This window comes from Gymnodraco acuticeps, unplaced genomic scaffold, assembly GCF_902827175.1.
Source record: "Gymnodraco acuticeps unplaced genomic scaffold, fGymAcu1.1, whole genome shotgun sequence".
Lineage (NCBI taxonomy): Eukaryota > Metazoa > Chordata > Actinopteri > Perciformes > Bathydraconidae > Gymnodraco > Gymnodraco acuticeps.
In genome coordinates this window covers 1048700-1172666 of record NW_022989750.1, presented here as the reverse complement: position 1 = coordinate 1172666, position 123967 = coordinate 1048700, and the positions used below count along the sequence as shown (strand labels likewise).

Genomic DNA, 123967 nt, shown 5'->3' with positions numbered 1-123967 from the left:
TACCTGCTGAAACCCAGAGCAACAGTTACATTTTGTCATCATGTCAAATTCTATACGTTCTTTGATTACTTTTTTTTTGACATACCATACTATGACTTTTTTTTCTTTTTCTATATTTTATGAATATGAAACGTTTAGACTAATTGACCCAGTGCCTACAAATCTAAGTAGATTGTTAAAACTACACTTGACATGTAGGGAAGACATCTTTGAATGTTCCTTCTTCTTTGAATTTCCAAATTATATAAATACTCTTTTGAAAATTCAGCTGTGTTCTTATTGAAAGTCAATCATTTATTTTCAATAATTGTCCTACTCAAAGCTGGATGATTAGGACAAACCTATTTTAATAGAATTTCAGAGGTTTTGTTATTTAATAGGAATATATCGTTGAAAATGTATATATTTTCCATTGAAAAGGCAAATCTTTTAAAAATAGCTTTCACATCATGTGAACAAGTGACTCCAAATCAATGCATCACATCGCTGGACGGGTTAGACACACCATTTTAATTGAATTTGGTTCTTTTTTTTCTTCATCATTTTGAACAAATATTTTACACACTATGAAATGTGATGACTCATTTCTATACTTTCTTTCGATATGAAATGTGATTAGAATGGAGGTTGTGAATACATTGACAAAAAAAAAAGACGTATACATTTTAAATAACAGAATCTATAACTTTCATGAAGCGATTCATTTGCAATTGTTATATTTAAAAATCGTTATTGAATTTTGTTACTCATAAGGCATTTCATAATTCCTTGCTGTTCTCTTTCTGGCAAGCTTAAATCGCTCAGTGAGACTGACTGCGCTGATGGATGAGAGTGTTACAGGTGAGTCAGTCTGCCTCTTGTTCTCAGGAAATCCTTTGTTTAACAAGTGTTTTGCCATGTATAGACCTGAACACACAGACACAGTGACTCTACGTCAAATGGGTCCAGGGTGGACCTGACTGTACACGACATTGCTACGTCAACCTCACTTCTCAGGACAGCCATTCATCATAACTACAGGAAGCTGACAGACAGAAAGCTTACAGTACCGCTGCTGAGTGGGCTGTGAACCAGGTCATGACATAAATATTTCCACAATAAGAAAAGAGTGGAATAAGTGATTAGCGTCAATACAAATGTTGTCCAATTATTTAACTCACTTCAGTTGCATTATATAATTAACCAATTTACACTGTCATTTTTTACTTTTGCCTGTGGTCTGTCTATTCACCATTAGTCTAGACCTGAAATATCCCAACAACTATTACAAGGAATTCTATGTAATGGTGGTTTTAAGTTAAAGGTTTTAACAACTAATGCATGAAATTTGTTACAAACATGAATCCTAATCACTCTTCTGATTTCTCCTTTAGCGCCATCCAGTATCCAGTAAAGAATATTAATATGTATTAGATGTTAAATCTTACTCAAGGTATGTTTTCATTTGAATTATCTTAATTCTTTTAATTATGTGTTTTATATTGCTTTGTGTTTATATTTTCTTCCCTCAACATCTTTTTACATATGGTAAGCCAAATGGCTGATTATGTTAAGATGATTCTTACATGCTGATGTTAAGCAGGTTTAATATTTATATCCATATGTTAACTTAGGGGACCTATCATGCAAAATGCACTTTTGTACGTCTTTTATAATTGAATATGTGTCTCCGTTGTGTCAAGGAACTCACCAAGTGTCAGAAAACACAACCGTCTCTCTTTTCCTCCATACCCAAATCTCTAAAAATGGGGCTGCAACGGATCTGATACAGATTTGAAAATAGTCTGACATCAGTGACGAGGAGCTCCGCCTATATGGCCAACTCTACACCTATCAGGGGAATGAGAGGTTGCCGTGGCATGGTAACAGCATGGTAACATGACGCTCATAACTCGACCCCCTCCTTTGCAGGGGGGCGTGGTCAGCTGCAGCGCATGCAAAGACAAGGTGGAGGAGAGGAAAATAGAGCGAAATGAGGCATGGCTAAAATGCATGATCTGTTTGGTATTTTGAAAAAAAACGTATAAATATACCTTATATATGTATGGCCCTACAATATATTATTCAAATATAGCATGATAGGTCTCCTTTAACTGTGTTTTGTTAGGCAAATAACATTTTCTGAGTAGCTCTATACACAAAGTAGAGTTGAGGCGGGTCCTTATTGTCGGAGTGTCATTAGGTTTGTAGTATTGGACAACTGGACGGTTGTGATGTGCATATCATCATCCGTAGTAAATATAATGGCAACCCGTTCAATACTTATAAATCATAAATTTGACTCACCAAAGCCTTTAGGAGACATCCTCTGGGGACCATGACTGTTAAAAAAAACTTCCTGGCAGTCCATATAATATTGTTAATACATTTCAAAACTTAAAGTTGTAGACCAATCACAATCATTTTCTGAAAATAAGGTATCAAAATAAGTATTGTTTTGGTATGAAAATACAGTAGAAACCCAAGGCATTGGTAAACAAATTTTTTCACATCTGTGGTAAAGAAATGTCACACAGGCACGACTTCAAAGACAAACCAGGCTCCACAATTTACTGCCTCTAATTTGTACGACAGCAAGTCCTGCTTTTAGCTTCAACTCCCCCGGTGTGGTGATTAATCAGGGGGAACATGAAAGAGGACCAAAAGGCTGACAGGACAGTGCGGAAAGAGGAAAGGTCAGGTAGCCGAGACAAAGTGGAGAGAGACAAAAAAGTAGCAAGACGGGCAGCCATGCTGAAGTACAGCAGGGCAACTGTCGTCAGAGAAGAAACCGCCTGGGGAAGAAGGGTGGGAAGTTCAACGAGGAAACATAAATATTTGATGGGGCTCAGATTGACAGGGGAACAAAGGGCACCAAAAGCATTGCCTCCAAAAACGTCCCCTTCCCACAGAGCAGAGAGGGGAGCGGGCGGGGCCACACCGACCCAAATGCTGTATACATTATGATGTGCTTTATGTAGGATTTAGAACTCACCAAATCAATCAGTTGTTACACTACATGTGTCAACATTCTGAAATGAATGCAGGTTTAAAGATAATCTTATGTATTTATTATAAGATTTTTTCTGTTTCTCTTTTTGATTTATGAAATAAAATTTGATTTATTATTATCCCCCTACTACACATCAAGACCCAATGTGACACGTGTTTATTTTGTATGAAATAACTGCTGTCCAAATCTTAAATAGCCTTACTAATTTCTTTGAAAATGAAATAAACTTTAAAATGTAAATAAATAACAAACAGTACATTTTAATTGTTAGAATGCCTCCCCCCCCACCCCACCCAAAAGAAAAATAAATGCATTGTCTTGCAGTTCAAGTAAACATCCACAGTTTGAGTCCATGACCTCTCACAGGTCTGCAGCGGGCTTGTTTTACTGAAAGAATCTTGGCTGTAATGTTGCGGCCCAAGAGCCCAATGTTCACCTATCAAAAGCTTTCAAGAACTAATTTTACATTATGACTCAAGACTTGCCAAACACTTGGCCAGCACATGGGGCCTCAGAGGCACCTGTCATCACGTTAAAACTATTTCAGTCTTTTGCAGAGCATTAACATAAAACAAAGATTTCTGTGTCTTGGGAGCAAAATGACCCTGCTCTTTTTTTATCTTGTTTTCTTTACTGTTACTCTGGGACTAGGCAAGAATGCAGCCTTCCTCTCTGAGCAGAGTCATACTTCATGTTTTCGCTGACACTCGTCTGCTCATTTTCCAATGCAGAAGTCTTTGAAGATGATATCTAGGATCTCCTCTGCCCCGACACGTCCAGTGATCCGGCCCAGGCTGGTGAGAGCCAGGCGGACACCTTCGGCTGCTAGAGCCAGGTCCAGGTCCCGGTACCGCTGGTACTGAGCCATGGCCGAAAAACACTGCTGCAGGTGGGCCCTGTGGCGGGCCTGGGTCAGGGTGGGGGCACCAGACAGAGGGTCGCCACACCTACAGAGGAAGTCAGAATCAAAATGATACAGACACTTATTTTTTTGTATTTCAGAAAGGAAGTAAACCATTTGCAGCACAAATATTCCGCATTTTTTGACTTGTCTGACTGAATGTCTGACAAGAGCCTAGGGACCCTTGTGGTAGTTTCAAGATACACTGCAGCTGAAGCAGTTTAAACCTATATTCTTCACAAAACTATAGGTTACTTACGTAACCCCAGTTCTCAGAGTAACATGAAGTGAGATGTCTCACTATGGGATGCGCCTCAACGTGTATGCAAACAGAAGCATCAATCTCATTACCCCAATCCTGATTGGCTGGTGATCTTGACGTCAACGTCAGGGAATCCACCCACCCTTTAAGTAGCTTGCGCTATGACGCAGCGTCATTCAAAATAAGCACCTCTTCTCGCTTCGCCTTAGCAAGAAGGGCCGTCTGGTGAGACATCTCACTTCATGTTACTCTATAGTTCTCATTCATAACACTCCGTTCGATGTCTCACTATGAGATATTGAAACTCCCGTATTGCTAGACATGCTTATCTCGAAAATCACCAAAACAACCAGAACTTAACAGGTAGAACCCTGTCTCAACACGGGACCCAGCACTGCGCGGGCCACACTTGGAGCAGAGACATCTAGCCTGTAAAAGCAGACAAAAGTGAGCGGCGAGGACCAGCTCGCTGCTGCACAAATGTCTTGGATGGAAACACCCTTGAACAAAGCCCAGGATGTAGCCAGTCCACGAGTAGAATGAGCACGCAGGCCCGTTGGTGCCTGCAAACCCTGACTCGTATAAGCCAGAGCAATCGCTTCCACAATCCAGTGGGAGAGCCGTTGCCTGGTAACGGGCTTGCCCTTCTGAGGGTTAGCCCAGGATATAAAGAGTTGGTCATTACAACGAAACTCTTTTGACCTGTCCATATAGATGCGTAAAGCACAAACTGGACACAGCAAATTCGCCGCTGTTCCTCAGAGGAACACAGCGGCGGAGGAAATGCCACAATGTCAATGGGGGTACATGAGCCAACCACCTTAGGTATAAAGGCAGGGTTGAGCTTCAGCAACACTCTCGTTTGCCCCGGGGCAAACTGAGTGCATGAAGGATGTACAGAGAGCGCATGAATGTCACTGACTCGCTTGGCAGATACCAGAGCCAGTAACAGCACTGTCTTCAGTGACAGGTGTTTCATGTCAGCTTCTTCCAGGGGTTCAAATGGAGGTCGAGTGAGCCCATCTAAAACCACTGCCAAGTCCCATAATGGCACCAGTGACCTGGAAACAGGGAGGAGCCTGCGAGCCCCTTTCATAAAACGGCAGACCAAAGGATGTTGGCTAGCCGTCTTTCCCTCAAAGCCCACATGGCATGCAGCAATAGAAGCCAGGTACACTTTGATCGTAGAGAAAGCTCTGTGTTTATCAATTAAGTCCTGTAGAAATGATAAAATCACCCCGACAGGACATTGAAAAGAGATGTGTCCTTTTTGAAGGCACCACTCCTCAAACACCCTCCACTTACAGTCATAGAGAGACCTGGTGGAGGAAGCTCTTGCACTCTGAATAGTGTTTATCACCTTCTGAGGGAGCCCCACTGTATTCAGATTGTACCACTCACGGGCCAGGCCCATAGTGCCAAGCGCTCTGGGTGTGGGTGAAAGATCGTCCCCCCCCGCCTGAGACAGTATGTCCCTGCGTAGTGGGAGCTGCCACGGCTGCCCGCACAGCAGCTGATATATCTCCGCCAGCCAGTACATTGCAGGCCAGTGCGAAGCTATCAGGATAAGTGTGTGGCGTTGTTCTCTCACTCTGGCCAGAGTTGGGGGTATCAGAGCCAGGGGTGGGAACGCGTACAGAAGGACCGGAGGCCAAACGTGCGTGAGCGCGTCCACGCCTAACGGTGCGTTTAAATCACGCATTGAAAAGAACAGCTGACATTGAGCATTTTCTTTTGATGCGAACAGATCTACCGCGGCTCGGCCGTAACGCACCCACAGCTGACTCACAATCATTGGATGTCCAGTCTGCATATAGTGGTGCACCTCTGGACAGCAGATCTGCCCCGAGGTTCATCACTCCTGGTACGTGCGTCGCTCTCAGAGAGAGGAGACGTCCGCAGCTCCATAAGATCAGTTTGCGTGCCAGCATGTGTAACTGGAGAGAACGCAAACCCCCTTGGCGGTTTATATACAATATTGTGGTCGTGTTGTCTGTCCTCACGAGGACATGATGTCCTCTGAGAAAAGGCAGAAAGCGTTTCAGGGTGAGGAACACCGCTAAAAGCTCCAGATAATTTATGTGTGACCGTTGGAGGTCTCTGCTCCAGAGACCCCTCACAGGTCGACCTTCGTATATACCCCCCCAGCCCGTCAGACATGCGTCTGTGGTGACCACCTTCCGCGATAGGACAGCACCCATAGGCACGCCCCGTACTAGAAAAGTCAGGTGTAGCCAGTGGCGCAGTGCCATTACGCATTTCATAGTGACCATCACTCTCCGCGCGCCATGACGCGCGGGGTCCAATCTGAGGGCAGCTACCCAGCGCTGAAACTCCCTCATGTGTAAGCCCAGTCCCAGTCGTACCACCAGAATGGCTGACGCCATGAGCCCCAGCAACCGCAGACATGACCTGAAGAGAACATATTTGCGTGGCTGGAAATGAGTGAGGCAAGCCCTAAAGGCTTTCACTCTCTCTGCTGACAAGCGGGCTGTAAAGGACACCGAATTCAGACTGGAACCGGTCTGCCTTTGCCGGTAGCATGGGGTTCCTGCTCGGTGTCGAAGCCAGCCTCGGTTGGAGGTGGGCTGCCACCAGCGGTTCCATGGGCGGCATGCGGAGCAGGCCGAGCCTCTCCATACCGTCACAGTCCAGGGAGGAGGCACCCTGGATTGGGGCCTTGTTGCTAAAGGGACGGTCTCTCCACGAGACCGACACCTCGTCCAGCATCTCCGGAAAGACTGGAAGGAGCTGCCTCTTCGTCCTCGCTGCTTGGGGCAAGTTCTTCGCCTCGTAGCGAGATCTGGAGGCCACTTCAAGCCATGGGATGTCCAGCCTGGATGCAGCGCGTTGACACACGGCCTGCAAGTCCATGCTTAGGACGGGCGAAGCTGGTGTGCTCTCGCCCGGGGGAGCGGACATCGCTCCCGGCTTTGCAGCCTGAGCCGATGAAACGAAGATGTCATCCGAGTCAGACAGGAGGAACTCAGAGGTATCCTCTTCGTCCTCCATATAGTCCAACTCCAGGACATCCTCCGCAGGTGGAACCATGGTGAGGTCCAATTGGGAGCCCCAGCTTGACACAGCGCGGGGCTCCGCTCTCGCGGCTCTTGCCGCCACCGGGTCCCAGCCTGAAACGGCTCCGGTTCAGCGGCTGTCGCTGTTGTTGAGCCCCAGTCTGAGACAGCACGGGGCTCAATCTCTGCGGCGGACGCCACCATGTCTTGATTGCCGGCCGGCGAATCAGCGGACATGAGGGGGTCCTGTCCCGACAAGCTAGCTTGGCGTGCTAACCGTCGGCGGAGGCTCTTCATGGTGAAGCGGGTACAATGCCCGCACGAGCCGGGGTTATCGATAGCCTCCCGGGCGTGTTCCAGCCCGAGGCAGGACGAGCAGACCTGGTGTGAGTCTGTGCCTGAAATCTTAAACCCGCAGCCGCATAGCCGAGCCTCCGAGTCCCTGACTCCTCTGGTATGAGGGAGAGAAGGGTCCATCTTCGATCGCCGGGGTGTCGGCGTGGAGTGGACACGCTAGTAACAGGTACGTTACTGAGAAAAAAAATCCAACCTTGCCGTTAGTCCGAAAGGAAAAAAGGCGACGGTGTAGATTTTATTCTTTAAAGAATATTAACTGGTGTGTTAATACCTTTTTTTTTTATCTCTGTCTCCTCTGGTGTGAGAGAGAAAAGAGAACGTCCTCTTTACCGTGGTGTCGGTGTGGAGGGAAAAAAAAATTAGCAACAGGTATGTTACTAGCTTGAAGAAAAAATCAAACCTTACCGTTATTTCGACAGAAAGAAACGGCGAGGCAGATTCCAATATTAACTGGTGTGTTAATATTGCTCAGTCTTCTTGCAAAGCAAAAAAGTAACCGGCAAGCGCCCGTCGACCGAATGTTAGCTTTGGGTTCAGTCTGTGGACCGTTAAGCTATCCCGGTTACTGATAAATCGAGATGTGCTCTGAAGCGAGAAGAGGTGTTTGAATGACGCTGCGTCGTAGCGCAAGCTGCTTAAAGGGTGGGTGGATTCCCTGACGTTGACGTCAAGATCACCAGCCAATCAGGATTGGCGTAATGAGATTGATGCTTCTGTTTGCATACGCGTTGAGGCGCATCCCATAGTGAGACATCGAACGGAGTGTTATGAATGAGAACTAGTTGTTGCTCGCAATTAAACCTTTAAAACTGTAAACAATCAATGCTTAAAACATACATACATACATACATACATTGTCTTGGTGGTGCCCAGCAAACAATGTGGGCTTCGTAAATAATTGGACAGCCTTCTGGGGAAAACCTGGTCTGATTAAGAGAGACGGCATTCATCCTACTTTGGAAGGTGCAAATCTCATTTCGGCAAACATTTCAGGGCTTTGTGGACTTAATCCATGACAAACTGGAGTTGAGACCAGGAGGCGGAGTCGCAGTCTTACACGCTTCTCTGCGCTCTCTCCTAGGCAGTCATCCATAGGAATCCCGAACCCAATAAAATACCCAATATTAACGGTGTGTGTGTCTGCCCAAGGACAATTTAAGGTAAAACCTAATAGTGGTGTCATACATAATAACCTAATAAAAGTAAAAGTAACAACTACTACAGTGCAACAAAACAGGAAGATTAAATGTGGTCTCTTAAACATAAGATCTCTAGCATCTAAAGCAATATTGGTAAATGATTTAATATCAGATTATAATATTGATATATGCTGTCTCACTGAAACTTGGTTGAGACATGAAGAATATGTCAGCATAAATGAGGCCACTCCACCCAGCCATATCAATACTCATATTGCCCGAGGCACGGACCGAGGAGGTGGAGTTGCAGCAATCTTTGACTCAAGTTTACTTATCAATACTAAACCAAAATGTAATTATACCTCCTTTGAAAGTCTCGTTTTTAGTCTTACGCATCCGACCTGGAAAACTTTGCAGCCAATCTTATTTGTTACAGTGTACCGTGCACCAGGTCCTTATTCAGAATTCTTATCAGAATTCTCTGAGTTTTTATCAACTTTGGTTCTTAAAACAGATAAAGTAATTATTGTAGGTGACTTTAATATTCATGTTGACGATGATAAAAATAGCCTTACTGTTGCATTTAACTCTATATTAGATTCTGTTGGTTTTTGTCAGAGTGTAAATAAACCAACCCACTGCTATAATCACACTCTCGACCTTGTTCTGACTTATGGTATTGAAATTGAGCAACTATTAGTCGAACCGCATAATCCTGCTTTATCCGACCATTTCTTAGTAACTTTTGAAGTACTGTTACTAGACTACAAAGCATTAGTCAAAAGCTCCTGCAGCAGAAACCTATCTGTTAGTGCTATAGCCAAATTTAAGGAAGAGATTCCACCAATACGTAACTCGATAGCATGTCTGCATGTAGGGGAGGAAACTTATACAAAATGTACACCACCCCAAATTGATCATGTTGTTGATAGTGCTATAGATGCGCTGCAAATAAAATTAGACTCTGTTGCTCCTTTGAAAAAGAAGAAAATAAAACAACATAGATTAGCTCCATGGCATAATGCCGAAACCCGCAAAATAAAGCAAAAGTCGAGACAACTTGAAAGGATATGGCGTTCCACTAAACTTGAAGAATCTCGTTTAATTTGGCATATTACTCTCAATGAATATAAGAAAGCACTGCGTAAAGCGAGAGCAGCCTACTACTCTTCATTAATAGATGAGAATAAGAATAATGCAAGATTTATTTTCAGCACTGTAGCCAGGCTGACAGAGAGCCACAGCTCGATTGAGCCTTCTATTCCCATAGCACTCAGTAGTAATGATTTTATGTGCTTTTTTAATGATAAAATTGTTACTCTTAGAAACAAAATTAATGACCTCTTGCCTTTGACCAGTATAGTGTTATCAACAGCTCCCGGAAACGTAAGTTCTAATATTACACTAGATAGTAAACTAGAATACTTTTCAGCCATAAACCTTGAACAATTAAATTCAATGATTCTCTCTTCTAAACCATCAACGTGTATGTTAGACCCAATTCCAACTAAGCTGTTGAAGGAAGTTTTTCCATTAATTAGCACTTCTTTATTAAATATTATGAATATGTCTTTATTATCAGGCTATGTTCAACAATCATTCAAAGTAGCAGTGATAAAACTGCTTCTTAAAAAGCACAACCTCGATCCAGAGGTTTTAGCCAACTATAGACCTATTTCTAATCTTCCGTTCCTCTCAAAAATTCTTGAGAAAGCGGTCGCAAAACAGCTGTGTGATTACTTAAAAAACAATGATTTATTTGAAGATTTTCAGTCTGGCTTTAGAACACATCATAGCACAGAGACAGCTCTGGTTAAAGTCACAAATGACATTCTAATAGGGACTTGTCTCTATTCTTGTTTTGCTCAATCTCAGTGCTGCATTTGATACTATCGACCATGATATCCTATTGCAAAGACTATAGCACTTAGTTGGCATACAGGGAACTGCTTTAGACTGGTTTAGGTCCTATCTATCTGAACGCTCTCAGTTTGTACGTGTCAACGATGAATCTTCCACGCAAACCAAAGTTAGCCATGGAGTGCCACAGGGATCATTGCTCGGACCTATTTTGTTCACATTATATATGTTTCTGTTAGGCAATATTATAAGGAATCATTCTGTAAACTTTCATTGTTATGCGGATGATACTCAACTATATTTATCAATCAAGCCTGATGAAAATAATCATCTAAATAAAATTCAAGACTGCCTCAAGGACTTAAAAACGTGGATGACCTTACATTTTTTGATGTTAAACACGACCCAAACTGAAGTTATTGTACTTGGCCCGAAGAATCTACGAAACAAATTATCTAAAGATATACTAACTATGGATGGCATTAATTTGGCCTCCAGTGAGACTGTAAGGAATCTTGGTGTTATATTTGATCAGGATTTATCCTTTAACGCCCACATAAAATCAATTTCAAGGACCGCCTACTTCCATCTACGTAACATTGCAAAAATCAGGCATATCTTGCCTCAAAACGATGCAGAGAAACTAGTCCATGCATTTGTTACTTCAAGGCTGGATTATTGTAACTCTTTATTATCAGGGTGTACCAAGAAGTCAGTTAAGTCGCTTCAGCTGATTCAAAATGCTGCAGCTCGTGTACTAACCAGAGTTAGGAAAAGGGACCACATTACTCCTGTTCTGGCTGCCTTACACTGGCTCCCTATAGAAAATTCTTCTTCTCGCCTACAAAGCCCTTAATGGGCAGGCGCCATCTTACCTTAAATAACTCATTATACCCTACCGTCCTACTAGGGCATTGCGTTCCAAGAATGCAGGGTTGTTGGTTGTTCCTAGAGTCTCTAAAAGTACAATGGGAGCCAGAGCCTTTTCTTATCAAGCTCCACATTTGTGGAATCAGCTTCCAGTTTGTGTTCGGGCGTCAGACACCCTATCCGTTTATAAGAGTGCGCTTAAGACCTTCCTTTTTGATATAGCTTATAGTTAGGGCTGATTAGATTCAGCCCCTAGTTTTGCTGATATAGGCTTAGTTTGTCAGGGGACATCTTACTTCTTCCTTCTCTCTGTCTATACCTGTGTACTCTCATGTTCCGATTAACCCAGCTTCCCCAAATGTCTTTCTTTTTGGTGTCTATATACACCGGGATCCAGAGTCATGGATGATCCTGCGCTCCTCTGTCCTGGATCTTGAGTCGTGGCTGTGGTCCTGGATCATAAGTCCTGGATGGATATCCTCGTGGATTCATCTTCCTATTATACACACATGCATTTCCAAATATTTGGACTACCTATGTTGCAAATGTATTATCTTTTCAATTTACACACGGCATCTATTGCACGTCTGTCCGTCCTGGGAGAGGGATCCCTCCTCTGTTGCTCTCCCTGAGGTTTCTCCCATTTTTCCCTTTAAACTGTGGGTTTTCTCCGGAAGTTTTTCCTTGTACGATGTGAGGGTCTAAGGACAGAGGGTGTCGTATTGTCATACTGATATTCTGTACAAACTGTGAAGTCCACTGAGACAAATGTAACATTTGTGATATTGGGCTATATAAATAAACATTGATTGATTGATACAAACTGTGCAAAACACATGTGAGTTAGATGCAATCCTTTTCACAACTGGACAAAAGTAATTTGAGGTTGAATAAAGATAGTTTTGGAAGCTTGTCAAAATCAATAACATGTACAAGTTCTGTACAATACAGTACATTTTGATATGCATAAGATAAAACAATATTAAAACGAGACATCCTGACTTTGCTCTGCCAACATATTATAAATTGAAGCTACTCACAGAGTTTTAACACTGCTGTGCAGCACTGTGAGGAAGTCGTGCACTCCTTCCTTAGTGTGGCAGGAGATCAGACAGACAGGAGGGAATCCAGAGACTCGTCTCAGCTCCCCGTCGAGCTCAAGCCTCTGCTCCTCAGGCAGCAGGTCCATTTTGTTCAGCACCAGGAGCAACCTGTCTGCAGGAAACACTGTGGCAAGAAAGGAAGGAAGAAAAAATGTTGATCAATCACCATTGACTCAAGGCATAGAGACTTATATTTGATCACTCTTGATGACACAAAACTCTCCTTCCTGCCAGTACTCCCTGGAATACTGTAAGTCGTCCATGAATCAACCGCTAGTATCATTTAATAATGCAAGATGGACCTGTTAGCGAGCAACTTGTGTCACAATACATTACATTCTGTACAATACTGATTTGAAGAGCAAACACCCTATGATGTTTGATGGGGAACATTTGTGTTCCAGATATCTTACCCGTCTCAGGCTGCTCCTGGGGGGGCAGGACACTCCTGAGGTGCTCCTGGAGGAAGGCTGCAGCCTGCTGGGCATCAGAGGGGAGATCAGCACAGTCCGCTACCACCAGCGTCAGATCGGCCTGCTCCACTCTGGTGGAAAGAAAGCAACCTCAACATTTGACCTTGAAACATTACTAGTAACTGCACTTTTCCAGAGACTGAAATGATAAGATAAGATATTAGACCAAATAACTTAAATACTTATTACTGTCTATATGATGACACACTTGTTGTGTATATGAACTTTTCTTATATATGATTAGTAACAGTTTCCTAAACTCGTTTGACTCTTCTGGGTGGACCACATGGTAAATTAACTTTTTTATTGACTAAATGGACTTGGAAATGGATTTTAAATAGTGCTTTATCCAGTCTTTATGACTCCTTAAAGCGCTTTAAGCACTTTGAATTGCCTTGTGTTGAAAAGTGCTATATAAATAAACTTGCCTTGCCTTGCCTTTAACATAAACAGCCTTCACCCATTTACACACATTCATACAGAGGCAGGGACTAGCATGTAAGGTGCAAGCTGCTCAAGGAAGCTAACCAGCGTTGGCAATGCCATCAGGAGCAACTTGGGGATAGGGTGGATGTGGCTCAGTGGTTTACATGCGCTGATCTTCGGAGCACAGGTTCAATTCCCCCTGCAGTCAGCATGCCGTTGTGTCCCTGGGCAAGACACTTCACCCCAAATCGCTCCTGTGGGGATTGCCCATAGTATTGAGTGTAAGTAAGTCACTTTGGGTAAAAGTCATGTAATGTAAAAAGTGTCTTGCCCGAGGATACATCAACATGTTGACTGCAGGGTCTGGGATCGAACCCGTAACCCTCTGATTGGAAGAAGATTGCATTGCCTCACAGCCACAGTTATGTAATGGTATTTGGTTGACCCTCCTGCACTTGGTCCCACTGTGAGGTCAGCAGCACCAGCGGATGCTGTTCTTACCCCTTCCTTCCTGTAGTGACCCAGGTCCCGAGCCTCTGACCTGCTCCTTACACCAGAAGTTCCCCGTAGAACACAAACTGCCCACCCTTCCTACCGAGCCACCAGCTCGCCCAAATAACTTGACAAACAGTCAAGTGATTACGCAATATTTGACCTGAATATTTTTTGTTATGCAGTCACATCAGAATTTTCTTTGGATATGAGTCCCCAAACAATCTTTGGATTTGGAAAATACATTATTTGATGGAATGTATGTTTAAGAGTATTTTCTTATGTTGAAAAGGTGTGGCAAATCCCATTAAAATTAGCAACATACTTAATTGATATTCGTCACATGAGGTGATATGACATCGTATTGATATATTGTTCATCCCCTGCCAAGAACACAAGTACATTAGAAACTATTTCACATTTGTCTTTTTTTTGGTATTGCCATATTTTATTCTGAATATTTGCTTTCTATAGTTCTTTATATTTAAATCAACTGTCAGGAGTGACAGCAACACGCTGTATTGTTGTAATACAAACAAGTATTTAAAGCAATTCTTTTTCTAATTTAGGTTATACAGAATCTCTAAACTTTACTTTTAAATATTAATTAATTGATAAATAATGTGGGAGTGTGTTGTAACACGCTTTTTCCTCTTGCTCTTTGACACCAAAATCATACTATAAAGTCTGTGAATAAAAGCTGAATTATTAATATTTGTTGGTGCCAGTGTTCACGTTTGTGTGCGTGTCTGTTTGCATGTTTGTATTTGATGAAGCAGTGATGACGAGTGTTATACAGTAAGTACTGCTATTCTTCGCTGGTGTAAACAGTGGAAGCGGCCGTTAGCAAAATGCCATATATGTTCATTCTCTACACCGTGCATAAAGAACCTGTTGATGGTGAATACTCCTAGAAAAGGAAAGGAGCCTCTTCATTACGCAACCTCCTGAGAGTGTTTTTCCTATGTATTTATATCTGTGGCTCTGCAATAATATAAACTATGGATGTGACAAATGTAGACAAAAGGTACACATTACGAAAATATAGCATGATGTACAGAGGAAAAGCAATGACTTATTTCTTCCTCTCTTTGTTTTCAAGGACATATTCCATTGGTCCTCAGGCCAATCTTGATTGAGTATTATGCAAACATGAGCAGTTGCTGAAGCAGCAATCTACTGTACGATTACACCCGACATACTCTGAGTTAAATCACTTTTTGGGATATTTAAAATAAAAGGGCTTTGTCCTCTAACTGCTCCTGGTACTAGGATGGGTTAAAAGCAGAGAACACATTTCACTGTGTGTACTGTGTGCTCTGCATGTGTGACCATTAAAGAGGGTTTTATCCCTCCAATTATATTCTATATACCTCTCTCGAGCTCGGCGGACCCCCTCCCTCTCCACCAGGTCGGGACTCTCCCTGAGGCCGGCGGTGTCACTCAAGAGGACCGGGAATCCCCCGATGTCCAGGGCCGTCTCCACTATGTCCCTGGTGGTGCCAGCGATGGGAGATACAATTGCTGCAGGTCTCTGGCCTGGATAAAAGAAGATTAAAGGATAAGGTTGGCAATGTTATATATGTATCATATTGTCAACAAATCCCATGAAAAAACACCAAAAATAACAATGTGATTATCAAAACTGTCTGATTTCCTAACAACCCCAAGTCAATTTTGTGATGCTAAAAAATTATAAATAATTCCCTTAAACAGCTGGCCACTGTCACCTCTTATAATCAATATGTAATCTGGAGTATATAATGGTTGGCCTTTTGCCCATGTATTGTTCATTTTGTGAGGCTTTTTGACAAATCTCTATATAGTCTATTCACAAGTTCTGTGCAAACAAGAATATATGTTGTCATCCTTTCTTTATTCGTCATTCAAGAACTTGGCTAGCATCAGCCACGTCAAATTACGCTGCCAGCTCATCAATATTTGTCTGTGCTGACTGGGTGTAAGTCTAGGTCACAGGAAGACTAATTAGAAGAGGAAATGATAACAGGAATGTATCTGAAGTTTGATAAATACGTCTATTATTCTGGTAGGAAGCTGTGAGGAGACCCTGCCAAGCCTCCTCTCTGGATAGTGTATGATTGTGATTTAAAATGATTTAAGGATACAATATCATAAACAAACATAACCTTAGACTATATACAAGGGGCTCATTAGGTTGAAAACAAATGAGGATAAACAACCAAAGACCTGATCTAGAATGAGAAAACTGACATACTACTAATTACGTTTGCTTTTATATTATTTTCCATATTCCTTTATGAGCATTGCAACACAATCTGTTGCAATTGAAAGCAGACTTTGACTGATAACACATGACGCACGGCCAGAATCTAATGTTTTCCGAAAAGTCATACTGTAATTAATTTTGCAAAGAGCAAGGTCTACTGTTCACAGATGGTGTGGTCTTTAAAAGTAAGTCCACGCTGCTTATGGTATGACAGATGTTGCCTTCTTTCCCTCTCAAATCATGGCTGACCGCAGTGTGATTAATAAGTTAGGTTAGTATTTCTAAGATAGTGAGACATATTTAATGGTAATCCAACCACAAGTTGTGTTTGTTTGTGTGTGTGCACTGATTTTCTTACAGAGTGTGTTCAGAAGGCTACTTTTCCCTGCATTGGTGGCTCCTGCGATGACCACCTGGACTCCGCTGCGTAACCGCTCGCCCCTCCTCTCGTCCTTTAAGTGGCGCTCCATCTCTGCCTGCAGATCACACACCCATCGGTCCACTGTGGGGTTGACAGTGAGATAAAAACAAATGAGGGAACGGCCAGTGACGAAGGCTTCTCTACAATTTCACTTTCATGGCCTTGTGGTGAGAACTTCTGTCCTTTGAAGGAAAAAAGGCTGTCCGGTGTCTGACACCGTTTGTCTGGACGATAAAAATGGGTCATGGACCGATCCCTTTCCGCCTGTGACTAAGGCGGAAAAATGCTTTTGACAAACCAATCTATCAACAACAGCTGCTCCTAAACAGGAAAATCTAGACTGACCACACATTAATTCATCCAACTTGGCATTTCAATAAAATGTAAAAAAACATCAGATATAACATTAAATGGGATGTGAATGAGAGTGTTTTCTATGTTTTCTATTTTTGGGGAAAGAGTCTATTAGTTTTAGGCGTGAAGTGAACCCACATTCCTTTCCTCCAGAATAAACAATCATTCCCAGGCTTTGTAACTTCACAACATCTGAGGCTTCTGAAGAGCCCTGTCAGTGCTAGACGGCAGGCGACAGACTCAGGGGGAACATCCCTTCCACACACACACACAACACACACACACACACACACACACACACACACACACACACACACACACACACACACACACACACACACACACACACACACACACACACACACACACACACACACACATACACACACACACACACACACACACACACACACACACACACACACACACACACACACACACACACACACACACACACACACACACACACACACAATAAGCATGGGAAACCTGGGCACAGAGAGAACAGTACTTTGCTGTCTGCATTATTCCTGTGAGCAACATGTCAGGTTAGCTTTGAAGGCAAGACTAATGCCTCTACTGTCCCCCCTGGCCTTCTCTCCACACTTCCTCAAAGGAAATCGTCTTCTAAACAGTTTGATGTCTATGGCTTCTCCCCACAGTGCAGCAAACACCCACGATGGCCAGCTGAAGATCCAAACAGGAAAGCCAGTCAAACTCCAATCTCCTTAGAGAGAAACAGAGCCCTCTAAAAGCCTAAGGAAATGATTGTTCTGTCATGTTTTTCCAGTAAAGAGCACAAAGTGTACACATACCTTGGTTTAAGACCCCGTCCTCAATTAGCTCGTCTTCACTGAAGTCTATGAAGGCCTCAACGTGAGCCAGACACTGGGTGACACACAAAGCAGACAAGAGAGAGAGGAAGAGGATTGAATCAGATTATAGAATTAACACATTCAACTCTAAAACAGTTATATCATTATTTTCATACTTTAACTGCATGTTGAAATGTTGAAGCAGAGAAAATGTGAGTGACAGGTAACGAGCAGTACAGTTTATCAGCAGTAGGCAGCAGCTCCCACCCAGGCTCTTAATGCAGAGCTGTTCACTGCTATCAAGGTTGGTTAAATGCAAAGTCTGAATTTCACTGTGTGTTCTGTGTACATTCATGACAATGAAAAGTTGATTCGATTAATCCTGCTGGTGCCACAGCTCACATCTACTCCTGGGGCACCTGTGATACAAGGACAGTGATGAAGAAAAGCTACTTTGATTAGGGTATCGTTACATCTAACAATTAAGTTCAATAATGGTTGACCTTTTGTCCATTTTTTTGATTATTGTTTAATTATTCATTCATTAACATTTGTAAAAAATGGCAACCATTTATATCCCAGAATCTTAGGTGACAATATACCTAAATGCAAAGTGCTCCCATACATTCATACTTTGCATGTAAACAAACATTTGAAATTCCTTTAAAATACTAAGAATACAAACAAGGGAAAGTTCCAGTTTTTCCTCCACAGCACAGATCACTATCTTGATTGACATGCGGAACCTAAAGACAATAGCAGTATAGCTGCACAAAACAGGAAGCATCATATTCCCATACTTTAATACATTTAAAAAGTGGGAAGCCAACGGTTTGAAAAAAAACTACATTGTTTGGGGGGTTTGAACCCGCACCCTACAGATGGTATAAGTCTCATTACCAAGATTCCCAGAAATGTGAGCCCAAAATACAGGGACGTTCAAATAGCTTTTAGGGAACATCCTGAGATAAGGAACTTTACAGAGTTTCTCAAGGGAGACCACCTGGACCGGTTATTCAGATCTGGTGCCAAATCGTTGAAAGATCCCTGGTCTGATTCTTCCAAACAGTTCACACAAGAAAGAGGGTTTGGCCTGCATCCACTGTGTTGAAATGTTCATCAGCAGTCAGTGACCTGCTGCTCTGAACCGCCTCAAAGGACGTATGAGGAAAACTGATACTCTGATTAGAAGTAAACAAGACAGACATAAGAATATATGCCACATTATCAGGGGAACAGGCTTTTTGGAAAAAAACAACAATACAAGTGTTGTTACAAACAAGTAAAGAGGTCTAAGGTTTTAGACAACTGCAAAGCAAAAATGTTGCTATATTCTCCCACAGAAAAGTGAAGTTTCAACTGCACAAAGTTTCTTAACTTTTTGGAAAGTTGGCTTGAATATAAATTGGTGTAGGGCAACCATGTGTAATAGTGGGACTCACAAAACACTTTACTGACACATCACTTACCTACTCACTAACATTGTACTAAAAATCCCCAAAACATAAACCTAGGCACAAAAAAAACAACTGAATATTGTTAGGTACATTTAAAGATTTATGAATAGGATTCATTTAAATGTGTACTGAACACCTCTAACCATGTCTTCATATCTGATTAAAAATAATTAGACAAAAGCTGTATAGATTATTCTCCATCCGCTAGGTCACTAACCCCTAATGTGAATTGTACATCCACCTTAATTTCTCCACTCTAATCATACTGTAATTTATCTTAACTTCCAGACTGACTCAGCCTTCTGACCCTTATCTATACTAACAGTATACACTTCAGGATACTGCATTGATAAGAAACACATACTGCTGCTCAGAATATATAAATGTTTGGATTGTGTGCCTGTCCTAAAACACACAGCTGCGTTGTCTGGAATAATTCATCTTTAATCCATCCAAAACAAAACCAGTTATCCTGCAATGGAAACTATGGGAAATGGGTAGCACTTAAGGGAAGATGGATCTGCACCATATCACAATAAATAAGGTTCTTTGAAAAGTTCCGTTCTTAGAAAGTCAACATTGAAAAGTAGGTATCTGGACTTGAACTCTTATTAGTGGCTGTCGACGGGAAACAACGTAATGAGATCTGAGTCAGTTCTGGTGCCAAAACAGAGCGGAGGACCTGCTCCCTTCAGGCCCTTTGGCCACCATAAAGTAAGAATAACAATAACAACGGAATATGAGTTGTGTTTATACAATGGGGAATGGATCCTTCAGTAAACTATTCCTACTTTTCTGTTAATCAGATATTATGGTCTTAGAAAAACGAAATATACTTTTCTTAGGTTTGCTAAGAAGGGTGATGGATATTATAGTATTATTATTAATTATATTACAATTTCAACTGATTTCCTTATTACATAGGGTAATGTTCTTTACACATTATACTTTAATATTATTATCTTTTCTATTTCTCAAATATTTTAATAATAACTATCATTAATTGCTATACCTGCTTAAAAATGTATTGCTTTTCTTGCATAAAAAAAGTGTAAATTATTAAGCAATGTGTTGTCTTAACTCCACGGATTGCTCCCCCCTCCCTGAAGTTACACTTAACCCAATCCATCCTATTTAATTAATTCACATATTTTTCCTGTTTATTCGCAATCCTGTTTTAAATGAAAAATACATTTATACATGTACTAGTACAAATAGTGCTTTTGGTTTTCAATAATGTCCTGCAGCAACATGGAAACAGGAAGAGTGAGAGCCAATGAATGAATCCATCAACACTGTGTTGGAAAAGCAGCTGTTTGGGTGTGTAACTACTGAGGCCTGACCTGCAGCACGGTACACAGGTTCTTTCCTCAAAACTGTTTTGAAAGAAATGTAAGACATGAACATGGACACAATCTCTCCAGGGAGAACTCCAGCAGGACGGCTTGTCCCTGCTACCAAAACGTCTCAGCATTGGATACAACAACAGCATGTCCAAAGAGGCTATGTTCATTTGTCATTTAAAAACAAGGTACTGTTGGGTTTGAGTCAACATGAAGCACAGCACATAAGCACAGCACATCAAGTCAACATTCAGGCCAAGAGACAAAAAGAAAGCACTTGGTGTGAGAAACAGAGATTTTAAGACTTTTCCAACATCCAAACTGATCTTTCTTTCGAAAATGGAGTGTATAGTTTCTGTAGTAAAGATGAATTCAGTTCATATAACACTCCAAACATCTAGAAATCTATATTTTTGTTTTAAACAGTATGTACGTAATAGGAAGAAAACCTCAACTTCAGGCCTTGTAGCATTGGAGACTAAGATTAATCCAAAATGTTACAATATTGTTCAAGTCGGATTAAAAGCAAACTGCAACTGCAGTTACTGCCACAAATGCTACACCTACACCCTCAAGCCCAGAGATCCAGACATTTTGCACACCACCCTGCCTCAGTGGGATGTTGGAAACCACTGTCTAACCCACCACCGTTGTTCATCGGACCACCTACCCGTTTCAGTCTGTGGGTCCAGTCCTGATAGAGGTGTCCCAGCTCTCCTGACATCTGCCTCAGAGCCTGTCGTCTCTGAGCCTCCGTCTCAGCATGGATCAGATCGCCGAGCCCCTCCACCTGCACATAGCATTATAATAGTTATAACTGCTATACATTTTTCATTTATCTATAGCACGACTGTTTTAACTGTTTAATGTTTCCATGACTTATTTTGAAGGAAGAGATTCATTTGATTATATAAGTCAGTCTTTTTATTAAATCAACTTTACAGTCTTGGCTAGAACTTGTAATTCTTAACTTTCTGTGCGGCAAGCACATCATTTTTTTACTACAGTACAGTTGTTGAAAGGCCTGTGTCAATAAATAAATATAGATTGAATAAATAATAAACTGTATTAAAAAGTTAAAAACTGTAAACATATTGTCCAGAGCTCACAGTATAGCTGTATACTTAGAGAATAGAACATCACCATCTACAGAATCCATTATTAGATAGCCAATTGAAAAACTGAATATTTTCATTGTTGATATGCTTACACTTGAAATCCCTGTTCATTGTTTACCCTCTTTCTTCCACATTCATTTACCTTTTAAAATACTCTGAAAGGCTCTTGGTATGCCATCTGCAGAGACCTGTCTCTTTGTTTTTACATTCTCTTCTTGACCTACCTCTGTTAAATCCAGTTTCCCTGCTTGAAAGGCCCTCCGTGTGAACTCACCAGCTTCAGCAGGCCTCATGCCAGGCACGCTTCCTGAGAAACACACACACACACGCACACAAACAAACACACAAACACAGCAAACAGAAATGGAGAAATGCATGAGGCACGGGTCGGGCATGAATGATGCACACAACACACACACATGCCCAAACAGGGGGGGATTAACTGCAGGGTCTATGTGTCACTCAGGGTTCACTTGGAATGAAAACAGGCACAACTGTGCAGGTTAAAAAGGTTACGTTTTCATTGTTTTCACAACCATTGTTCAAACCTCATCAGGAGGAGACTGCGTAGAACCCAAATCCTTTGGCAAAGTCAAGGTCATCATGGCCAACATTGTCACTACCTTTTTTTTTAATGGTTATGATATCAACTTCAAGTAAACACTAATGTATTCCTGATAATTGAAAATCTTGCAAGGTAAGAATATTTCATTTAAATGTCTAATTTATACAATACTGCCACCTTTAAGGCCATTTGGAGAACTGCAGTAAAATATTACTTTTCAGTCATAGAGGGATTGTCACGCTTGTCAAGTCACATATTATAAGTATCTTAGAAATAGGAAATCATGTTTCAGTTTTCCCTTTTAAGTCAAAGTGATGGACAGTCACATGAGTCAACCAGTTATTGGGTTAATACTTCTTGTAAAACTCACAGCTTGGAAAGTCAGGACTGTGAGGACAACCATACCTTTTACACATTGCTAAGAAACAGTGCATCATATGGCGCTGTACGTGTTATAAAGCATTATATGAAGTTGAATAATATTATGTTATACTCATAAGGGTTACCTAGAGCCTGTAGGACAGCAGTAATCACAGCAGGGCCGCCATGGATGTGGAACTCCACACTGTCCTCTCCTGTAAAACTATGAGGACCTGATGACATAAAAAGAGGGAGAAAACAACAGTCTTTGGTCATTTAAAAAAACAAGATGAGCAAATGTTATGAACACTTTCTTTAAACTCAGGCTGCTACAAGTGGGTGATATGACTGATATTCTGACTCAATACTGCTCTGAGGTTATAACAAGGGATCAGACTTGACATCAATACTTAGCAATCAAGCTGGTCTGTCATCACTTTGCACCAAAAGATACTTCATTCAATAAAAGACAGACAAAATATCTCACCAATATTTTTAATTGACCAGTCAGTCACACAGTGCTGTTGAACATAATTAAAATAATATTTTGCCGAATTTGTTTTTCTATTTTTTAGCCCATTTTTAAGTCATTATTTTTCCATTACTGTTACATTTAAAGACCACTCTGCATTAGCATTACCATACATTGTACTGTATTATATGTATTTGATGGGAAAGCAATCCATGGTGTGTAAAGTAGACTATATCCAAAATACAAATAGCAGAAATGTAGTTAAAAGTAATTAAATGTGTGTTTTATCATACCTGGGAACCAGAAGACAAGTCCACGGTCCAGAACTTCTTTTGATATGGGGTCTCTGATGCTGCGTAACAGAGCGGTGCGTGGAGGAGGAGGGCTGCGTGAGACCCCCGCCATACATCTCAGAGCTGTGGCTGAGGCGGGACCACTGGCTCGAACCACAGCCACCCCACACCTGCCATGGCCCGATGATAAGGCAAAGATGCTCTCAGCATCTGCCAGTCCAAACGGGACTCCCTCGCAGGTGGATAAGAATCTGCAAGGTGGAGTTCCTCTGCTGTAGATAAGTAGATGGTACACACTGTACATTTAGATTAAAGAGTGTGGTCTAATCTGCTTTTTATGTCTAGACGGAACAGAAAGGTTTAGTTTGCATTATGTAGAGAAAAAAACGTGTATATTCTGAAGCCCAATAACTGACATACAGTAAAATAAATAAACAACTTTAAACTTGACAGCAAAAAACTGAATTAAGAGACAAAAATATTCATTTGAAAAATGTAAGGAGTTGAAGAATAATATGAGTTAATAAAATATAAATATAGAAGAACAACATTTATTATATCTGGATGCATTTAATCAAGAGGTAAAGGGAATAATAAAAAGCATACTATCTTATTTACCAACTGATTTAAAGATGTGGAAAAAGTTTAATATGTGCTTTGAGTATAGATCTGATCTGAAAATCTATTGTTTTACTTAGGTTGTATAATCACTGGGCTGAGTGGGCTCTAGTGGGTACGGAATGAATTATATTTAAAGCAAATAATATATCAATATTTAAGGAAAAAACATGCAGTATGTCAACTTCTGTAAAAGTGGCAAGAATACAAAAATGGAAGGTGCATTTTGGTAACAAACCTTGTCCTTAGTGTGTGGACAGCAGCTCCCCATATCCCACGATAAATGGATGGAAGCATAACTTTAAGATGCTGATAATAAACGTTTCATGTGCTGTTTCATGAGGCTGGTTTAAGAATCTGACAGCATAACATGCTCTGCCCTTGACAAAATCATTGTGTTTACCTTTATGCTATTCACATAAAATGTCGGTGTATCCTGTACATTTAACGTTAGCTAGTAAATGAAAACAATGCAATACATTTGCTGTGAAAGGCTCACTTACAAACTCTAACCTACAAACTCAACCGTTTACATTTACCACGATGAGTCTTGCGCCCTCTGTTGATTGTGATTGGTCGATGTTTTCCATAACATCACCAGATTCTAACGTCCTATTCGTTCAGCACCTGTCAATCATCAAAGAGCCCCGCCTACTGTGCGCCATTCAATTTGGTCCGTGTAGCTGCAGGTGCTCGTCAATGGATATCGCTAACAGTCCTACTGCTGTGTATCTGCTTGTGGAAAAGGGTGTTATTTGTTCATCTCAAACTTTCACAGTAATTGGCAAAGTTGAAGTATGTAGCTGTTTGGTATAATTTAATATACCTTTACATACATTTATTTTGACTATAAACTAAAAATGTGTGCATACATCCTAACGTATTATGAAGAGTTGTTTGGTAAGTCCCCTATTTTTTTTATTTTTTTTTATTGACTTTAAATCCACATTTTTTTGTTTAATTTGTTCTTTTTATTTAAGCTTATATACTGCGACTGTCACTGACTCTTTGGTGTTTCTGACTTTTTCCACAACATGGTTTGATAACATTACATTGATAAGGTGAATTTATTATTACGAAAACACTTCACAGTTTACTGAAAATTCAGAAATGGCCATAAGAGACCCAAAGCCTTTTTAAAACTGTTTCAACAGAAACTCAACATTGTCACCTTTATGTTTTTGAAGGTACAATTAATTGCAGGGCTGTTGTAATAGGTTGCATTCGTTTTCTAACAATTTAACTCATATTCTCTGTCATCGTATGCCATTTTCAGAGTCCATTATCAAACAGTGTTGCTGTGTTTTGGATATAATCCGTTGTTGTGTTATGTACTAAAATCGTTGGTGTACATTGTGTATATCACAGAATATAAACACAGAATAAAAGCGTTATGTCAGTGCGCTGTGCTTGTGTGTGTGGTGGTGTGTGTGTGTGTGTGTGTGTGTGTGTGTGTGTGTGTGTGTGTGTGTGTGTGTGTGTGTGTGTGTGTGTGTGTGTGTGTGTGTGTGTGTGTGTGTGTGTGTCACTGCAGCTCCTTGCAGCTGTCAGCTCCAGAGGGTGGTGAGTAAGCAGAATTTCTGCTCGAAGAGGAGGTACTTCTGAGCTCTGAGCCATACTGTATGAGGGGGAGGGCTGCCTATCGGCCTGCATGCTCAAAACAGAGCATCCAGGAGGGCTGGCCAAGGAGATATATGTGTACACACCGAAAAGTCTTGATCTGAGGCACGGGGAGCATCTTTAAAGTGAGGTCTCAATCATTTATAGGCTGCTCTATAGTGCACAAAGCATGACAGCTAGCCACCCCATCTGTTTTGCAGGATCAATACAGTACAAACATCTCTGACCAAGAAAATAATGTAAATAGACCTTGGATCTTATAAAGACACAATTGACTTCCACCTTCATTAAACATACACACAAACATGCAGTCTAACAACTCCTTTACTGGTTATAAAACTGTGCACACTGATGCCTTTAAGGAAAGAAATATAGTGCCAGTACCAACTGATTGACTCCCTCAGTGTTTGGGTGTGCTTGCTTTGGCATAGGCTGACTATTGATTATCAATTTTATAAGACATCTGCAAGCAGACCTGACAACACAACATGCTTTGTAAAATAGGATGTGATGCTTTTCAATTAGCTTGAGGTCATAAACATGACATACAGCTGACACTAAAGTACTGAAGTGAAGAGATGTTACTTGTCCCTACACCTGAGTGTTAGTTTATTCTATAAAGATGTGTTTTGCATAAATAAGTAATTGAATAAACTTACAGGACAGGGAAGTGCATTCACGGTAACAAAGGAGCAATAGTGCTGGACTGCAGAAACTACACTGAACACAAATATAAATGCAACACTTTTGTTTTTGCTCCCATTTTTCAAGATCTAAAACATTTTTTATATACACAAAATAACCATTTCTCTCAAATATTGTTCTCAAATCTGAAAAAATCTGTGATAGTGAGCACTTCTCCTTTCCCGAGATAATCCATCCCACCTCACAGGTGTGGCATATCAAGATGCTGATTAGACAGCATGATTATTGCACAGGTGTGCCTTAGGCTGGCCACAATAAAAGGCCACTCTAAAAATGTTCAGTTTTATCACACAGCACAATGCCACAGATGTCGCAAGTTTTGAGGGAGCGTGCAATTGGCATGCTGACAGCAGGAATGTCCACCAGAGCTGTTGCCCGTGAATTGAATGTTCATTTCTCTACCATAAGCCGTCTCCAAAGGCGTTTCAGAGAATTTGGCAGTACATCCAACCGGCCTCACAACCGCAGACCACGTGTAACCACACCAGCCCAGGACCTCCACATCCAGCATGTTCACCTCCAAGATCGTCTGAGACCAGCCACTCGGACAGCTGCTGCAACAATCGGTTTGCATAACCAAAGAATCTCTGCACAAACTGTCAGAAACCGTCTCAGGGAAGCTCATCTGCATGCTCGTCGTCCTCATCGGGGTCTCGACCTGACTCCGGTTCGTCGTCGTAACCGACTTAAGTGGGAAAATGCTCACATTCGATGGCGTCTGGCACGTTGGAGAGGTGTTCTCTTCACGGATGAATCCCGGTTTTCACTGTTCAGGGCAGATGGCAGACAGCGTGTGTGGCGTCGTGTGGGTGAGCGGTTTTCTGATGTCAATGTTGTGAATCGAGTGGCCCATGGTGGTGGTGGGGTTATGGTATGGGCAGGCGTATGTTGTGGACGACGAACACAGGTGCATTTTATTGATGGCATTGTGAATGCACAGATATACCGTCACGAGATCCTGAGGCCCATTGTTGTGCCATTCATCCACGACCATCACCTCATGTTGCAGCAGGATAATGCACGGCCCCATGTTGCAAGGATCTGTACACAATTCCTGGAGGCTGAAAACATCCCAGTTCTTGCATGGCCAGCATACTCACCGGACATGTCACCCATTGAGCATGTTTGGGATGCTCTGGATTGGCGTATACGACAGCGTGTTCCAGTTCCTGCCAATATCCAGCAACTTCGCACAGCCATTGAAGAGGAGTGGACCAACATTCCACAGGCCACAATCAACAACCTGATCAACTCTATGCGAAGGAGATGTGTTACACTGCGTGAGGCAAATGGTGGTCACACCAGATACTGACTGGTTTTCGGACCCCCCCAGACCCCCCAATAAAGCAAAACTGCACGTTTCAGAGTGGCCTTTTATTGTGGCCAGCCTAAGGCACACCTGTGCAATAATCATGCTGTCTAATCAGCATCTTGATATGCCACACCTGTGAGGTGGGATGGATTATCTCGGCAAAGGAGAAGTGCTCACTATCACAGATTTTTTCAGATTTGTGAACAATATTTGAGAGAAATGGTTATTTTGTGTATATAGAAAATGTTTTAGATCTTTGAGTTCATCTCATGAAAAATGGGAGCAAAAACAAAAGTGTTGCATTTATATTTGTGTTCAGTGTACCTGCTGAGGGACAGTCTGCTGCTGAAAGAATTATTATGTTTAACTTTAAAGGTGATACATCTCCAAAAATAACAGAAATGTCGTGATCAAATAAGAAATGTTATCCGCATCAGCATGTATTTTGTTTGTCTGAGTTGTGCCTTGATGAAGCCAAGCATATTCTATTTCTGGCACCAAATGAAAGTCTGGCTGCTGGCAGGGGTCACTATAGGCCAGGGGTGGGGAACCTTTTTCCTCTCAAGGGCCATTTCAATTTTTTCAACATCCTCCGAGGGCCGTACAAATTATTGACCTCTGCTTAAAAAAAACTAAAATCACGGCCCATTCATTTGGCCTTTCTTTCATGCTGTGCAAAGAAAAAGCAACCTTTTAATCCAGATATCTCACCATGACTCACGCATGCATGCACGTGCACGGTTGTGGCATGACCACCAAAACAGAAAGATATGGACACAATATGTGTGCAAATTCAATGCAAAGGACTTCGAATCAGGGTAAGTTTGAGTCCCACTGCAGTCAGCATCTCGTTGTGTCCCTGGGCAAGACACTTCACCCCAAATTGCTCCTTTGGGGATGGTCCACAGTACTGCATGTAAGTCGCTTTGGATAAAAGCGTCTGACAAATGACATGTAATGTAATGTATTTAGTGTCCTAACCATGTGAACATGATTTAAGGGGTGGGGGGGGACCTAACCTCCTCTAGCGGGGTCCGTGGGCATGCTCCCCCAGGAAGATTTTTTTTTTAAATGTTGAAGTTAAAAGCATCAATCTGGTGCACTTTGAGAGCAACATGAAGAGATCTATGGATACATCTCTCAACACCCATATGAAACAGAACTGGAAGCATATTTTCTTTTTCTTTATGGATATTTTACAAATCACTCCCCTTTCAAATTGTATTCTTGTTTATTGATAACAACTTTTTTTTTTACTGTCATATAGTATTTTATACCCGTTTACTTTATTCTCTTATTTTTTGATAACTATAATGATCATATAAAGATGTGCCTTTACCTCACTGGTTGGAGAAAAAGCTTCTCATATTCGTTAGCATAGCTAGCTAACCAGATGCTAATAACAACAAAGTTATTGACTGTATGACAGAGAAACAGATCGCCACTGGGCTTTCAACTAAAGACACAGCCACGCAAAAACTGCGGCATGTGTACGGCTCCTTATCTGAAGTGCCGGAGCAGCCCACGTGATGACACGTTAGGCTCGTGTTGTGTTCAATGATCCTGATTTTAGCAAGGAAAAACAGGCACTCGCTTGTTTAATTATTTTGCGGTCTATATTTCTTTAATTTCTTTCTTTTTTGCGTGTATTTATAAATTACCTCGAGGGCCGTATCAAATGGTCTCTGTATACGGCCCGGAGGCCGGAGATTCCCCACCCCTGCTATAGGCGATAAATATAAATGTCTCTTGGAGACGGTAAGAATACATGAACATTATAGGCTACAGAAAAAAAAAACTATCATGCTCCCAAATTATTTCTGTAAAATCTTAAAATCTGGATGGATAGATATTCATCCCAAATTGGAAAAGTATTTGGTCACAGCAGCAGTGTTGTCAAGCATTACACATGAGTAAAACATTTTAAAAGATACAATGAGATATGATAGAAAGAAACATTTATATTAAAAGCAAATGTAAATCTCGCTCACGCAATCTGGGACAATATACATGAAATCATGAGACTACCAAATTGTTTCAAGGTGTGTGTCACCCAGCCCCCTCCCCCCGCCCCCCTCTCTTTGTCCCTCCTCTAGTCGTCGGAGGAGCGCTCTCCATCTAGCCGCGCATCCTGCTCCAGAGTACCACCGGGATGACCGGCTGCTGCACCGACAACCTTCACTTCACTTTCACACTCCTTTAACCCTTCATTCGGACACCAACCGGCCGCCGCGCTACACCCATGCTTTGCCTTCCTCCTGAGATGCGATACCATTGTACAATTTCCCGGAGAATATCTTCCTCTTCCGTCGCTCCTCGCTGATAGAGAGCATGCCCGACGCGGGGACGGCGGCGTCAGGCGCTGCAGCCGCGGCGGCCGCCAGTGGTGCAGCCGCCGCGGGCGAAGGCACCGAGAGCTCCCGGCACCGACACCGAGCGCAGCAGGGAGAAGCGGAGAGGCCGGACCCGGGCGCTGCCCCGTCACAAAGCTCCTCCGGAGTGCTGGGTGAGTCCGGTGTGCGTGTTGCTTTGAATGATGCGGTTTTAGAAGCGCATAAAGGAACGACAGGTGGACGTGATATTTGGAAACGAGACGAGCACCGCACCAACACCTCGAGGCACCGTTCTTTTGTCTCGGCGAGGGCGTCCCAAAATGACTAGCCTACTTTATTTTACTGCAGGCCTATACATACTGTCTTTAACTTGTTTTAGGAGAGACTTTTCAAATAAGCCATTGATATGTTATCTTCTCCTGAGGAAAATGGCTACATGCTCGCACATCCTGTCTGTTTTGACCTTATTCTAGGTTACCTCCTGTCATGTCAAGCCTTGTGCTTAAGTTATTTACCCACAGTATATGTAGGCTACTTAGGCTATTATTTGCAGCTAGTTGTTTTTTATTTATTGGATTTCTGATCAGTTATGTATAATCTGCCAGGTAACCAAAGGTTTATTAACTTAATGATGTCATCCAGGGATTTATAGTAGCCTGACTAGACCACCAATGTCTATTTCCACGTTATTGCCTCAGTGTCAGTTGCCATGCTATTGGATGGGGCAGGTGTATTTTGACATTTTAATGAGGGTTCAGCCATACAAGCTACCATTATTATAAGAATATTCCCAAAATGTGGTACCATTATATGTTTGGTTGTGCTCTCCCTAAATTAGCTTATGTTATTTTTAGGAAGTCGTATTACATTTAAAACAAAAGCTTAAAATATATAGCTTTCTGTTTACTTGACACTGATAGCGGATCTAAAGGCCAGATCATAGCCTAACTGTCTGGTTGCAAGAATTGTAAACAATGTTATTTTTGGAACGGAGCACAACATTAGCCTGGCTAGAGAGCCTCACTGCCCAGCCAGGGTGCAGAGTCTCCTCTGTGCGCCCAGCGAGTATACTGCTGCAGAGTGATGCAGTGTAGCAGTGGGCTGTCAGCCGATGAGCGCTGCTTTCCACGCTTGGTAGAGGTAACCTGAGCTGCTGACTGGAGCAGCCCGATGCACCCAGCAGTGCCACTTCTGGTTCTTGAATGGGTTATATAGAGGGTCAGAAATGTGATGATTAGTTACCTCATTAAATTGAAGCAGTATTTGATGAAAAGAGGCTGACTAGTCTAAACAAGTAGAGACAAAAAGCAAACATCTGCTCATGTAAGAGTTAAGAATGGTTCTTGAATCTGGCATCGGATGGCTTGTCATTTTGGTCATCTTGTCTACATTTTTAATCATGCTAATGCTCCTGATTTGAAATCAAAGGTTTGTGAACATTATGAGAAATGTTAAATTATATTCAAACCTACAGAGACTGTGCTTGAGCCCACTAAGCACTAAGGAGTATTATGTCCACAAGAGAGGGAATTAATTCCCCATGACAAATAAAGGCATTTGTACTGTGTTAAAGAACAACAGTGGCAACAACCTCTGTTATAGTGGCTTATTAAAAAAAGACTAATGCACTTTGACTGCAGAGTCTAACAATCAAACACAAGTGAATAGTGTAATGCATACGCTTCAAACACTCTTACAGCTAACACTTTTACAGCTACCTGCTGCTCCCTTATTACATATGTAATCATGCCATGAATAAGTGCTAATAGTTCACAGATAACATTGTGAATACAAATAGGTTTTCAGTACAGAACTAATGCAACTAACAAAACAATAACTTATATTTAATATATATATATCAGGATTAACAAAATGATGTAACCCACTTTGGGAACACCTTTCTTGTTTGGTGGACAGAATGTTCCTTCCAGTTCAGTAGGACCACCTGCTTTGTGTTAAATACTGTCAAATACAACTAAAGCCTCCACTCGTTTTGTTTTGTTTTTGGGGAATATTATGTCTGACCATGAAATCATAAATGACAGCTTTAGGGAGGGTTACATGTATAAACAATACTGACATGAATCTCAGACAATGCAAAAAATACTCTCAATAGATCACAATAAATCACATTTTGCTGTTGATAAGTATCAAAGGTTGAATGTTAATCAGAAAGGTTGACTTTTTTTATCTTAAAACCTATTGCCCCCACTTTCCTGTATCTCCTCGCATGGGTCATGAGGCTGATGGAATGGGTTATGGATCTGCAATGGGATTACCATGATATCACATAACCGCCCTCACACGTGTCTGTGTCAGTCAGCTAGCACAGTGGCAAGTCAGGCTGATTTCTCCAGTTGAGATTTCGGTTTCTGCCTGGAAGGATTGTCCTCACTGGAGGCTTGGATGCTCGATTGTCTCCATGCCCCCACCACATTTTCCTAATCCCTCCTCAGTAGACTGGAATGACTTTGATCCTGTCAGCCATCTCCCTTTGTAGCTCAAACACGCACAAGCCGGCATTTCAAGGATTAATCAAGCGACCATCATTAGAAAATGCGAAGTAAAAGTCGCGCCAATTAGTTTGTGTTCCCTCTGAGGCCAGTGTTGATAAGATTCTGTGTTATGGAAATCAGGTCATGTAATTTGTGGTCTTCCAATCAGAGAGCGCGGTAGTTCAGGATTTAGGACATTTGTTAGGATATATTCTCATTTAGGAAAAAGTGAGAATTTAGTGATGATGAGGATGAGTTTCATCTTGAAATTCCATATCTCGAATACCCCAACAAATTTGATTTGAACTCACTTTAGTGTACTATAAATACTTAGTTTTTAACTATTCATTTTCTATTTTATCTTTTACTCACACTAAGTGACTGTTGTCGGCCGTTTTTATTTAATAAGCGTATTGGAGATAATAACTGACTAGTTATTTTCACCAGGACAACAATACCCTAGTGATTTAATTGAAGACGCATGCATGGGTATCTTTCACAACCACTGTGACACCCTGAATTGCCCATTAGAAAATACGTAGGAATTGTTACACAATAACAGGACATTCTTAACCAGTAACATATTTTTATTTCCCAAGTGCTACACTATACAAAATATGTTTTACTGTACGTATTTAAAAAAACATTGTGCATGTTCAGCAAATAAAGTTGTTCTAAAATAGTTTCAAAACCCTTTTTTCACCCGGGTTCTAGTATGATAGCGGTCTTCTCTGAGGCAGTGGTGAGATCTGAAGGGTCCATTTTCTTCCATGTTAACCTGTTTAACACCGTCCTTGATGCTTGGCATTAATATGCACACTTTCAGTCTGCAAAATATATGAGAAAAATGTATTAAGCATGGATCTGCACTCATCTATACTCTTAGTCAGGGCTGTGCTCTCTCCCCCTCACTGCAGAGAGAAGAATACTTCAGCTTTTCCTCAGACAGATTTAGTCAGGTTCAGTGTCACACAGGTAGCTTTAAATACATCAGTGCAGGGCAGTGTTGAGAGGAAAAAGCCTCATGCTGAATTTCCCAAAAGAAGCTCTGTTTTCCACAGCCGCAGACAGACTGAGCCATTGGATTTTCTCCCACAGCTTCATTAATGGAGAAGCTGAGGAATGTAATGCAGTATGATATAATGACAGCAGTGTGTTGTGCCTAATGACTCTGAACTTAATGCCTCTCTCTCTGCCCATCTCACTCTCACTCATTGCTCCACGGAGATATATTTCCTGTTCTCCTTCTCCTCTCCTCTTGGAGAATAAGCACTGAGCTGCACATTAGCTGCATTATCCAGTGTGGTAAATGACCTTGCTGCTACTATATTTCCAGCTTTATATCATGTCGATCAATCAATCACACAACTAAAAGATTACTTTGGGAGACCATCTCTTGATGTGCAGGAAACATCTCATTAAGAGTTAAGCAGACCATCAGACATACTGTAAAAATAAATTTGCTGGCTTTTAGCGATAACACATTATATTTATTATGAGCAGTTGCCTTATAATTAAGATCATTACAGAATAAGGTGCCGGTTAAAAGAAGATAAACACTGCAGTTAGTGCCTCTATTATTTCAATTGATGATCATTTGTATGGCTGTTAATTGTTTCATTGGCTATTTCCAGGCTCACAAGATTCAGCACCTCATGTTCTTGTAACGTTTAGGGATGCACCAATCCAACACTGACATTATTAAGCAGATCATGGATAAGTCATGAAGTAATAATTCCACATTTAAGAGTTTCTTCATCAATGTCAAATGTCACCGCTATTAGTTAAAATAATCCGTCTTGCTGGGCATCTAACTCAGTTTATACCAGGGGCGGACTGGGGGGAAAAAGTGGCCCGGGGATTAATTGACAGACAGGCCCACTTAATGCGCGGCATGTATCGGCCGGCCGGCGACGAAAGTATGTTACTTAACAAAAAACCCTATGCATTTTATGTTATTTTGGACCATTATTCATATAGTCATCACATTACCTGAGCCCTTGAGTTGCCTAGAGCAAAATAGTTACAGCATATATTTAGTGATTTTAATGTTAACAGATCATTGATGCAATAACATTTGGACCCAATTTGCCTGACTTGACGCATGGAATAAAACATGGGGGTAGGAAGCATCCTCAATGTGGGTGAAACAATTTGACAGGGGGTGTGGGCAGGTGGTGGACCTCACCTCCTCTAGGGGGGTCCGGGGGCAAGCTCCCCCGGGAAGATTTGTTTTAAAATGTTGAAGTTAAATGCATCAATCTGGTGCATTTGGAGAGCAAAATTAGGGACTAAAGCTATGGATACATCTCTCAACACCAATATGAAACAGAACTGTAAACAGATTTACTTTTTCTTTCAACATTTATTTGAACAGCAAGTGGAGGCAAAAGTGACTGCACCCAGAACAATAAACCTGCTCGCTAACTAGCCTAAACTCAGTAACAGAATGTGGGTTCTGAATGAACGTTCTTCTCCACAGCCGTGCGACCTCTGAGTCAGACGTCACTTCCCCCTTTTCTATCCTACGGGTGCAGCCACTCCACCTGAACCCCTCTCTGTACAGAGAGTGAGGTGTTCCTTGAGACACACATCATATTTTCCCAGCAAAACAATCATCTCTAAAAAGTTACCATGATCAATGGTGTCATCATCTTGTGTATATAATGCCTCCGCCTGCGTGCCCCTGTAGCTCAAACCACTTTGACCAATGAGCTTCAATACATCTATGATGCGCTCCAACACTTGACGCTTCCTGCGGACTTCCTCTCTGTGACGTGACATCTGAGGTCCCATGAGAAGGTCCTGAATTGTGTTTTTTGAGAATCTGAGGAAATATGCCTCAGCGCAACCTCTGTGAGCATGGCTCTGATCATGCTCCTCGACTCTCTGATGTATGTGTGTGAAGTTGGTCATGCCAGTGATGAAGGAGTTGCTATCTCTAGGATTAGCAAAAGCCATACAAAGGGAGCAGAAGAGTACTTCTCTGGCTTCACTGTATGATAGCTATTTCCTGTTTGTGCCGTCTTTGCAAAAAAAAGCCCTCTGCACTACAGCCTTGTCTGCCTTCTGCTGGGGGTGAAAACGGAAGAATAGGTCTAATGTGCCTGACATCGGCCTGGTGAAATAATCAACTGGGGTGGCACTGACATCCTGGCCTTGACTAACTCTGTCAGTGTCAGCAGCAGGATCATCTTCAGCCTACATAAATGATTAGTATTGATTAGTATGTTACGTTATTATGTTACCACCATGTTATTATTATGTATGTAAACCAAGTAAAGTCTTAAAGACAGTAACAGGCTAATTTCCACCAGACAGTAACTTTAGTTGCAGGTTGACAAATAATGGACCCTTTATTATTTGTAGTATTAATAAGGTAACCTAACGTCTAAGCTAATCAAACAAAAGACAGTATAAGCAATCATAGTAGTCTCATTGATTCACCAGCCCAAGTCAAGTGGCTATAATGTTCAAATAGATTACCGTTGTCAATGAGTGAAGCAAATCTACCAGCAGCTTGCATATTTCACCAGAATTTGGTCAGTGAATGTTGTTAATTTTACCCTGTCCCTGTGAACACACAATGTACTGTAGGCAATAGCCTAGCTAGCTAGAAATAGGCTAGCTAGCTAATATTACCTCATCTGCTACATTAAAAAGCAAGCTAGCATTAGCCAAATGAGGATTTTTACTTTCAGCATCAATCATAACATTAACTTACCATCATATCACTGCTGGTACTGGGCTCTAGATGCCGCTGTACTGTGTCAGTTTCATTGCTGGACTCACTGCCACTGGGAATGGCCGCTGTGTCGGCTAACGTTACATCAGCTTCTCCGGTGGTGGTTGTACTACAACTACAACCAGCTGCAGGACCAAACGAAAAGTCTGTAATTTATTTTTATTTTGCTGAACCTTCCTCAAGTGCTTTCATTTTTTTTATCCCTAAGTTTTTGTGCACCTCCTTTACGCTTTGGAGCTTGTTTATCCATCAGTAACTCACTCCTGATCTTTCACTGCGCAGTGACAGCTGCTACGGGCCTGATGGGGAGTGGCCGGCCCGGAACGCTTACAAATGTGGGCACTTACAAATGTGGGCCGGTAGGATTTAGTTAAGCAAAAAAAAAAAGGGAGTGGCCGGTATACTCAGAAATATGGGCCGGTAGGATTTAGGCAAAAAAAAATATTTTTTTAAAAAAATATTTTTAAAAAAATGTATTTATTGTTTTGGCCCTCCGGCCCATGCACAGCACCGGCCCACCGGGGAAACTCCCGGTATTCCCGATGGCCAGTCCGCCCCTGGTTTATACTATAGGGTCACATACAAATGAGTCCAATGAGTACCAAGTTGTTTGGTTTTTCAAATGAATTGTTGTTTAACTATTTTTTAAAAGACCGAATAGTATCACTGCATATACTCTGAGTTAAAGTATCAGACTCAATATCTGTTGATTTCTGCCCATGTTGAGGGACTTCCTGTTTTGGAGATGATTGCTGTATTTCACAGTTGCCATCATGTGTTAAAACAATAAAGTAGTTATTGCATCAAATTAATTCTTAAACAAACCAAGAGCATCGCACTCTGTTGACTTTATATCCGTCTAGAAGCGGATCTGTGTGGCCGCACCCTCTGACCAACAGCTCAGTGATCCTTGTGTTACCTGACTCTGATAGGCTTGGTTTTCATTTAGTGATGATAGTACCACCTCAACTATCAGACACCTTCAGGTTACAGCTTCCCCCTGTTACTGCTATGTATGCACCTGTATCCAGAGCCATTTAATGTGGTGTGTTTGAGGAAGTTTCTGTCCCATAGTGGGGAGAAATAATTTGTCTTGCCAGTGGTGATTCGCTTGCCCTAGATTCTAAAGTATTAAATGGCTTAATCATATCACCCATAATGCATCTTTGCTTCTAGCCAACCAACTTCTAAATCCCCATTCATGCTCTCCGGAAATGTATACTTTTCCATTTATAGCCATGAAGAATATCAAACTGTAAGCGGAAAATGATAATGCACACTCCAGAGCTTAATGCTGCTGGTGTCGCCTGTCTCCTGCGTTGTGTGAAGCAGTGATACATCACAGAGACCTTATCTGTGATTTTACGCTCCCTTCTGATCAAAGTCAATAAACAGACCCTCCTGAGTGTAACTGATATTACATTCCTGAGGGCAAAATAATTGAGTTGGTCACCCTGTCCTTTATGCTCATTGACTGTACTGATAGGTGTGGATTCTATTCCTTTTTTGGGAAGTAGATATGATGACCATATTGAAGAATGCTACCTTATTCAAGGGGAATTGCTCTACATGAGCCACCCTGCAGCCTCTAGGGAAAGATGGTGATAGTATAAACTACAACACATGGGGGAAAGGTGTCTAACTAGAAATATTATCCATATCAGAGTTAGCGCTTAGTCATTCAATGGCTTAGTTAGTCTGTATTCTAGGGTTTTGTCCTCTCTATTATTTGTAAGTCCCTCCTGTGACTTCTTTTATTTAGCAGGTATATTTTGTCTATGTCAGTAGGTTGAGATGTGCAATCAATCTTCATCATCTGAACCTCACCCTCATGAAATGTTTGCTCCAAATGAATGCACACACTGGTTTACTCTGAAGCCACTCTCCCATTGCATTTTTTTTTGCTGCTAATATCCATCCTTTTTCCCTCTGTGGCTCTGTGGTTTTATCTTGTTTGGCAATTGTGTAAGACAGGAAGCGAGCTTGATAATATGATTAACAGAATCAGTGCCCTTCATTCTCTTCTTTGTTTTCGTCCCTACCATTTCCAGTATCTCCTACTGAAGTGTACAGAGACAGTACCTTATGCACAGCTCTGTAAATGGAGACGCAACACTTTTCGCTCAGACATTAGCATAGAGCACAGCTGTAGACTACAGATACAGTATGATCTTGGCACAGAGCTCTTCCCTGAGATTTCACCTCGATAAATCTCCTTTTTAATCCATTTTCTTTGTTGATGTATAGGTTCCTACAATGTTCATTTGTATGCCTGCCACAAGCAACATCTGTCATCAAGGCACTGCATTGTTTTTGTAAGCCCTTGTTGAACTTTCCGTAATAATGCCAGTGCCATTAACCTTCAAAATGGCTTTGACGCCAAGGACCAAGTTTCCTTTAGTTTGAGATTAATTGTCAAATACAACCTAGAATAAAGTACCATACAAATGCAAGTCTAATATTCACCTCCCTTTAAATTATGTTTTTGATCATCTCCTGATGAAATGCAGGAATCTCAAGCTTCTAAATGCCAACTTATTTTTGCAGTATTGGTTGTGTACAATGAGTTTTATTTTTTGCCCCAAAAAAGCCTGATGCAGCTGAAAACTAGACAATTAGAGGGTGGAGTGTAAAGCAACCAGTAAAGTTGCAGCCATACGCTAAACAAGGAGCTGAAACAAGCTATTGCTCAGTACAGCCGAAAGGAGCTGCAGATTTAGGGATCATTCTTTTTAGATTCATCACTACGAGTGACCCCTTTCACGTTGTCAAGTTTTACATATTACATTTTTATTAAATTGACCTTCTTGCTAAAAGATTAAAGAAACATCTTAAACAAGATGACTTTCAGATTTTCTTTTACATTAAGTAGCTTTCAGGTTGTCCACTTGAAAGTCACACTTAATGAAGTATTTATATTATTATATACACAGTTAACAATAATTATGTAGGAGCTTTGGGAGCTCAGCTAGTGTTTAATAATAAAGTTGTATTGGTTGAGTTTGTGCTGATCGGGCCTCTGAAGTGGGGTTGAAGGAAAGTCTTGGTTTTCACTCGTCCCCCTTTTGTTTAGTTTGGATCTTTTGTCCTTGTCTGAAAAGTCCCGTCACATTCTGGCCCCTGCCTTTTAATACAAATCTGAATGTGGTCTTTCCACAACTAATGGGGGAACATGCTGTTCCAGCTCATCTATTTGCACACTGTCAATATTGACTAGGAAAAACCTTATACAGTAAAGTGCAGGATGTTTTGCAGCTTCTTTCTCATCTATTTTCTTGGCCTTTACCTTTTTCTGTTCTCCTTGTTTTCTATTCAGTCCACAACATCACGCATACAATAATAAACATTCTGTGCCAACTGCAAAAACATACCTGTGTTGTTGGGTTAAAACCTTTTTGTTATGTGGTCGCAGAACCATGATTCTGGTGCAGTGTTGTGCTTGCTGCATCTTTTACTCCTATAATTTCCCTTGGAGGCTGCGATTGTGCCGTGTCTCTCATCATTCCAGAATAAAAGGGCTGTCAATAAAATTAAACTGCACTGCCACTGCCGTATACGTTTTTTTATTTGAGAGGGAAATATATCCAGCTTTTCATTTCTTTCGGACCATTGTGTAAGCATATGAGACCAAAGCATTGTTTGTGTGAAGTTATTTGAGCCTGACTGTCTTCATTCACATAGAGAAGATTACTTATTTTAGAAAACTGAAGAGGCTTGATCAACTTAAAGAAAACCTATAAAATCAGTTGCTCCAATCCATTCAATCAGTTGAATAAGTGCAATCTATTCAATCATACATTTTTATGAAACAACCATGTCACACAGTATGCTGCTTCTATACAGTTCTAGTTTGCTAGATGAGTCAAAACTGAAATGCTGCATTGATCTTCCTCAGGCTCCTTTTCGAAAGGCACGAGAAATCAAAGCCTGCAAAGTCATTAAAGATGTCTTCCTGCTTGTCATTGAGTGAGAAAGGAAATGGGAGGATTGGTGTAGTCATGTACAATAATCACTGGTTCCTCTATTGATCGCACTCGGAGCCTCCCTCACATCTTTCCTGTCCAATAGATACTTGTACCATCCTACCGATCAGTTAACCCACCAGTATCAGACTGACTGACTAAATACTACGGTATTTCTTCTCTTAATTCCTTATTTTATTACCCTTCCTTCTTCAATTTTGACAGTCCCAAAAAAATACCCAGTCTGCCCAACATCCATTGGACAGTTTCACTGCACTAAGTGCTTAATTATCTAATGATTATAATTATGAATGACCTCCTGAGATACTTGCACAAACTGAATCCCCTCAATTTTGATATCTTGCCATAATTCAATTAAACTCCACTAAAAACTCTTGAAAAAAAGGTTGCTAGGTTTGAGTTTGGCACAGTTAGTCAGGTGTACAGTACCTGGCCTACATTAGACACTCATGCCCTCTGTTACAGATTTAAAAAATGTATGAGTCTGTTTTCTATGAACGCCTGAGTTGTTAAGTCCTCCATATGACCCTCTGTGTGCTGAAAAATAAATGTTTGTGTCATAGTGACTCGATTGCTTCCCTCTTTGCCTTCTAGGTAAACCTATAGCATATAAAGGAATAGTAGCACATGTAGCGTATTTATTTGTTTTCTTGTCCTAAATTAGATGAAGAGGTCAGTGCCGCGCTCAATTATGTTTTTTAACATGAAGCTACAGACAGCCAATTTTAGCATAAAGAACAAAAACAGGGATACATGCTAACATGGCTCCATCTTAAGGTGACAAAGTCCGCCTGGCAATACATTTGAGGCCAATTTTACTCGTTATATTTGGCTTGTTTTATCTATGCCTATGCCAAGCCTTTATACTAAGCTAAGCCCTGCTGCTAGATCCAACTTCATATTGAATTCACAGATATCAAGAGCAATTCAGATGTTTTGATCTTGGCAAGTGACATAAGCATATATTTTTTTTACATTATCAATACCATCTCCATTTGACTTTTTTCAAAGTACTGTGCCACGCTGTATCTGGGTATCTAACCTGGTATCATCCAAAATGCCACAGTGCTGCCTTGACTCTTAGCTTGCTCTACGCAACACAGAAATGACCAAAAGCATGTGTTTGCATTGTGTGTCTTTGTTCTGTGTGTTTATCAGAAACCCCTCCTCCACTTTGGCAGTTGCCTACCGATTCTCAACAAGGAGGTCTGTTTGCTCCACAAAGGCTGCCATTCACACGACTATATTCATCATCACCACTCGCTTATTCATAATTCGTAATCCTCCTCTTGACAATGCTCAATTCTGCCAGTTAGATATCCAGTCGGTGGTTGTCTGCAGTAGTCTGGGCCTGAAAAAGATGAAGCAGTGGCTCCTGTTCATGATTGTTACCTGACTGAATAGTAGACTGCATCATTTCCTCATTTAACCCTACAGCACAATCGTCTTTGCTTTTTCGCTGAGGAACATTAGCTCGCCTAAATTACCCAGCTAACTCCTAATGACCATCTGATTAGCCGACTTGGCAGAAAGAGAGAAACAAAAAACCAGTACAAAATAAAGGAGTTGTTGAAGTTAGAGGCTGAGACAAAAAGTGATTGAGAGAAATAAGGTTGGATGGTGGAAAAGTGATACTTTTAACCATTCTCCTGTGAGCACTGTGGCTCTATTCTTCCTACATGGTCTTGCCTTGTCCTTCTCTTGGCAGACAGCCACAGGGGGCTCCAGTATCACATGTATCATTGTTATTTTGAGGCCAAGGACGAGTCCCTATTATCCTCTGTGCGCCTGTTAATGAGGATACCAGAGTTCTGACATCCACCAGCACTGACATTTTCATCACAAAGGTGGAACAGACACCTTTATATCCCTCCTGAACAAAGACGGTGCTAATCTCAATAACATCATATACAAATACTTTTATCCCTCTTGTGAATTACGAGAATTTAGGGCATAAAACATCCATACCAGGCATCACATTTCTGACCTCTGCAACATATCCAATGTGGCGACAAGAATTTCAAAAACGTTGACAAATCCCTGGTGACGTGGCTTCATTCAGATAATTCAGCTGAAGATCTAAAGATTATGGGTTGAATTTTGTTTCACTTGTTAACAAAACACTACAAACATGTACAAATCTCACAGTTCATTTAGTATATTCATTTAGTATGTCTCCAAGGCGAGTAGTAGGGGTACAGTGTTTCCCACAGATATGAAATATACTTGGGGGGGGGGGGGGGTGCGCGAAAAAAAAAAAAAAAAAAAAGTTTTAACAACATTATTTATTGACTTTTCATTCCGGTATAATCATTTTGCGCAAAGATGGCACTGTTTGTCAGAGCACTTCATCCTTCTGGGATTTCATGAAGAACAGCTCCAACGCCTGTGTGTATGGGAATGCCTCTGGTGCTGGTCCATTAACTGCCAGTGTTTCCCACAGATCTGAAATATACTTTGGGGGGTGGTGGTAGCGGGGGGGGGGTTGAGGTGACGTGCAACAACATGAACCTTTCTGTTGGTCGCTTGTTAGCAGACACGCGATGGCAGAGCGAACAGGTACAGGTACAGGCAGGGTCCATAGTGATAGCCCTATAGTTTAAATCTACTACCCACACATGAACATATGGAAATGGGTTACTATTTAAAAAAATAAATGTATTTATTAATGTATTTAGGAACCTATCCATGTGATTTTTAGTGGGGGTCGACCTCAAATCCTCTAGGGGGGTCCAGGGGCATGCCCCCCCCGGTAAGATTTTATTTTTTATTTTGGAGTTAAATGCATCAATCTGGTGCATTTTGAGGGGAAAATAAAGAGACTAGATCTATGGAAACACCTATATTTAACAGAACTGTATACATTTCAATAATCATAAAATCAAGGCCATAACCAATAACATACCATTTCCAATATGAAAAAAACACTGAAACTTGTTTATTAATTTAGTTTTGGTTCATTTATAGTTGTGAGTGTGTCTGTGCTCCTGAATCAGCCTCTCCTGTCTCCCTCCTCCCCCCCTCTCCATCCTCTCCCCCTGCTCCTCTTTGAGGCAGCAGCAAAGACTAGTTTTCTCTCAACAAGTTTTAAAAGTGTATCTTGCCTTTTTTCACCTAGTTAACTTTTTATTTATTTATTCATGCATATTTTACTAATCACATTACATTTCATTTAGCTGACGCTTTTATCCAAAGCGACTTATAATGACCGATTACAGGGACATTCTCCCTGGAGTAACTAAGGGCTAAGTGCCTTACTCAAGGGCACACTAGTGGTGGTGTTCCTGGCGGGATTTGAACTCACAGCCTTCCGATCTTCAGCCCACCTCACTATCCATTAGACCAATCACTACCCTCTCAAATGGAAATATGTGTTTACATAAATGGTGACCACACCGTTTGAGACCCACTGAGAACTTAGACTAAGTGAACTATCTAAACACTCAGCTTTGATTTATGATCTGTATGACAGTGGCCATGTCGGCAGGCCACATCATGTGGACAGCCAGTCACCCTGTGTGAGGCAGGCCACTTAACAGGCCAGAAGGAGGCGAGATCAGAGCAAGGGAGCGAGGGATCATTGTCTACAAGTTAATCGATCGCAGATGGCGTCGTGGTCACGGACGAATAAAAAAAAATATATATAAAAAAAATGTTTTATAAAAAAAACTAAATGGGTCGCGAAATATACTTGGGCGGCCGTTAATATACCTGGGCGGCCCGCCCAAGTATAGTCTATGTGTGGGAAACCCTGGGGTAACCAGATTTAAATAGTATATGGATTAGTGGAAATATTTCCTGTTCTTCCTGTTGTGCCAATACTGCACCAATACGACATTTGTGCTAACCAGCCAATATTAGATGCTAACATGTAAATATATATACCTGCTAAATATTGTTGATTTAAATTGTGGTTCTTTTACAGTTTTAAAAATATAAAATATAGTTCATTTGTAATATTACATTGCAGATGTCTGTTGTAAGGCTGCGGTAATTATTCTATGTCAGCATGCATTATTGCAGGCAAATCAAATCAGAAAAACAAATAAAAGATGCATTACACTGCTGATGTTGGCCTAGCTGGTTGTTGCTTGTCTTTGTATGGAAACATTTAATGATTTTCTTAATGTACCTTCATTCAGTAATGACAGATGGGTGTAATGCTACTGCAAATGTCAGAATTAAAGCTTCTCCAAAAACACTTATGTTTGCCACTTAAGCATCTGCACTTTGTCAATTCAGGTTTATTTGTATCACTATCAAGTCTTGCCCCTCTTCTTTCCCTCTGCCTCCTTTGAAGGCATCATCTGTGGGAGCTCTGTCTACACGATGATGACAAATACCTCTTGAGACAGCATGAGTGAGAGGGAAGGCAGGAGAGCTGAGAGAGCTAGAGATTTAAAGAAAAAAAAGCACAGAGAGAAGGAAGGACTGAGAGAATCTGCCCAGGGGGGCTAAGAGAGAGGTTTTGGATGAGAGAAAGAGCCAGGGATGGTAGCAACACAAATATATAACCAGGAGTGAGAGAGACTGAGCTGAAAGACTAAGGTGAAAGAAAGCGAAAAGGAGAAATGTGGAGTGCTCTGCTGCAACGGGAAGAAGGGGCTTTCATATCATCCAAAACACATCTGTGTGTGCAGCTGCCAGTGGAAAAAGAGAGATTCAATATGGAACTGGGACTGTTTGTTGATTTGATGCCAAAATGTATGCAGACTGTGTACCTTGCACTGAGAGGGTGCAGTGAGGCAGCCATTGCGACAACCAATAAAGTGAGTTTGAGAGTAGAAGAATGAAGGAGGGAGGGAGGGAGAAGTGGGAGGAAAAGAAAGAGACAGATAAGAGGAGAGGTGGGTTATGGTTCGTTTTTTCCCCTCAAGGCATGTAGGCTGCATTTGCAGAATCCGCAGCTTGATTCCCATAATCTTCACAGGTGGAACGGTCTGATTTGGTATTTAATTCAGACATTTCAGCTGCATGATGTGATGACTCAGTATGCATGCCCTTGGTGCACCTCTCTATGTACATGTGCAGTCATGTGATGTTGTTAATCCTTTCTGCATGTCTGTGTGTGAGTTTAGGGACTTAGGAACAGGTTATAATAGGTGCTGTCTGTCAGTACGGTTGCTGTGGCTGTGTGTAAACTCGACTGTTTGCAGGGACGTACATAGTTGGGAATAGAAATTGTTGTGTGTTTGAACCTGATTAGTCTCTCTGTCCCACTTTCTGCAGTAATCGTTCTAATAGGGTAATTTGTTCCATTCACAAACTCAGTGGATGTGACATTTGAAATGTTTTTTTTTTTCCTATTTTGTTTGCTACTCTCTCTCATTGTCTCTCGGGAGTTATGTCAGTGTCTGTACCTTTCATTACATTATGTCTATGTGTTTAACTGCCTGTCTTAGACTGGCTAAATAAGAGACAAACTTCAAAATGACTTGCTGCTGAGAAGATAAATCCCGCTTTATGTCTCAGGCATCTTAGGAAATACACACTGTTGCCAGGCATATTTAAAAAAAAAGGCATATTTTTCTAGAGGTGCTTTTGAAAGTATAAATCCTCAGCATCAAACCAGTGTGCTAAATCTGCACTGCAGGCCTCATAAAGTTAGGAAAGGAGAACATTTTGTCTCCTAAATAATGCTAACTTTTTAAAGGCATTAAGGTGCCAATGTTAAGAAAAGCATTTTAGCATTTTGTTTATTTGTATGCGTTTTAAACTGTAAAAATGAATTCCATATTTGCTGTTATACACATACTGCCTTTGTGTTATCCTTGTGTTTCCTTATATATATAGGGTTATATATTAGGGCTGTGTATACAAAAAAAAGGCTATCAACTGGTAAAGTGATCCCCTGATCACACATCTAATTATAGACCATTGGCGGTCACTCAGCAAACATGTTGCCGTCTCATAATTGCATTCTTGGTTAAACAAACAAGGGACAATATGAAAAAAGGGTTCCTTCAACATCATTTAATACCATTTGTTGTTCCAGGGACATTTATTTTCTTAAAAGTTTTACATCTACTGAAGCAAAACAGCTGCTTGTTCAAAGAATAACGCACATTAGAAAGCTACAGTGAGTGTCAATATATGCAAAACCCTAAAAGCAATTACTGGTAATCGCCTAAGTGATTCCCAGGAAAAAACACTTCTTCTTACTGATCACATTTTCTCTCTGTTAGCCACTTTATTTTATAGTCTACCTGTGTTGCCTCCACTTTCTTCAGAAATTAGATTTGAATTTATGAACTGAATTTAGAAAATAGTCTATTTAGTTAATTATTGTATGTTTGCAGTACAAAGTAAATGTTATAATCTACTTGCAGACATTTTTCATTAAGTTGTTTTGTATATTTCTGCTGCCCTCTACCAAAGAAATAGCTGCATTATACAAAGGAAGTGGGAAGTTTATATTTATAATGGAAAGGAAAAGTCAATGCCTAATTTCTTGCTTTATGGCAGAATCAAATTAATCGTTTCATCTTTAACGTTTCTATCCAAGTTATTGCTCAAATACCTGATTCTTTAATCATAGATGCCTTACTAATCACACATTAAAATCCGTTTACAGTTCATCATTTGATTTAGGTTTACATTACAGGATAAAATATGTTAACTGCAATGATTTCATAAATTATCTCAATGACTCAGAAACCTGTGTTCTCTATATATCAAGCTAAATTAGCAAATCTCTCTCGTTCCAAACTATAATATATTCTTTTGACCCGATCCAAACTTTGTTCCAGCTGCTTAAACATGGACCCCAACATTTAAAATAACCCCTACTTGACTGACTAAAGTCTTAAAAGTTGACCTCCAGCCAAGGCAGTAAATGCATCATATTTTCTTTAGTGGCTGTGACCTTCATCTCAGTGCTTCGCGTGAGTTTCATAACAGATTTACACCCTATTAATCTTGGCACTTTATATTTCAAGAGCGCACACACACACACACACACACACACACACCGAAGACACGCTTAATAGAGCAACTCACAGAAAGACACTCTGCTTGTTGCGCCTGCCTGGCTGCTGTCTGATAAGCGTTGCCCTGAAACAGTTGTCTCAGTGTGAAGGCCGTGAGTAATACAGCTTTATCTGTATCATTGATCGTCCTGGGCCAACCTGCTCCACGGTGCCCTGGTTTCTGATACAGGGCCAAATGGGTCTCTACAACTCAGAACATTTCTCTTATTTTGCCAGTATAAATTACATTTTGGAAGAGTTTTCTATGTAATTGCAAACATTTATTTTTAAAGAGATTAACTAACTGGGCTGTACTTACATGAGATATTCCTAAAATCATGTTTAAGCATTTAAAAGCTTCTTCTTAACTTCTCTAACCATTACAATTTAAAATATTAAGTATGTTTTTTATTGAGAAATTAGTCATACATTCCATATACATTCAGGAAGGGGGGATAATAATCAAATACGTAAAATAATAATGGGCTGTGACAATCAAAAACGTGAGTGCCGTGATATATTTTTATAATCAATGTCCTTTGTGTAGGTCAGCTCTATGGAGCTATTTAACTCATTGTTTTGGTGTTTGGGGGCACAACTTGCAGTTTTGGTTTAATGTTATCTCACTTGCATCATTTTTAGTAATAGCAGGCTTCTTTTTTAACCAGAAAATCTTTGTAAACTACATACCCAGCACCAAACAGCCTTTAGCAACTAGCTAATGGAGCATTTCACATCTAAAGAATGCGATATATTCTTTCAAGACTTGATTGAGACCAAAAATAGAGCTAAATGAATTGTATACATTAAAGATTTGTGATAAAAAAACAGAAAAATCAGCTGTGCCTCATTTAACTTATTAAATCTTATCGGTTATGGGTTGTTGAGTTGTTACTTAATGGTGACGCTGAAAAGCTTCGATGATGTTCTGCTGATAAACAGACTTATACTGTTTATCAGCTTTATCAGCTGGCCGTGGTCTCAGGTGTGCTGCTTTGAGGGAACTACGTCATTGATAGGTTGTGTGATTGTGTAGTGTGAAAACACACTCTTACGCATGCAGACTGGCCCAGTCCGTGCAGTGAACCCTTGACGTGTGTATGAATCAGTCCTCGTTCAACCAAGTAATTACTACACAAATAAATGCAAACCATCAGAAATACATGCTCAGTATTGGGGCTTTTGAACTGAAGCATTGTTGAATGGTAAAACCAATTGTGTGTGTGTGTGTGTGGTGTGTGTGTGTGTGTGTGTGTGTGTGTGTGTGTGTGTGTGTGTGTGTGTGTGTGTGTGTGTGGTGGTGTGTGTGTGTGTGTGTGTGTGGTGTGTGTGTGTGTGTGTGTGTGTGTGTGTGTGTGTGTGTGTGTGTGTGTGTGTGTGTGTGTGTGTGTGTGTGTGTGTGTGTGTGTGTGTGTGTGTGTGTGTGTGTGTGTGTGTGTGTGTGTGTGTGTGTGTGTGTGTGTGTGTGTGTGTGTGTGTGGTGTGTGTGTGTGTGTGTGTGTGTGTGTGTGTGTGTGTGTGTGTGTGTGGTGTGTGTGTGTGTGTGTGTGTGTGTGTGTGTGTGTGTGTGTGTGCTGTGTGTGTGTGTGTGTGTGTGTGTGTGTGTGTGTGTGTGTGTGTGTGTGTGTGTGTGTGTGTGTGTGTGTGTGTGTGTGTGTGTGTGTGTGTGTGTGTTGCCCTCAGCGATGAATACAGGACTCATTAGAATTGCTGTCATGTCGCAGCACTGCCTGCAGCCTTTTTTCTTAAACCCAGTGGAGCGGTTGGAGCAGATTTTACTATCCCGGAGTACCACTCGAGATTAAAACATCTAAAATACCTCGCTCTGTTTCCTGTTCGGCCCGTTTCAATGTTTGAAACTGTTCTTCAGAGGGGAAGAGATGTGTGGAAACACATTACGTTTTCAGAACCTCTTTGTAAGTACTTGGGAAGGATCCTTTAAATAGTAATGCTACTCTAATTCAAGATCTGTTTGCAGGTACAATTATGGAATAACACTGTTTTGATTTATCTTTACAAGGATTACCATCCCTAAATATGTTTTGAGGAATTTTAAGAAAAGGTTAACCTTGGATTAACTCAACATTTGTGTCTATAATGGCTCTATTTATTTATTTTTTGCCAGTTTACTCATCAAACAGGCATAGAGAAACATAAGTATTTTTTGCGAGACCTGCTTCTTGCCAATGTTCAATTTCACTTTTGTGTAGCTCTGGTTTGATCACCAATATATGCTGAGGAACATATCTGTATTTTAAACTGCTAGATGCTCCACTGTATTCACCAGCTATCACTTAATTTGTCAGTCTGTTGTTGGTGATCAATGGGTAGCATACTGTCTTGTAGCTTATTGGCAAAGAAATCTACAAACAGCGGGTTTGTCAGAGCTTTTTCTATAGATCATTTTCGTAAAGTAGTACAGCAGTGAAAATGCAGCAAAGCCACAAGTCAGAGACGAACACAGGCCAAGTGCTCAATGTATACTAAGTACCCTAGTCCATTGAAAGTAGAGATTATATAAAAAACACGATAAAAGTTTTTGTATACCTGAATGTTACTGCAGTGTTGTGTGATTATTGTTATACTCTACACCAGGGGTGGGGAACCTGCGGCCGTATACGGCCCGCGAGACAATTTGGTACGGCCCTCGAGGTAATTTATAAACACACGCAAAAAAGAAAAAAATTAAAGAAATCTAGACCGCAAAAAATTAAACAAGCGAGTGCCTGTTTTTCCTGGCCAAGGTCAGGGTCCTTGAACACAACACGAGCCTAACGTGTCATCACGTGGTATATGTCTCGTCTGACAGGGTTGTAGTTCTGACGGAGAGCAACAGAACGCCGCTCCGCTCCGGCACTTCCAAAAATTGCAGTACCCATAAGGAGCCGTACACATGCTGCAGTTCTCATTCATAACACTCCGTTCGATGTCTCACTATGGGATGCGCCTCATCGCGGAGCAAACAGAAGCATCAATCTCATTACGCCAATCCTGATTGGCTGGAGATCTTGACGTCAGCGTCAGGGAAATCACCCCCTATAAGTAGCTTGCGCCACAACGCATGCGCCATTCAAACACCTCTTCTCGCTTCAGAGCACATCTCTATGGTAGCCGGACAAGCTTCACGGTCCACAGACTGAACCCAAATATCCATTTCGGTCGACGGGCGCTTGCCGGCTACTCCTTCTGCTTCGCAGGAAGACGGTAATTACTAACGCTAGTTATTGTTGAAATCGACCTCGCCGCTCTCTTTCCCCGGAAAGTAAGCTAGGTCTGACTTTTTCAAGCTAGCGTTAGCTTGCTCCCTCACTACCGACACCACGGTAGCGAGGAAGTATTTTCTTTTCTCTTCCCCACGGAGGAGGAAAGGATTAAAAGGAGCATACTGCCACACCAGTCAGTATTCTCCGAGAATAAAAGACCCACACCGTCCTTTTCTCCGGATTAAGGACAGGGTGGTTACCTCTTTTTCTCCCAACCTACCTGTTGAGAGCGGGTCCTCTCCACGCCACGAGGCGAACAAGATGGACGCCCCTCTCCCTCACACCAGAGGAGTCAGGGACTCGGTGGCTCGACTCTGCGGCTGCGGGTTGAAGATCTCGGGCACAGACACACACCAGGTCTGCTCGTCCTGCCTCGGGCTGGAACACGCCAGAGGCGCTATCGACAACCCCGGCTCGTGCGGACATTGTGTCCGCTTCACCGTAAAGAGCCTCCGCCGACGGCTAGCACGCCAAGCTAGCCTGTCGGAGCAGGAACCCCCCATGTCCTCTGACCTGCCGGCCGGCAGTCAAGACGCGGGGACATCTGCCACAGAGAGTGAACCCCTCTCCATGTCGGTCTGGGGCTCAGTATCTGCGATGGCCGCAGAACCGGATTCCCGCGCCCTGGCAGGCCGGCGGCAAGACACGCGGGAATGGGACCCCACGCTTTACCGAGCTGGGGCTCCCGGTTAGACCTCACCATGGTCTCACCCGCGGAGGATGTCCTCGAGCTTCACTACGACGAGGACGAAGAGGACGCCTCGGTGTTCCTCCTGTCCGAGTCGGATGAACATGAAGAGGACATCTTCATGTCATCGGCTGGGACGCTTACACATGAGGGAGTTTCAGCGCTGGGTGGCCGCCCTAAAACTAAACCCCGCGCGCCATGGCGCGGAGAGTGATGGTTACTGTGAAATGCGTAATGGCACTGCGCCACTGGCTGCACCCGACTTTTCTAGTACGAGGTGTGCCTATGGGTGCTGTCCTTTCACGGAAAGTGGTCACCACGGACGCATGTCTGACAGGTTGGGGAGGTATTTATGAAGGTCGCCCGGTGAGGGGTCTCTGGAGCAGAGACCTCCAGCGGGCGCACATAAATTACCTGGAGCTTTTAGCGGTGTTTCTCACCCTAAAACGCTTTCTGCTTTTCCTCAGGGGACATCACGTCCTCGTGAGGACAGACAATACGACCACAATATCGTATATTAACCGCCAAGGGGGTTTGCGTTCTCTCCAGTTACACACACTGTCGCGCAAACTTATCCTATGGAGCGGTAGGCGTCTCCTCTCTCTGAGAGTGACGCACCTACCGGGAGTGAGGAACCTCGGGGCAGATCTACTGTCCAGAGGTATACCACTTTATGCAGACTGGACTCTACATCCAAGGATTGTGAGCCAGCTGTGGGTGCGTTACGGCAGAGCCGCGGTGGATCTGTTCGCATCGAAAGACAACGCTCAGTGTCAGCTGTTCTTTTCGATGCGCGATCTAAATGCACCGTTAGGCGTGGATGCACTCGCGCATAATTGGCCCCCGGGCCTTCTGTACGCGTTCCCACCCCTGGCTCTGATACCCCCAACTCTGGCCAGAGTGAGAGAGCAACGCCACACACTTATCCTGATAGCTCCGCACTGGTCAGCTATGTACTGGCTAGCGGAGATATATCAGCTGCTGTGCGGGCAGCCATGGCAGCTCCCACTACGCAGGGACATACTGTCCCAAGCGGGGGGGGCGATCTTTCACCCACACCCAGAGCGCTTGGCTCTATGGGCCTGGCCCGTGAGTGGTACAATCTAAATACAGTGTGACATGACGCTGACCCTGGCAGCTGCCAAGCGAGCCAGTGGCACTCATGCACTATCTGTACAGTTTTCATGCACTCAGTTTGCCCCAGGGCAAACAGAGTGTGGTTGAAGCCTGACCCTGCCTTTATCTTAAGGCGGTCGGTTCGGGTACCACATTTGACATTAAGGCATCCTCCCCGCCACTGTATTCCTCCGGGGAACAGCGGCCGGATTTGCCGTGTCCAGCCCGTGCTTCACGCACGTACAGGGACAGATCAAGGGTGCTTTGTCATAATGACCAACCCCTTGTGTCCTGGGCTAACCCTTATAAGGGCAAGCCTGTTACTAAGCAACGGCTCTCCCACTGGTCTGTGGAAGCAATTGCTTTGGGGCTCATACGAGTCAGAGTTCACAGGCACCCTCGGGTCCGCGAGCGCTTTCGACTCAGAGTCTGGCTGCATTCTGGACTCTGTCCAAGATGTCTCCCATCAAGGACATTGGTGCAGCGGCGAGCTGGTCCTCGCCGCTCACTTTTGTCTGCCTCCTAACAGGCTGGACGTTCTGCTCCCAGTGTGACTCAAGCAGTGCTGGGCACCTGGTTGAGTCAGAGCTCTACCTGTTAAGTTCTGGTTGGTTTGGTGATTTTCGAGATAAGCTCGTCTGGCAATACGGGAGCTACAATTTCCCATAGTGAGACATTTAACGGAGTGTTATGAATGAGAACTATAGGTTACTTACGTAACCCCAGTTCTCAGAGTAACATGAAGTGAGATGTCTCACCAGACGGCCCTCCTTGCTATGGTGAAGCGAGAAGAGGTGCTTATTTTGAATGGCGCATGCGTTGTGGCGCAAGCTACTTATAGGGGGTGATTTCCCTGACGCTGACGTCAAGATCTCCAGCCAATCAGGATTGGCGTAATGAGATTGATGCTTCTGTTTGCTCCGCGATGAGGCGCATCCCATAGTGAGACATCTCACTTCATGTTACTCTGAGAACTGGGGTTACGTAAGTAACCTATAGTTTTTGCGTGGCTGTGTCTTAGTTGTAAGCCCAGTGGCGATCTGTTCATCTGACATACTGATCATACAGACAGTCAATAACTTTGTTGTTATTAGCATCTGGTTAGCTAGCTATGCTAACAAATATAAGAAGCTTTTTCTACAACCAGTGAGGTAAAGGCACATCTTTACATGATCATTATAGTTGTAAAAAATTAAGAGAATAAAGTAAACAGGTATAAAATTCTATATGACAGTAAAAAAAAGTTGTTATTAATAAAACAAGAATACAGTTTGAAAGGGGAGTGATTTGTAAAATATCCATAAAGAAAAATAAATCTGCTTACAGTTCTGTTTCATATGGGTGTTGAGAGATGTATCCATATAGCTCCTAATTTTGCTCTCAAAGTGCACCAGATTGATGCTTTTAACTTCAACATTTAAAAAATAATCTTCCCGGGGGAGCATGCCCCCAGAGCCCCCTAGAGGAGGTTAGGTCCCCCCCCCACTTAAATCATGTCCACATGGATAGGAAACTAAATACATTTGCACACATCTTGTGTCCATATCTTTCTGTTTTGGTGGTCATGGCACAACCGTGCACGTGAATGCATGCGCGAGTCATGGTAAAATATCTGGATTAAGAGGTTGCTTTTTCTTTGCACACCATGAAAGAAAGGTGAAATTAATGGGCTGTGATTTTAGTATTTTTAAGCAGAGGTCAATAATTTGTACGGCCCTCGGAGGATGTCGGCAAAATTGAAATGGCCCTTGAGAGGAAAAAGGTTCCCCACCCCTGCTCTACACTGTATACTACTAACCCTTTTCAATGACACCTTCTGCTTCATGATGTCAAAAATGATTGATTAGTGCATCTTTAAAAACCGGTCATCTGCCTACAGACCAATTTTCTGAAGTGCTCAAGCGAAAAAACATTTAACCTACTCCAAGCTGTTAGAAATGGCATGACTCTGTTTGTCCAGCAGCTTTGTATTGCATGTTGGTGCAGTGCTTGTGCAAATACATACCGTACAGTACTATATACATGGAGAACAAATTATCCGGAAAGACCATCCGGTTTATTTCTGGGAAGCCCTGGCCTCTCTGTCGCCCCTCTCTTCCAGGAAGTAGAGGGACACACTTAGCAGCAGCACAATTATGTTTTTATGTGACAGGTGTTTATGGGATCCACAGAACACGCAGAAATACTGTGTGATTAATTGCATCATGCTAGTGGTGGTGAGATCTTGGTTCAATTTATAGCCTGCCATGAGAAATGACCTTGGCCTTTTTTGAGTGTACACTCACTTTCAAAAGCAAACGTAAACCAGTTATATGATGTACATTAACTTCATGTGGAGGATGACATGGTGCTTTTAATTTTAAGGTATATTTTTCCTTTACTGCATAAACAAATAGTATACTCTGGGATGAATTCTGAGATACTAAATGTGCTTGTGTGTGTGATCTCTGGAAAGTGCCCCACTTTCCGCCTCCTCTGATGCTCCATGCCTCAGTGATCACAGAGCTGTTGTGGGACGGGCATTCTCTCCAGGCGGCTGTCATTATTATTCAGGACCCGGGAAATGATTTTCACAAACTGTCCTCTGACAGCTGAGCAGAGGCTGGGGTTAAATTGGCTACAGACCCACATGGCTCTGCTGCCCTTCTGAAGAACATATCAGTAAGAGAAACTAGTAGGTCAATGACAGATAAATGAGGTGTCAAAGAAAAAGTTAATTTTAGCCCGCACACTGTACAACAATTTCCAATGACGTAACAGCATATCCACCCAGGAAGAAATATATACCATGCTTTATTTTCTTTCAGACTGCTGCATTACGATTGCCTATGTTATAATGTGACATTACTGTGGCTACATTAGAGCTGCTATTGGTGTGCTGTTGACTTCGGGAATAGAGCCAAGTTAATTTTACACATGAGGATGAGGTTACTTATAGCGCTATATTTGGCATAGACAAAATGTTACATATACATACAGTATGTTTGCATATTAGCATATGCCAAACTGAAAAATAGCTGCATTTAGATGTGTTGATTTGATTGAGCTGAGAACGTTTGTGACAATTCAGAGACTGTGGACAATGTGTGGCCCCTGGTCTTGGCAGGGCAGGATAAGCTCTGTCAGTCTCATGTTGTGAGGCGAAGGGCTGTGACATTTAAATCTGTCCCGCTGAGAAGGATGAGTTTGTGTGTGTCTTGCCGTGTGGGTCACTGTTTTTCTTTTTTAGGGCAGCAGGGGTAAGAGTTTTGGAGAGGGGCTTGTAGAAAATGTTCAAAATGTCATGGCTTTTTACACTGTTTCACTCTGAAAAGGTGACTCTCTCTTTCTCTCCCCCCTGTGTCTCTACTGGCTCTGTCTATCTTCCTGTCCGTCTCTCTGTCTCTGTCTCTCAGATAAGTTGTTTGGAAAGCGGCTGCTGCAGGCTGGGAGACACATCATGTCTCATAAGTCTTGGATGAAGACGGTGCCCACGGAGAATTGTGATGTCCTCATGACATTTGCAGGTCAGGCACTTATAAATGTTCACAAATTTGTATTTCTATATACTAATTTCATATCCTGTTAACCCTGGCCGAAATTATTTTGTGATTACGACTTTATGGCCCAATTCCAAACCAATTCCCTACACCCTACCCCTACATACTACCCCTCCGTTCGTGGGAGGGTCCGCCACATTAAGTGCTGTTCCAAACCAACGAGTGTGGAGCGGTGTGGAGGGGGAGTGGGCTATCAAGCCCTCAAACAGCGAGTCTGCATCGGTGTTGATTTGCTGACCGGTCTCTACCTGACTGGTCTCGACGCTGTGTGTGTCCGTCAGGAAACACGCTGTGTACAAGTAGTTCCAGCAAACATCCACTGATAAACTGCGATGTTAACAACCTCATGATAACCTCGTATTTTTTAACTTAGGATCATACCTGTGTTTAGTCTAGAAAAAGGTAAATGTGTGCATTTTATTATAAAGTTGTGTGTATTTACAGACTGTTGCAAAAACTACATGTAAGAAGCTTATAAAAATCAGGTTTAAAACTAAAAGAGCTTTACAAAAAAGTTTACATTTTTTGTCTAAGAGATGCTGATTTGAAACCGTTGCTACATACAGTTACGGCATTTCCTGTTTCTGCCGGAGAGGGGAGTTTGTCCCAAAGCTTGCCGCTGTATTTACTCCCTCCATCTGACAGGAGGGAGCCTCGTTGAGCTGCGAGTGTCACTCCACGGAGTTCACTCCATCACGGAGGGGGAGTGTGTAGGGGTAGGGTGAAGGGCGTGGTTTGGGATTGGACCGATATTACTCAAGATATGCTAAATAATTACTTTACCCTGAATGTTGTTCAGAAACAGACAATGTATTGTATCACAGAAAGCACACACATTGTTCAGTAAACATATTTTTTGTGAAAAATAATAATAAAACTCAAAATAAGGTAGACATTTATCACAAGGTCCTTACAGATCTTTCTCACATGATAATTTCAGTATTTTGAAATAAATTGGGCTCTAATTCTCGTTTCTCTACCAAAAGAGCAAGCTAGGCAGCTTTTTCAAATCACTCGCGAGGATGTTCGTGATAATTGGATATTTTCATTATTTTCTAGAACCCCAATTAATAATTTCTAATTGTTGCTGAAAACTTAATTTAAGCTCAAATGTATATTAGGTTTTTATTTTTCCACTAAAGAACAGCCTGAACGCTGAACATAACGTTATATAATGTGGATAATAAAGATAAGGATCATGACAGTATTGATCGTACTTCTTCATTTCATTTCCTTCGCCATAGCATGAAGGTTGCAGAAGCTTTTTATGGCCAGATTGAATCTCTGCAGCAGCTAAGAAAGCAGAGAAGAAGTCATTCTATATTGTTTGTTATTACGACTCTTAACCTCCAGCTGCTGCTCAGCAATAAATGGTACAGGACTGTGGGAGTACTCCCTGCAGCTCGTGTTTACGATGATGCGTGGGCCTAATCATTTTTTATTTCCTGCCACAGACTCTATAGATGACCACACGTTGCTATGGCTACTGAACCACATCCGGCTGGGAATCCCAGAGCTCATCATCCAAATCCGACATCACAAGCACACGCGAGTCTATGCGTTCTTCGTCACCGCTACGTATGAAAAGTAAGCACTCTCTTCAAATGTTGGCTATTGTGAGCCACACATTTTTCAAGGTTGTTTTTAGTCATTAATATCTTATGGCTTAATCTTGACAGTATAACTGCAACTAAGTGAACATTTATTAATCCCCCTTTTTATTGAGTACTTTTTTGAAAACAAAATATATAGCCATCTAATAGGGAAAATCAACCAGCTTCTGAAAACGGTATAGTTTATAAGAGTACATACAGTAGAGTCGAGATTGAAACGTTTAACCTTCTCATCTTTTTCCCTTTGTGTATTTATATGTCATCTTGATCTAAGCAAGAAAGTAGATAGATATCGAAACCATTCATTACAAATGTATTAAACACAAAACATACTGTAAAGATACTTTTTTAAGCTTCAGCTGAAAAATATTAACTACTGTCTGGTTGCAGGTATAATGTTGATATTGCTGGTTAAACTGTAGTTGTCTATTAAATACCCTATCAGCCTGAAATACAGGCAAGAAGCCACAGCAGTAGCTTTTGAAAATGAAATGGTAGTTTGTTGTTTAGTTATGTTTTAGCTACCACTGGAGTCGGGATGTCAAAGCCAAAGATATGCGTAATGTTTAAGACCTTTATCAAATTGGCATTATATTTGGCTGCAGCTATCATATAGCATGCAGAGTTGTTAAGCTCATACACAGTGTATAACTAGTCAGGCTCCCTCAATGGGATGCCTGATTTTTACTGTATAAGCACCACCGCTAATAGCTGCAGGTTATTTAAACTGTGCAGAAGGTTAGTCAGCCTGAACAGTGTAGATTGCATTTTATTTGATTACAGTGCCCACACACTCACTCACTCTTGTTTTGAAAATATCTCCAGGGGAATTGGGGATGAGCCCAGGGTCATTTTAATCTCAGCATTGACTTTGATATATAAATACTGAGAAATACAATCCAGGGGATCAGGGTGGCACTTACTGTGCTATACTGCGTTTCATCTCTTGGTGAATGTAGAGTCCTCTCTGCTGACTGTGCATTTAACAATGGGCCACTTGAAAAAAACAGAATGCCTCAAACAAACCTATTACCAATGAATGTAATAGGAATAGACAGATGGCTGGAAGAAATGAAGAAAGAAAGGCAGATAGAGGCAGATGCTAAGAGAACAAGAGAGAAAGAGATCGGAGTAAACCAGAAAGACAAAGGGAAAAACAACAGGGAGGGTAATGTGGTAGGAGGGTGGAGAGAGTGCTTTTGGAAAGTGTGCCAGTGAGTTTTTAGATGAAATCCTCAAGTAAAATCATTTCTGTGTGACAAAAAGCACAGCCTCCTCTTTTGCAAACAAAGACACCTGCTGTTGGAAAAGTTGACCTACATTTCATGAGATAGAAGAGATAAAGTATTTCATCCTTCCAATTTCATCTTGAATAGTCATTTTCTAAGCATTCTAGAGAAGTGAGAATTTTCCTTTCAACCCCTACAATGTGAGGATACCAGCTTTTCTTTGCCGTTAACTGTGGGCTTTGTTTGTATAATGCGGACAACTTTAATGTCTTTATTTTCCTTTGTGTTTTTAAAGGAAGAGGGTATAAGTATAAAAAAACAAGGTAAAAAAACAAGGTATTAGCTAAAAAGCTGTGTTATTGCTCTGAAAACAGTATACAAGTATATTGTATAATTTCATTGTAGCAATTACCATACTCTATGCAAATATAAAATATGAAAATAGCTCCTCTTCATTTTTTCCTAGCTGATATACCATACATTAGTCCTTCCGCAGCTCTGACTGGGCAGCATCCTGTTTCTGCTGATGCTCCACATTATGTCTGAGAGATATTTGCTATATTAGCATAACCTTACGTGCAGTGCCTAAACAATATTCTGCTCTTTTACAAGGTTAGTTTTGTCCACACATGCCCTTTGACTGTGTCTCCAAGTTAAGACTCCTAGTATTTGGGGAAATGTAATTGGGGAGTTTTTAATGAAATAACAAAAAGGTGGAAACTCATCAAGATTTCTGGCACCTCTGAAAGCCTTGCAGTTATTGGCTTGAATGGCTAAACAGTTGGTTTAAATAGATACAGCCTTTTTTCTCCCCTCAGTCAAGGACCTCTGTAGAGATGCTGCGCACTAAGCAGTATTCAGCGGTGATACAAAAGCTTACACCTCACATTTCTGCTGTAATCAATCATGGTGCTGGACGTACTTCACTGTGCGGCCTGAAGCTGCATGATGGATGGATGTTACAGGCCCACCTGGGCTTTGCTCCTGCATGTGTGTGTATAAACTATATATACATGAACATGTGACAGAGAAAGGTGAGCAGTTTGCCTGGAGGGAACTGTGGGCGTGGTGCTGCATTATTAGTGCGATTTCAGCACAAAGCCTGTGGCAAGGACAGAAGGAGAGGAGAAAGGGCTGATGGGATAAAGAAAGAGGAGGGGGAGAAGGAGACAAAGGACGGGACTCTGAGAAATAACAGGGTAAAGAGAAGGGGAGAGTAGACAGAGGGGCTGTATAAGGGAGGAGGAGGGAGGGAGGGAGGGAGGGAGGGAGGGAGAGAGAGATGAGAAACATAGAGGAAGGGCTGATGGGTATCCAGATGATGAGAGAGAGTGATGAGGTTGAAGCATTAAGAGGAGGAGAGTTCAAATGACTTTAACACTATGAAGGTCTCCGCTAATGGTATTGTTTGCTGTTGGTTTTGATAATTCCATAAAAAACGGACCCAGTACACTGTGGTCATTTCCAGTATACTGTTTGCTACGCATCTAGAATTTGATTTCTATAATCTATTCATCCACTTGACTGCAACTGTTTTCATTATTGATAAATCAGATTTTTGACAAATGTATTGCAAATATAAAAAAAATGCTCAGAGCTCAAAGCAAGAGCTTCAAATTGCAGAACACCTACAGTATTTCTGTAAAAGTATAAAAACTAGTAAATAATTCTCTCCATGTTGTCCTGCAGTTTGTTGCGAGGTGCTGAGGAGATGGGACTGAGGAAAGCTGTGAAGCACGAGTTTGGAGGAGGAACCCGAAACTTTTCCTGTGAGGAGGACTACATCTACGAGAACATCGAGAGTGAGCTGTGTTTCTTTACCTCACAAGTAAGTGTCAGCGCACACACACCCAAATCACACACACACACACACACACACACACACACACACACACACCCATACCCTGTTTTTCAATCTTACCTTGTTGCTGTTAAACTACTGAATTTCCCCACGGGGATTAATAAAGGTCCATCTCATCTCATCTCATCTTAAGTTAATATGCTGATATGTCAAGACATCACCTGATTTGACTCTCTCCTTGTCTTGGTTGCTGCAGGAGAGGCAGAGCATCATTAAATATTGGATGGACAATTTACGTGCCAAACATGGGGAGGTGCTGCATAATATCAACTTCCTGGAGGGTCAGCCAATCAGTAAGTGTTATTCCTTTATAGTAAAGCTCTGTGATACATGTGTTTACTATCAATATCGATTATAAATCCCTCAGTTGGTTTTAAAAATAGTTTGAGGCATCATTTTTGATTGATTTCATATTATATTTTAGCTGATAGTTTTATCTTTATATATCGAATCATATCTACTCTTCTTTTGTTAATGCATCTATCTCTAGAAAATTAAATGCACAGTCATTTCTAACTTACTTTATTATTCCCGACAGTACCGGAGCTGAGTGCACGAGGTGTGATCCAGCAGGTGTTTCCTCTTCATGAGCAGAGGATCCTCAGTCAGCTGATGAAGTCCTGGGTCCAGGCTGTTTGTGAGAAACAGCCTTTAGGTCAGTAGAACAAATGGACAAATGCACTCTTACATATACAGTTCATAACACTTAGTACAACCACAACACTTGAGAAACCAAGCTCATGCTTCCCTGTTATATATTTTAGCAGTCACGTCGTGTCATACTGTAGCATCCTTTGCAATATGTACTTTTACATTTGTTTTTACAGATGATATCTGTGACTATTTTGGGGTGAAGATTGCCATGTATTTTGCCTGGCTGGGATTTTACACCACTTCCATGTTGTATCCTGCTGTGATCGGATTTGTGTTGTGGATGCTCACTGAGTCTGATCAGGTGAGAAGAGAAGCTATAATAGCCTTAAAAAACTGAAATCACCAAACAAAAAAGGTCACCTGAGCGTTTGTGTTGTTTCAGACGAGTCGTGATATCTGCTGCGTGGTGTTTGCACTGTTCAACGTGGTGTGGGCCACTCTGTTTCTGGAGCGGTGGAAGAGGAGGGGGGCTGAGCTGGCATTCAAGTGGGGAACACTGGATACGCCGTCCGAATCGCTGGAGGAACCACGGCCTCAGTTCCGGGTGAGAGAAACAAAACCTCTGACTCCTTCTTCCATCTTCATATCCTCTTCGCTCTCAGGCCCAATCTAAATTCTCTCTCTCCTTATTTCTGTCAGGGAGTCAAGCGCTGCAGTCCCATAACAGGATGTGAGGAGTTCTACTATCCTCCATGGCGGAGGCGTGTGTTCAGGTGGCTGGTCAGCCTGCCCATCTGTATCCTCTGTCTCTGCTTTGTCTTCCTGGTCATGCTCATCTGCTTTGAGCTGCAGGTCGGTCATGCTGCTGTCAGCATCTGTTTTTTACGTGTCCTGCTTGTTAAAATGTAGCATACATGTCTTAGCTTAAGCCTGCATCTGTCCTTGTTTATGTTTGGTAAGATTATTTGCATGGGTGAATGTAATGAAGCCTGTTGAACACCTATATTTTAGTTTTTCTCGGATGTGATGGGTAAAAAGCTGTAATTGTGTCTCTGCAGGAGTTTGTGATGGGGATCAAGGAAATGCCCCGGCTAGCTCGCTTTATCCCAAAAATCATGCTAGCTATCACTGTGACTGCATGTGACGAGGTGTACAGGAAAATCGCCTGCTGGCTCAATGACATGGGTGAGAGAAAAGTTATCAGATTCCTCCAGATCTACATACACGTCAGAGCAGATCATTTCTTATAGAAGTTCATCTTAATAAAATTGCTTTCATCTGAGATTCATTGATTTTATTTTATATTTTCCCAGAAAACTATAGACTCCAGAGTGCCTATGAGAAAAATCTCATCATCAAAATGGTTCTTGTGAGTAGCTTTGATCTAATATCTAAAACTACCCATGAGATTAAGAAACATGTTTATTTTCAAATTCCTTTTCACATAACGCTCTTCTTAATGACACCTGATATTTCTTTCTCTTGCAGTTTCAGTTTGTAAATTCTTATCTCAGCCTTTTTTACATTGGATTCTACCTCAAAGACATGGAGCGCCTGAAAGAGGTAAGAAACATCCAAAGCTCAAATGTTCCTCTGTCGCACATTAGCTTCAGGGAATTCATTTGGCCTCAACATCTGTCATTCTCCCATCCTTAAATGCTTTGCTTTCTCTGCTTACATCCATTTATTTCCATAACCTTCCATCCCCATTTCCTATCCCTTTTCCCATCTGTGGAAGATGCTGGTGGTGTTGTCTCTGATAAAGAGTCTGCAGCGGCAGATCTACGACAATATGCTGCCTTTCATATTCTTCAAGATCCAGATGCTTATGATTTCTGATCCCTGGTTCTTCAGCTCTTTTATCAAGTCCAAAGTATGCTCCCTGTACATCCTCTGTCTGGTCTAGAGGTCTATGGTCCCTCTCTGACCACCTCGCCCCCCACCTTGCATGCTCTATGTCGATCTGGACTTGAACTTGAAGCACAAACCTGCTTTTCATAAAGTTATAAAGTGTGTGTTCTGTCTGTATCTGTCTTGTGAAACCTTGCTAGATTCAAAAAAAGATTTATCAATACAAAATGTCTTGCGTCTGAAAATGATCCAATTTTTTGTAAACACACTTTTACCAGACAGAATGATGATGGATGAGTGGTTTGATGAGGGAGAGAATTTAATATGTAGCTGTCAGAGATAGTGTCTGATTTCTACCGATGATTCGTTTTGTTTTTTACTGGTCTTGTCACAAATTGTCTCCTCATCTGCATATATAAGCAACAGCAGTTTTTTAAGAAACAACACCCAGCCTTCATACTAACATCATTTCTAAGTCTGAGTGTCTGTTTTAGATACACCCTCAGAGGGCCACCTCATTTAGCTTATTCTAACAAGTACAGCCCAGTTTCTATTATTTGTCAAAGTATATTTACTTTGTATAAACAGGATTTAATATTGTAGTTAAATCAATAGAAAGCAATAGCTGTCCAGTACCAGTACAGTAGGAAAACACAGTGTAGTCCTTAAAGTATCTGAAATGGAAAACATCTGTTGTTCATGTTTTATTCTCAGGAAGACGTTGTGTTTTTTGTTTGCATTTTGTGCTTTTAACTTGGAAACAATTACTTTGTGATGCTGCAATTCGTAGTATTTGTATTTTTAGCTGTATATTCAAGGACTGAAGACATAATCACTGCTCGGTTTTGAGTGTTAGAAAAGCATAACTCTGGGTTATAACAACATGGCTTCTGGCAGAGGTTATAAACATCAATAGGTTTAACACAAATTAACTTTATTTCAAGGTAAAAAAAAAAACCCTGTATGAAGGTCTGATGACTTGTGTTACTTTCTTTTGTCAGACTTCTCTTTTTAATGTCAATATGATCTGCAATCAACTTTTTTATTCGTACACTTTTAATACACATAGCACTGAAGCTTTAACTCTTTAAATATACTCAAGTTGTTGTAAGCCTGAATTATCCTAAAAGTTAAGATTTGTTTTACATCCTGTTGTGTGTGATTTGGATTTGGATTTGTTCAGCAAGGAATATGTATTGAATGTCCATGTTCATGTCCTCGGCCTCAATGCACCATATGCCAATGAAATGTTTGCTTGTGGATAATCTCTGCATACATATTTGTCTTTAGGTTTATTTGTTAGCAACTCATTTTGTGTATGTTTCTCACTGTCTTTGTCAGATGCTGGCCACTCTGCTCATAATACGGCAGTTTCTCCAAAATGTGAAGGAGGTGCTGCAGCCTTACCTGTATGAGCGCCACAAGCTGGGCGAGCTCACACTGCGAGCGCTGTGGGACCTGCTGATCTCAGTGCTGCTGAAATACGCCCGCCTAGCAGCTGGAAAAGCCCAGGTCTCTCCCACCGACCACGCCATGCCAGGACCTGGACTGAGGGGCACCAGGCCTGGGTTTAGGCATCTAGATAGAAGGTGAAACACAATATTTGATATCTTATTAGATTAATAAATCCATACACTTCAATAAAATGCACATGTCAAATTTGGGGTCAAACCTTTTTAAGCAAATCCATCCATCCATCAGTATGATTACAATGAAGCGTTTACAGTCATTCACACCAACACTCAAAGTATTAGTCCCAACAAACAGACCTGCTCTGCCACTTTATCTACTCTTGACATTGTATGTGCGCTGCCTGCAGTTATGAGTCACTCCAGTTGCACACTGAGGAAATGGACAGCGCTGTGAGTGGTTAAAACACACACTCATTTTTTCTGATGTGTCTCTTCAATTTCTCTCAGGGAAAAGAAGTGTTTAAATGGAGGATGCGGGGTGCCTGATGAAGAAGAGGGAGGTGAGAAGGACGAGGCCGACAGCGGGAGGTTCAGTGAGGGAGAGACGGAGGAAGAAAATCTGCTCGACTGCGGTTTGAAGCTGAGGAAAGTCAGCTTCATAGAGAAGGTATACTATTTGTGATAAAATCGATTTAGGAAGTGTTGATGTTTTTATGCTCTGGCAATTTTCCCAACTGTTAAGAAATGTGCAAAGTAAATATAGTACATGTGTTGTTGTTGTTAAGGTGGACAGAAGGCCAGTCTGCAGTGGGCCCCCCATAGACCACAGTTACATGGACGAGGGGAGCCCCACTATGGTGGAGAAAGGAATGGACCCTTCCTCTGTATTTGAGATGTGTGACGATGACGATGATAATGGCATCCACGATGTGAAGGAGTCGGGTGGCAGAGCTAGAGGTGTGGCTGAGAGAAATAATGCTGCTGCTGCCAGCGCCGCCCCGCTGCATTCTGGGTCTGAGAGCAGCACATCAGTGCGACATAGAAGAAGAGGCAGGAGCATAGAGAGACTTGAGCCTAAGACAAAAAGGGAATCATGGATCGACCCCCCTGAAATGAGAGAGAGCAACACGCTTACTCAGGCTGAAATGGAGAGCTGCATGCAGAACTATTCTGTAAGGACTTCACACTGACCTTATGTTTTAAACTTTGCTCAGAGTTTTAAAGTATGTCAATCTTATTTTTTTGTAATTGTTATTATTCTCACTACGACCAATTGTCAAGATAGAGGTTTACACACCACCTCTGTTTTAGATATTTGGGAAGCACACATTCTTAGGGTTAAGGTTTAGGATGCTTTTACAGCTTTCCAAAGAAAACTTCAGTGAACAAAAAACTCTTGCATGTCTCTGCAGGAATCGTTCTTTCCCAAAAATCTACAACGGATGACGATTAGTTACCAATAGTCATCATAGACAAAAAAAGAAAAATTGCACTAATTTCTCTAGAAGTCTTTACATTAAACTCACATAAATGAACCCATCCTTATTTACAGTTTGAATTGGTTTATTTTAAGTTAGAAAAGATTGAGAAAGACTGCAACATGTTGTGCAATAGTAAACAAGTCAGCCATATAATTTATGTTGCCAGCTGGGTCAACACTTCACTGTCATTCTCCTTATGATTACTGTAGCTTAGTTCAGGTTTCATACATGTTGTAAACCAGCACTGCAACGTGAATCCAGCAGTCACAACACACCTCAGACATGTCTTGAGTGTGATGTGAATAACATTTGGTTGTATGCCAAAATATCATTGCTGACGATATTACAGCTAAATAAAGGGTTAACACATTTGGTACCACAGCACAACGATTTAATTTGTCATCTTTTTGCTAAATAGTAGCTTTGAGATTGTACTAACTTGTAGAGCTGTGATTTAATGGTCCACTCTGCCCCTCTCAGGACACCTTTCAGGACTACCAAGAGATGTTTGTCCAGTTTGGCTACGTGGTGCTCTTCTCATCGGCTTTCCCTCTGGCTGCCATGTGCGCTCTCATCAACAACATCATTGAGATCCGAAGTGATGCCTTTAAGCTCTGCACCGGTCTGCAGCGGCCGTTTGGACTCAGAGTGGAGAGCATCGGCCAGTGGCAGGTCAGAAACTCACTCTCTGAGAGTTAACAGTCAAAAGGTTTTTACTGTCACCCAAAGACAGGAACAGTTCGATTTCTTATAGTAATGCCGTCTTATTTAAAAAATCAACTGAAATGATAACCATCATGAAATTATCATAACATAACAGTTGATGATCATGTACCTGTGTGACTGTGTAGCAGTCATTACGTTATCATAATTGTCAATAATTGTCTGGAATTACTGAATAGAACTAAACTGAGATATAGGGGTAAACTGTCCCTTTAAGAAAACCGAATTGTTAAACTTCTTTTTTTCCTTCACAGACTGTGATGGAAGCCATGGGCTTGATTGCCATCATAGTGAACTGTTACTTGATTGGTCAGTGTGGTCAGCTACAGCGTCTGTTTCCATGGCTCAGCCCCGAGATGGCCATAATCTCCATCGTCATCCTCGAGGTACCGCAGCTTGTTCTTGAAAGTCTGGATGAAATGCTTAGGGCAGTGCTTTTACAAACTTTTATTTGAAGGTGCGAGCATTTTGTAAGCCAGCACAAAATGTATAGCTATCAGAAAATGTTCCAGGTATTAAACGTGCAAAGTTTTACTACTTTTTGTATTTCCACCTTCCTCTACTGGCTTCATTAGAAAACTACAGATGTTTTCTTTCACTGAAACAGGTTTATCTCTGATAACTACACATTGTCATCATCTAGCGACCCAGGAGATATACCAATTCGATATCAAGTTTTAGCTTCAATAACTATTTATTTTTCTATCCAAGGTACTGACAGAGTACCACATAAATTCTGTTCACACTTATGAATAGTAATGCATGAATTGGGTTTCCAATGTTCCAATCTTTATATAAAGCATGAACACATGAACTTAAGATGTCTTCATGTTTCTCCTCTTACTTGTAACATATTTAGACACAGGTTCTGTTAGCGCTGCACTCTGTGCCTGCCTATATTTGGAAAAAGGTAAACAGCCTGCAGCTCTGTCTTGTCCTGATAAAGAAGTCAGGCCTATCAGGAGGAAGATTTCACGGCCTAGTTGATGATGTGCAAAAATGTGTTCAAGTAACATACCCTTGAAGGCTTTTCTGAAGCACTGTGGCCTACATTTGATTTGTGATTGTGCTTTCAATAATTGTTTTTGTTATGTCCCAAACCTCCTCTTTCTACCTGCCTGTTTAACTGCAGCACTTTGCCATCCTCCTGAAGTATGTCATCCATGTGGCCATCCCTGACATTCCTACATGGGTCACAGAAGAGATGGCTAAACTGGATTATCAGCGCAGGGAAGCCTTCAAGGTAAATATGTGACAGCATTAGAACCAAAAATGTTAATTTGTCGTGAAAAAGTTGCAAGAAATGGAAGAAATCCACTAATAATACAGGCTGTTTGAATAAATGCTCAAAGTTTACTTTATTATGTGCAGAGTTCTGTAATGTAATAGAATATATTGCAGTAAACACCAGAGGTGCCCACCTTTCTGCTGCATACCAGCTGTACTGCAACACTGCAGCTTTTTTTGGACATATTTGTTTACTTTAAACTGATATTTTAGCAATGATATTTTAGAGAAAAACAATGTGTAGAACAATGAGAAGAGATTAGGATATAGTGGAGCTATACAGTAGTAATGCAGAATTCTTAGTAAGGGATTTGTTCTAATGGTAGCACTGCAGTATTGTAATGTGTCGCTAGATTAGTGCTGAATCTGGTAAATACATTATGGGACTGTTTCCCTTCCTCTGCAGAAGCATGAGCGACAGGCGCAGCAGCATTACCAGCAGCTGCAGAGGAGGAAGAGGGAGGAGGAGGAGAGGCAAAGGCAGGCAGAACATATGGCCCGCAGGGAAAAGGAGAGGGATGAGAGCAAGGGCGACTCCTCTGGGGATCACCACCACGATAAAAGTCACAGCAGTAAATCACGTTCTGGAGGAGGGTCCGGCAGCGGCTCGGACAAACCCAAGAGGCCCAGCTCTCTGTTGGCCAACAACAACGTGATGAAGCTGAAACAGATCATCCCGCTGCAGAGCAAGTTCTCCTCGAGTGGCGCCCGCTCACCTCAGTCACCCACTGGAACTGAGCCCAAGCTGCCCGGGTTCCTGAGTTTCAAATTCCTCAAATCACCTGAGAGTAAGAAGGAAGTCGCCGCTGCTTCTGCCGCTGCAACCACAGCAGCAAATGCCACAGCATCATCTTCATCATCAGGTAGCAGCTCTCAGGAGCGTTCTCAGTCACCCAGCAAAGCCTTCAACCCTGGGAAACTGTTTAACTTTGGGAAATCTGAGGGGGGGACCTGTGTGAACGGGGCTGTGCTGCTCAGACCCGGGGAAGGATCATCCTCACAGGCGTCAGACAGACAGCCATCCAGGTCTGACTTGAACGGTGTTCCAGACGAGATCCCCTCGCCTGGGGGGGAAGGGTCAGAGAACGGACATGCAACAGACTTGGACCCGAGCAGCTCTAAAGTCTAGTAGCTCCGGAGAGAACAGACCTGGTCGCTGGTTACATCTCCACAGCAGAAGTGATGGGTTCACTGTGAGGAGACGCCTGACCTACCTTCTATGCTATCACACACTATGTGTAGAGGTACTTGAAGCAGAGAGAGGACACAATGAAACGGATGATAGGTGACTTGTTTAGGTTTCCTTTTTTGAGGAGGAAAAAAAGACAGGCTTTATAGAAAGACATAAGCCCTCTTATCATGATTAAATAAACACACACAAACACACACACCCTACACAGACATACAAATCCTTCCTTGTCTGCAATACATAAAGAAATGCATGTGCTGCGTTTCTAATATTTTTAAGCCTTTAAAGCGAGGAGCTGTGTTTCTTGATTTCTTCTAGTCATGAATTGTAAGGATCTCGTTGACCTCTCACTAGGACATAATAGCCCGTTGAAGGAAAAAAGATATAAAAATATCAACAGTGGTACGAAAGGATTACAGATTGTACTTCAAATAACTTCTGAGAGTGTTTGTAGCCGTCACAACACAAGTGACCATTAGCTTTTGTCTGATTTTTAACTGTGAGGAATTCTTGGGCCCTTCACTTTTATATTGAAGTGAAAAAAATGGAAAAGCAATATTGGTCAGTTATAAATATTATCATCAATTATCACGCGACTCCTCCATTAATTACATCCCTGATGCATCACCAGCTTTATTTTCAAAGCAGAGGTGATGTCTGAGCTCTGAACATTTCTTCCCATCCTGTGACAGTGAGCTGATTTTTTCATAAAAAGAAAAAACTTTGTCAATCTGTCACATTCCAGTATTTTACCATGAGACCATTGGGAAAAGAGAAAAAAAGCAAAAAAAGAATGTGCAAAATGGCTGTTGAGGGCTGTTCTCCATCCAAGCCCATGGAGAGTGTTGTAAACACAGATGGGGCTCCATTGCAATCAGTCTACCCCAAACTTGGCTAGCGAGCGTAGAGGTAAATAAGTCACTTTTGCACTGAACCTGCATTAAAACAACTCGTTCTGCAGGAGAGAGGACTGACACCAGCCTGCCTCATAACATTATGCAAAAGCTGGATTTTTTTTAAATTCCTCCTTTCACACGGTACATGTTATCTAAATCACCTGGCCCTGGTTTTTTTCTACAGATGTTAATATTATTTATGTTGAGCTCCATATCTCTTTTTATACACACCATTTGCTGGATTCTTTCAGCATTGCAGTGCTGACGATGGGAGTTTTTATTTTTGAACAAAGGCGGTATTTTTCAGTCTATACTGTTAACCCAAGCTGTATGCGTGCTGTATGTTCTGTTAAACATGTACTTCAACACTGTTCCATCATCTACCATTAACAGGTATTTCACTTCTGCTGGGTCAACAGAAGGTGGCGCCAGAGCTTATTTGTATAGCAACATTTTTTTGTTAGGCAGCTTCTGATGTACTATTGAACCCTAACACCAGTGTCTAGTCATCAGTATACATCGGTCAACAACATTAGGCTGCAGATTAGGGAAGTCTTTGCAAGGAAGATGTATCATGGTTACATTTGATTAGGTACGCACTGATACACGTTTAGAGGCCATCAGACTCTAGGTTGAGACAGAAACATTAACTATGCATTTCCACACCATCACCTCTGGCTAGGATTTTGGCAATAACACTGAGTTGTAAGAGACTTACTTGTACTCCAAGTCTAGACTCCCTCACCTGCAGCACATATCCTGCAGCACTCATCCTCTACCAGACTCTATGCATTATTTCTTTCTGTCCCTGCAATGTCCACTGTCAACTCTCTCAGTTTTGCTCTTTCTCAGATTTTATAAGAAATCTTCCATGACTCAAAATGAGGTAATAAGCATAATCTCATCCTTCGTTTTCAGTATCTGTCTAGTCTAGGAGCAAAGTTGACATTGAGCATCAAACAGTTTGTGTATATTTTTATGTTGATGCTTTTCATGCGTCTGTAATTTCTCGAGGAGTATAGTCCAGCTTTAAGTCAAATGCCTAAAGAAAACACAAAAAGTACTTCCACATAGCTTACTGACTTGCAATGCAATAAGGAAATAGAAAGGGCATCCATTTTGTGTTCACAGTATCACTTCACTGTCAATCTACAGCATGTTCCTTTTTTATATTTGGAAGTCATGGCTCATTATAGATGTAACATGAGAGGTGCAAGGCTGAGAGATATGATATCTTCTATCAAAGACAGGCTGGTCATTGTTAAAGGGACGCATGGGAGAGAACAGGATGGGGTAGTAGTCTCATCCAAACCTTTATTCCTGCAGCATTTGGATTTCAGGGCTGAGTGACATTATGATGCAGTAGAGTCCATTTATTGTTGTTTCAAAGTTTGTGAACTTCTGTATTGAAAATAAGAAGACAATTTATAAGCAGAGGTGACTCAAATGAGAAAGCGGAGAAAAGAGCAACAGTTTAGGTCCTTCCTCGATGTTTGTAGTTCCTCCTTATTCAGGGAAATCTTACAATTCAACTTCATACACTACATACTTCCTCCAGGTCGGTTAATGCTATCTATTCATATCTGATTTCACCTTTGCATTCTTAACAGCAGCAACTGCAAATTGTTAACATGGAGGTTCTTAAATACGCATTGAAAGCTTGACAGACAGCACTGGGCCAAGCACAGGCTTCTCTTACATAAAGACACTAGCTCAGACAGGCCAAACTTATAAACTGTCTGTAATTCACTTTCAATGCAACAGCGTTTTTTGTAGGATTTCGGTTTATGTAGACAGTCTAATGTGAAACCAGTAGGAAAAGACTGAATGTAGTCATTGTACTTCTTGTGCTTGGGAACGGATGGGTTTCTCATTAAAAACATTAAAAACCTGACCCGAACATCTTCATGAAAGCCTCACTTACTGAACACCGTTTATTCTTCCAATGAACCACTGTAAAATAAATATCTTTTAAGAAAAATACTGGGAAATGGGATTATTTATTTCTTTTAATTTATTTTGTCATATTTTTGTAAGACCTGAACAATAGTTAATAAAACTATTTCAAATGCATTTCATGTGTGTTGTGACCAAGTTATTTCAAAATCCCAACTGCACATTCTTCATTCACAACATATTTTAGGTATCAGAACATCCTTTAAAACCAGCATTTAAGACGTGTGATCACATAAAGTACCACATGACGAGAAAAACCCAATTTCAATCCAGTTTTATTTCAGCAAGGTTTAAAGAACATATCTGATCTAACACACGAGAATGGGGCAATGTCAGGGTTTTAGACAGTCTATTTGAGTACAAGCATAATGTGGGTTTGCTTCAGAAACGGACTGCTGTGGGTAGAAAGATGACTGACCATACTGTTAAACCAACATTGCAACACTGACTGATAGAAGGACAGGAAGGACAGGAGGCTTTGATACGAGTCTGCCAGGCAGTGATGTGTTTTTGTTCAGTGTTGTATAGTATATGATACCAATACAAACTGAAGCTCGGGAACAAGGCAGGATGGCGACTGCACTTTGCTGTGCATGCTTTTTGTGCATTCTATGGCTGAAAATATAATCCACCCCCTGGTTTCATCTAAGCAAGCTCTCAGACAAAAAAACATCCAGGGCTGTCACAAAGACAGGGCGACGAGTACAGCTATCCCATGTTGAAATGTTGTAAGGCCTCTAGGCTAACACCTTATACAGTCACGCACGATAACACCACAGCCCCTTTTATTACTGATCCAGAAGTATAATACCCAGCTGTGAAAACATCAACATGCAAGACCAGGTAACATCCATTGGGCACCGGGGCGCTTTACTTTCAAATCGGTAATTTTCTATTGTGTCCGTGAGCATGTTTTATTTTACAAAAAGGCCAACACATACATATTTCATTGGATACTGTCAACTGGAACTGACACTTATTTACACACATCATTTTTATTATTTTATCCCTTTTCCAGACATTGCTTTCCATAGTTTTTAAATCACTGTCTGAGCCGTTACCTCGTTGTGCAACTAAGAAAAACAAACATTAGAAATTGTACAACTATATATTTAAGATCGTTTTAAGGTTTTTCTTCTTCTTTTGATGAAAGAGAAGCTGAAACTCACAGAAAAACCTATTCCTACTCGGCTCGAATAGCCAGAAGGTGGTGCTAGATGTAAACATATTTCACCAACACAACATTTACTCTACGAGCACGTCCCGGAATAGAATGAAGATATGAATGTTTCACCATGAACACACGTGTACAGGGATTCTGGAAGAGTTGCTTCTACTTTGTGCTGATCTTCACAGTGAAGTCTTGGTTCTGTTGAATCAAACAGTGTGGAGAAACCTCGCAATGCCCCCATGTGGTCGCAGAGTGGGCAGTGAAACTGAGAGGGTGGGCACTGTGGCTGGCAGGAAGCTCATTGCCATACATAAACAATTATAGGTATAACAGATTAAAACGTTTTCTTTGCACAAATCAGGACTCTTCAGGTGACAGAAGGCTACACAAGTCATGTACCAGTTTTGAGACTGTTTTTAAGGGTAGTGTCTGACTTGATCTGTCCAGTCCCTCTCTGATCTTAAATCTACTCGGATACTTTTCATTCACTTCACACATACTGTACACACTCACAGCTCAGCATGCATACAAACATTTCATAACCTACACAGAGAATAGCCAACATAAATAAAAGAAATGCCAGTATTTAGTTTCCAACTGACAGACGCTTTCCAATCTTTTCTGGTTACATCGTTTTCACACATGCAATCTTTACACCATAAATGGCTCCTTTGTTGAAAGATAGGAGATTCGAATTCAGGCAAGGAAAGAAATCCTACCATAATGCAGAACGACTAGAAGTATTTCATTCACTGGGAACACTGTTTGGTTGGTTTATACTGGCTATACTCTGTGTATGCAAACACACACACACACACACAGTCTTATGAGTCTTCGTTCATCTCTTGACTATCTGTCCTGGCGATTTTCCTTGGGGGTGCCGGACTGTCCCCCTCACCTTGTTCCTGTTCCCTTTTCTTTGCTGCATTCTGTGTGACACAAAGGATTACACAGCAGTCAATAAAACCATTCAAAAAAATGTTTACCTGTCAACAAGCTACCCGACTAGACTAAAGACCAAACATGACGAGGCTCTTGATGAACTGAGTTCTAAAAGAGACTGTTAGTGAGTGAAGCTACTTTCATAACATGAACTCCAAGGGACTACACATGCTCACCTTTTTGTCCCACTGCTGATGGAGGTAACGCAGGAGAATGTTGGTTTTCTCTGTTACAATAACTGTAGAACAAACAAAGTCAGCATGTTACCGAAAGAGGAAAAGCTATTTTAGATTGCAGCTTCCACAAATATTGCATGTAATGAAACAACATCACTGATCAACTACTGATAAACAAACAGCCTTAATGTGAAAAGAGACCCAGACTTTTCCTCACAGTTTTGACTTAGCTGCGAGTTTGGTACTTACTCTGCTCAGAGGGGTATTCTCGTGTTGGGAGGTACACAGAGGGCCTTCGATTCTGTGAAACAAAACAGAAAAAGGTTATAGATTACAGTTGTGGGGTCAAATTATAAATGTTTGTGTATTATTTAGTTAAGGTGTTTTGACAGTGTATGGGCTCACTTTTAGACAATTCCTAGCTTGTTATCCATACAAAACATTCATAGCATTACTATTGACAGTCTGAGGATATACATATTACCACAGGCTACTTACAGATGCTTTACAAACAGAGTCTGCATGAAACCTGCTGAAGTTGCTCTTATTGTAGACCGGAAGTCCTTTCAAGAAATCAGCCTGTGGGAAGAGGGTGAGGTGATGATTATACCCTGTGTTTCCATCATCTTGAATTTCATTTAACCTTAAAGACTGCTTGCCTCAGTTTTGAGGACACATATTCTACATTTAGAAAACAGGCTGTGGCCATTCATAACAACAATCCAAATGATCGATTGACATTAGTGGCAAGAGTTTGCTAATACAAGTGTGAGAAAGGCGGAGGGTGGTAAGAAACACAGATGAGGAGCACATGAATGTAGACAGAGGATTACTATCAGTGAGTCGGGGTTGGGCGTTCCCTCATCTGAGGAGCCCATGCACGCTCAATGGCCTACTGCCCTCACTGTGCCCAGCAGGAGGTGGTGATATCAGAGAGTACATGCAGCAAGTGGTTTCAAATGAGCAAGTCAGAGCTTAGCCGCTCAGGGAACAACAAGAAGCCGGCTTGTCCTCGGTGAATGAATGCCAACAGTAGAAGCAGGTGTAGTTAGCAGCTATCTGTTACCTACAGTTAGCTAGCTCGATATTACCATATAGCCTTTGAGAGCTGTACGCTTAAGATAATGTAACAAGGCTGGCGTATGTGGACAAAATACCTTCTCCATGATGATGGTAGAAATTTCCAACGTCGAAACGCCGACTTTTGGTCTTGAGTGGCTGTCTGATGGCTAGGCAGTGTGAGTGTGTTACGATTAGCCGCGCTAGCTTACAGGCTAGTTATCCGAGACAGCTGTCCAGATAGGGTGCTCCCGGCAAAGAAAACAACAACCTTCACACACCAGTGGTTGTTTCCATCTTAAATCATAGTGTCCATGAAAAACTTAAACAACACACAGAGAACGTAACCCGGAATGTAATTTCATGAGTTAGCAAAGCTTAATGCAAAGGACTTCTTCAGCTAACATGATGGCTGGATGGTAGCGATGGTCACGCCCTGAAAGTTCCGATTGGTCTATCCCAATATATCCCACGTGGTAAGAGCTTGACCTGACAGCCAATCATTGAACACAATAGATTTGAGCCCCTCCCTAAAACATTTACTCGGAAATACTGGTTCCCCACATGATAAGCTTTATTATAAAAAAAAATACAAGAACTATTACTTCAGTGCTGTACTCAAATGTGAGGTACTTACTGGAGTGTTTCCATGTCATGTTACTTATACTTCAACTCCACTACATTAACAGTAAATCCTCTAGCATACTTATGCAGCATTAGTTACCATATCTTTGTTTTCCAGTGATCTGCAAATTACTTCATTTTGACTTTGAATATTTCTGATAAACTGAAGGATGACATGTTCCTTTTAAGGATTACATTTCCCTCTTGATTAGATGCAAAATGCTTTGATCTTTCTCTCTGCAAAACCCTTGGCAAAGTTAACACGGTTCTAAAACTGCAATTTGGCTTATATCCTTTTTATTTTAAGCAATATGTTTTTTATTCCTTTTTTTATGTACATTGTGGCATAGGCTATTTTTAGCCATCTCTCTCAAAACTACAGTATTACAGTGTCAATGTCAACGGATACTGTTTTTACGGCCATCACATTATACAAAAGGTACACTTTAAATTGACCTAAGTTTTTGCTGCTGGAGAAACACTTAACATTGTAACTAGTTAAGTGGTTTGCTGGCTCCTGCCTCCTGGACTCCTTGCAAATAATTCCCTAGCAACAACAGCCATGGCAACAGCCTCAACAATAGCTCCCATGATGCTGGAGAATAGGTTGCTGATAAGATGGAGGGAAGTATTCAATGAGGAGATTGATGATTCATGTTAAACAGACATGAAAATAGTATAACAATAACTTACTAGAAGATGATAGATGCATTTCCTTCCTTTGTCTTTCTGACTTCATACAATTCCAAAACACATCTTGCAAAATGCTTCAAACTAAATTAAAAGTTAAAATGAACTTTTTTGTAGCACATCTAGCCGGACTCAAGAATGAACAACCACATTTAAAGGGAGAAGTGGCTCATCAAGCTAGTTTTGGACTGATGGAGATCTTCTGTGAGTTTAGCATCCCATAAACTCTGCTCCCATCACAGCGTATTCGGTATTACACCAATTGTATTGTAAAGAAAAACTTTACAGAGAAAACACAGAGAACACAGAGAAAGATTATTGATTGATTTTTGATAGGGCAACATTTTGGTCCACAATATAGAAACAAAGTTATTGTAAAGTTATATGGCTAAATGTTAAATAAACTAATGTATTACACATTATCATTATCATGATATTATTATTATTATTACGATTATTACGATTATTATTATTATTATTATTATTATTATTATTATAAACATACCATTACTACTTTTTAAGAACGTAGCCTAATATAAATGTGTTTTTTTTCAAATAGTGAAGGTACTGGTTCTCTGCCGTCTCATAGCAGCAGGGGGCAGCTCTTCACATCCACAAAGTAAGCCTGGAGGTTGCAATGGTTCAGTCGCACCGAAAGTTGATAGATTGATACAAACCCTCTCCGGTTCTGGAGCTTCTCCTAGCGTCCTGATTTGACGTGGAAGTGCTGCTGAAACAGAGATGGGTTGTAGTGCCTCTGAACCCATGCTGTCAGTAGGCTAACACTGTCCGCCAGGTGGAGGCTGCCGACAGGACAGCAGATAAATTAGATTATTGGATTGACTGCAACAGATTATAGCTTTCTACATCCTCGATGCTTCATAAGAAAACCACATCAATCGGATTATATTTCTCGCGGAGTTGTTGGAAATACAAAGGTAAGCATTTTCTTTCTGGCCACGTATTTCTCTTTTCACTTGTCTGTGTTTTTGTTCAAGTGTACTTTCTACTTTAGATTAGGCCTACTGGCAACAAACCAGAGGTCGATATCATGTTAGGTTTCAGTTAACCGAGGCTATTATTGAATATTCTAAACATTTTTAAATGAAGTGTATAAATAAACATAACAAGGAAAAGTTTATGTTCTGGCCTGGCTTTCACTATTCAACTCGCTTCATTATAATTAGTGAATAGAAGGGGACCATCTCCCCAGACATACAGGAGATTAATCCTCCCGAAATGGCCAAATAATCTATTTCAGAATGCAATGAAGAGTTTATTGATCGTATTTTATTTTTGCTCAAACTGGTATGAAATTATGTCCTATTAAACTAATATGCCAGCATGACGTGTTTACTGAATCAATAATTCATTTCAACAACTGTATTCGCCACAATTAAGTAAAATAAAAAACAGGCTACTTTAATTCAGTTGTTTTTTTTACGATGAAACTGTCTTCCATGAAATATTAAAAAAATCAGAAATTTGATGAAATTGTGCCATACAACATGGAACAAGTGCAAGTTCAGGAATCAATGTTATGTGATTCCTGCAGATTATTATTTATCATCAATGAACTGCCTGGTTGTTTTCAATCCCCATGATGATAGTCTGCTCTTTTCTGGGCATCAGTGCACACTGATGGTGTCTGACCTGCGTGAATCGTTACATAACAGCCTCTTGCAGACACTGCCAACAGAAGCCATGTACAGTCGTCAACACAAGAGGAATACAAAAATATGTCCAAACGGAAGACTTTAAGAACAGGGAGGCAAACGGATAGTATAATGACGCAGTAAGTTAATATTAAATAAAGTTTACATATACATAACATCGTTTCTATTATTTAGGTAAGCAGTGACTATAGGGTTGTCAGAATAATCTTGATTGATAATTGGGGCGTTAAAGTGAAAGTGTAGCCCTTGCCCTTTCCTTATTATCATTATGATTTGGCCTTTAATAAAAGTAAACACCTGACTGCTCCACTATAGCAGTACTTTAGTGAATGGATTCCCAGATCATTTTGTGTAACTTTACTCAAGGAAAGCCGAAGCAGTGTCCTCCTTTCTAGGGACCCCATCTCCCATTTAATATGTGTTTACACAGGTTCAGTCCAACAAACTCAATAAATTAGGATATGTTATGAAAGTGAGAACTGAAACATGCATTTGCATTCTGCACAACGCTTTTCTCACATCCTCTCTCACAGGATTCTTTTGCATATGTATTTTTCATTCAATGATATTGTCATTTAAGCTCTTCTTTTAATGCGAACACATCAACACCATCTATTCTCTGACATTTAATAACACATTGATGAATTAATATATATGCTGGACTAGAAGGGAGACTGCAATGAAAAAAACGCAAAGACAATGCATGGCAGGATGGATTGTTTTAATGTTATTGCAAGTGTGTGAGTGGAAAATTGCAACTTCAAAGTTTGTCACGATGGATAAATAGGAGTTTTTATGTCCAAAAGGGGTGAAAGTCTATTCTAGTATCAGTATTTAATGTAAATAGAAACTTAAAAATCAGAACAGAATCTGTAGAACAGAATTAACATGCTCGGTCCACAGCAGTGTACAATACTGCTGTTTGTGTAAAGGATGTGCAAGTGTAAGCAGAAAGTCCATGAGAATAGCCAGCAAAGCAGGAATGCTGCATTACAATGTGTCAATAATCCACTTGTGAAAGCAGCAGCTGATGGGTTGCAAGTGCAAAAAAGATCCAACAAGTCACTCAGAGGGAAAAAGGTTGACTTACAGTGTCACTGATTTCATGGAGAGAGGAGATTGACAGATTGTGTTGTGTGGATTTAGACAGAGAGAGAGAGCGTATAATCCTCTCGAGCAGGGAGGAGAGCAACAGGAAGGTTGGATAATGCAACCGGCAGAGACTTGCAGACCCTGCTCAGCTCCTTTTCTGTTGCCAGGGTTGATAATTAACTGACAACACAAACCCATGCAGAGTCTCATCCATTCTTTAGATGTTTGCTCCTCTGATGATTGAAGAGTTAGTTGTTTTAGATGGTTGCAATATGGAGTAAACAATAGAACTTTAACTTCTAATTTGCTAAATATAAATGTGTATCCACATGTCATGATTTCGGAAACATACTTACCAGGCCTTACTCTAAAAAAGGACCTTTATTACTGAACATGTAGGTTGTTTAGTGTTTTGACAGACATTATAGCAGTGTGCGCCGGTGCAGTAATCACATGACAGGCTGCTTTAACTCAGGGAGCTATAACTGGTCCCGTCTATTTATACCCTGCAGTCTGCACTGTAGGAAGATGCTGCTCAGTTATGTCTGTGAGAAAGTCTCAAAGGTGTGAGTTGTAGGTAAAAGCAATATTGTAAAAGCACAATAACTTTTTGAATGGTTCATTTCATGTTTCCAGATGCTCGTTTAATGTAAAGATTTAAAGACTGAAGATATACAGGAAGAGGTTATCTTAAAAATGGCATGACTTTTAATCAAACTACTAGTTGATAGAACAATTTTCAACCGATGCTTGTACTGTAAGCAATACAAATAAATGAGAATGTAGCATACAAATCTTGTTAGATATCTAATCAAATAATTACAAGAGAGATGTGTGCTTTAACTTAAAAATATTTGAGCCAGATGTAATCATCTGCTAAATCTTTTACATCTCAATTACCACACACATTGTTAAACATCTTGTTGATGTGTTTTTATTGTGATTGTCTTTTACACATTTTGCTCTTGGTTTTCTTCTCTTTATTTTCATCTAAAGTTGATTTCTTTCGATATAATGTACTCATTTTGAAATGTACAATGGCCAATAATAGCAGACATTACCTATTCAGTGGGGCTCCAATAAACAGTAAATACACATCACCACAGAATGACGTTGCTGGGTTGAGGGTGTATATCTATTACAACCTGATTTCACTTAGTAATACAAAGTAATAGAGTTGATTTTTATAGTCAATATAAGAAGCTAGGTTTCACCTTACTGTTTACTGACCTTATAATGTATTTATTGTTGCTTAGTTATATTGAAAACTGGCTTGTTGACATGGTTCATTTTATAATGTTTGTGCCTTTGGTTTTCTGTGACTTGTTTCATTCATGTTTGCATTTGTGTGGTGACTTATGTGTGTTTTTATATGATTGTATTCCCTACAGACCGACAGCCATGCTGACCAGCTTTATAGAGGGTCTTCTCTGCTGCCTGTCCTCAAAGTCAACAAACGTTGTTGGTCCTGTAGAAACCTCAGAACTAGCTGATGGCTATGAGTTTGTGGAGGTTAAACCAGGCCGTGTCCTTCGGGTTCGACATATTATCCCTGACCGGCCGGTGGTGGAGGAACCCACTGGGACAGGAGGGACGGTCAGCTGCAAGCGGAAGATCACAGTGTATCGTAATGGACAGCTGTTTATTGAGAACTTGGGTGCAGAGCAGAAGAGCTCCCAGAATGGAGAGACAGAACCAAACAACCCAGTTGAGGTTGAAAAAGAGGGGACAGCTGAAACTGGAGCAAGAGAAGAAGCACCGGCTGCTGGAACGACTGACCAGCAGCAGCAACCCAGGAAGAGAAGATGGAAGCCCAAGCGCACTGTGATGATCGACTGTGAGAGGAAGATATCAGCCTGTAAAGGGACACATGCAGACGTGGCTCTGTTCTTTATCCATGGAGTGGGAGGCTCACTGGATATCTGGGGAAACCAGTTGGACTTCTTCTCTAAACTGGGATACGAGGTGATCACCCCGGACCTGGCAGGTCACGGGGCCAGCTCAGCACCAAAGATAGCAGCTGCATACACTTTCTATGCCCTGGCTGAGGACATGAGACTCATATTCAAGAGATATGCACGCAAGAGGAATATTCTAATAGGACATTCTTATGGGTACATTTACGATCACAACATTGATGTCACACACATTTGAATTGAAAGATTTCCAATAAATAATAATCATGTATCTCATTTAAAAATAGTGTAATACATTGAGTATATTATCAGTGAACTGAACATTGACATAATGTGATAAAGTGTTTAATCAATTAGTCGATAGTTTGATTAGTCAAGTGCTAATGTGTTTTTTACAAATGTGTATTAAGTTCATGCAAAATGCCCAACATTTAATAAGATAAAGATAAGATATATATATATATATACATAATACATATGTGCTTTTATCAGTTTAATAATTGTGTACAAGCTGCATGTCTTACAGTAAGTCTATTTAAGATTTAAAAAGAGAAATAACACAATTTCCTTCTTATAAATGAACATTTTAATTCATAAGCAATAAGATGCACTATTGCTCAATGCAAGTCATTCAGGCTTTAGCCATTACAGCTGTTCTTCTTATTTCTTATGATGAACAAGTGAATGCTTTTTATTCCCAAATGCTTAAATGATACATTTCCACTACCACAATACAAACAGAATACCCTGATTATTCTGGCCTGTCCTGTAACCATCCTTTTGCTCTGCTCCCCCAGCGTGTCCTTCTGTACCTTCCTGGCCCATGAGTATCCGGACCAGATCCACAAGATGGTGATGATCAATGGAGGTGGTCCCACAGCGCTGGAGCCCAGCCTCTGCTCCATCTTCAACCTGCCCACCTGTGTGCTTCACTGCCTCTCCCCGCTGCTAGCCTGGAGCTTTCTCAAGTAAGACAGACAGCAACACAATAGACTGTTTTACCACGAACAGTGCGTTTCTTATGCTATTTTGCTGTAAGTAAACAATGATCCAGCTTGTATAACTTTTTTGTATAGGGTGTTATGAAATACAATGTAGCTTAAAGTTGCTGCAGGCCAATCTGTAATGACTTAACATTCATTTAGAATAATGGGAAACAAAAAGTAATTTAGAAAAAAAGCTTTTGGACTTCAAAAAATAATAGAAACATTGATCATTGTAAACATGTTCTTGGCCAAGTGTGATATATATGTTGTGTTCCCTAATGTTATCAGAATCCTGTAGTTTTTTAAGCTGCTTGTTAATCTGCTCTTCCGCCTACAGGGCTGGCTTTGCTCGGCAGGGTGCCAAGGAGAAGCAGCTTCTGAAAGACAACAATGCCTTCAACGTGTCGTCCTTTGTGCTGCGCGCCATGATGAGCGGGCAGTACTGGCCTGAGGGGGACGAGGTCTACCATGCTGAAATCACAGTCCCTGTCCTGCTGGTTCACGGCATGCATGACAAGTTTGTCCCCATCGAAGAAGACCAGCGCATGGCGGAGGTGAGTGGGCCTCATCAACCAAACAATCATAAAGTGGCAGTGCTTTGTTGATGATTCCAAAATGTAATTTCTTGTTATGCTGTCAGATCCTCCTAATGGCCTTCCTGAAAGTCCTGGAGGACGGCAGTCACATGATCATGATGGAGTGTCCTCAGGCTGTCAACACACTCCTGCACGAGTTCATCCTGTGGGAGCCGGCCACACCTGCCCCTCCAAAGAAAGACTCTAAAGCACGTCCAGAAACTGCCAAAGCCCGAACTGAAAACACAAAGTCTTTATCTGAACCTTCTAATGCTCGACCTGCAACTGCAAGGGAAACGTCATCCAACAGCGGCACAGCGGAGAAACCAGACAGCAAGACCAAGAAATGACTGAAACATTAAGCTGAAGCTACCAGTGGTTGTTATACAATGTCATGGCTGGCCATGCACTATTCGAATCCTGAATATCTTAGACTGTTTAGGCTGTTGCAACTGAATGTTGGACATCTGAAAATGTGACCGAATGAAGGGATTCAAGTCTGATCAGTTATGTCAGCTGATGGGCTGAGGGACAGAGAAAAGAGGAGCTGTGCCTTGAAGAGACGGAGGGGCATTTTTGACAAATTGTCACATGCCTTGCTGAAAGTTATAATATTAGAAAGGATAACACCTGATTGCCTGCTCTGACTTTTCCATTACTGAACTGTGGAGAATAAAAGAAAAATCAAAGTTTTGTATGTAACATTCTCCTGGTTGACTTCTTCTTACGCTGCCCTACGTAAACCAGCAGCTAAGCCAGTAAGCCTTATTGAAACTAGTTAGATAGAAAATCCTAACGTATTAGTCTACTTAAGGTTGAAAGCTAAGGTAGGAAATTCGTTTTAGAAGCACTTATTCATTTAAATTGTTTTTGCATCTCAACAGCCATCGATAAAGCAAATGCTCTGACAATAGAAAAAAATAGAAAAACATTAGGCAGACAACCTTTCCCAAAACTAACCTGGTAGTACCAAAAAAAGCCATGTTTGTACGGTAATTTTTAGAATGTTAGGTTTTTACTTGTGTGTCAGGGCGGTGGCTTTGCTTGCTTTACTCTTGCTCCAAAGTTGCCTACCCAGTTTCAATTTCAAATTGTGACATGCTGAGCTAGCTTTGTCTTGAAATGCCATACCGCAAAATGATACATTTAAATCTCTCACCTTTTGTAGAGGTGAGAGTATTAACAAAGGGAACAGAGGGTTTCATGATACACAAAATGGAACATCAAACAAATGGGAAGGCATTTTGATTTCGTACTTTGGCAATTGCATCTCTAAGAGGTGAACCAGGATATTACGCCTGCATTTGCATTAGAAGTACCCTGACCCAATACTCACCCTAGTAATGATTACACTATTTGCTTCTTGATTCAACAGACACACAAGATGATTTGTGACTGTTTCAGTTGTGAATTTGAAGTGTAACATTATCAAGTACTGATAAAGACAGAAGTGAAAGTACTGTATATTTGCTGCCCCCCATAGAATTCAGTAAAATGTGTGTTCAGTCGAGTGTATCCTGTTACTAGGTAGCAATAGTTGAGGCTCAGCAATGAATCATAACTTTATATGTAGAAAAAGGGCACATTTCTTAACACTGATCATTTGTACATGATGGGGATGTTAATCAATAATAAGAAGGCTTGTATTGAGATGCTTCAATGAAGTGCAACATCTCACCAAAACGGCATTTATGTTTTTCATACATAGATTCGTCTTTTTATACTTTGTTTTCTAATCGTGATGAATGTTTAGAGCTCTAAAAGACATTGTAGCAAGGAATTCACTCGATCAATTGAAGACACAGCTCTGATCACATTTGTTTTGAGACTCAAGCTTGCGTCAGCTTATCATTAATAAAATCATGTTGTAAAAAATTGGAAATTATCCGTGATTTGTTTCAAAGACAATCAGCTGGCAACCATCAGCCAGAAGCCTTCCAGGCCACTGTTGCATCTTTTGATGAACACGGGTCAAGTTCAACTTTTTTGCCATGTGTATTAAAAGACAATGAAATGTGTGTGTGACACTCTGCGCCTAAAACAGGGGCACACATTCCCAGAAAGCAAAAGCAAAACAAAAAATAATCTTGGCTAACAGCCCGACAACTGTCAACAGACTTTGATTGAGATATGACAAGTAAACATCAAAATGTGATGTGTGTTTTTTTCAACAGAGAAATGCCGACTTCAAACCACTGACAACATGACATCTCTCATGTGAACTAATGAAAACTGTTTGAAATCAAGCAAATGATCACTTAGAAACCATGGATCAAAATAAGAAGCGGATTAATACAATATTTTTTGGAGGCCTGTAAAGATGTTATTCACATTTTGTAAATCCAGCATGATATAGTAGGCTATAGTGTGAAAAAGAATGGGCTTGAGTCTTGACAAAAGTCCTGGTAGAAATACTATTTTTCTTAAAGTCTCCTTTAATGAAATGACACAATGTCACATAAAACATTTTGAAATGAACAACTCAATTATTCAAACATGCCATATATATATATAAATGCAGACTCAAGCAATTGTTTTTGTTGAGGGGAAATAAAGTGCATGGTGGTTTTAAAATGAATGTCAATGGAATAAAGTATTATATTAAAGTTAATAAACGCACCATGCACTTTTAAAGAGGGTTATAAAGCAAAAACTTAAGGCATCTAGTATTTATTCTCTTACCAAGGCCCCTAGTTTGACAACAGCATTTCCACTCACAGTACCTATTATTTGCATTCTTACAGCTTTTCTAAGAAAATATTTATAACTTAATTTAAATCATATTTTTGCAAATTGACAATACAATATTTGATCAAATTCTGTAACAAATCTTAACAAAAACATCACTTTGTAAAAGCTTTACAATGTTTATACATTCATAACATAATTAAAAGAAAGCATTCAGATGAAGCACTTATTTCCTAAAAGTAAAAGTCACAGCATCCACCTGCGACCCCTCAGACCTCCACAGTAACCGTGGCTCCGTTGCTGGTGTCCTGCAGAGGGGTGGTCTCTATGGGGACACTGGAAACCTCTTCAGGCTCCTCTTTTTTGTCTTCCTTCCCACCATCAGCCACAAGAGGAGAGCTCTCTGCTGCCCCCTGCTGGTCATTGCTGATAGTGCCGGCAGCCTTCTCCCCTTCTGGCTTCTCTGCTGCTTTGGTTTCATTCACAACCTGGACGGAGTCGACTGAAGAGGCCTGTACTGCTTTCAGTTCCCCGTTCTGCACAGGGAAAACCCCCTCCAGGGCCTCGTACAAGAACTGGTACTGCTCCTGTGAGACACGCAGGCAGAGAGGAAACACATCAAGATATGTTGCTGTGATGTAGAGGAAAACATTTGATTGTGGACTTTTAGGTGACCCTTTGAACAGCACACAAAAAAGAGCACCAGAAAACAGCTTTTTGCCATATTGTTACTGTGTCAACAAAAGAGTAAAAGTATCATTCTAGAAAGCATGGTATACTACAGGTGATTTTCAATCTACTCTATTAAAAACATATTAATGAGCCACTCACTCCCACTGCTGGGCATGTTCCTTTATTGTGATGAACATGGCCACTGTAGTTTTATTTTTGAGTCATCTCACATACGCCTTTCCTGCTGTTGTAGTCACTAAAGCTCACTTCTCAATACACTTTTTAAATACATTTAAGCTTTATATCTATATTTCTTTAGGTCTTTATTTCTAAAACCTAGCACAGTAGACTGCAAATAGATATAAGGGTTTTTTTTATGTCCATAATGGACAGTAATATTATGTAATACTTTTCACACTCAAAGCTGTAGAAGTTCAAGCGTGTGAAACTTTGGGCTGACAGATATTTGGTTCCGTCTTTCTTACCAGGTTGGACAGCATGCCTTGTCTCTCCTTGCGCAGGGTTTTGGCCACCTGGAAAACATCCATCAACTTCTCAGTCTCAGCGCTGTCCAGCAGGTTCCACAGAGCACAGAAAATCCCTGACCGGGATGAGCCATTACTGGGGAGAGACACACACACACACACACACACACACACACACCACACACACACACACATCACACACACACACACACACCACATCACACACACACACACACACACACACAACACACACACACACACACACACACAACATCACACACACGACACACACACAACACACACACACACACACACACATAACACACTACAACACCACACACACACACACACACACACACACCACACATACACACACACACACACACACCACACACACACACACACACACTACACACACACACACACACACACACACACACAACACACCCACACACACACACACACACACACACACCACACCACACACACACACACACACACACACACACACACCACACACACACACACACACCACACACACACACACACACACACACACACACACACACACACCACACACACACACACACCCCACACCACACACACACACACACCACACACACACACACACACAACACACACACCACACACAACACCACACACACACACACACACACACACACACACACACACACACACCACACACACACACCACACACACACACACCACACACACACACACACACACACACACCACACACACACACACACAGTTAGATTGAGATTCCGCCATGATACGTTTTTACAAACTCTCCCAGAAGGACATATGTGTTTTTCTGTTATGTTCATGAATGTTATTTACTATGAAAACACAACATCTTAAAATGGGTAACAAGTAACAACTTCAACTCGTTTCCCTTTTTAAAGCGCCTTAATCTTAAACTTAAATCAGTAGGGTGTTTTTTTCTCCAAGAGAGTTTAAAGGTCTAAAATGTATATTTTAAAGCTCCTTATGAGAACATTTGGATATGTTCTGATTATATACCACCCCTTTAAAATTCAAGAGGACATTTTCTGAGGTTGTCTTACTTGCAGTGGACCACAACGGGTGAGTTCCTCTGTGATTTTACTCCTCCACAGCTCTGCTTGATGTCCTTGATCATGTCCGTGAGCTCCTGAGCTTTCTCCGGCAGCTCGTTGTTGGACCACGTCAGGAATTGGAACTGTTTCACCGACCGAGTCTCTTTCCTCTGTGGACAGGAGTTGTGTGGGGGGTTAAAACAGCTTGTTGAAAGGACCCATCTCATCTTAAGCTGATAGATGATAAACATCGGAAAATAACAGACTTTATTCAGTAGGCATCTGTCGTGTTACCTTGACGTGATGGAGCAGCATGTTGCGGGTGATGAAAGTTGGGGAGGTGTCTGTGCTTTCCACTTCCACCTCGAAGTCCCCAAACGTTTTCTTATCTTTGTCCCAGTAGATAGAGTTAGACTCCTGTTCACAAGAAAACACACACACAACGTTTATTTACCATATATGTACTAAGAGCATGTGGTTTATTCTCTATGCGAGGTACATACAGAACATCATTAATACCTCACTGCTCTCTGAGAGCATGACGATTGCAGATGTTTTCTTTTGGTAAACCATCAACCAGAAGTCAGCCACGGTGTCCGGCAGGGGGGTCTGCGCTGCGATGAAGTTTTGTGGACCCCAGTACCCCTGTGTGGGCAAGAAAAATCACATCACACATCTATTGTTGCACACAATTCTAACCAACAGGATGTGGTACATTCAAATTAGATTTAAAAATTCAACTGTCTGTGTGAAAGAGATAAAACCTGCTTCAACCTGCTTCAACAGGGAAGACAATGTTTCAGTTAAAACAAATCTCAATTAGACGAAAGTATATGTAAATCGTACATCTATGTGGGAGGCATTGATGTACATAGATGAATCCTCTTCCTCCTCATCTGATGATTCTTCCTCTTCCTCATCATCAGGGTCACTGTCACGACTGCGGCCTTCATCTAATTTCAGCAACACTCGGTTGTAGTCATCTGAGGCAGAAGTGAAATGAAATGTACTTTGGTAAATGATTGTACACTGTACACTTTATACAAATAATGCATACACTCAGACGTATTATAGATGTTATTCTATTGTGTCAAATGTAATGCCCCTTTGCTGAGCTGAAACCTACATGGGATGACAGAAGTAAAGCGATTCTTCTTCTTGTTCTCTTCTGTGAGCCCCTTGTTGAATGTCCTCCAGTTTTTATAGATGGGGAGTCTCTGAATTGCAAGACAAAGACTTTTCATCATAGTGCTAAAGAAAGGTCTACAGTTCCTTCCATTTACACTAATAAGATGTAAGCAGGGGGAAAAGGATAGGACTACATTTGAAAGGGACCACTAATGCTGTGCCATACCTCAAACTCATCCTCCAATAAGGTGGGTTCACTGCTGGAGTTTTTCTGTTTGAGCGTGCTCAGGGTGCTGTGGAGCTCGGACACAGTGGTCTCAGTCTCTCCAAACTGATTGTGCTCCAGCAGCGCCTGGTGTATCAAGATGTACTGGGCCTGCGTGAGGACAACATCACTTCATAAAAAAAGGATATACAGTTTGGGGATGGAGCCATTATTCACAAGACAGACAGCAATCATCCACAACCTGTTAACGCTTTCTCCTTCTCTGTGAATGGTTTGGATTTAATAAACACAATTCTGCTTCTGTAATGTTTGATCTTTACCTGTGTTCATTTCTCAAATAAGTTATTTCAGCTTCTGCCCTCTGGTGGGCGTCAGAAAGTAGACAGCTTCAGTCCACACAACATTACGCACACAATACACACATTAAACTAGCAATGTACATTTTATATTTATACTATATCATAGTGTAACTCAATCCTGTATATTCATTATAAGATAGCAGCAAATAACCAAAAGATAAAGTCAAGATGAGACCTGAAAATGATTTTAGACTTTCAAGGTCTGTTGTCATAATCAATCAATATATTGAATATTAAAAACATATTATTTATTGATTAATGTTTTCTTTTAAATTATGCATTATTAAACTTGAATTTATTGATTGATTTGAATGATTATTTAATTTATGAATTGATTATTTGATGAATAATAATGTATTTTTAACCATAATATTGTAAAAGTAACCTCTATTTAAAGGTTTTCTCTGTTTGTCTTTATGTTGCGTGTGTATCCTTGTCTCTCTTATCATCTTTGTTTAGCTGTATGTTCCTGTTGCTTCACTTCCTATGGTTGATCTTGCACGGTGAGTATTCATACTGAGAACTGAAGTCACATTATTTGTATGTGTTAATAAACTCAACCGATTAGCTAAACTCTCATGAGACACACAGACGCACACACAAAATATGACCATAGTTGATATTTTACCTCTACTTGAACCATTAGACATCTCTGTCTGCGGAGTCTGACCACGTAACCGTAGATGTCGACTCTGCCCTCCGCCTCCAGACACTCCATCATGGCATCAATGCCAATGTATGTGCCTGTCCTGCCGACCCCCGCGCTGCACATGAGATAATAACATTAGGCTGATACACATCTATACATGTCTAACAGTCACAAGGAAAGGTGAAGTCGAGCATTAGTTTAGAAACAAATAAAGGGGGGAAATGGTTGATGAGTCCCCCTGATTCAAAATGTCATCCCTTTTTGTCTTAACTCATAAGTAATTGAAACATGAAAGATCATGTCTGTCTGAAAATCTCTTTAAAAAATGTACTTAGTGCATTAGATTGTCTATGGTCGTTGGTCATTAGTAGAAATAAATGTGATTTCACCAGACTTTTTCCAATTAGAAGAGTAGTTTGGCATTACTCAAGCATCCCATGTATTGTACACTTTGTGGAGAACTGGGATATTCTGTAAGGGATGTGACTGTGATATATATAGAAAATGAACAAAACAATATGCAGCATAAACAGTATAACTGATTGCAAGTATGGCATATAAGTAATGAACTAAATATTGGGAAATAAGCACAGAATATATTAGATATGGCCTGATCATGCCAAAGACAAATGGAAACAATGGGGAATGGAATCACACCCAATCACAACTAGAAGTAGATTAAAAATGTTGTTTACTCTGATTATTAGAACAATGTGTAGTATTTGTTAGCTGAAGCTTGTAGGCTACTAACCTGCAGTGAACAACGATGGGGCCGCTGAAGAAATTCTTGAACGCATTGACACGCCGCCTCAGTTTCAGGAGCAGATGTGGTTCTCCGGGGACGCCGTGGTCCGGCCAGCTCATGAACTGGATGTGAGTCACTTCCCTCTCTGAGTTCTTCTCCCTCTTCTGCAGACACACAGGAAGGTAATGCATACATGCACAAAGACATATATAAAACAGATTCATTCACATTTCATATTTATAGAGATAAAGACTGACAGATATACTGGCTTTCACTTACACACAGACACACATGTATACACACACAGGCTAAAAGTAACAATATATATTTCCACTAGTTTATCCAGTGAACTCACATTAGTAAGGCTGAGATGGCGGATGGTGTAATCTGGGCAGTGGTCCTCTGAGTTCAGCTTCACAATAAACTCCTCAAAGATCTCTGCCTCGCGGTCTCGAGACGGCCAGTACTGCGCACATTTGACCTGATTTGGCAAATCAGTAAGACATGAGTAACATATTGGTACATTTTCACTATCAGCAGTATTCTCCAAGAAACAAGACCACAGTGTGGGCATGAGTGTGAATGAATATATCTGATAAAGTGTATGTGGCAGAGAAGCAGTGATCAAGTCTTACCCGGTTTCCTTCTTCACAACGCGTTACCATAACGATGATAGAGGACTGCTGCTCCCACACCATCCTCCAAAAGTCACTGACAGTCTCTTCCTTTGGCCCTACAACACACACAATATATACATAAATACTGTATATAAATGGGCAAGTGCAGAAGTGTTTGTGTGATTAATTGCTTTACCTTGTGCTGCGATGTATTTTTTGGATTCCTTGTACCCCTGCAGCAGGAACAAATGTCAATAAGGCATGTATTGTCAGAAAGAGATCATGAGTGTGTAATGTGATGCAGCAGTAGTAGAAATAGTTGTAGTATAGGATTGTTCATACATCGATGAAGCTGGCATTGATGTAGTCACAGCCTGTCTCCCCATTTCCAGTGGTCAGCTGAACACGGTTATAATCATCTGGTTCAGGACAGAAAATAAATCATTATCACAGAAGACGACTGAACAACTCCCAATGAAGAAGTATTCTTGAAATTCCATTCAGAAGCTGTTTATAGTTATGTTAAAAACATAACATTTATATGTCCCATTTTAATTTACTCTTTATATTGACTTTAAAGGGATAGTGGAAATGGAACCTCAAATAGTTTCGTTTTAACTTATATACAAGCATAATTACGTACCAAAACAATCACACCTGATTAAAAAAATATAATAATTGCCTTACGCATGTTAGAAGCACTTTATTGCAGCTTCCCCGACGTGTTTTAGAAACGAAATGTTCGACTCAGCCAAACCGGAAGTGACGAAAACTTAGGAAGACGATACGATAACAAACCATGGCGTCTATGCAGAATGAACGTGGAAGGGCAAATATACCAGACAAAGAAGAAGGATTGTACGAGGTATCCAGTGATGATAGCGAGTCAGAAACATCCTCTCGGCTTTCCTACGAAAATGTCGTTTTAGGAACTGAATCTGAATCCGGTTCAGTAAGCGACGATGGTGACAATATTGAGCCAGACGATGGACCATTACGTCCTTATTTGCCCGAGCCCGAGGTGATGGTTCACGGCATGGGCAATGGCGAGGATGACCAGGACCAGGCGCCAGATGATGCACCCCTACGCACAAATAATCTTGACTGGTAGGTCCCTAAGCATAGCTCACGCATCTTAAGATCACCTGTAGCCTTTACAAATATTAATCATTGTTAACCAGTTAAGCCCGAAGGTCCCCCCAGTGGACCCCTCCCACAGTTTTTTTTCTCTCACATGTCTCAGGGCTTCTTAACATTTATGAAACTATTAATGTTTCATACCCTTTTAAAGGTAAGAAACTCCGCTAACTGACAATAAGAACAATTGTTAGCTAGAAAAAACACAAGAGTAATACCAAGCCTTTGAATTAGCATTGAGCGAAACAATGCTAACTAATGCTAACGCTTTTTTACACACAACACACGGTAGAAATGCCCTTATTACTATCTTAACTGCACAAACAAGATATACGATTTAAAGCTGAGACTCCACAGATTCCACACATGTAATGTCATCACTGTAAGACCTCGAATTCCTGGAGATATCAGCCAGAAAAGAGAAAGTAAACAACATCCGGTTCCAAAAATATTACAATAATTACGTCTTACCTTTTTTGATTTGTGATCAAAAGTTGTGTTCAACGGAATAAAAACGCATCTCAAGGTTAATCCAATGTCTTTGTGTCACGTAGAATTTTTTACTGATAATCAATCATCATATTTATGGCAATATACTCGGTATAAAGTATTGACACATCTATTAACCATAATAAAGGTCGGCTATTCACATGCAAATGCTATTGAATGTCCGCCATTGTTTGTGCCCGTCTTCCTATGCTCTCGTCATCACCCGAAGATTCCCGACGATTCCCGAAGTATTTCGTTTCATTGAGAGGGCGCAGTAAAATTGAAAATAAAATGAAACTAGGTGCATGAAATAAAAAAAAATTGTTTATTATGCTTATTTTTAATAAAAATACATAAGTTAAACCTAAAATTCGCGGATTTCCACTATCCCTTTAATATATACACCCTGGAGCCCTGGAGGGTTCATAGAGAGAAAAATAAATAAAACGTGGCCACGTTTTACTTTCTCGTGCGCACGCTTTAGTAACTCGTGCGCACGAGTTAATAAAGCGTGCGCACGAGTTAATAAAGCGTGCGCACGAGTTAATAAAGCGTGCGCACAAGTTAATAAAGCGTGGCCTCGTTTTGTGTGTGTGTGTGTGTGTGCGTGTGCTGTTCGTGGTAATTTGAAAACAAATGCTGGTGGTGTCGGATACACACGAACACGCACACAGAGCGGAGCTGAGCACACACACACACACACACATCATGCGCCCCGGTGACAGGACATCTCCTTCATAAAGCGAGGGGGAATAATCGGGCAGTTCGATGTGTGTGTGGTTAAACATAGCAGCCTCGATCTCTATTCAGCGGTTCTAATGAAGGGAAACGCAGTGAAGTAAACAGTAAAAGGCACTGCTCTTCTCAGATTCTGCTGAGTTACACGTTACTGCCTCCAGTGCCCTGTACGACGAAGCCAGTTCAACAGACCCTGGACCTGGACATGTTCGATTTACCCGGCTTAACTGACCCTAACAAACGCGATGTCGATAAGCGGTCCTACGAAGCTGGTTATCAACTCAGTAAATCAACCAGGGTTTCTCTGTCCGGCTGAGAGCGCGCTCATGTGAAAGGGACGGGGTTAGCAACATTTGACCAATCACAAACATGGAGACGCGTGCTGACAGCGCAGCGTCATACTTCATGAATGAATAGTGTAAATAGCTAATCCTGCTTCGTAGTACAGGCCACTGGTGCCGCTGAGATTTCATAAAGTGAAGGAGGTTTTCCTTCTATAAAACAGCTGTGGGCAGCAGATACTGGGAGTCACTCAATTTAAATAAAACGAGGCCACACTTTATTAACTCGTGCGCACGCTTTAGTAACTCGTGCGCACGAGTTACTAAAGCGTGCGCACGAGAAAGTAAAACGTGGCCACGTTTTATTTATTTTTCTCTCTATGAACCCTCCAGGGCTCCGTAAATATATCTTGCGTTAAAGTTAAAAACCACAACAACACAAACAATCATCTGTGAATCAAATCCTGCTCACAGATTTGCAACATTTCCCACAACAGTTGAATAGATATTAAAGAAATCTGTCACCGTTTAAACACTATGGCAAACGAGTGTAGACAAAGCCAGGTACGACTAAGTGATGGTTTCATGTGTTGTTGGACAGACTCACATGGCAGGATGTCCACGTAGCGATTCTTGGGGACGTTGCACACCTTTTTGGCCTCTTTCACGGTGTACCGCGTGAAGATTCTGGGCATGCTCTGTCAACAGAAAAAAAGAAATGTAATTTGCCAAATGATGTCTTTGTCCTGAACATGTTCATCAAACTTTCTAGGTTCAGCCTTCAACTTTTACTACCTTGACATCCAAAAATAGACAAATAAATATAAAAAAACAATGTCCCAAAAGGTTTCAAATGTACCTGAAACTCAGCCAGGAAGAGTCTTCCCTCATCAGCAAGCTTCCTCTTGTAGGTTTCCAGCAGGACCTCTGCTGCGATCGGCTCCACTGCCAGCAGATTCTCCTCGTCGTCTACATCAGCAAACCAGCCAGAAGATAAGACACCGAAACAACGTAATACTGTATTAGTGCTTATTTGTTACTAACCCTTATTCTAAATTGCAATGTACATGTGGTACTTAATTGATTTCCCCATACATTTGTCTTGAAATTCGCTTCTTCATCATATGACAAGGAATACATGTGTGTATTCAAATCTTTTTACAAACATCATGCATCATTTGAGAAAAGTAGCAGCTACGCGAGCTATTTATTACATACTTAAAGACTGTTTTGAACATGTTATTAAAGACTAAGTAAAGTGGAAATATGAAGTCTACTCACTTGCTGTAGTAATAAGCATCATGCTTTCACCCAGATTGCTGCAAAATAAAAAATAGAAAATAGGCTTCAAAGATTTTACAGTTTACAGAATGGAAAAAGAAAGCAAAGAGGAAAAGCTAGTAGTAATGTTAGTTATGTCTATAATGCAATAATATGACTTTTAATTTACTGAAAATTTAACAAAATGGATTTATCAGTATAAAACCTGCAGTTGCAGTTGTTTACAACAAAACAATCACAGAAATAAACCATAACCAGGATCCAGGCGAAAGTAAAATTGACGCTGAATGAAACTCACTGGGACTGTCTGCGCCTCAGAATGTAAATCTTGTAGACGACCAGAAGTAGGGCCACAGACGTGAGGATGATGAGGAAGACCAAAAACCCAATGACAGCTTTGTCATTATCTGTAAAATGATGGGAACATAATATCAAAGCTGTGGCATTTATGTTACAGACACAATCTATGGTATTGAATATATTTTATGTAGGTCAGAACATTTATTTCTTTAACAGAACAATGCAAGACAATTTGGCATGAATTAAAACACCACATACAGGAAGTGGAGACAGTCTCTCCGATGGGAATGCCCTCGTTGTCTCCATTGGAAGCAGTCACCTGGAAACACAGAAGATCTCCTCATCAGGAAATATAGCATTTGAAGAAATATGAGGAATAAAGTTGTAATAGTGTTTGGAAACCAAAGGTTTGGCTCATACACACCTTCAGTTCGTATTCGGTTGAGTAGCTTAAAGCTTTGAATTCAAACTTGCATTCGGTTGGGTTCGGAGTCTCAATCAGGACATCACCACCACTATAAAGACGTGCGATGTAACCCTTCCTAGGTCCATTAAAATCAGTTGGAGATTTACAGATTGCGTGAATCACGTTATGCTCTAGAAGATTCACCTTCAGGTCCATAATTGCTCCTGGCACTGTAAAAAAACATATTTTAAGTGATATTTAAATTTGTTTAAACAGCATTTTAAACAATGATTTGCATCAGAAGTGTGTTGCTGCATTGGATGAATGGTTGTAGGGATATAAATACAAACTGCAAATCAAAGAAAGTTGCATTGAAAACATGTATCATTATAAATTCATTGTAAAAAGTTTTTATTCTTTAATCTTTTATGATTTTATGATGAATGTATTTTTGTTATCTAATTTATCTGACACGGCTGTTATAGTGTGTGTTGAGGGAAGTCTGCAGGTTGGACTTCACATGCATCACATTTATGAAATGGAAATTACAATTTTTAAAGGAAATAACAACGAGTTATGAAATGATGCATGACATCATGTTAAAGTTGATTTAATTAATTAGTTGGGTCAGAACAGACTCAAGTCGGTAGAGTTATAGAAAAACACAATACAATAAAAAACATTGTTCTTCTTCACTAATGACTGCAAATACAGTGTAATGTTCATTATAATGGCCTGAAAAACAATGATGTATATGCTGTCTGATTCACAGCATTTAATATCATTTGTTAAAAAAAGACAGACAGAATAAGATTAGTCACATAATTGATATGATGATATTAAATAGAAGAAATGAGATATAAATGTTAAGTACTATAACGTAATTACTATAACTTAACATTCTAAAATCATTCATTATATTAAATTGTGTGTTGATGTTCCAAATTGAAATAATGAGTGACTTTATAACGTACCTTTCAACAACATAGGAAATTATACCTTAATAAATATTTGTTTATATTACCTTTGATCTAAATATGATCCAAGAGACATTTAAACACTTACCTCCAATCGTTGTCCTCTGTTTTACATGAGTTGGTGCAGGAACATAGTTTTTGTTGTATATGGGTTGGACTGCACAGTTATACTCGATGTATGGTTTCAGTCTATCAATTTGACATGTTCCTCCAGATGGATTTTTGTCAGCGACAGCTACATGAGTTGTTTGATTCAATATAGAGAAAGCAAAGACAGAACATTGGGATTAAACAACAGCACATTGTTTTGTTGGTTAAGATACCTGTTGCTATTAATCAAACAATCAATAAATCATTCAGTCAATCAGTGACATCCGTCATTGGTAGATCACCAACCATGCACTCTTAAATTAAACTTTTCAAATTGTGTAATTATGCAAACAGACTGGGAAATTAACAACATTTATATATTTGTATAATATTTCATGAACATTATATAAATATTCTTCAGGAAACATTGATTTGTTCTATCATCTCAGGTTATGACTAACACCTACCTTCACTCAGCATGCTAAAGTGTTTGCATGGAGCACTGATTCAAATTGACACACTTTTTTCACGATTTAGTTAAACTGAGCGATGAAATAGATAATCTAAATATTTTAACTTACTTTTCTCATATGATTGAGTAGATTTACAGCTGCACTCATAAGAAAGCTTCTGAAGTTTAGGAAGGACAACTCCACATTTCTCACTGGCTGTGGTCCAACTCAAACCAATGGAGGTGTTGGTGGCACTTGTCACTGTGATGCTCATGTTAAGATCTGTAGGGACACATCAGACATTAATTACACTTCTCTTCTCCATAGTTATCTTTATTATCATTGCCCTGAGGTAAGGTGATTATTCACGTACCACAGACAATCTTGAACTTGATAGCAGTTGTGTTTTTTATGTTGACATTGTTCTCCATGATCTGACCGGTGCAGTTGTAGTCTGTGTAGGGCTCCAGGACAGTAAGATTCTTCAGCTCATTGGGTTTTCCAACTTCTAAAAACACAAGTTAGACAACATTTCTTCAAAAGCTGTTACATAAATCCCTGTGAGCTCTTACATGTTGGGTTTGGATAAGATTCAAATGTGGACACATGTTTATAGCAATCGAGAAAAATAGATATTATATTAAAAACGTATTCACAGAGTGCACAAAGCAACACTTCAACTTCGTCTTGAACGAGAACAAATAATAATACACTTTTAGATAAAACTGTATGTGTTTCTACAGTAAGATCATCTCATGTGAATATTTCCATGTTAATCCAGTCATAATGTTGGTGACAGACTCTTTAGTTCTGGTATTTCCACTTACCCTGACAGCTGTAAGTGATGTGGAGATTCGTGCAGTTTGGAGGCAAATCTGTTTTTATTTCTGCAGGAAGTTTAGTTGGACTCGTTTGATTTATTTCACTTGGATTTAAGAAATCTGTTGGAAAAAAAGGAAACAGTGCATACATGAACAATTATGAATGAGGTTTACACCACATGCATTTTTAAACAAACAAAGACTCTACTGTACATACTAGCAGTGATGCTTCTGGTGAGGCTCAAGGCGCTACAGTTTCCTGAAGTGAACGTCGTAGTCAAATCGGTGCAAATGTCAATGTAACGAGGTTTGAAACAGATCCCATTTTTGTCACTTTTGCACGTTTCAGCTGAAATTATTATATTATGTGACTTTGATAGTGAAGAGCTGATGTTCCAGTCACTACGGTAACAAACATATCCCGCCATGCAGCTGCCATCTTTAATATCACCTTCTTCTGAAATACACAAGTGAAAATGAACAAACACAACTGTCAGTGTCTCTTATATTTAAAAAAGGAAGATAATATTCAACAATTATTAATACTCACTCCATTCGTTTGTCTCAGTTGTATTTGTTTGCGTGGTGCAGGGTGTTTTTTTGCCAGCAGCATCATTAAATGCCACATCATGCTCATACTCAGTGCAGGGCTTCAGGTGTTTGATTTCATGTGTTAAGCTTTCATTGGAGAACTGAACAGGATCGTTGTGTCCAGTATCTGGTCGGCCCGTTTCTTTGATGTTGATGGTGTAGTCGCCAGTCGTAAAGTTCCCATTCATGGTAATGTTGAAGCCAGACTTGCTGGTTGTGACCGTGTAAGAACCTGCACACAAAATAAAAACAAAACCTGGTGACATCCTTTAATCCCAGGCACTTTGTTCATGTAGATGTTGAAAGTTCTCCGGGGAATCTGAACTTTACTTTCTGCAATAGCATTCATTGCCAAGGATTACACTATGGAGAAATACAAACATAATCTTTGAACGTTTTTGTTAAGATGAGTGTGAAGAAGACCTGTATTATGTCTTGAAAATAAAAACTGATACTCACACTCCAGAGGTGGAGGGGCTTGAGCTTCGGCTGGAGAACACATTCAAAGTGATCAGAAAAAGAAACAACAACATTTTAATATATGCTTATGACAACATCAATACTCTTGCAACTGTGTGTATTTTATTAACCTAACGTAACACACTCATTAGCAGTGCTAGTAGCTGTAGTCTACATTCATAATAGTAACACAGTAATATCAGAGTCTTATAGAAGAACAAATGGCGGGCTTGTTAAGGAGAAAACGTTCCAACCTTTGGCGTTAGTAGTCACTGATGTGTTGGACGTGGTGATTGGAGGTTGAGTCTGGGGTTGAGAGGTGCTTGTCAGCAAGTCTAATGCGTTGGTGGGTGAGGGTGAGGGTGAGGTGATTGTAGGAGGAGTAGTAGTGGCTGTAAGAGGGAGAGCATGCTAGAAGTCACCCTACAAAATGGTCTGCCAATAGTCTTACCAGATGTCAGCAATGTCAGGCTGATTTCAACGCTGTTTCCAATAAAAGTGTAAACTGAGGCAGAATACATTACCAGATATACTAGTTGAATATGTTGAAGGCATTGGTGGGTTTGAGGTGAGTGTTGGAGTGGTGAGTGGAGGTTTGTGGGCAGTTGTTCGATTGTCTGGAGATATGACAGCAGTTTCTGTCATGGTGCGTGGAGATGAGGTGTTGATTGGTAAAGTGAATGCTGAAGGAGAATTTGTGCTGGTGCGTGGAGGTAAGGTGGTTGAAACATCTGCGTTCCAAGAAAATAGAAATAAATCAGGCCAAACACAATATGACAACGCTAGTTCTTCAAAAGGAGCAACAGGAACACAAATTAACTCAGCAAATTAATTAATTCTGTTTCCTGTTGTCAGAAAGATGGTGTTGCCACTTGTCAATTCTTACCTACATGTGTCCTAAAATACATTTGTTTTAATAAGAGGAGAAAAATTGAAACACACATAGTATCAAGAGCAGAGCAAGACCATATATATCACAGAGCAAGACCAAATATATTTTCAGAGGAGGAAAGGCAGTATACAGCTGGAAGTGCTCAGCAGGACAATTCAGCTAGAATAGTTGAAATGCTGTGAGATTAAATACTTCCTGTTTTAGGATGACAAAACCCTAGCAAGGTTGCCAACTCGAATAGGATTGTGTAAAGGGAGGTACAGTGATGTTACATGATAGCTACCTGGCTTAGCTTCTTCACAGGGTCAAAAACAAAGTTTGATGTGATGAAACACGACTATGATGACACATTTCTACAGCTTTCACACAGACACTGTTGGATAAACCCTCACATTTCTATAAAATAACATCAACATATATTTAGTATTCGTCCTATTCCTATTTTTGTTGCATTGAAAAGTACTGGTAAAGTAACAGTAAAGTATAACATGTGGTTTGTATTAAACTTAAACTCACTATGCAGGCACTTCAGACAAGGAAACAAAACATTAATACATTATTATGGACATAAGCATGAGATAATTGCTGTGTATAATATTATCAACATATTATGCACAAACACCATGTGAATAAGTTAAAACTCCTAAAAGTGTAGATGCTATGAGGTCAGTTATTGCTAATTTATTTAAAACAGGTAAAATACCCTAACACAAAGTAAGACTGTATACTGTGTATGAATTTAACAAAACGTTTGCACTGGACTTCAACATAAATGTGAATTATACATCCTTTGCAAAGCAAGTGAGCATAACATATCAAAACTATCTGTATGTAAGGAAAGTTAAATAGTTTAGTTTAGCCACTTACTGGTTGCATCTGAAGTTGAATTTGCACCTGCAAAGAGAAAATAAAAGTAAATCATTGTGGCACTTTTTGTCAATAAAAGATGAACAAATTGAGTTTAGTTTATTGTGTTTTTAAGCATCAACTTCATCAGAAAGATGAAACCCTTCCTGCAGGGCCGAGACATTATCATGCGACCGTGCTCATCAAGTTCTGCATGAGACAGCGCTGTGCAACCTGGTTGCTATGACAATGCGGCAACAAGCCACATTTGCTATTTCAGAAGGCAAACCGCTACTTCCTGCTTTGCGATGAAACCTACAAAATCCCCATACAAGATTAGTTTCAGTTTAGACAGAAGACAGGCCAATGTAGAAGCACTAATGGTCTTTGTCTCCTTTCTTTAGAAAACTATTATCATTCAAAATAACATTCATGCCAGTCATGTCAACAAATTGTATTCATACCATTCTGCATTCTGCATTCTACATTACATTAGTTTTACCAAGTCCATATCAGCACATGTCAGTAAAGGTGTTATTGATAATAATGTTAATTGATTTGGCTGTTTCATCACTACATGCATACACAACTTAAGAATACGTTTACCATTAGCACATCTCAGCTGTTCATTGTTCCTAATAGTAACAGCAGTGAACAGTGAGGGTGATGTGATGGGGGACAGATGAACAATGAGACTCAGGATGTGGTTTGGCGCTCTTTTTTTCTACATTGAGCAGAGATGCATGCTCTCTGCAGTGACATTTACAACCTTTGTACTTTGTGGTGACTGATCTGAATAGTTTCAGAAAGTTGTTGGAGACGTGTCAACTGTGCTTTATGAGTAATTCAAAAAGCTACTGGGAACACGTTATTCAAACTCAAATTCTTATCATAAATACATCTTTTTTTAAAGTTGTTTTTAAGAATAGTTTTAAGTGAAGCTTGTTGGTCCTTTAGTTACGTTTTATTCAGTGTCTACAGAGTTAAGTTGGAAAGAAAAGTGTGATATTTTAACATCACCCTTTCCAAGGTCACAAGCATGTGTCCACGTCTGAGAGAAAAAGAAGCAGAAGAATAAATGTAACAGTGCAAAGTTGACAGCAAAAACCAGAGTTCAACTGCCCACCACACTTGACCCTGAATCCATTTACTTGCCTGTCATTTGGTAAAGAAACTGATGCAGTGTCTGGATTTATCTCTTATGTATCAGTTTTCAGGGTTCACCATTATCACAATCAAAAAATCTGCTTCTACTTTCTTCTCATATTTTGCATTGACATAAACGTTCCCCCTCCTCCGAGAAACAGCTTTAATCGTGTCTAACTTTTGTGACCTCACTTCTTCATTTTACACACTGAACTTCCCCTTTTTTCATGAATTCTCAAGTCTTTTACTTGTGCTCTGTTTTAGTCTGCTTGGTGCTCTGCACTGCTCTGGCAGGAAATGAAGGCGACTCCAATGGAACACGGAAGTGGTCAACTTCTTGATCACACAACTCTGTCCCGCAGCAGCTAAAGAGAGCGTGTCAACTTTGCATCTTAATGGGGCACTGTTGCCTTCATCTAGTTGGTTTGAATACATACATGTGGTGTGCATGTGATCGATAATACAAATCTAAAAAGGTTAAAGAAGACAAAGTTGAGCTTAGTTTTGAAAAGGATTAGTCTTTGACTAGTTTGTGTGTGCTGCTATATTATGCTTAAACATCATGATGTGGAAAGTTGTGGTACACATATGTGTTGCATGTCAAAAGTATGTACTGTTTGAATAAATATCTTCCCTTAAACAGGCCACTTTTCGGCAGAAACAGCATGATGTGATTGTAATACTTTAAGTATATTTATCTGATTATACTTGTACACTTTCACTTAAGTAAGATAAATAGATTCAAGGGTTTATTTCAGATCACATGGACAGACATCTGAGCTGAAAATAGCAGAAATAATTTGATGTGCTCAACAGTAGCAGAACTCTGAGTGATGCAAGAGGCAGTAAGGAGGGTCTCACTTAACACACGCACATTTGCACAATGCTCACAAACCACATGCACACAGATTTCTATCTTATACAAAACCCAAAGTCACTAGGGTTGAAGTGAAGAACTTGAAGGGACACACCCAGAAAAATCCTCTCATCTCTGACACACACACACACACACACACACACACACACACACACACACACACACACACACACACACACACACACACACACACACACACACACACACACACACATACACACACACACACACACACACACACACACACACACACAATGTCAAAGCAGAACAGAAACATGATTGCAAAAATTCCCACAGCTTTGTACCAAGTGTAAGAACATGTTTTAAAGAGTCTTCTTATTAACAGCGCTCTTTGATGGAACATAACTGTTTATTCTTATGCCAAAGGGGTTGCCAAACCTGTCACTTTTCAGCTTCTCACATCAGGTGTGCTCTGTAATGTCTTGTGTTCTTGTGTTTTGAAAGTTTAAGAAACGTGAAGGCGCAACTCAAAGGCATGATATACTGTAGCTTGTCATTTCTGCCCTTAGCTTTAGTTTAAATGATTTTAGTTTGTGTGGTGATGTTTTCCAGTTTAAAAAAAACAAGTTATAAAGCGTGTTTGCGCTGACAGATTCATGTCTCTATCTGAGGAATAGAAATCATTTCTCCTTTTTCTCATAAACTCGATCAACCATATGCTTCAAAAACAGGTCAGAAGAATAAAAGACCTTATCAGGTACAGTTGGCTATCACTTGTGTTTTGCATCATATATAGATTTATTTCCATCTGAACAACTTTCCGATGACAATCACAAAGGCACAACTTTCTAAAACACCATTTATTTAGCTTTCCTGATCAACCAAATGAATATTTGAGTACTTACAGTTGGCCAAAGCGATGATCCCAGCCCAGAGCAGCAGGGTCGTCGGTCCACAGCGACCTGCCATTTCAAGGAGTTAGGGTGTGTTCGGACACGCACCATCCAGTAAAGTCCTGGTGGGGACCAACAGGCAGGTAGTCACCGTCAAACAGAAGCTTATCCCCTATTCTAAACTCACTTCTAAGAGAGAAATAAGTCAAAAGTCGTTATTTAAAACTAAATACGTTTTTTGTCTTATCAGTGGACGCAGCTTCCTGGACTTGTTCCCCAAACCCTAAACCTCGCCTCTGGTTTCAAGTCAAGCAAGTGGGAGTGATGTCACACAAAAAGAGACTGCCTTTACCTTAACACTTGGTTACAGGAAGCTTCATTTCAGCTAGACCACGAGAACAGGAAGTCTTCTCTCATCTAATCTTCACTCTCTTGTGTTTAAGTGTGAAAACCATCTGACTTGTGAAACAAAAGAGTGAATTTCAGCTTTTTTTTAAATTAAAGTTTATGATTTGGAGGTTTTTTAGATACATGCTTAGCACACATTGTTTGACAGTTTAACTCCATATCAATAGACAGAGCGAGAAAGACAATGGGGATGTTAAACAACATGGACGCTTCCCAGGACAATGTCCTCTGTCTAGTTGGCTTTTGTTAGACTGTTCAACATCAGAATGAGCTATTTTACATCTGAAACATTTGACATACACTAGTGCTACCTCTCACAGCTCCTCTTCTTTGGTGCTGACTCCTCCCTGCTCTTAAGCTTACAGGCCTACAGACGTTCGGCCATGTTATCAAAAGCGCACGAGAAGCTCGCACTACAATGTGCAAGACAAAAAATATGCAGTCTTTCCTTTCTCAAATGTGGTTTTTTCTATCAGTCTTCAGAGAGAAACATGTGGCCATTGGCTCCAGAAGTGAATTTTTACATTTCTGCTGTTCCGTCTGTGTGAAATACATGTATAAGGGCTGTTAGATCTCTTCAAAGTCATTGATCATGTAGTGTTTGATCATCATTCTCTGCCTTGGAGCTTTAAATGCTTTGCTTCTGTTTACATACACAAGAAAATAGGGGATAAAACAGGAAGGAGAGGACTGGAGAAACTCTCCGGGGATCGAGACTCACACACTGGGTGGTGGGCTGAGATGAATGTGGATGAAACACAGTCAGCTAGTTCATGCAGTTGAATGAAAAAAATAATACATGCAATTTAGAAGACCCATTTTAGAATTTAGACAGTTTGATTCTGAGGTGGTAGAGTCTCTACAGCAAGGCGAGGGTGATAACAATAACAATAACACATACAGTAGATCACATAAAACCTTTAGAAATATATTAGTGTTTATTCTGATGGGATTAAATAGGTTACAGACTAGCTGCTTGCCTTTTTAGAAATAATATATTTTGGTGAACATAAATGTGAATCTGAAGCCCAATGGGAACACCGCATTTCTGACACATTTTAAGCACAAGAATCTGAATATAGATTTCCTCCTAAACCAGTGGCACACATGCCATTTGGTTATTTCCACTTCTGAGAATATAGATTCTGGTTATCAGGAAGTAGCTCTTAAGCAAGCAGAATGAAGTAAACGCAAACCAAATGCATCTGTATTCAGTCACGCAACATATTTCTGTCTTATGATGCGGTTGGCAGTTCAGACATCATTTAAATAATAAGAATAGATTACATTTTCACCGGCAATTGGCCTTACATCTGCAGAAAATGTATGACTTGTTACAACATCGTATGTGAATATAAATGCAAGCTTCTTAACCTCAAGAGCAGTGGCGCAGCAAGCACATTCTCCTTTGCACAGATGAATCTACAAAAGAAAGCTATTTTATGTTTACTGTAAAGATGAACAGTAAATTTAAAAATATTCTGGTTGATGCTTCTATTTGACTGAGGCTTTAAATTGCTGTTAGAACAACCCGAGACCTTTTTTGTTTTATCAGGCAAACATTTACATGGATGAAATATATAAATTGAATCCGATTGTTGTAAAATTCCAATTCATGCTTCCCAGAGAATAAACTCTCCAACTCTCACACTTTAATGGTTTTACAGGTGTAACGAATTGAACTTTAACAGCCTCTGTGCATTTTAAAGAGTCATCAGGGACACTTCGGAATTGTAGTCTGTAATATAATTATTATTATTATTATTATTACATTATGGGCTGATCTAGACTGACCATTCTGTTATACCATATCAATACTTCTAAACTTAAATTATTATTATTACTTTGTGATGCTGCAACACCCAGATTGTCCTCTAGAAATTGAATAAAGGCTTATCTTATATTATCTTGTCTTATTATCTTACACCTTATCTTATGAAGTAACACAAATGTGAAGCTGCTTGCTGCTGAGGGCAGTACTGAACTGTTTGCACGCCACTGAGGTCAAAATCAACCTGATCTCACCAGAATGCGTGACTCCACCACGACTCCTTAACACCGCATTGCGTGGTAGAGTCACGCATTCTGCTACATTTACGTGTCGGCACCACGCAAAAAAACCCAATGTAAAGTGAACGTCCCGCAGTGAGCTTTTATTCTATAAAACGTTTTTAAAATCTACTATATAGCTTGTAGTAACTCACGGGAGACTTATTTTATTTTATTTGTATTCATAATAATTTTTATTTTTCGTCAGAATGTAAAAATTATATTAGTTACGAATTTTTGTTTTCAAAAAACAGTGTATGTAATACAACTGTGATTTTTATTAAATTAGTTAGTTTTTAAGGAAGGCCAGAGCTTCAGCTGTGTCAAATAGATTGTTCCGTTTAGTTAACGTTATTTAAAAGATAATGATCATGTCCCCTTTATTGTATTACGAGCGTCCATTCCCATTGGATAACGGAGAATTTTACACCCGGAAGTAAGTATTCTCCTTACTGTCGATTGATTTTACAGTGATATCTGAACTACTCATCAACTCAAAAACACCAAATTATCCTTGTTAATTACACAACATTGATTGGTTTAAATTGTGTGCAATGCTTTTGTATTTTCCCCCTTCGATTCGGAGAAACGAATATTTTTTCGGAGTTTTTGGATGGCAGAAGACACTACACTACCCAGAATCCTCAGCTATCGTTTGGGACTACACCATGTGCTTAGCTTGACAAACCCCGTGATCAGTCCTCAAGCTCTGTGATTGGATGTTGGAGTGGCAGTGCGCGAATTTTACACGGAGCGTCAAAAAGCACCTTGAAATGGAATGAAACCCATCGACGGCACACTATTCAAAACAGGAATCGAACGTGTCCTATCCCCCCACCCCCTCTTAGGTCGCAGGCTCCTCCAATAGTGCAACACAATAAAACAGATACACAGAAGAAATAGTGCAATAAGAGTCTATATACAAGTTATTGGAATCTTTTTGATTCCAATCACTTGTTAGTTATTATTAGTTAAAGTTATTTAACCAGATAGAAGCATTGAGATACAATCTCATTTTCAATGCTGACCTGGCCAAGAAGGCAGCAACGTTACACATAACACATAACACACACATATAAAAGAGAACATAACTAAGAAAACAAAAGACAAAAAAGCAGTCACTACATTGTGAATATGATATAGATAAATAATTTCTATGTAGCAGTCAGATGAATGTTATGGATGTTGTTTCAAATATCAGGTGTTTAATAGTCTTATGGCCTGTGGGATGAAGCTGTCCCTGAGTCTGGTGGTTTTAGTCCGGATGCTGCGGTACCGCCTGCCAGACGACAGCAGACAGAACAGTTTGTGGCTGGGGTGATGGGGGTCTTTTATAATCCTGAGGGCTTTCTTTAAGGTTAACGTGGTGTTTTTACTGCACTACATTTATTTTAGTTACTTTACAGATTTGGATTAATGATGTGAAATATAAACAACCCTTAAATCAGACTTTAGTTACACCTGAGTAAAATTCAGTGAAGGTGATTGTCAAGTGCCAACAATCAGGAGAGATATTTGATAGTTGGTGCTTGAGAAGACTAAATATTTATCTGCAGATCCGTATAAAGCATATTCATTACTCGTTATTCTCTAATCGTTAATTAAAGATTGTATATAATTGATATTTTGCACATCCCTTTCAAGATTTCAAGATTTTCAAAGGTTTATTGACATAATCACAACTACGGTGTAGTTATGCAATGAATGCAAAACTTGGGTCACAGCAGGTTCCTCAACAGTGCATTACAAGACATCTATCAATATGTGTGTACCTCCATAAACTGTCATATTCTGCACATGTATTATTCTATCTACATACATCTTATAAGAGTATAATAAATATGTATAATATCGGTTAAAATAAGTGCTTCAACATAGTTAACATTGCAGGAAAGTTGATTGTCAAGTTCCAAAATAAACCATGCAATATATTAGACGTTAAGTACTTTGTCAGGCTTAATATGTATCTGTAGATAGATACCCCCAAAGCTTTTTTCTTATTTAAAAGAAGACCTTAGCCTAAAGTATTCTTTAATGTTTAAATAAAGCCTTATTAGTTTGTCTGTTTTGCACATCCTCCTATCAGGCACTAAACTGTTTTATTGTAGATATCACTTACAGTATTTTCTTGATATTTTCTATTTTCTATTTATATCATTGACCTTCTACTTTCCCACTATTTTGTATATACTCTTAATATTTAAATGTTTTCATCAAATATAACACATTCAAAAGTGCTTTACAAAAATGAAAGACATTAAGAAAAAGGCATTTTAAACAGTCATTAAAAAGCAACATAATCTACCTGCATTGCAATTACTCCAAACGTGTAATAACGTGCTTTAACCAGTAGGTGGTTTGGGTTAAAAAGCTGTCAAGTTTACAGTGTTAACAAAATAAAATATACTGCTGTTTCTGGTTTAGTTTACGACGGATATATTTTGTTATTGTTTTTATATTTGTAACACAAAAGCGATGGAAAAACCCCACAGCAACACAGAAAATATGGTCTTAACAGTCTGACCCAGCGGTCTAGTAGTTAATAAAAAACAATAATATCAAAACAGATTATTACTACTAACTTTATTGTGAAATTAAAACAGAACGGTAAAATAATAGTTTCCGGTCTATTCTGATGCCCGATCTCTGTAGATAAATAAAGAACTACGATAGATGTGTAATATTTAATGCAGCCAAACCATTTATTACAATGCATTCATGTGATGACTTTCAAAGAGTAAAGCAAGCACTGCTGAATAAAGTATGATTTTATCTTTTACGAAACGTGTTTTTTCATATGGAATGCAGTTGGAGGTCAACCAATAACAGAGCTTGAGGACTGATCACGGGGTTTGTCAAGCTAAGCACATGGTGTAGTCCCAAACGATAGCTGAGGATTCTGGGTAGTGTAGTGCCATCCAAAAACTCCGAAAAAATATTCGTTTCTCCTAATCGAATACAAAAGCATTGTACACAATTTAAACCAATCAATGTTGTGTAATTAACAAGGATAATCTGGTGTTTTTGAGTTGATGAGTAGTTCAGATATCACTGTAAAATCAATCGACAGTAAGGAGAATACTTACTTCCGGGTGTAAAATTCTCCGTTATCCAATGGGAATGGACGCTCGTAATACAATAAAGGGGACATGATCATTATCTTTTAAATAACGTTAACTAAAGGGAACAATCTATTGACACAGCTGAAGCTCTGGCCTTCCTTAAAAACTAACTAATTTAATAAAAATCACAGTTGTATTACACACAATGCACTGTTTTTTGAGAACAAAAATTCGTAACTAATGTAATTTTTACATTCTGACCAAAAATAAAAATTATTATGAATACAAATAAAATAAAAAAAGACTCCCGTGAGTTACTACAAGCTATAAAGTAGATTTAAAAAATGTTTTATAGAATAAAAGCTCACTGCGGGACGTTGTAGAAATGCGTGTGTGCACCACGACAAAGGAGCCTCAGTCACTTTACATTGGGTTTTTTTGCGTGGTGCAGACACGTAAATGGAGCAGAATGCGTGACTCCACCACGCAATGCGGTGTTAAGGAGTCGTGGTGGAGTCACGCATTCTGGTGAGATCAGGTTGGTCAAAATACAGACCATTACTAGCCTGTTTACCCATAACACATTTTTTTTGTGATTATATTAATCAATTGATAAACTGAAACAATTGTAATGTCGTTTTTTCATGGGCCATTATTCTCATGTGGGGTTTCCTACAACAAAGTCAAACATGCCACAAAATGCATGGCTGGAATCAGTGTCAGGGGGGAGCTGAAGTTCACTGAAGCGTGCCTCTGACACCATGACACACTGCTCAGAATGATCTGTTTTTGTCTGCTCTTCTCCACCTTATTTAAAGTTGTTGCTTTATAATGTTAAAGCATTTCATACAATAGTACTTCACATACACAAGACCCTACGGCACAACATGTGTCCTGATCATCTCAACAACAACAACTGGAAAATTACAAAGAAATAGAAAAAATATTTTCCGGTCTGAATTTCACAATTCAATGCGACGTTTCAATTGAATGACAAACTGTTGCCTATTTAAGTTTCTCACTGTCTTTTCTTAAACCAACCACAATTAAAAAACAGAAGTCACATATCAAGTGAGTGAGTCACTGGACCCTGTCAGCTAACCACTGTGTTACCCTGCAACACTGTCACACTTTTAAAACATCATTATTTGTTCTTTACAAATACTTTCAAAAGACTATAAGTTGTATGTCATTAGGCAAAGATACAAAATAAGTGCCACTGGAGACAGAATGACACAATCTGTGAAAATCCACTTAAACTCTCTCCGCTGTTAGTGGATACTGCGGTCCCTATAATGGTGCATAGGCTAAAGACCTCACATGACATCAGTATCTATTTAATCAGGAAGTAATTGGTCTATCTAACACCATCCCATTGACGCCCATCTGACCTTTGAGGCCCACATTAAACAGCTGTGCAAGAACTCCTTTTATCACCTCAGGAACATCGCCAAACTCCGCCCCACACTCACTCTGTCTGACGCCGAAAAGCTGGTCCATGCCTTTGTCTCCTCCAGGCTGGACTACTGCAATGCACTCCTCATCGGGATCCCTAACAAAAGCATCCAGAAGCTCCAATACATTCAGAACAGCGCTGCTAGGATCCTGATGAGGGTGCGCAAATATGATCACATCACCCCCATCCTTAAAGCACTACACTGGCTACCCGTGGAACTGAGGATCGAATTCAAGGTCTCCGTCCTCACCCACCACTGTGTCCATGGAACTGCCCCTCCCTACCTCAAGGAACCCCTCACCCCCCATACCTCCTTGCGGACCACCCGCTCCAGCAACTCCAACTTCCTCAAACCCCCCAGGACTAAGCTCCGTACTATGGGAGACCGGGCCTTCTGCTCGGCCGAGCAGAGAGCACCACAGACCGTGGAGGCTTTTAAAAAAGGCCTCAAAACCCATCTCTTCAAAAGAGCCTTTGCCTAGACCTTTTTATCACCCTTTTATTTTTTTTATTGCTTTTTATTAATTCTACCGTGTTGTGTAATGTTTATTTATACTGTTCATGCTCACTACTTGTAGCACTTCGGGATTTGAAATCAAATATGAAGTGCTTTATAAATGGAACCCTATATTATTATTATTATTATTATTTGATCAATTCCATCAAACTTTGAAAACACCCTGCTATTATTGACTTAACACACAGGCCTCCTACAGTATATATGACATTCAATAACTGTGTTCAATGTCATTTGATGTTCATTTTGAGATGCAGTTTGATGTTGTGCGAGGGCGTCATGATTAGGCATCTGACTGTGAGTTTACATTCTGTATAGTCACCAATAGTCACTTTTGATATTTTTAAGACCACGGTTTTACATGATCATGGAAACGCTGTGGTTATGTTGTCATCTTTTCCTAGTTTCCAAACATATGAAAATGATAACCAGGTATTATTTTTAGTTTCCTTTTGACTCATGACTTGGGTTAAAACACACTTTTCCCAGTTTTGGTGACCAGTTTCCTCTGGTCTCGCTCTTCCATCTACAGTTCCCCTGCAGACATGTTTTATAACACAGAAAGGCTCTAAAACGTGTGCCTGATATTGTTTTGCAACAGAAGCATTTAAATTCCCAGTTATTCTCAAAACATTTGTGTTATCACTCTTAGAAAAATGGGGATTCTTTCAATATGTAAATATAATTCAATTCAAGGTTCAACTCCTAAACATGAGATGTCTAGCACAAAAAGGCATGTTCTCATTGTCTGTGTGCTATACACTGGAAGTTTTGATACCTGCCAGTGTTAAACTGAGATTAAATATGAGCACGGATTAACTTTCCGGGGGAACTCATTTAGACGGAGAGAGATCACTTTTTTAACTTCTTCAGTTGCCTAGAAGCAGATATTTTCTTTATGAATCAGCTAATAAAACTACGGGTAATGTGCAGGTTAATTATTACAATTTGCTGCCGTTTCTGTGTTTCTGTTGGATTAGTTGTCAGCTTTGTTTGCTAACACTTTGAACCTATATACGTTAGTAGTCTAATAATGCTACTTACTGAGAGTTTTTAATATTATTTATGTATTCGTAGATATTTAAAGAAATACATCACACTTATTTGCTTTATTGCTGAAAGTCAGATGAGAACGTTATTGTCATGAAGAGTGGCAACAGGGGGAGACAGATAGGGTGACACCTCACAATAAAGTATTCCCTACAACACTTATACAGTATATTTCAGTTTTATGTGTGGGAAGTGAAAACTCCTAAAATAATATACATACCGAATCACAGTTTATGCCTTATACTGTTTTCCATTTGACCTTTATCAACCCTGGCTAGTCTCAGATGAGCGGTGAGAGGAGAGGTGAAGGGAAACTAGACGGTCTTTCCTCCCACATTGCAGAACTTCTTTGTTTAGTAAGATTTCTGGGGGAATTTCTGATCGTACCGTAGCTTAGGTGCATTCCCATTGCTATAACTAGAGTGTAAAACAAGATGTAATCAGCCTAAAAGTATAACGGCTATGTCTTCAATAGCGTGACTGTGAATGTTAAATGTAAATTGAGGGCATGTTCTTTCATTGATTTCCAGCTACTGTAGGATGAGAAAAATAATTGTTGGTGATAACAGCACAAGTCTGGCCTCTATTTTGAGCTCTGCATGTTTTTGTACGGGCTGAAGCTGTGGGTGTGGTTTGAATGAGAAACTGTGTCACAGCTTCACCAACTTCTTCTTTTTTCTTTCTTCAATTTCTACAGTCTTAGGTTGTTGCTCAAAAGATTCCTCTCATGTCTCCTTCTCTTCGCTCCTCTCCTTATCATGGTAAGTATCTAAAGCTCCTAACAAATGGCAGAGAGGACAGCAGAGGGGGGAGGCCGCAGAATATCTACTCGAGTTTGTGCAGTCAGTTCCTCTGTGCAGTCACAGCTGTGACCACAGGGAGGTGTGATAAAAGTGGATTGCAAAGCGATGTATGCCCTACACCCTGATGCATGCAACTTTCCTCCTCCACCCTCTGCACAGTGCACCTACACTTTGTAAGTGGGTTACAGGTTTCGGGTATTGTCCTTCTGCAATTCAAATTCACCCTTTTCAACATATGTCTGTTAATTGCTCATTAGAGGTTTAAAATACATTACATGTTACTTGTTAGACGCTTTTATCCAAAGCGACTTACATACTCATTACTGTGGGCAATTCCCACAGGAGCAATTTGGGGTGAAGTGTCTTCAGGGACACAACAACATGAATACCTCAAATATAAGTTAAGGTGAGGAAAGTACAAGATAATAAAGTTTGGTCAACGATTACACTACAGTGTTTAAAAGTGCTACATGCTTTTTACAAATGTACCAAGCCATATAAAGAATCTGACAGAAATACAAATCTGGTATAGGCTAGAATAGCATCTGATGATAAAGGTTAGAGGTGACTAGTGAGAGGGGGCGACTGAATATCCAGCTCTTCCAACTGATTCTCAGAAATATGTATCAAAAAATGTACACCATTAAAAATGAACAAGATGCAACATCCCAGTGCAGTCTTTAAAATACTGCTTTTAGGTGACTTGTATGATCAGTTCTCACTGTAAGTCAATAACACAATCACCCAAAACATCCACTATTACATACAAACACAATACTCTGATCTTTGCTGTTCTATAATGTCATTTAAACTAAATTAAGACATACAACTTTTGCATTTGATGTATCCAGTGAACAGCGTTAAAGATTAGAGACTGAACAACCTCTTTTACACTTCCTCCTTTTCTTTCCTGTCTGCACTCTTTGGTGTCATTGCACTAGAGCTTTATTAATGAATCCTCCCTACAGTGCAATGTTTACATGAAGCCACACCTTTCAGTGATTTCTGAGAATAGTTTACATTTGTTATTATTCTGAAATCTCCTCTGTGAACAAGTATGTCCCATGTTGTGTTAATAAATCTACAAAGTCAGCCTCCAGTTTCACAACATGTTTGAAATCGTGAAGCAACTTCCAACCACTGGAGGGCAGTGTGGCTTCATGTTGCACCAGAGCTGTTCCCCTTTTTCACAAACATTTCTCTCCTCACTTGTTTTTAGGAATAGCCAAGTGGCTGAATGCATTTTATACACACACAAACACGTGTACACACACATACACATGCGCTCAGTGTTGCGATTTGGACTGCTTTTGGTTCCTCTCTGCCGATGACTGACAGGTTCTTAACGAGAGCAGCCCCGAGCGTTTGCCCTCCAGGCCTGTACATCAACCATCAACATACAACGCACGCACACCCTCATGCGCATGTACGTTCACGCCCATATTTATACCCCCCCCCCCCCCACACACACATCATCCACACATGCTCTTTATCTGAATACATTCTCTGTCCCATTTCCAAGGCTCAATCAGTTTGTCCATTGCTCAGAGAGTGTTTGACAGTCACTGGGAGACGGTTTCGGTTTAGCAGTGTGATTATGTTTCTATGAGGCAGCCTTATCCAACACAGAAGGAATGTCAGCTGCAGCATTGTTCAATAAGGCTCAATACATACATACATACATACACGTTACAACACCACGCAACACCACCAAGGGCTAGCTGAAGTGCACATGCGTAGATGTGTGTGTTGGAGTGTAGTCATTGTGAGGGCCACAATGGTGAGACGGCATAGCTGGGGAGGTGAGGATGGAAACCCAGAGCAGCATGTTTTCTCCCCCCTCCACCCCTTCATGATTCATTCCACCTCTCACCTCTGTCCCCTCTCTTTTTTTTCTGCGGAGGAGAGAAAACCCAATTAAAATACTATGTGGATGGATACGATGAAGAAAGACATACCTCCTGCATGACATTCTCTCTACCCCCCCGCGTAGTGACAGATCTGGTGCATTCAAACCAAGGTGGAAAAATGTGGTGGATCCCGCCCTCCTGCTGCCATTAAATTTGGATGTATAATATCAAATATATATATTTATATACACACACGGCATGAGGATGAATGTGTAAATCAAAATCTACCACGGATTCACCCCACATACATGCATATGCTTTATGTTTGATTGTGGCTGTGAGAGAGGTTCCCATAAGCCAAACAAATACCTGATGCAGCAGGAGGTGGAGGATGCATTAATTTTTTACATTTCACACACACACACATGCACATGCACACACACACACACACACACACACACACACACACACACACACACACACACACACACACACACACACACACACACACACACACACACACACACACACACACACACACACACACACACACACCTCATTGACTCTCGGTTCTCGGGTCAGGGGCCAGAGATACGTGTGTATGTGTGTGTACAAAGAAAGGTACAGGGTCATGGGGCTGGAAGAGTGTGAGGACTCTTCTATGCAGGCCTGCTAAATACTATATGCCGCTGATATTTACTTGCTTCAATATAACACCAAAGCCCTCAGGAGCGTGTGTGCGTGCGTGTGTGTTCCCCAGCAGAAGGGGAAACAAAACTCAGCATCTCACTTCCAATCTCAAGTCAGAAACAGCAGCGGTATACAAACATCCCGATTAAACATTTCCCCCTGCAACGACACACTGAGGGGACGTGGTAAACCGCGCTAAACAGTGAACCTTCAGTGAGAAAGTCCAGAGAGACAGCAGTAACAGGGGTCTCACACATACACACTCACACAAATCCAGCTCTGGGCTTTGAGTGGCCATTTAGAAATCTGCACGGCAGTTCACTGACCCAGCACTAACGAGGCAGCTAGCCCGTCTTTGGAGGAGAAGCACCTCTTATCTAGTGACCACACAGCGCTGGCTATCTCCTGACCGTGTTTGACCACTGGTTAAACTGATTAGCCAATCGTCCAGTCAACTTACAGTAAGCAGAGATACATTGATGACCATGCAATACACTTTTTTGGCTCTGGATGGGATTTTTGACTAATCGTGGAATGTGAGGTATTTTTTTTTTTTGTGTAAGCTTGTGCGTGCTTGCCAGTATGATATGATAGCAGTGTAGAAATGCCACCCTGCTCTCTGAGAGGCAAGCGATCGCACACTCGCTGCACTACTATCTGTCCAGTTGGATCGGACAAATGGTCAGTAGTGGAGGGATGGCAGAGTGGACATGTGATGGCCAAAGTGTCAGGGACAGGGGATTCATCCGTTTAATGAGAATCTATGGCCTGGACTGATAAAGGGCCTGACTGAGAGGCTGTGACAAGTCCTAATGCTCACATGTATAAATGATGTGGGTGGGTGGGTGGTTGAATGGGGGGAGTCCTGGTAGGATGTGTGGCTGTGTGGAATCAATCCTTAGAGAGCATGGGTTGGGTTTGGGAGACAGGCCAGAGACTGCAAGATGGTTGAGGACAGAAAATCAGGGTGTACTTGGAGAAAAGTGAAGAATTAAACGTGTAAAAATTCCTCCAACACGAAACGTCCACATACGTTGTTTGTTCCTGCTATATTTTGACACACTATGGTGTTTCCTTAGTTAGCATTGGAAGGAGTTTAACACATCTTCATACCTAAACTTTACAATTGCAGCTTTAAACACATGATTAAGGTTTGAAACGGTTGAAGTTTGTTTAGGTTTAGGCAACAAAACTATTTAGTTAATTAGGTTTAGGAAAAGAGCAGGAACTACTATGAAAATGTAACGGACATATATGAAAGTATTAACAATATTTTCATGAAACACTTAGCCAGCAAAATATTTCCCAAAATGTTGAACAATTCATTTAAGAACAGAGTGGATTTGAAGTTGTACAAATTTAAATTTGAGTTTTATTTTTGATTTATGTTGACGGCAGTGGCACATTTGTACTCCCCTGTGTGGCGGCTATTCAAAGGGCTACACATCTGAAACAGCAATCCACACATATATATATATATATATATATATATATATATATATATATATATATACACACACACACACACACACACACACACACACACACACACACACACACACACACACACACACACACACACACACACACACACACACACACACACACACACACACACACACACACACACACACACACACTTTGTTATGTTGAGAACGTTTGTCTCTGTACGGCTCCAGCAGAGAAGGGTTAAAATCCGATTGAGTCGATATCACTGGAGAATAACACATTCAACACGCATGAGTGTGTGTGTGCGGCTGTGTGCTGGTGTATGAGAGTGTGTGTGTGTGTTTGTGTGTGAGCAACATAGAGCCTAGGGACTTCCTCCCTATCCGTCTGCAGCCCTCAGTTGAAATAGAATTGAATAGTCTGAATCCTCTATGGTAAATGTTCACAAAGTCAATACCAACTGTTAAGTCTTCTCTGCATTGGGGTTAAGGGCATTACCATTTCTGAGACTTTAGGAAAGCGCACACACACACACACACACACACACACACACACACACACACACACACACACACACACACACACACACACACACACACACACACACACACACACACACACACACACACACACACACACACACACACACACACACACACACACACACAGACGCACACAGAGGCACACACAGAGGCACACACACAGAAGGCCTACTCACCAGATGCCCCATGAGATGATAAAATATTTTTGAGTCTTTTGCAAAATGCTTACTATACATTCTGCTTAAAAATTCCCTTTTACTTTAACATATTCATTGAGAGCTTGTTTTCATTTTTGTTCACTAATCTCTGAACAATGATCCTGGTAGGCGTGAAGCATTTTGAAAGTGACATCAGTGCCGGAGGGACAGGGTTTCACTGATCTGACTAAGCATCAAATTCAGTTCAATTCAAGAATGTTTAAGCACACAAGGGCAAAGCGGAGTTGTATCAATATTAACTGAATATAACACTGTTTAATACAGAACAGTAGAACACAGATGATAGTGTTTCACTTCCCAAAGAATAAAACAATACATGTTGTACAATTTATAGGTTGTTTAAATAATGTAGGTCAAGAAAGGTTTAGGGATTAACCATAAACGTTAAAAGAACCGCCTGTCATATTCAATTTTTCTCAATAAATCCAAAAAGAAGACTGACAATGTGTTTGTCCAGTCTGTTAGTATGTTAAGAAATCCCTACCTACAGTATATTCCAATACTAATATAGATTTGGTCTTCCAGAAGATCTTTTAAAATTCGTTTTTAGTGGCATAATGGTGTGATTCACTTCACAATTCTGTGCCCATATTAATTGTAATAAGGGATAAACCTTATATCCCCCAGTGAAACCCATTTATGGGTTTAACAGCTTTTAGACAACAATTGTGCTGTTTAAAACAGGACAAAATCAGGCATCAATTAATTGATGGCTTTAGTGCTGCATTAAGAATCAACTAATAACCCATTAGTTGATTCTTAATGCAGCACTAAAGCCATCAATTGAATTTGTTTGAAAGAAAAAAATATTGCTAGTTTAATGAAACATTGATCGATTGCAAAAGAAGATTTTCTGATTGTGAAAATCCAAACACTGAATATCTTGTAGATTGATGAAGCAAGACATTTAAAGACATTACCTTGGATTTATACATATTCAACTTTTTAATGTGCAGTTTTTACTCCAAAAGATGAATTGATTAATCTAGAAAATAAAGAGGATTTATTAAATTGATAATTAAATGAATCTATCCAGAGATTTAGTTTGACAGCGTGGAGTGCTGACTCATGTACAGTTTGGCAGATAGAAAAAAGAAAAATAAACATTTTTAAAAGCCTAAATGATCTGATAAGTAAAAACTGCAACATACATTGAAAGGTACTTTTTGCATGCCTTCAAAATGCATCCAAATGCTCTTCAGTGTAGGTCTTGTGCAGGTTAGTAGACTATGTTATATTGTTCACTCAGTGCTGCCGTGTAGAACCATGATAAGTAAGTTTGGGCAAATTTGCTACCTAGTGGCAGCCAGCTTTACGAGCGGCGCAGCCTCTAATACGTCCTGCTGGTCATTAACGGCGGGCCAGCGCACCTTTTACCACGGCGCAGTGTCTCATTTGAACAGCGAGCCATAAAACCCCAGGCTCTGCCACTCAGTGTCATTTAAACCAGGACTGATTGGAACTATCTCTGGCCTTTGCTTTCCCACCTTCCTCCCCGCCTGCATTCTTTCCTGGTCGGTTCATGAATAATGAATGAGGATATATGCAGGCTGGAGCTCAGATATTAATGGAGCAGAAAAAAAAGAAGGAGAACTATTCTTTGTGCTGCCAGCCATTGCTTCCCTATACCCCTGCTGAAGCTGCCCGGCCTTTTTTTCACCTTCCCTTTTCCTCCCGTCTGCTGCCTGTGGGCCCAGATGAGATAATGCTAGGTCTCAGCTCTTTCTCTCTTGCCTCAAGATATTTCGCTTCTCTCCTGGCTGTCACAGCAGGGGCCAAGGGTGGTCAGTGACTTTGAAATGAGAGCGGCTAACTTTTAAATTATAAAAAAAGGCAGACAAAACTGGGGAAGATGAATGAAAAGTTGACTTGGCTGGATATGCAAGGTGACCATTGTCTGCCTGTTGGAGTAGGTCTCTGTCATTCAAGGGCATGGCAGTGAGCTTGGCCTTGTTCTTTCTCTCGGAGCCCCTTCCCTGATCTGTCAACTGTGGCCAGAGAAGCCCCCGGCCAAACTGTGGCAGTCAAGGGCGAGAGGTACAGTCAGGTGGAGGGCAGCTGAACACCCAGCAAACCATTGTAGCAAACCTACTATTTTCTTACAATACTTTCTTTTTTCAAATTACATGACAATACTGATAAAAACGTTTTTGTTTGGATCTCAAAAACTCGAACACAAAGCTTTGTTGAGACCAACCAACAAAGGCTTGCTGAGCTGGCAGTCAGTGAAGTCTGGCCCCGGGCTGGCAGAGTCGCTGCACATCCTTGGATGACTTGCCCAACTCGACCAGAGGGCACACATAATGGGCAGGGTCTTTTAACCTTTCATTTGTGCCAGAATGTCTCCACATTCAACAATGTTTCATTCCACGTCTCATTTGGTCAAACACAGATAGACAATCCCTGTTCTGAGGTCCAGAACTGTGAATTGGCTTCTGATTGGGGCATTTGGTAGGCGGGCCGCCCTCAACCTCTGACCCAGAGCTACCTTTCACCCCTCACACAAAGTGACTCTTTTATCAGAGCTTTTAATTGTAAACTGGAATATTTTATTTTTCATTTGCCAAAAGTTCCGATAATTTCAATAATTTCCAAGAAATCCACTTTTTGCTTTGCAAAGTCACTTTGTAAGTAAAGAATGTCTCTAAAATCTTCATGTGGCCCGGACCCTTCACAAAAACAGCACATTTGAAAATGTTGCTTCAGTGGGACCATGAGCTTCTCAGTCAAACGAGCCTCTGTAGCTGCACACAATGGACAGGATTTTAACGATTACATGATTTTAAAACTGATCAACAGATCCAATTACTCTGTCTACTGTCACTCTGTTCACATTTCACCAATGTATTCATATTTTCTTACAGGCATGCCTTTTTTCATGCACGCACGTTGCACAATTTGAAGTTCGCACAACTTGTTAATAGGATTTGCAAGTTGGCAGCACTGTTTTGTTGTCCATGTACTCCAAAGACTCACATAAAATATATTTCTACCATGAAGTGAGGTTTTGATCTTGGAAGTGAAGCAGAGTGTCAGAGAAATAACGTTAAAAAAGGAGCATAGTTCAAAAAAGTTTAACATTTAACTTTTTCTGCTTGCTTGGGTGAGCGTTTCAGCTAATTACGCACAAATCCCTCACAGCTCCAATCCACCGGCACCGCTGTCTCGGCAGAGGACAAAGAAAACAAAGAAGACTGGCAAACAAACAATGAGTGAAAAAATATATAAAAGAGAGGAAGCTTTCTTTCCATATAGCAGCTGAGCTGAGGCGACAGCGGCGTTTAATCAGTTGGTTTTTCCAGCGCCGTCAGCGCGAGCAGCCTCGGCGGCGCAGCCCTCTGATCAGCGCGCGGAGAGGGGCTCCCTGCAGAGCTGCTGCCGCCCCCGAACCACAGGTCAGTCCTTGGTGAGTAGGTTTCATTCTGCTGTCGCCTTCATAGTACCATCTTCTTCTCTCATTAAGATAGCGCGTGTGTCTGGGTGTGTGCACATGAATGTATTTATGGGCGTGCATTTGTTTCTGTGTGTGTGTGGAGTAAATGCACCCCAGGACTAGCCTAAAGGGGATGTGGATTCCCGGCCTCCGCTGAGATCCGGCAGCACAACTAGGATTTCTACCAGTGGGGGGGTTGTGTGGGTGTGTGTGTTTGTGTGTGCGTGTAGATGTTTGTTAGAGGGAGATGCAAGGCGCATAAAGTGACTCGGTGCCTCGGGGTCAGACACACACACATGCAGAGAAGGAGCTGGTGCTGCAGCGGGGTAAACAAGAGCAGACTGTTAGATCTCATCAGCCTCATCACACGCTTTATTATGCTGATTTAGGAGTATACTGTAAACTAATCAGGAATCCAGGAGTCGCGGGGGGGAACTCAGCTTAAAGGTTAGGCATATAGAGAGAGGAAAACTTGCTCTGCCTGCGAGTTCTTAACTTTTCTTATCTTCTTATTTCCTTTTGTTGCTCACCAAAGGCCCTTCCGCTACAGCAATACAGGAAGAAGTACTGGCTGAAGGTCATGACCTTTCACCCAGATGTGAAAGGTTCGCTCCATGGCTGCCGTTCAATTTCATAGGTGCGGACTGATTGACTGTCACTGGAGAACCGGGGATTTTGAATGGAAATCAGGACTCAGGCCTGTCTGTCGCTGTATGCTAATACTGGCCTTTAAACAAATTCACAAAACACACTTTCTGCCTCATGTTTGTTCACTTGCATAAATGCATATGATTCTTATTCTGCGCCAAACATCTACTCAGACTTACATAACAACGTGACAGAGGAATGTTATAAAGTTCACAACGTCTATTAATTTTGAGGCATCTGAATAAAATGTCAGTGTTTATTAGAAACCGGCGGCAGACTTCATAAATAATGAATACAAAAAGTCCCCTCTCGCTTTGTGGACGTGACTTTCTAAACATTCCTATTTGTGACTTTCTTTGATAAAAACAATTCCACCTTTTCTAAACCAGGTTGTGAGAGGAAAACATACACAATTTTTATTTGGCTACCTGTCCATTTGTGTTATCCATTGATCAGTGACAGCACATTTAACAAGCATACAGAACAAATGCACATTCACACATGTGGGTATCCACAAACACACAGAGCAACAAGCTAACAAGCAGGCACACTGGTGAGGGACGGCTGGTGAGAGTTACTTTTTCTGGTCACAGTGACAGAGCAGAGACAGGGGGTTCTGGGTAAATGCATATCATATGTTTTGCAGTAATTAAGTGCAATTTTAAGAGTTTTTCCCTTTTAGGTGACTTTATACATCTATTCCAAGACATTTCAGAGCTAAATAGTCATTTTTACATGCTACATTTAGCTAACAGCTAGTTACCATTTCATTAGTACAATTTTTTTCTGGGCACACGTCTCAGTGAAAGCCCACTCACCGGGGTTATTAATTAATCATGCCTTAACTCTGTGGCGATGCACTCATGAGGCCACACGAAGAGAGCATCAGTTTTAATGTTCACCTGCGTGTTCTGTCGCACCTTGGTATATGAAGCTCATATTAAGCTGTTTGTGTATAACCCAAGCAGATCCTCCGCTCCTCTCCTCTGACACGGGAGGCCCCAGCAGGCTGTGTGTCGTTTAGTCGAAAGGTCCTGTCGCTTTCTGCAAGCTGACAGAAAACAGAGGAGCGGCGGTGAAGGAATGAGGACAAGAGAGAACGAGAAATATCAGAAGAAGTGGAAAAGAAAGTGAAACAGATTGAGGAATGACAGGACCAAGGAGACAAAACAGAAGAAGAAACTGAAAGAAAGACAAGGACAAATAGAAGCGAACAGGACAGGAGAGAACAGAAGGACAGCTGACAAATCAGAACGAAACAGTACAGATCAAAAAACAGTAAGTCTTGGTCGGACAAAACTGAAAAGGACATCACAGAAGCATGAGATCAAAACGAGGGCTGGAATCATTATTTTATTGTTTAATCGGAGAGCATCGCCCCCCTCAACATCAAATGGAAAATCCTCGATTCACAAACTCTGAATTATTGGCCTAACTAATAGTAGACGACGATAAGAGAGAACAGGACAGGCCAGAAGAATAAGCAGAGGATGCGGGAGGGGACCAACATTTGTAGAGACAAAAAAATACATATCCAATGTTTGAGAAGGAACACAATGATTCTGGACAAACAGAAAAGCACACAACTTAAGGGAATACAACAGGAACCAAAGAGAGAAGAAGAGAGTAAGACAAGCAGAAAGACATACAGTAAGAGGACTGGGCAAAAAGAGAGAAAATAAAGAGGACATGACAGAAAGAAGAAGTCAAAACAGATCTTGACGGAAAAGGAAAAACATTTACAAAAGACAACAAAAGAAAAAAGGACATGAGAGGGAAAACAA

The 123967-nt window shown here is 40.7% G+C and overlaps 5 protein-coding genes across 11 annotated transcripts; 2 read left to right on the top strand and 3 right to left on the bottom strand.

Annotated features, from left to right (window-relative positions):
• Positions 1-2002: 2002 nt before the first annotated feature.
• On the bottom strand, positions 2003-24505 carry gtpbp3 (GTP binding protein 3, mitochondrial). Of its 2 annotated transcripts, none has more exons than XM_034209782.1 (11): positions 24195-24505; positions 23339-23634; positions 22720-22806; positions 21873-21955; positions 21201-21320; positions 17731-17803; positions 16499-16642; positions 15266-15431; positions 12915-13045; positions 12439-12625; positions 2003-3939 (listed from the first exon to the last, which is right to left on the bottom strand). In XM_034209782.1, the coding sequence occupies exons 1-11, from the start codon at positions 24251-24253 to the stop codon at positions 3708-3710; spliced, it is 1578 nt and encodes a 525-aa protein (XP_034065673.1). In that variant the 5' UTR covers positions 24254-24505; the 3' UTR covers positions 2003-3707. The 2 variants fall into 2 exon arrangements, with proteins under 2 accessions (XP_034065673.1, XP_034065681.1); XM_034209790.1 differs by having other exon boundaries at positions 23339-23610.
• A 5184-nt stretch (positions 24506-29689) lies between these two features.
• Positions 29690-71932, top strand: ano8b (anoctamin 8b). 2 transcript variants are annotated; one of them, XM_034207713.1, is made up of 19 exons: positions 29690-30099; positions 55580-55690; positions 57178-57310; positions 60255-60393; positions 60623-60719; positions 60965-61081; positions 61254-61381; positions 61463-61624; positions 61720-61872; positions 62079-62205; positions 62334-62389; positions 62509-62583; positions 64213-64460; positions 64791-64950; positions 65069-65455; positions 66245-66436; positions 66742-66873; positions 67620-67730; positions 68181-71932. In XM_034207713.1, exons 1-19 carry the CDS (start codon positions 29925-29927, stop codon positions 68901-68903), a joined length of 3426 nt encoding a protein of 1141 aa, XP_034063604.1. In that variant the 5' UTR covers positions 29690-29924; the 3' UTR covers positions 68904-71932. The 2 variants fall into 2 exon arrangements, with proteins under 2 accessions (XP_034063604.1, XP_034063691.1); XM_034207800.1 differs by lacking the exon at positions 29690-30099 and adding an exon at positions 48882-49033.
• A 141-nt stretch (positions 71933-72073) lies between these two features.
• dda1 (DET1 and DDB1 associated 1) lies at positions 72074-75602 on the bottom strand. The gene is made up of 5 exons (XM_034207908.1): positions 75262-75602; positions 74603-74683; positions 74354-74405; positions 74105-74166; positions 72074-73915 (listed from the first exon to the last, which is right to left on the bottom strand). The coding sequence occupies exons 1-5, from the start codon at positions 75268-75270 to the stop codon at positions 73811-73813; spliced, it is 309 nt and encodes a 102-aa protein (XP_034063799.1). The 5' UTR covers positions 75271-75602; the 3' UTR covers positions 72074-73810.
• A 1669-nt stretch (positions 75603-77271) lies between these two features.
• abhd8b (abhydrolase domain containing 8b) lies at positions 77272-83385 on the top strand. Its single transcript, XM_034209892.1, has 5 exons — positions 77272-77415; positions 80637-81359; positions 81959-82129; positions 82485-82701; positions 82788-83385. The coding sequence occupies exons 2-5, from the start codon at positions 80647-80649 to the stop codon at positions 83070-83072; spliced, it is 1386 nt and encodes a 461-aa protein (XP_034065783.1). The 5' UTR covers positions 77272-77415; positions 80637-80646; the 3' UTR covers positions 83073-83385.
• Positions 83386-85137: 1752 nt separating this feature from the next.
• On the bottom strand, positions 85138-104341 carry ptprc (protein tyrosine phosphatase receptor type C). 5 transcript variants are annotated; one of them, XM_034207387.1, is made up of 32 exons: positions 104242-104311; positions 104021-104130; positions 101153-101179; positions 99918-100124; positions 99648-99785; positions 99394-99423; positions 98894-99166; positions 98561-98800; positions 98350-98463; positions 97896-98030; positions 97652-97804; positions 97069-97215; positions 96022-96233; positions 95856-95916; positions 95596-95704; positions 95298-95335; positions 94876-94985; positions 94624-94714; positions 91714-91790; positions 91568-91604; positions 91390-91487; positions 91110-91235; positions 90761-90918; positions 89989-90124; positions 89002-89151; positions 88774-88864; positions 88494-88630; positions 88167-88292; positions 87942-88064; positions 87657-87817; positions 86568-86703; positions 85138-85997 (listed from the first exon to the last, which is right to left on the bottom strand). In XM_034207387.1, the coding sequence occupies exons 2-32, from the start codon at positions 104082-104084 to the stop codon at positions 85680-85682; spliced, it is 4023 nt and encodes a 1340-aa protein (XP_034063278.1). In that variant the 5' UTR covers positions 104085-104130; positions 104242-104311; the 3' UTR covers positions 85138-85679. The 5 variants fall into 5 exon arrangements, with proteins under 5 accessions (XP_034063278.1, XP_034063218.1, XP_034063409.1 ...); XM_034207327.1 differs by having other exon boundaries at positions 104021-104341; XM_034207518.1 differs by lacking the exon at positions 99918-100124 and having other exon boundaries at positions 104242-104310.
• Positions 104342-123967: the final 19626 nt, after the last annotated feature.

What these genes read in the sequence shown, in the direction of transcription:
- dda1 (XM_034207908.1), bottom strand. An exon ending in AGAATACCCCTCTGAGCAGA is followed by an intron (nt 74,167 to 74,353) that starts GTAAGTACCAAA and finishes TTTGTTCTACAG; the next exon opens with TTATTGTAACAGAGAAAACC. An exon ending in ATCAGCAGTGGGACAAAAAG is followed by an intron (nt 73,916 to 74,104) that starts GTGAGCATGTGT and finishes TGTGTCACACAG; the next exon opens with AATGCAGCAAAGAAAAGGGA.
- abhd8b (XM_034209892.1), top strand. Translation starts at nt 80,647, where the DNA reads ATGCTGACCAGCTTTATAGAGGGTCTTCTCTGCTGCCTGTCCTCAAAG. An exon ending in CTAGCCTGGAGCTTTCTCAA is followed by an intron (nt 82,130 to 82,484) that starts GTAAGACAGACA and finishes TTCCGCCTACAG; the next exon opens with GGCTGGCTTTGCTCGGCAGG. An exon ending in AAGACCAGCGCATGGCGGAG is followed by an intron (nt 82,702 to 82,787) that starts GTGAGTGGGCCT and finishes TTATGCTGTCAG; the next exon opens with ATCCTCCTAATGGCCTTCCT.
- gtpbp3 (XM_034209782.1), bottom strand. Translation starts at nt 24,253, where the DNA reads ATGCTTCCATCCATTTATCGTGGGATATGGGGAGCTGCTGTCCACACA. An exon ending in GTCCGCCGAGCTCGAGAGAG is followed by an intron (nt 13,046 to 15,265) that starts GTATATAGAATA and finishes TCTTTCCACCAG; the next exon opens with AGTGGAGCAGGCCGATCTGA. An exon ending in CACAGCAGTGTTAAAACTCT is followed by an intron (nt 3,940 to 12,438) that starts GTGAGTAGCTTC and finishes CTTCCTCTGTAG; the next exon opens with GTGTGGCGACCCTCTGTCTG.
- ptprc (XM_034207327.1), bottom strand. Translation starts at nt 104,084, where the DNA reads ATGGCAGGTCGCTGTGGACCGACGACCCTGCTGCTCTGGGCTGGGATC. An exon ending in CATCACTTACAGCTGTCAGG is followed by an intron (nt 98,031 to 98,349) that starts GTAAGTGGAAAT and finishes TTGTGTTTTTAG; the next exon opens with AAGTTGGAAAACCCAATGAG. An exon ending in TCAATGCCAGCTTCATCGAT is followed by an intron (nt 91,605 to 91,713) that starts GTATGAACAATC and finishes TTCCTGCTGCAG; the next exon opens with GGGTACAAGGAATCCAAAAA.
- ano8b (XM_034207713.1), top strand. Translation starts at nt 29,925, where the DNA reads ATGCCCGACGCGGGGACGGCGGCGTCAGGCGCTGCAGCCGCGGCGGCC. An exon ending in AACCACGGCCTCAGTTCCGG is followed by an intron (nt 61,625 to 61,719) that starts GTGAGAGAAACA and finishes TATTTCTGTCAG; the next exon opens with GGAGTCAAGCGCTGCAGTCC. An exon ending in TCATCATCAAAATGGTTCTT is followed by an intron (nt 62,390 to 62,508) that starts GTGAGTAGCTTT and finishes TTTCTCTTGCAG; the next exon opens with TTTCAGTTTGTAAATTCTTA.